The 144,179-nt window shown below is 40.9% G+C and overlaps 3 protein-coding genes across 19 annotated transcripts; 1 reads left to right on the top strand and 2 right to left on the bottom strand.

The window, feature by feature from the left end:
* Positions 1 to 25,711: 25,711 nt before the first annotated feature.
* Fam76b (family with sequence similarity 76 member B) lies at positions 25,712 to 48,685 on the bottom strand. 7 transcript variants are annotated; one of them, XM_059267321.1, is made up of 12 exons: positions 48,387 to 48,683; positions 46,982 to 47,046; positions 45,993 to 46,047; positions 44,889 to 45,044; positions 42,804 to 43,003; positions 39,457 to 39,504; positions 39,202 to 39,282; positions 38,409 to 38,544; positions 35,558 to 35,659; positions 31,419 to 31,512; positions 30,823 to 30,850; positions 25,712 to 26,034 (listed from the first exon to the last, which is right to left on the bottom strand). In XM_059267321.1, exons 1-10 carry the CDS (start codon positions 48,519 to 48,521, stop codon positions 31,423 to 31,425), a joined length of 1,068 nt encoding a protein of 355 aa, XP_059123304.1. In that variant the 5' UTR covers positions 48,522 to 48,683; the 3' UTR covers positions 25,712 to 26,034; positions 30,823 to 30,850; positions 31,419 to 31,422. The 7 variants fall into 7 exon arrangements, with proteins under 7 accessions (XP_059123304.1, XP_059123305.1, XP_059123310.1 ...); XM_059267322.1 differs by lacking the exon at positions 30,823 to 30,850; XM_059267327.1 differs by lacking the exons at positions 30,823 to 30,850; positions 31,419 to 31,512 and having other exon boundaries at positions 48,387 to 48,681.
* A 25-nt stretch (positions 48,686 to 48,710) lies between these two features.
* Positions 48,711 to 69,176, top strand: Cep57 (centrosomal protein 57). 7 transcript variants are annotated; one of them, XM_059267314.1, is made up of 13 exons: positions 49,497 to 49,519; positions 52,968 to 53,142; positions 56,054 to 56,233; positions 56,640 to 56,761; positions 58,375 to 58,491; positions 59,055 to 59,132; positions 61,422 to 61,532; positions 62,270 to 62,347; positions 65,034 to 65,269; positions 66,110 to 66,254; positions 67,072 to 67,180; positions 67,794 to 67,839; positions 68,525 to 69,176. In XM_059267314.1, exons 2-13 carry the CDS (start codon positions 53,004 to 53,006, stop codon positions 68,544 to 68,546), a joined length of 1,383 nt encoding a protein of 460 aa, XP_059123297.1. In that variant the 5' UTR covers positions 49,497 to 49,519; positions 52,968 to 53,003; the 3' UTR covers positions 68,547 to 69,176. The 7 variants fall into 7 exon arrangements, with proteins under 7 accessions (XP_059123298.1, XP_059123302.1, XP_059123299.1 ...); XM_059267318.1 differs by lacking the exon at positions 67,794 to 67,839 and having other exon boundaries at positions 68,525 to 69,172; XM_059267315.1 differs by lacking the exons at positions 49,497 to 49,519; positions 67,794 to 67,839; positions 68,525 to 69,176 and adding an exon at positions 48,711 to 48,936 and having other exon boundaries at positions 67,072 to 67,719.
* Positions 69,177 to 69,527: 351 nt separating this feature from the next.
* On the bottom strand, positions 69,528 to 133,202 carry Mtmr2 (myotubularin related protein 2). 5 transcript variants are annotated; one of them, XM_059267311.1, is made up of 16 exons: positions 132,975 to 133,193; positions 125,701 to 125,771; positions 99,674 to 99,779; positions 95,135 to 95,210; positions 90,785 to 90,879; positions 90,316 to 90,426; positions 87,572 to 87,673; positions 85,919 to 86,002; positions 83,451 to 83,600; positions 82,698 to 82,886; positions 78,896 to 79,081; positions 78,175 to 78,381; positions 74,424 to 74,516; positions 72,719 to 72,832; positions 71,088 to 71,264; positions 69,528 to 70,688 (listed from the first exon to the last, which is right to left on the bottom strand). In XM_059267311.1, exons 4-16 carry the CDS (start codon positions 95,178 to 95,180, stop codon positions 70,527 to 70,529), a joined length of 1,716 nt encoding a protein of 571 aa, XP_059123294.1. In that variant the 5' UTR covers positions 95,181 to 95,210; positions 99,674 to 99,779; positions 125,701 to 125,771; positions 132,975 to 133,193; the 3' UTR covers positions 69,528 to 70,526. The 5 variants fall into 5 exon arrangements, with proteins under 5 accessions (XP_059123294.1, XP_059123295.1, XP_059123290.1 ...); XM_059267312.1 differs by lacking the exon at positions 132,975 to 133,193 and adding an exon at positions 132,738 to 132,756; XM_059267307.1 differs by lacking the exon at positions 125,701 to 125,771 and having other exon boundaries at positions 132,975 to 133,201.
* Between the last annotated feature and the right edge of the window lie 10,977 nt (positions 133,203 to 144,179).

Here is a 144,179-nt window from a genome sequence, read left to right as displayed (position 1 = left end):
CTTTAAAGAGCTGAGGAGATGGGGGTGTTTTTCAGGCTGGTGTTGAAGTTTAGGCAAAGGTATGTGTTTGTGTACGGTGACTAAGCCTGTGTGCATGGGAAGCAGCCACTCCAGATGGCAGAAAATGTGGTAATGTGGGAAGACACATGTAATGATTGGCACCCTAAAAGAAAAACAGATGTCTCCTCAAAAGAAAGATTTTAGAATAAGTTGCCTGCTGACCTCTTCGGGCCTCTTTGGGTCTCAAAGTCAACGACACAGGGGAACTATTTAGGCTTCAATGCACTTCACTGTCTCCCGGGAAAGAAAGAGCACCAGTGAAAGGCAGCATGCACTTGTGTGCACACACACAACAAATAAACAAAACAGAAACAGAAAACAAATTTTAAAATATTTTGCTGATTGCACAACATGGCCAAGGCTCTCACTAATTTTATGTCTTCATCAGATAGAATTTTAACCTGAGACTATAACAAAATCGGTCATGGTGGACATCAGAGTTAGTTGTGGAACTGTTCTGTGCTCACTTTCCCTGGGCACTGTTCCCTACTAGCTTTGGCATAAATGTATGTCTTTGTGGGAGTCTGCTGGAGTCCAGCTCCAACCTGCTCCCACCTGTCAAAGGGTTCTTGGGTAGAGGAGAGAGGAGTGAGGAAATATTAGGTAGAAAGATAGAAAGAGATGATAAGAAAGACAGACACAGGATAGCTTCAGGAGGGCCCTGGGTCAATACCCAACAGCCCAGAGCTTTATTCAAAAGGGCTTTTTATAATATGCCAAGGGAAGAGACAAAATTGGCCTCGCCTTTGCAAGATCAAAGCACACCCTACAGCCAAGTGTAGCCCCTTCCAAACACCTGGTAACCATGCCCATGGCCAAATCATCACCTTATGCAGCCCTGCTGGATAAAGCAAGCTCAGATTCTCTGACCCTGAGTAAGGTCTCACTAGGAAGTCTCTGGGCTCCCACACCACTTCCTATCTGGGTTTAGAATACTGTGCACTAGAATGTGATAGGAACAGAAATATCTGGAATTTGAGAGGGTTTATCTAACAGGGTGTCCAGTCAATGGTGCCTAAGAGAAATGTGGAACTGAATAGCAATGTGTGGCCTAATACAAAACCATAAACTTCCTTTAAAAATTATCAGTTTTAATTTAAAAAAGTAATTGTTTTATAACTCTACTGCATATTTCAAGCATGAACTTTATAGATGACAATGTTGTATTGCTATACCATGCAAAATAAACACACACATGATCTTCCAACCCGTGGACTGTGGATTGAACACCCATGTATTTAACATCTACTCAAGACAATTCTTTGCCCCATGTGTCTCAGAGAAGCAATAACACTGGAGACACTTGCTAGACTCCAGACGAAAGGACACTACATGAACTCCACTGCTCATGTACTCATGTGTGTCACCCTCAACCTCTGCTGTAGAGAGGCAGAATTAAGTCATCTGCCACTTTCCTTACTAAATGAGGAAAGAGCACAAATGATAGAGGGGTTGTTAGCTAAATCACTAACTCACTTCCCAACTAACAAATCTATGGGCTGACTCAAGTGGATAAATGAATGATAGCCCTAGACACCAAGAAAGGTTGTTGTTCATCACCCTGGGACTGCAATGAGAAACTGTCCAAGAGAAAGAAGGACGTCTATCTTCCGTCTGTCAGGAGAAGATTTTACAGAAAAGATGGGAACTGTCTTCAGCTGAGGCCATTTAAAGATGGCCTGACTTTTACAATTCTTCACTGCCTCTTCTTGATGGCTTTTCTCCCTTCTGTCCCTCAGGTCACAGACGTTCTCCAGCTGAAATTGCAGCTGTCTAGTGGGAACAGCCTAAGAAAACAGCAGTAAACCCCAGAGGAACCGGGCCAGGGGGATAAGGCTCAACTTGTGCTTTACTTGATCCAATTGGAACTGTCCTTTGGGACTCTTATGCTGAGTGCTCGAAAGCCAGAGAGAACATTAGAGGGTGGGACGGGGCCAAGGGAAGATATAACAAAGGGAATTTTAGAAAGGAGAAAGGGCTCAGGCTGGAGCTGGGCCAAGAGAAAACTGGAGGTCAGTAGAAGGCCCTAACTGCTGTGCTCTCGGGCCATTCTCGGCTGCACTTTCATGGACACCAGCTCCCTTCCCAGCAGCTCTATCCCAGCCTCCCAGCCACCTGAAACAACAAACCCTTCAAAACCACAACCAAGTCCTGTGTATACAGTGGGGGCTCATTGTGCACAATGTTACACAGAATATGTGTAACATATTCTGACTTTCCAAACCAGGCTTGCCATTCATGCTTTCTAAAATATTAAACCATAAATAATTCATTAGCATATGTTAAGGTCCTGGTAAAAGCCAGACCAGGATATTCATACAGTAAATGTTAAGAGTGCACACCTACTGTTCTACTCTACAATGCTTCCATAATTACTTAGAGGGTATATGCTTTGAAGGACCATATTCCATTCTATATGCATTCTTTTTATTCCATCTTTGGTCTAGATCAACTGTAATCCAATTTCAATATGTTTAACAATTACTGAATGAAAGGACCCTCATAGATACGTGCACTATACTCCATAGGTAAGTGCTTTCAAGCAAGTTTAAAAACATAAATCAAGTATGTGTACACATGTTCACGTGTGTATATGCACATGTGTGTGGAAGCCAGAGGCTGGCATTGGGTATCTTCCTCAATCACTCTCCTTGGTGTTTGAGACAGAACCTCTTATTAAACCTGAAGCTCACTGGTTTGGCTAGGCTGGCTGTGCATCAAGCCTCAGGGATCCTCATATTTCCACCTCCCCAGGTCAGAGGTTACAGGTGTGCACCACCATGCCCAGGTTTTCTTTACATGGGTGCTAACAATCAAACTCAGCATTGTATACTGAGCCATTGCCCCAGATCCTTAAGCAAATTTTTGTCTCAATGGATTTTTCATCTGGTTTCAAATTTTGAACATACCCAGTTGCAAAAGTCACCTCCATGCACAATGGTATGTACACTTTCTGGATAGAAGATATATTGTTTTGAAATGTTCTCTAAATAGATCGGAAGTAGCAGGGAAACTGTCTAGGGGACAGAGGGAGGTGGGGGTGGGGGAGGGGTGATAATTAGCAGGGCAGGACAATGTGGAGGTAATACATTCAATGTAAAACATAAATAAGTGTTTGAAAATTGAAAATATACATATAAACATTAAAAGGAAGATTGGGAATCAGGAAGGGAGAGGGGGAAAAGCAAGCAAGCTACTCTTAAGAGAAGTTTGGGAAGGAAGAAAAGAGCCTTGAAGCCTTGGAACATCTATCCCAACTTGCAGCAGGAACTCACAGTGTCTGCCTGGCCAAGGTGAGGCATCTGCAAGTTCTGTGCTTCAGGGATATTTCCAGGTCACACTCTAGAAGAGCTCTCTGGAGAGCAAAGGTCATAATCTTCCCAGCACCACATCCCGGACTAGGATGGGTCCTGCATGTGGTCCAGCTTCCACGGAAATGGGCATCCCAGACCAGGCTGGGTCCTGCGTGTGGTCCAGCTTCCATGGAAATGGGCACCTCGGACCAGGCTGGGTCCTACGTGTGGTCCAGCTTCGTGTGGTCCAGCTTCGTGTGGTCCAGCTTCCACGGAAACGGGCATCCCGGACCAGGCTGGGTCCTGCGTGTGGTCCAGCTTCCATGGAAATGGGCACCCCGGACCAGGCTGGGTCCTACGTGTGGTCCAGCTTCGTGTGGTCCAGCTTCCACGGAAACGGGCATCCCGGACCAGGCTGGGTCCTGCGTGTTGTCCAGCTTCCATGGACATGGGAGAACAGCATGAAAAGACACTTGTGTCAACACCCAAACTCAAAGCATCAATTCTGAATGCCGGGCAATTACAAAAGAAGTGTGGAAAGAATCCTATGCAACTTGACCTGTGAAGAATGTCAGCCAGAGGCTGGGGAGATGGCTCAGCAGTTAAGAACACTTGCTCTTCTTCTAAAGGACTGAATTCCACCGCTGGCACCCTCATAAGGTGGCTCGCAAATGCCTGTAACTCTAGCTCCAGAGAGTCAGATACCATCCTCTGGCCTCAGCAGGACTGTCTTTTTCTACCTGTCTCTACTTCTTTGACTAACTAAAAATAGTGTGCAAATAATAGTTTGACGATGGCATTTTCATTCATTTATCATCGCATTCTGCTGGTACGCTCCCCCCTTTGGTCTCTCTGTCCCTGCTTCCAATGGTCCTCCTCTGCTTTTGTGTCATATGTGTGTTTAAAGTCTGGATTCCACAAACGAGAGAAAACACGATGTCTGTCCCCGCCTGCCTCACTTCTCCTGCTCTTCCTCGTCAGCCTACTCCCCTTCCCTGAAGTTGTCCCTCCTCTACTCGCATGTCATGGATAAATCTAGATTCCCTGTGTGAGAGAAAGCATGTGGTGGTTGTCTTCCTGAGTCTGGACAACATGAAGATCTCCAGCTCCACCCATTACCTGGCAAATGACACCATTTCATCCTTCTTTCTGGCTGCACAGAACTCTACTTTGTCTTTACCCATTCATCTGCTGGTGGGCAGATTTAACAGTATCCGTGCTTCCACCCTCCTAATCCTAGAAATTGACTGAGTACAACATTGGAACATCCAGATACTTATCCACAACGTGCCTAGAAATCATTTTACTAAACTTGTAGAAGAGAGGGGAGTTGTCACTTACCATACAGGAGGCTTCCAGCCAGAGATCCTGCCACACTGATGTGTAGCTTCAGTATTGGGGAGGGCAAGAAAGGGCTGAGGGAACAGCCTTTGGAGCAACCCTTCCCCTGGGCAGCAATACTGAGACAGGGGTAAGTCAGATTTCGTGTGTGTGTGTGTGTGTGTGTGTGTGTGTGTGTGTGTGCATGCACACGCTGTCTGTGTGTATGAGTGTGTATGTTTGTGCCTGTCTGTGTGCTTGTCTATTTGTGTGCATATGTTGAGTGTGTCTGTGTGCATGTGTATGTGTGTCTGTCTCTATGTGTGTATGCTAGTGAAATATTTTGAAAGTCAACGTGAGGTAGTTCGTGATTGAAAGGTCCAGGATAAAGGGAGTGTCTTGGTTAGTGTTCTATTGCTGTGAAGAGACGCCATGCTTTCTTTCATAAGAGTTGCCTTCTTAAAGGTTCAGAGGCTTGGTCTATTCCATGGCAGGGAGCATGGCAGCATGCATGATGTTGAAACAGTAGCTGAGAGCTACATCCTGGTCCACAGGCCAAGAGAGAGGCAGGGGACTGGGCCTGGTATGGGCTTTTGAAATCTCAAAGCCCACCCCCAGTGGCACACTTCCTTCAACAAAGCCACTCATCCTAATCCTTCTTAAACAGTGCCACTCCCTGATGACTAACCATTCAAATGTATGAGCCTTTGGGGCCATCCACATTCCACTCCCTGGTCTCCATAGGCCTGTGACCTTATCACATTGCAAAATGCATTCAGTCCAACTTCAAAAGGCCCCATAGTCTATCACAGTCTCAACACTGTCTAAAAGTCCAAAATTCAAAGTCTCTTCTGCGTTCAAAATCTCTTAACTGTAACCCCCTGTAAAACCAAAATAAAAAAGTAGATATACTTCCAACATACAATGGCAGAGACTACACATTAGCATACCAAAAGGAAGGAAAGGGAGCATAGTGAGGAAATACTGGACCAGAGCAAGACCAAAAACCAGCAGGGCAAACTCCAAACTCTGCATCTCATGTCTGCTGCAGATCACTTTCCATGTGGAACTGTGTACAGGTAATGCATGAGCTGGGACCAGCAAGATGGATCAGCAGAGAAAGGCACTTTCTACCAAGCCATCAGCCTGAGTTCCAAACCTGGAACCACATGATGGAAGATGAAAAGATGTCCACAGCTTTGTCCTCTGACCTCCACACATTTTTTTGCTGTTACATGTGAATGCACCTACAATACATGCATACACATGTAAACACACACATATACACACACTACACACACACACACACCACACATACACATATCACGCATACACACCACACACATACAAATACACTCTACACACACACCATACACACACACAACTCACATACACACACCACACATACACACTACACACGTACACATACATACTACACACACACATATACCACACACACACATACACACACACATACCACACATACACACTACACACGTACACATACATACTACACACACACATAACACACACACACACACACACACCACACACACAATTATGATGACAATAAATAAGTATAATCATGGAAAACATTACAAATCCCAGTATTACAGTATACACTTTTAAACCATGTCTTATATATACATTGACATCACTGCCTATTAGTATTGTTTCAAGCTGGCAGCTTCTCTTCAGTTCTAAATGAAAACTTCACCAGGAGCTAGAAAGAGGGCTCAGTGGTTAAGAGCACATGTTGCTCTTGCAGAGGACCCAAGTTTGGTTCCCAACACCTGTGGCACATGGCTTACAGTGCCTGTAACTCTTCTGGCCTCTACACATCGCCCCTCCACACACACACATACACATAAATAAACATGAAAATCTTACAGAGTAAATAAAACTTAGCTGGACAAGATGTGCTTTTTTGTCTTCACTGGAATAATACATCATTCCCCCCCCCAAAAAAATCTCAGTTTTTGTTTGTTTTTTTGGGACAGGGTTTCTCTGTGTAGCTTTGGACCCTGTCCTGAAACTCACTCTGTAGACCAGGTTGGCCTAGAACTCACAGAGATCCGCCTGCCTTTCCCTCTTGTGTGTTGGGATTAAACGCATGTGCCACCACCACCTGGCAAAAATCACATTTTTAAGAATGTTATTAATCCTTTAAATAAATAAAAAAGAAACCTCCAAAGGTAACAACTTGCCAGGCGGATTTCAGATAGCTTTCCTTTTTCACAACGCAGAGGTGCACAGATGCTGTGACCATTAGTCCCCGTTTAAGGTTCAATATTTGTGATTTGCAGATGCAAAATGGGCCTCAGATCTGCTCAAAGCCAATGTGTTTCAATTGCAAGGTTTATCTCAAGAGGAAAATTAGAATAAATTTTGCATGATACAATCACTGATTTGCATTCCACAGCCTTAGCTGATTTCTACACTAATATGGAAGAATTATGGGAAACCGTTTCTGGAGCACGTCCATCATTAAGTTTCCTAGGAGACAGCTGCTTACCAGACAGAATAGAGCTAGAACAGGAGCTGGACATGCATGGTCCCCTGATGCTGAGAACTCAGTGTTTTTCTCCACACAGGACATTAGATATTATTTTTAGATTTCACTAAATCTCATAAAGCAGGTGTCTTCATATGCTGAGATTTCACTGATATGCTTACAGACAGACTTGCTTCAGTCCTTTCGGAGAGTTTACCTTTAAAGCATTATTTTAATAACTAGCTTTAAAAAAAGCTCTTTGATTTCAGCGCAGCTCACACGGTCAAATCCTGTTCTTCCAAAGGTGGACTGAAAGGGAAACCCTCTCTTTAGGAAAATCTTGGCTTACCTCCAGCTGATGTATGTGCTACCACCCATCTCATTGTCCTTCAAACCAAAAGACAGAATTCAAGAACTGGAAATGACCTTGTGGATTACTGTGCCACTGACCTACTTACTTTAAGGCGAGCAATTAAAGACCAGCTGCCTCTTCTATAGATACCAGTGCATCAGAAATCAACACACAGATTTGTCAAGACTCGCTCCATGGATGCAATGAGTTAAAGTCTCAGGGTTCCTGTGGTCAGTGCCACCTGGGCTCTGTTTAACACCCCTCATGTTGTTTTTCTAGCACGGACTCTACTCCAGGCTGGGGAGCAGGCTCTCTCATTGCATCATTCTGCTACCATAACTTGTAGGCGTTTCCAAAGCCTGGAGTGCTGGCTGGCTGCAGAGGCTCAGGCCTGTAATCCCAGCACTGGGAAGTGGAGGTAGGAGGGCCAGAAGTTCAAGGCTTTATAGTGAGTTTGGGGCCAGCCTGGACTACAAAACAGCCTGTCTCAAAAATCTAAACAAAAGAGCTGTAGAGATGGCTTGGGATTAAGAGCGATTGCTACCCTTGCAGAGAGGACTGGGGTTCAGTTCCCCTTTTAGATGGTTTTCTCTGGTATTTTGGAAAATAGACTAACGTAAGGGTTATACTAGCTTATGGAGAAAATTTTGGATTTGGGCTCTAACACGTAGTCCTGAATACCACCCTGTCCAACACCCTTCAGTCTATCTTTGAACAAACAAAGTGATGACTCCAAGCCTCGGGTCATGTGAAATAAATTAATGGTACCACTGCAAAGGTCAGAACAATAGCTTAATGAAATCAAGTTCTGTAGTGATCACTGAGCAAAATGTTGGCTCCTGTTTGTCCTTCTGATGTCAAGTACCCAAGGAAAAGCTTGACTTTCATCCAAGGAAAATACACAAAACACAAACATCATGTAGGCAGAAACAACCTTAAAATAGCCACTCTATAATTAACCGAGTCTTCAGAAATGAAAACAGTTTCATGATGAGAGAAGAGAAAAGAGCGATTTCAATGTCACCTCAACTGGGGCATCTGAATGAGGGTGCCTCTGATCTCTTTATGGAGCCCTGCTGCACTGTTGAATTTTTTACAGCCTCGCTGATTCCAGATGCCTGGGGGTCACCTAGGCTGTAAGCTGCTCAACAATCTAACTAACCATTCCCCATGGAACAGTGAGCTGCATAATCAGAAGAAGATATGAAAGTCACCAGTATGCTCTTGTCCTGACTGACAGATGGGAAAGATTAATTTTTTTAAAGTCCAAGTTTCTTGCAATGGTTGTCTTTCTAAATGTATTGTGACTGTTATATAAAATATAAAATCATATTAAGCAACTTAAAGAAGAAAGGGCTTGTTTTAGCTCAGAGTTCAAGGTGGGGAAGTGAGGCAGTTGGAAGGAGCTTGGGACAGCTGGTCACGTCATGTCACATCACATCAGAAGAGAAAACAATGAATGGTTGCTGCCGTGCATCTCCCTTTCTCCACTTGTACAGCCTGGAGTCCCAGCCAGGGAATGGTGCCACCCACAGTGGACAGGCCTTCCCTCAAATCAAGATAATGCCCCATGAGCTCATGTACTGGGTGCTTCTAGATTCTGTGATGTTGACAATGAACACTAATCATCACGACATGACCCTCATCAGATGTACAGTCTGCCAACATGTTCTCCAGTGCCATGTGCTGCAGGATCCAGTTTGATGGTGTTTGTGGAGGATTTTTGTGTCTATGTTCATGAAGGATGTTAGTTCATAGTTTTCTCCTGTTGTAGTCTCTTCTGGTTTTGCTAGCAAGACAATAATTGTCATATTCCTTCCTGTTCTACTTTATGGAAATAACTTGAGAAGAACTGATGTTGGTTCATCTGGAAATGTTTGCTCAAACCCAGCAGTGAATCGTCTGGTGCAGGTTCTTCTTGAATGGATGGCATTCAAGCAACAGACTCAAAAATCATGACTTGCTCCATCCAGGTTGTCTGTCTCTCATGACTCAGTGTTGTTAGAGTCTGTATTCAAGAATGCATCAATGCCTTTTGGTTATTACATTTTGGGGATCATTCATAATAAACCCTAATGACCATTGTACTTGTACGATATCAATTGTAATGTGTCTCTCTCTCATTTTCTTAGTAACGCTAACAAAGAGTTTATTCCATTTGTCTTTCAAAGAACCAGCTTTTTGTCATCAATCAATTGCATTTTTGTCATTTATTTGTTTGAATTTCCACTCTAGCCTCCATTATACCTTTCCTCACACCTATTCAGAATTGGATTGCTCTTGCTTTTCTAGTCCCTTGAGAAGAAAGCCTAAATTGTTTATTTGAGACCTGTCTAGTCTTTCAGTTTGAACACTGAGGCCTATCATGCTTCTTGTCTTTGCTCTGCTTTGTCTCCACTTAAAAAACAAATTATTGAGACACTTTGTGGCCTAACTTATGGCTTTTGCTGGAGAAAACTGAGTGTTGATGACATGTATTTACACGCATTCTGACAGAATGCTCTGTAGATCCCAGTTTGGTCCATTTGGTGAAAGCACGCTTTAACTCTTCTGGGTCTTGGTTGATTGCACCTTAAACAGGTTATTAAAGTCCCATCTATTATTATATGGGATCAAACTCTCCTTATACTATTTTAGACATTTAAGAATATGTTATTTGGAACGATTTCTTCTTGCTGAATTGATCCTTTTATGATATAAGGTATAGTTTTCGGTATGGTGTGTGTATGTATGTGTTCATGAGGGTGTGAGCACACATGCTTGCAGGTGCAGAGGCCGGAGGCTGACAGTGGGTGCCTTCTTGGATCTCCTCAGTTTTCAAGACAGAGTCTCCTACTGACCCTGGAATTCATTGATTTGCTTAGATTGCCTAGCCATAAGCTTCAAGGATCCTCCTGTCTCTGCACCCTGACCCCCAACACTGGGATTACATGTGCACTGCTGCACCTAACTTTTAACGTGGGCACAGAGGATCTGCACTCAAGTCCTCATGCTTATGTGGAAGGCACTTTACCCACTGAGCCATCTCCCCAACCCCTAACCCTTGGATAAGAGAATACAGCTTATCCAACTTAAGTATAGTTAGCCTTGCTTTCTTTTACGATCCATCTCTTCACTTTCAGGTTATGTGTGCTCTGTAGGTGAAGTGAGTTTCTTGTAAACAACATGTATTTAGGTCTGGTGGGTTTTCTTAATCCCCCAAGTTGCTCTCTGTCAATCACATTGGGTAAATTAATCCACTGATATTCACAGTCAAGTACTGAGAGGTAAGTCGGCACCAGTCATCAAATGTCTTGATTTCTAGTTTTATTGTAGTGGCTCTTCTTCCCTCCTGGTCTTTCCATGTGGTTAAGTGAACTTTTACATTAACATGTTTTGATTCCTTACTGTGTTTTGGTTTGTCTAACAGTGGAATTTCTTTGTGTGGTGGTTTGAATGAAAAATGTCCCCCATAGTCTAAGGCATTTCAACACTTGGTTCTCAGTTGGTGGTGCTGTTTAAAGATGTTTACGGTGGCACAGCCTTGCTGGAGGAGGTATGTCACTGGAGAGTGGATATCACTTTCAGCTCTGTCTCTCTTAATGCTTACAGCTGAAGATGTGAGCTCTCAGCTTCTTACATCTGCCACCATGCCTGCTACTTTACTGTCATGCCTCCCTGCCTTGATGGACTCTTAACGCTCTGGAACCGTAAGCCCCAATGAACTCTTTCTTCTGGAGGCTGTCTTAGTCATGATGTTTTAGCACAGCAACAGAAAAGTACACTTGGTGATTACTATGAGGCTTTAAAACGTCTTTGAATATACTAAACAATTTCAAGATGAGAGCAATTTAACATGAACATAAGGATATAAACAAAAGCAAATAAATGCAAGAGAAGATGCACTATTAAGACATGTCCACTGTCATTCCATTTCTACCATGTTGAATTTGCGACATCCCATTTTACATATTTGTATGCTGCCTATCTCCTAAGAGTATTTTAGTGGTTTTGTTTTTAGTTTTCATACTGACCATGTTACTTGCATACCACATGGTAAAGCTGGAGGACTCTATGTGTGTGACTTCTCTTCTGCTGCATGCTAAGACCTTCCGAGTTTGTTTTCCTCACTGATGTCTCTCCAGTTTGAAGATCTTCCTCTGGTATTTCCTATAGAACATGACAGAAGTATGTTCTCTTGGCATTGGTTGCTCTAGGAGCGTCTTTATCACACCTGTACTGCTGTTCTTCCTCCTGTTGCAGTTTCCCGATGCTGGTCCTGGTGTGTGAGCATCTACTGAGAAGCCCTAGGCTGTGTCTCTTTTCTGCTGAATTTCATCTTTCACCTTTGGGCACTCAGTTCTAAAAAGTCTCAGGCAGGGGCTGGAGAGATGGTTCGGTGGTTAAGAACGCTTACTGTTCATCCAAAGGACCTGGGTTCAGTTTCCAGAATGCAGTGCACAGACACACATGTAGACAAAACACTTGTACACATAAATCCCCTTTTCAAAACTCTTTGTTAAAACGTCTCCGGCAGACTTGGTTAAGTTATGTTAGGCCGGTGACCTTTGAGCTTTTCTGTCCTGTTTGTACTCTTTCTAGTTTGGAGATGTTTTCGGTGTTATTTCTCTGAATAAGCTTTTGCCACTGCGGCATTCTCAAGCCCTTCATAAGCCAAGTGTTTGCTCCGTTCATACTGTCTGTCCCAAAGCTCCCACTGGCATTTGTTCCTTCTTTCTTCTCTGTTCCTCTGCACCTGTGCTGTGAGCTCACAGACTCCTTCTCCTGTTTGATGCACCACACCTCTGATGCCTTCTGTTGCTTTGGCATATGTGTTTGTTTACGTTAGCTGTTTCCATCTATTTGCTAAGTTTCTCTCTTACAGTATTGAAACATGCTCTGCTTTCTTCAGGCTTGTTGTTACCTCATAACAATTATTTAAAGTTCTCTGAGAGTTCTCCCCTATTGATTAGTATTTGGTCAATTTATGGCCAAGTCCTAAGTAAGATACTCTATAGCTCGATGACACCTTGCTGATGTGTATATAGGATCTGGAATTGAGAGCAAAGTGTTTATTTAGGTGGTCCTCACCTGGCTTTATCTGTGTCAACCTTTCTATAAATTCTAGCAAGCTGCTTATTTTCTGAGTCTGTGGTCCCTTTAATGGCCTGAGTGAATCTGTGAATCTGTTGTTGTTATGTTATCATGAGAAAGTAATCCAAGCTCAAGTCCATCCCTGATGCAGTAGAGGTGTGTTGTTTAAAAAAAAAAAAAAAAAAAAAAGAGGATAAGAAGAATCATCGGCCCCCATAAGTCTCTCTCCCTGTGACAAGAGTAAGCCAGCATACCATGTTGGTAGTTGTCACCTTGCGGTCAAGAGTCAGGATGTACCTGGATCTAGATGGCCACCCATCATGGGGACTGGGAACCATGCTCCAGTCCTCTGATGGACCAGTAAGTGGTCTTAACTGCTGAGTCATCTATTAACCCTAACCCTTTCTTTTTCCCATAAGAACATTTCCATGCTAGCTCCTTAAAGGTAGATAATTCATCACACAATGAATATTCACTTAAAACCTATAAAATGGGGCCAGAAAGACAGTTCAGTGATTAAGAGACCTGCTGCTTTTCCAGAGAATCAGAATTCAGTTCCTAGCATGCAGGTTGAGTGGCTCATCAGCCCCCATAACTCTAGCTCCAGGCGATCTGACGCCCTCTTCTGGCCTCTACAGGTACCTGCATACAAATGGCGTACCACCCAGAGGACAGGGAGGGAGGCAGGGAGAGGGGGAGGGAGAAAGAGAGAGAGAGGTGGTGGTGGGGAGAGAAAAATTTAAAAACTGTAGCATGGAATGCATGCTCAGGATACTTTGATGAACAAAGGAGCTAAGAGTGGAAATAAGCTGGAAGAGATCTTGACAAACAGGCACAAAGCCCTAGATTCAATCTCCAGCATCATGTAAGATGGACATGAAAGCGCATGTCTATAATCCTATCACTTGGGAGGCAGAGACAAGAACCTCTCACAAGTTCAAGGCCATCCTCAGCTAAGTACAAAGTTTGAGGCCAACCAGAGATGTGTGAGACTGCCAACACACAAACAAACAAAAAAGTGAAACCAGAAGCACGTGGTGTTACAGATGAAAACATCTGCAGAGTGGGACCAGGAATCCTGGGCTGGGGTAGAGGAGAGGGGTAGAAAGTTCCAACCATAATCAAAGTGAACTTTTAAAAAGTCCAACATAAGCACTGTGTCTCCTGCTGTGTGGGTTACTCTCTATAGCCAACACTCTGCTCTCGGTCTTTAATGAGTTGGCCCAGAGTTAGGGCCTATTAGGTCCTATCCCAGCAAAATATGTTCTCTTTATCTCAAGAATTCCCTTCCTAGTGTGATCCATGGGTCTTTATATAGGCAAGATCTCTTAGAAAAAAATAAAAATAAAATGGAAGAGAGAGTACTGTGGTCACAAGTATGTTTTCCAACCAAATAGCCTGTGTTCAAATTCCAGCAAAGTTGCTTGCTCATTATGACCCTGGTTACCTCATCAAGTATACTAGCCTGGAGGACATTGGCCCAAAATAAATAACTGAAGTTTGAAAGTTTGAGAATTGCATTATCTCTCTGGATCAAAATTCAAAACATTCCAACAAAACCTGCCCTAGAATTGCATTTAACTTTAATAGGCAGCACTTTCTAAATGTATTCACCAAGACATAATTTGTGTGTATGTGTGTGTACACGTACATGCATGTGCAAGTATGTGTGTAGGTGTGCATACATCAATACATGCTTGTGTGGAGACCACAGGCCAATATTTGGTGTCTGCCTCAGTCATTCTTCACCATATTTTCTGAGGCATGCTCTCTCATTGAATCTGGAATTTTGCTTGCTGGCCAGAGAGTCCCTGGGATCCCTTGTCTCTTCCCCCCAGTGGGATTACAGGCATGTGATGGCAGACCCAGCTTTTTATATGGGTGCTGAGGATTCAAACTCAGGTCCACCTGTATTCATAGCAAGCACATTACCCATAGTTGGACATTCTTTTCCTCCAACAGCCCCAGATAATAACATGGAGACTTTTATTAATTATGAAAGCTTGGCCTATAGCTTAGGCTTGTCCCACTAGCTCTTATAACTTAAATTAACCTGTGTATATTAATCTATGTTTTGTCTCATGGCTTTTTACCTCTCTTCCATCTTGCACCTCCTGTTTCCTCTCCATGTCCTCTGGTGTCTCTCTCATGCCTAGATTCATCTCCTCTTCTCTCTCTCTGCACAGAGGTCCCACTTGATCTCTTCTTGCCGAGCTATTGGCCATTCAGCTCTTTCTTAAACCAATCAGAAGGTGCCCTGGCAAAGACACATCCTTACAGTTTACAAAAAGATTATTCCACAATAACTACTCACTGAGCCAACTCCCTAGCCTCCTAAGAATTCGTTTTTGTAGGTTTAGAGATTATTCTTAAGAGATACAAACATTTTGGATACCTGCTGTAGGACTGTAAAGTCGGCAGGGAGCCACATACCCCTAGTGACCATGACTTTGACACAAGAAGGCACAGTTCAGAAGTGTCCCTCATTTGGCTGGCAGCCCACTCTGCTTCTAAACACACAGCTTCCCTTCCCATTTCCTTTGCAGGGCCAATGTAGGCACTGGCCCTGGCTAACTGAACATGCAAAGAGGCATCTATAGGCAACAATCTCAGTATATATTCAATTCATCATCTGAAAAAAATCACAGATGAAAGCAATATCTAATGGGTACGAATACACAAGTAGCCATTTCAATTAACTTTCAATTACCCAGTAGAGGAATGTGGTCATTGATGAGCTCCATAAATTCACAATGTGTTGTCAACAGAAAAAAGAGGGGGGGGGGAGAGAGAGAGAGAAAAGGATCATCCAATTTGTTACAACATTAATCCTCTAAAATCATGCCAACCCTAATTATTTTAAGGCTTCATCTTGTTTAATGACAAAGATGAGGGAGTGTGTAGCAGGCTTTCTTTTGGGCCACCAACCAGCTCCCAAATCAGACACGGAAATTTGTTATTAGCTACGAATGCTTGGCCTTATCTTAGCTCTTGTTTTAATCTGTTTTTATCTACATTTTGCCTTAGGGCTTTTTACTTTCCTTCCTTCCTTCCTTCCTTCCTTCCTTCCTTCCTTCCTTCCTTCCTTCCTTCATTTCTCTCTCTCTCTCTCTCTCTCCTCCCTCCCTCCCTTCTTCCTCCCTCCCTTCTTTCTTTCTGTATGTCCTTCTTCCCTGTTTCTGTGTCTATCTGTCTGGCAGCTGCCTGGCTTCTGGCCACAAGAAGCCTCTCTTTCTTCCTTACTCTCTTCTCTCTCATTGTCTTCTTCTGAGTCTAGATTCCTCTTCTTATTTATTCTCTCTGCCTGCCAGCCCCGCCTATCCCTCTACTGCCTAGCTATTAGCCATTCAGCTTTTTATTAGACTGATCATGTGCCTTAGATGAAGCTGGACGTTTTCCTGTGTCCCGCCTGGCCCAGTCAGGACAAATCTCTCTCACCAGCTGGTCCCGCAGCCGCTCAGACCCAAGTAAACAGGCATATCTTATTTACAAATTGTATGGTCATTAGCTCAGGCTTATTACTGACTAGCTCTTACACTTAAATTAACCCATAATTCTTATCTATGTTTAGCCACGTGGGTTGGTACCTTTTCTCAGTTCTGCCTTCACATCTTGCTTCTGCTGTGTCTGGCTGGTGACTCCTGCCTCAGCCTTCCTCTTCCCAGAATTCTCCTTGTCTGCTTATCCCACCTATACTTCCTGCCTGGCTACTGGCCAATCAGCATTTTATTTATCAACCAATCAGAGCAACAAATTCACAGCATACAGAGAGACATCACACATCACTTAGGCAGGCAAGGTGAAACAGCAACACATCTTTACATAATTAAACAAATGCAACATAAACAAATATAACACATGTTCACATAGTTAAACAAATGCAGCATAAACAAATGTAACACATTTTTGCCTAGTTAAAGTAATATTCCACAATATAAACAAATGTAACGTATCTTTATGTAGTTAAAAGTAATATTTCACAACAAGGGTGCTCAAGAATGCCCAAGTGTCACCTTCCATGAAGCCAATGTGGACAGCCACATGAATGTGAGCTGTGATATCCTGGTATCTAGTTCATAGTGATATGACCAGGGATCTAAATTCCCACATGCACTGTGTACTTTCCACCAAGCCATCATGGAAGAAGCTCCAGGCCTATGAAAGAGGAGGTTGTGTCCTATTTATGTAAGTCCCCAGTGATTGACAATGCCAGTCACATAAAGCTCACTCAAACAACATTGAATGAAAGATCACATAGGGTAATAGGTTAGATAGGATAGAAAAACAATTACTGAAGTGCTGTAACAAGAACTACCCAATGGGGAAATAGATGGAAGTAAATTAATGATGCATTAGTTACTTTTCTGTCTCTGTGATAAACACCATGACCAAAAGCAATTTATAAAAGGAAGTTTTACATGGCTTATGGTTCAAAAGGTAGGGTTCATAACGGCAGGGAGGTATGGCAGCAAGTGGCAGAAATGGGAATATGGCTGATCACATTTTCACAGAAACACCAAAAACCAGAACAAACTGAAAGTGGGGTGATGCTATAAACACTCAAAGCCCCCCCACCCCCAGTGATGTACTTCATTCAGTAAGGCTGCACCTCCTAAGGATTTTATAACCTCCCCTGACAGCACCCACGGGGACCCACATGTTAAAATACATGACTCTATGGGGGACATTTCTCATTCAAACCACCATATCAAGCATCAGTGATGCATTCGGTGAGTTCAGTGCTCTACACATTTGTTCTTGGCCCCTTGCTTCACTCTGAGAAGTCTTCATTTTCTCAGTGCTCCATGCACAGTTGCTTTGTAGCAACAGGTTGAAGTGAGTCCCTCTGTAGGCTTCCCATACACTTTTTCTGCATGGCTACCTTCTGGGTTGTTGTTCCACGAGATTTGAGTATCTCAACTTCCCCAACCTCTGCCTTCTGTGTCCTCCAGGCAAGACCAACTGGTTCTGTTCAGACTCCCCTCGATTCACTGCCATCCATGAAGTCCAGAAAGCTGAGGTGTCGGGATACCCACACTGCAATTTTCTTCCTCCCAGGGACCATAGTGCTGGACTGCTGTGCAAAATCTGAGCAAAGTTTTTCCATACACACTTCTCCAGTTTCCTGTACTCTGGGTTAAGAGAGCAAGTCCAGCCTCAGTTACATCTGGAAATGTAATGCCAGAACTGTTTAATCACTATTGTACTTTAGGCAAAACAGCTTTCCAATTAAAATAAGAATCATGTGAATCCACAAAGACTTAGCCTTCCTCTTCAAAGACCAGGGTAGTCCTTTTAATCACTGAGCAGAAGCCCTAAGGTGATGAGGTTAGCAGGGCTTCTATGAAAAAAAAAAAAAGGAGTTTCTGAATCCTTTCCACTGAGCAGCCATTGTTGCCAAGTGGTCCTTTCTCGTCATTCCCTGCTTCTGAATCCCCCACTTTCTTCTCAAAAGTCTCTCAGTAGAATATTCTGCCTAATTATCCATCTGTTCAGAGTCCAAGTTCCCCATTCCCAGACTGTGCAGTGTATGGATGGTTGCACTCCAGGAGTGGTGGGGAGGCTAGCTCTGGGGGTACTGCTTTAAAAAACAAAACCAAGGTGAGAACACCTGTTCTTTTAGGAAAATACTTGCTGGAGACAACAGTTCTGCCTCTATTGTTTAATACGGAAGACAATGTCTAACCACCCCAGGGAGGAATGGAGGCCCCTTTACCCATCATTCAGAGGGAACACTTTAATTAGGTCTGGACTTAAGTTCATCTCCAGAAAGGTAGTTAATAATATTGGAGAATTTTAATAACAACTAACTGAAACATGCCTCTCTCTTTCAGTCAGCAGAAGGGCAATGGAAGGGACCATTCAAAACATTGTCTAGCTAATTGACCTCTGGAGAATGATAAATTACACCTGGCAAGTATTTATAGGTTTTAATTTGGGTTTGTTTTTACTCTTTTAAGTAATTCATAAGGGATATATGGGAAGCCTTGGCTCGTTAACTCAAGAAGTGTTTACTTTACTCCTGTGTCGTGTCATGCTCAACACTAGATATTCCCTGGTGATGAACTGAGTGCAGTCCAGTGGCCAAGGAGCACACAGTCTCTGGAAGGAGCAAGATCTGTAACTAGATCAAAGTATGTGATGATCACAATATGTGTGATAGAAAATACAATGTGAATGTTTTCATCTACAAGAGACAGGCTTAGAGAGCTGCTGGAACACAGAGGCCTGAAGATGAATTCTTCACGTCATAGGAAAGTTTCCTGGGAGTGGTACCATTCCATCAGCAGATGATGGACAACATACCTGAGCCAGCTGTGAACTGGAGATAACAGAAGAGGCCGAGGGAAGGAGCGGGGACACTGTTCTGTGGGTCGTGAGGAACTGTGTACAGACAGGTCAGCGGACACTCTGCTGTGCTCATATCACCGCCAAGAAGTGGGACCAAGGCAAGAGAACAGACAGCTGGAGGAGGGAGTCGGCCCCAACGGTTCAGTGAAGAGTGGGGAAATGGAACGGTTGCATGAGCACGGCAATGCCTACCTCCAGCCTGAGGACGTCACAGAAAAACGAGCCCACTCACCACTCACCCCAAATTTGCCTTTGCTTGTGTTCACATGTGCATCTGGACAGTCACAGTTTGTGTTAGCTTCAAACGGAGCATCTGACAGTGAAGAGCCTGCTGTGCTGACTCCCGTGGCGCAGGGAAGTGCTAGGAAGCCAGGAGGCATGGACACGAGGCTCATGTCCTCCTCACGGAGCGAAACAGCCTTGCAATTTTCTACAAAAACACTTTTGACTTGGACAAATGCAAATATTTTATGATTTATTGTAAATTATTCATTTTTATAAAGTATACCAAATCCTGCCTGGGGGTTAGTTTCTGTCTGCATGCACATATGTGCATGTATGGTTTGTGTGTAAACTTTGAAATATTTTTTTGGGAGGTGAAAGTTACAAACATACACAGAAGGAGAGAAAATACTCAAAGAACCCTCATATGGCTCCAACTGGTTTCCATAATTACCAACATCTAGCCAGTCTATGCCTTGATCCCCTTCTCCCTTCACTTGACTCTTATCCTTTTCTCATGTAGCCAAGGCTAGCCCTCAAACTCACTGTGTAGGTGTGGATGATACTTTTCTCATGTAGCCAAGGCTGGCCCTCAAACTCACTGTGTAGGTGTGGATGATGCTTTTCTCATGTAGCCAAGGCTGGCCCTCAAACTCACTGTGTAGGTGTGGATGATGCTTTTCTCATGTAGCCAAGGCTGGCCCTCAAACTCATTGTGTAGGTGTGGATGATCCTGAACTTCTGATTCTTCGGCCTCTACTATTTCAGTGCTGGGATTACAGGTGTGCAACACATGCCTGGTTTATGGAGTACTAGGGAGAGATCACACCCAGGGATTCGTGTACACTGGACAAGCATTCTACCAACTGAGCTAATCCTCAGCACAAGAACTCAAGGTAACAAATGAAACTACTCTTTAAACATAAAAATACCATTATTGTCCCTCAAATATTACAACCAGTGATGTTTCACCAGTATTTAGACTTCCATGATTGTTTTCTTTTTTTTTTTGTTTAAGACAGAGTCTCACTGTGTAGTCCTGGCTAAACTGGAATCCATCATTAGAACAGGCTGGCCTTGAACTCACAGAGATCCAACTGCCTCTGCCTCCCAAAGGCTGGGATTAAAGACGTGCGCTACCATATCTGGCCCTGGTTGTTTTCTTAAGACCAAGTCCAAACAAGGGTTACTGAGCTTTCCTTGCTAGGACTCCACAAGTCCACTTGATCTCATCCATTCCTACCATCAGGGCCCCAGGTATTCCTCCAGGAAGCCCCCATATCTGGCCCAGGCCTGTAACAGAAACCTCAGGGACCAGCAGGCTCACATGAAACTGCTTTTTTCTTTCCTCTCTCAGTATAACTCAGTAGTCCTTTAACTACAGTGGGCCTGGCTTTGCATTTACCTTCTGCCTTCGTTTCCAGAAGCAGCTTCTTGACTAGTTGATCGTGTCTCTCATGATGGTCTATAGCTATAACTGATTTGAAATTCTACTGTGGATGATGTGTCCATGCCGCTGTTGTGCCTGCATGGGTTGCTATGGCCCAGCCAACATAGAACAGCAAGAGTGACAGAGTGTGACACACACAGGGGGCCAGGAATCTTCTACCTTTTTTTGCTGGACAAGTCAATCATCACATGAAACTCAAACTACACGAAGAGACCTCACACAGGAACTCTAATTGGCAGTCCCAGCAGAACCCAGTCCTTATGCTACCCCATTAGCCACCAAGTCTGTGCTTAGATTTTTCTAGAGGATTCTGTCTTTCGTTATTGGGGTTGCTCCAGATGCTTCATAGTTCCCCATTGAGCCTCTAGGTGTTGTGAAGCAGGTAAAAGCTGTCCCCATGTAGACTATGTGTGAGAGGCCTGAATATGGGAGTAAGAAACCATCAGCACAAAAAATGGTGTATTTCTTGCAATTTGGTAACGCATTAATAACCACCCTAGTCCTTGCTTTGCCCCATTAAATCCCTCTAAACTTATGACTCAACACAACACACTGAGTGTCTATAATTTAGCCGAGAACTCGTTAGTGGACTTAAAGATCTCACCATCTCTATGCAAAATGTAATGTCATCCCCATTTTTAGCACACTGACTCACTCTGGCCTCTGGCCTTGCCTGTCATCACTAATTACAGAGTGTCTTGATTTAAGTTTTCTGTTGAGCAAGCCTCCAGATGCCTACCTTGATAGGGATGGGCAGAAGGTTTCAAATAGTTTAGGTTTTCATCGGTGTTTCATTCAGCTCTCTAGCGTCAATCCCTGCATCCTTCCTGAGTCCTGCAGAGCACATCAGCTGCCTCACTGCAGCTTCGCTCTGAAGGCATTACGTCTCAGCTCTTCTAACCTATCCACTTTCTCTCTTCTGAAGTATTTGTTAGCGTCTCCTATCTGCCATGATGTCCGGCAGGGCCGGAGGGCCTGTCTTTGTTGTGTGTGTGATTTCACGGTGCCCCGCTGTCCTCTCATCTGAGCCATACATGCAAGCTCCCATGCTGCTGACTTTCAGTTTTGTTTGCTGTAGCTTTGGGGTAATCTTCTGTTGCAGCCCTGTGCCTCATTCCCACCCTCCAGGGTTCCTAATCTGGGTGCTGAGTCTTGCAAGGCTCCTGTGGGGGTGAATCGTGCTGCTCCCCACTTGTAAAACTCTTTGAGTCTGCTAATGACATCTAACAGAGTTCACACACTGCCACTGGTGAGCATCCGGTTTGCAGTGGACTGACAATTTCTTAGACAGTACAAATACAGGGGCGTGTGAGAGAGCTAGTTATGTCTTTTACAAATTCAAAAAGACTTCTTTTTCATGCCTGGTCTGTAACTCACTGGTAGAATGTTACACTAGTATGTATAAAGCCCTGGGTTCAATCCCAGGTAAAGAAAAGGGGTTGATTTCTGATCCATGCTGTAAAATAAAAATGGGAGTAGAAACACATAAAAGGTGGTTAATATCAACACTCAAAAGCCATTAGTGAGTTTCCACATTCCAGAAACGAGCAGATAGTGGATGAGTGAAGAGAAAACAACTCCAGCTCTGGACGTGTTCCTGGAAACCTAAGACAGGAATGTTCAACACAAATACTACATCCTCTGTTCCACCGGTGCTTATTAAATACAAACAAATGGAGGAACTCTGCATGCCTTATTAGGTACTGGCCTATTTCGTCACTGCAGTGACTTTCTGTGACCTGTCACAACTGCAGTTCAGCTCTGAAGGAACTCTGGATAGTAAAGCTGCACAGGATGTCCAGTTTCCCAGCTAGTGAGGGGAGCTCTGTGCTGTGCTCACACAACTTAGGTACAGACATTTGTAACTACTTTGGTATGGTGAGGATGCTAATTAATTTTTTAAAAGGGTTTATTTTCTTTTTTATTTTGTCTTTGTGTCTGTCTAAATGTATACATGTGCACCTCCATGCGGATGCCCCAGGAGACCAGAAGACGGTATCAGATCTCCCGGAGCTGCAGTGCAGGTGAGTGAGCCACCCAGAGTGCATGCTGGGAGCCAAACTCTGGTCCTCTGGAGGAACTGCAAGGACACTGAGCCACTGAGCCATCTCTCCAGCGATGATTTTAAGTTTTTAACGTTTTGCAAATAGATTTCAAACTTTAAAGTGCACTTTCTTTTTTTACATTGTCTACACTGTAAGTTGGACAACATTCATAAACTACACTTTAAAACTGCACATGCTCTGCTACTGAAAGTCAGCCAGCCACAAATCAATAAATGCCACATCTCCAAACAGTCAGACTACACCATGCTCCCACTCCTATCTTTCCTAAAATTGCCTGCTACTCCCTGAAAATGCCACCTGCTCAGTAGAAGACACCCCAGGATTGTTGACTAACATTAAACAGAACATGGCATTGTTGTGTGACAAAACATGTCCTGGAGAGAAATGTCTCCTCACGACAGATATCACAATGGGAAGCAAACAATGATTTGGGGGCGGGGAGAGCTTCCTTAGAGGAATGTGGGACGAAAGGTTACTTACAAAAGCAGAAGTGACTCAAAGACAGCTGCGTCCCCAAAGGCCACCCTAGCATGGGTGACAGCTCACAAAGCTGGAACCTGGAGCACAATGCACAGCCTGCAGGTGCTCCACAGGTTGGAGAGTGTCCTTTCCAGGTACCTCCGTTGATCTAAACCTCTTCCAGGCAGCTCGGCTGGTTTCTGCTTCTTTCAGGTAGCTGGTCTGCCCTTAGAGCTGTGGTTCTCAATTGTCCTAATGCTGTGATCAGCTGATATAGTTTCTCATGTTGCAACTGATACTTAGGCCAGGCGAGTCATTTGGATTCTCTCAGCTAAGATCTGAAATGTGATTTCTTCTTCATAGAACAGACTGAAAGAACACAACGCTGAGATGTGAGGAGGGTTTCTGGTGGTGGAAATGAGGTCCAGCTGGCTTGAAGATGTCCTAACTTTTGCTCAAGACTGCTCTGGGTGGGTGGGAAATAAGCCATGAGAGAATCCAGCAAGAAGTCTTCCTTCAGGATTCAAATCCAAGCTGAGCTTTTAGGCCAGCAGGCCACTGGAGCATGGCATGTCCACATCAGAGAATGAGGTAAAATGGCCCCAGTGACTTTTAGAGGATTCCAGGGGAATGTGGAGAAGCTCCAGCTTTGACACAGACACCTGTCTCATTTCAAGAAGTCAGCTCTAGACAGCTGCTAAGTGCAGAGAGTGCTTCGAAGCTTTCAGGTAAGCCAAGCATGGTGGCACATGCCTGTCACCGTGGTGCTCAGGGGTCAGAGCTGGGGGATCGGGAGTTTAATGTCACTCTTTGCCCCTACACATTGAGTTCAAGGCCAACCTGAAACAAAGTAAAACTCGACTCTTACTGCCCTTGTCTGAGCCAGAAAGAGCGTAAACTGCAGAGAGCGGGTAGATGGTAGCTGGAGAAGGGCCGTGACGGCCTCTCCACCACCACAGATGGCTGTAGACAGTCATCCACCTTATAGGATGCTAGGTGCTGGCAAACCTTTGGAAGCATGTGAAGAGATATGGAAACTAACACTGGATTTAGGAATATGAATGCCATATGTGCATACATGTAACAACATAAGGCTGAAAGTCATCACTGAGACACCAAAATACACTAGAAACTAGATAGCAAAGTGCCATGGCTCCATCTTCAGATCTGCTCCAGCCCTTATTCTGGGTTTCACTCATTATTTTTCAGAAATCTTTTAAATTATACATTGAATAAACTGCAACATGCCAGGCATATTATTCAGGGTGCTAACACATTAAAACATTTGGTCCAGTACCTCCATAACACCGGACATTTGCTCAAAAATTGTTAAGCATTTCATCTGACAAAATTGACACACTTTATCCTACCCTAAATTTGTCAGGTTTTCACATGGCAAAGGAGACACAGTTTTCTGAGCTGCACTGAAGATGACGAATACAAGAAGAGTTTACAACAGAAGCTCTCCAGCCCAGTCTGTAGGATTCTTGTTTCCCAGACGCCCTATTAGCAATGCATAGGGAAGCCTCCTCAGACATGGAAAGGCCGATCAGTCGAAATGCACAAACAAGCAACTACTTTTTAAGGACCATCTATAAAACAATGGTTCTCAGCCTTCCTAATGCTGTGACCCTTTAGTACAGTTCCTCATGTTGTGGTAACACCACCCAACCATAAAGTTACTTCCTTGCTACTTCATAACTGTAATTTTGCTACTATCATGAATCATAACGTAAGTATCTGATATTCGACCCCTGAAGGAGCCAGTTGAGACTCACAGGTTGAGAAGCTGCTGATCTTAAGCATGCAAGAGCTTAACTCAAAGCATACCACTTCTGCCTCAGTGGGAACTGAAGGCATGGGGGCACTTTCATGGTTGTACAAGTTGTATGTTGTATGGCACTATGCTGCATCCACAGAAAAACACAGCGATGCACTATCCATGCCACATCTTCCCAGGACACACTGTCTGTGTTGGAGATGTCAGCTCCTAATTCAGGACTGCTATCTCCTAATCTACTGTGCTGCCTTCCAGTGCAGTAAGAACAGGAATGTCTGCAGTACCCAATGGGGAAAGGAGGACAAATACATATTGTAATCCAAGCATTAGTGAGACTATGTTCAAAAATACTCAGTGTGATGTTCTCAAAGCAACTTAAAAATACTAATTTGGAATTTAAAAGCAGTCCATCCAAAGAGAAAATTGTATTTTAAAATTCACTTTTTTTGAGCTGTTTAGTTGACTGGATCAAAGGGGGAAAGTATAATGGAATTATCTAAAACTAATTGCTTCTGAAAATGTATTCTCACATATAACAAAGCATTCAACTATAAATAACTAGAGGGCTGGTGATGGCTCAGCCCTTAAAGGCTAGGCTTACAACCAAGAATATAAACTAAGTAGAAAAACTTGATCTAGCCACAGAGGGTCCTAGGGCTGAGCTGGCTAGGTACTTACTATAGAGGTAGTATGGTTTTGTAGCAGAGCCCTCCCTCTTGTGGACATTGGTAGGAATTTTAACAAAAAGGCTAAAATCTTACCAAGATTCTTCATTGAATTTTAAGATGAGGGATAGTTACTCATGAGTCAGTGATCTGCTGTTTTGTTTTAAAGTCAAGGTCTTTAGGCTATTGGAAAGCTGAGATGTAAATCCATTTTCGGGCTTCCAGTTAGAGGAGTTTGTATTTGTTGTTTCTCCAAAATTCCTCTGCTAGATCACCACGTGATGGCAGTAGGAAGTGACGGGATGCAATTAGATCATGCCTTAGATCTGAGGAGAAGCCAGCTGTCTTGACTGTCCACTGTGGATGTGATGAGAAGCCACCATCTGAGAATGAGCCCTCTCCACTGTGGAAATCAGTCAGTGCCTTCATCGTGAACTCATCCTGTGAAACTGTGAGAATCAATGTTAATGATCCACCAATCTAAGGTGCACTAGGTCAGATGATTTCAATTTGAGCTTACTGCCATCTTTACTAACAGCTCTTGGTTGTGCAGGCTTTCACCCACCTTCACTAACAGCTCTTGGTTGTACAGGCTTGTCTGCTGCACTGCAGAAGGTAGACCAACCTTTATTCACTTGATCCCAGGAGCAGCCTCTATCCAACCCCACCTGCCCTGATCATCAAAAATTTCTCCAGGAAAAGTCACTTCACAAAAGGAACCACTGGAGGCCAGAGATAAGGTGACCTCATTTAATAGGCTCACTCTGAGAATCGACTACCAAATGACATACCAGTGGGAAAGGGCAGGGGGGGGGGGGGGAGGGAGACCTGGCAGAAATTTTGAAAGAATGGGCAGAATGTGAGAAAAAGTCCAGTACAGTACTGAAGATTTGGGTCCCAACAAACTGAATTAAGTTTCCACCAACTAAGGTGAGAACACCAAGAGAGGCTGGTTTGGCTGCCATTTGGACTGGGGGTCGGGGGCATAGCTAAGTACTAGGACACAATTTTGGACATATTAAATTTTAGAGGGTTGGACTGGCAAGATGGCTCAGCAGGTAAAGGTGCTTGTCACTAAACCTGATGGCCTGAGTTCGAATCCCAGGCCTGACACAGTAGGAGAGAACTGACCCCTGCAAATAGTGCTCTCACCTCTACATGCACATTGTGGCATAGGTGTCCATCCATGTGTGTGTGCGTATGTGCACTTGCGCATGGATAAGTGAACACACAGCGTAAATAAAAAAAGTTAAAATAGTAAGATATATTTAAGAAGCTTAAATATTTAAATAAAGTTGCCAAGTTGTACTGATACAATGTGGAAATGAAGGTGGATCTGGTCTGTTATTATACGCTTATGCAACACTTACAGGTAACATTTAATATACTAGGAAATGAATATTGTTTTAAAAATTTTAAAGGAGACACAGGATGGAGGCCTGAATGTCTCCAACCCTTCAATATAAGGGATGAGGGGGGACTAAACAGGAACAAGGCAAGAGACACAGGTAGCTGTAGCAAGCTGGGGCCCTGAACTTTTGCAGTTTATAGAATGTCTTAGTCCTCCCCTCTGCAGACTCTGTGCTCCCTGCAAACTCGGATGCTTGCTGATCTATCTTTGCACTTGTAACTCCAAGTGATGACTGACAAATGGCACATGAAAATGAGCTGTGCTCTACCACAAAGCCCCAGTTTCAGCCCTACGCTGTTTTGTAGCACTGATTCCTTTTGTTTTAGGGAGAAACAGGAATCTAAATTACACTGCAGCATGACAGCAGCCATTATTCAGATATTGCTGGAAGAAAATGAATAGAACTAAACCATGGATGTCTCTGGGGACAAACAGGAGTGCTGGGGACATTCTTTCTCCTTTCTTACTTGGACTTAATAATGCTCACATTTTTTTTTTCCCTTTCAGTGAATACATATTTGGTAGGGATGGTTGGTGCCATTTTGTCTTTTGAGACCGTATCCATCACATAGGCTAGGCTGGCCTCAATTTTGTGATGCTCCTGCCTCAGTCTCTCAAATGTTGGAATTACAGGCATGCACAATGACGAGTTTTTTTGTTTTTTACAAAAATAGGACAGTAATTTATACATCATTCACTTAAAAGCAGCAGCTCAGCCAATCCTGCTTCATTTATATTCCAATCCTTCTCTATGAGATGGATCAAAACCAAGCATTTAATGTATTTAGTAGGTGTCACAAAGACTTGTAAAGAGTAATTATGATACCATTATCACATCAGAAAATAGTGATTCTTCAATCACATTATAAAATAACCAGTATACATTTTTAAAAGAACATTCCAAATTGAGTGCTTCAGGTCCCATCCTGTTGCATTCATTCCCCTTGCAGCTCATGAAGAAAATAACAGTGCCAATGACATCCTCTTGGTGTGCCTTTCAATCTGACCTTGGGTCTATTTCCTGCGAATTTGAAAGAAGCTAAGTCTACCAACTGGGCAACTCCATCAGAAACACCCAGTCTAACAATGTGTCTTTTCTGAAGTTTTAGCTGCTTCTGGTGCTCTCTCTACTGCAAGCTGCAAAAACAGATAATTATTCCATTCTAAGTTTTGGCATTAAGTGGATTTTCCTCCCAAGAAAAACTGCCTCTATTCTATTTGCCTAGTGGTTGAAAATAATACCCATGTTCAAAATAATGAATTATTGCCTAATCATTTGCCAATAGTGACCAAATACTTACTGCTCTGGTTTTGTGTTTCTCTGTAATCTAATTACATTTATAAATTCATTCAATGTTATTGAATTTACATTAATTGCTTTTATCTTCTATACTATGTTAAACTGCTATATTCAGATTGGCTTATCCATCTCATTAAGACAGAATGAACCGGATAGGATATTCTAATGTTTAGTCCCAGTCATTTCCCTTATATCTACTGTGTTAGGACTTCACTGGGAACAGGGAAAACCATGAACCCTGGAGTATGGTCAATAATGCCTCGCCCAAAATTTTCCATGAGATTCCTCCATCTGGAAATATGGCACCCTACTGGACAACTGGGGCGTTGCAGACGTATTTAAGAGTGTGAGACAGGGAGATTATGCTGACACAAGAGGGCACAATACATCTTGTAAGAAGGAAGAAGAGTGGGGCTAAGGAGCAGAGATTTCAAGAGGTTACTCTGGGCTGTGCAGGTGGAAAACACCCAACCAGTTAACAGAATGGAACTCTCTGAGTGGGAAGAGGCAAGGGAATGCCAAGCCCCTCCCACCATAGCCAGGACCACTTTGCCAACACCTTGATTTCAGACTCAGACCAATTTTGGATTTGTGGTCCCCAGGACTTTGTGTGTGTGTGTGTGTTTCCACCCAAATTAGAGCAATTTGTTATAGTAGAATTAACACAAAGCTTTTGGCATATTTTTATTGTGAAATATTGGGTTTAGAAAAAAAGTACAAAATGTCAACAGTCAGATGTGTACAGGTACAGTATTTTGTTAATTTATACATGTGACCAGCATTACAGGTTCATTGTAAAATGCATATTTAGACCAATACACTCTAAAGATGACTGTAATATTCACAGGCTATTAATACATGATAAACTGGAGCCCAAATGACCCTCACTGGAGTATGCTAACTGCAGCAAACAGGCTAAAAGCACAATACAGCACACCATAGTATTTCTGGACAGGTCCACATTTAAAGGGTATCAACTCATTAGGTCAACACACTACGTATCTGCGCTTGGGACTCAATTACTAATTTTACAATTGCAAAAAAAATTAAGTTATAAAATAAGGTCATGGAATAAAGAGTTTGTCTAATTAGGACTGAATACTGGAAGCCCCTAAGTTTAGGTCTCAGCCTTGCACTTTACAAAGCTTCCCTGTTTTTAAACTGACTCAATTTCCATGTTAGCTAAAGGGGGGAGAGGAGATTCTGTTTCTATTGTCTCCAACAAGATATAAGAACTACTGTAGTTCATTTAGAACTGTGACTACTGTGGATTGAAACATGGCCAGGAAACTAATATAAATAATTACAAAATTTAAAGCAAAGTAATGATTACTTTATGGATGCAGGAAATCCTCCAAACATTAGCATCCACATTAAGGCATTATCTACTATGATGGAGAACAGTAAATTAACATTATTTGTGAGGGCCTCATAACAATAGACTGTCTTACTTTTTCCAAATCTGACTAATTCAATCTTACTGTTACTTGAAAATTACACGTTTGCAAATTGGTAGATTTGCTTTCACTTGTAGTAAACAACTGTGGGAAGTTTACTAAAACTTCGATAATTTAAAAAGAATTGTTATAATTATGTATGCTTAAGAACACTAATCTTTGATATGAAGACCACTATAAACATTTACTAAAACATTCATCTAAAAACAAAACCTTCAGAACTGATTCAAAGAAGTTTAACTGCACATTTCTAAGAGAAAGAAACCATATGTTGTTCCTAGCAATGCCTTTAGTTTTAAAATTCACCTTGAAACCAGAACTAACATTAAAGATCAGTTTCAGTTACTGGCTGAAAACCACTAGAGTTCAGAAGCTAATTCGCAATTTCACAGCCTCTATTCCATACTATTGTACCCTTTTATAGACAATTTTATACTTTGAGACAAATTACTTATAAATAATGTCTGAATCTTACAGATTTCAATTATTCAGACATAGCACTGATTTGATTATAAAGTTATTTAATTTTCCAGATTTGTATTAAATTTACAAAGTATGGTGTACATAAATATTAACTTAGCAACACATTATAAAAAAAGCAGATATATGGACCGTTATAGAAACATTATAAATTTTAAAGAAATTTTATATAAAAATAAAGCAAAACATGTAACTCACAAAATATAAACATGAAGCCACACAACATAAAAATAAAATCACTCTATCAAAATGGAGTTAAAATTAAATCTTTAGGAAAGTATTTCAACATAATTAAATGAACTCAATGACCAACAGCTTTTATGATACAGAAACAAACCATAAAATCACTTAAGTCTATATGCATTATCAGTTAATTCTTAATATGCAATCTTGCATGTTACTAACAATTGATTTCTTTTTGAAATTGGGTTCTGTACATATGCACTTATATACAAACACTTATTAACATGATTTTTAAACAAACCATATGTACAAAAGATCAGCAGTCCTATAAATAAAAACATTAGGTGGCAAAAAGGCACTTGTAAGTAAAAATCTACAGTTTTTACAAAACAAAACCACATTTTACCTTGGATGCTGTACAGTAAACATCAATCCTATAACAGTAATGAAATGTCATATTACTAAACTGTTAGTGATGTAACTTTTAAAAACATATTTACATATACTCTGAAGCTCTTTTAATAAAAGCACCATGATTCTCTAAATTTATGTTGATGCGAAGTAAAAATACAATTCCCAAAAAACCAGTGTTCACCATTTTCCTTGTTTAAAAGTTTTGCATTTCTAAATTGAAAACTATTTATCTGAAATCAGCATAGTGTTAAACAAAAGCAAAACACAAAACCCCTGCTGCTGTTCTTCCAACCGCTCCATTATTGCATGTTGCATTTTATACAGTGCACACACGTGCACGCCACAACCTTTAATACTATTGCTAGAAAAAAGTTCTAGGTATCAAAGAATTAAGAAGTCACTCCAAACCAGCTGAAGTTTTATCTGCATGTTTACAACTTAAAAAATGTTGTGTGTCAATTACAAAAGTGAGTAAGAAACACACCAATTTCCTTGGTATGTAAAAATATGTTTCCACTGCACAGAATTTAAGGGCTTCCCCGGACCCTTCAAATATACACTGTCAAGCAGAAATGCTAAACAAGTGACCTTTTCAAGGAGACGTTAGCACGCTTCCACTCTTGTCAAACTTTTTACCCTTTGACAAGGCTGCAACCTGTTTGAGTAGTTCTCTGTTTTTGGCCTGTGAGAAATAAAAATTCAAGGTTTAAAACGTTTGAACTATTAAGTTATGCTGAAACAACTACTTAATACTATTTCTTCATTTGTATAAAAAATTTTTTATCAATAAAACATGAAAGAGATCCAAGAGTTGTATATTTATTCTTTTTAAGTTCAGATAGGTAGAAAGAAAATTCTAGACTGGTTTACCAGCTCTTGGCAAATGTCAATATAATTTGTCCAAAAATAGTTAGTTACACAAGAAACGGTAAGTGGCTCTCTCCCTAGAAGATTTAAATTTAAAGAAACCCTGTTGGTTCTTTAAAGTATGAAAGCTATTTAAATGCATGTTATTCTACAATTGACAGCACCAAAGAATGAATCAAATATTTATTTTGGAGAATTTTCCAGTGAGCTGAATGAGGTCTTTCCAATTACTGTTTACTGTTTACTGTTACATAGAAAAAGTAGAAGACTATTTGTAAAAATCACTATCACTTTGCCAAAGGCCCTCTTTAAAAAAAACAAATTTTAATTAATCGTGTGTGTGTGTGTGTGTGTGTGTGTGTGTGTGTGTGTGTGTGTGTATGCAGGCTACAATATGCATGAAAAAATCAAAAGACAGACTGTGGGGTTCATTCCCTCTTCCCACCATGTGGGTTCTGGAAATCAAATTCTGGCTGTAAGACTTGGCAGTAAGATGCTATTCTTTACCATTTTTTACCAGCCCCAATGGTCCTCTCATGTGATGATGACTTTAGTATCATCTAAGCAAATTCCTAACAGTACTGGTATAATTTCATAAAAACTTTTTTTTGGTCAAAGTCTCAAAATTTCACTTTACCAATGATCTGAATTTTCCCCTGACTATACAATGGTCATCAGATAAAAACACTGTCTGCAGGGTTGCGTGCTGTTTGGTAATGCTGGTGCTCATTGGAGGATCTCTAGGTAGGACCTTCACTGAGTCTTACCTCATTCTTAGGTCTGTACTACTCTATGCAGTCTCTGGGAACTTAGTGAAAGTCCCTCCTGTAAACAGATGATTATCAAAGCAGTTCTGAAGTTTCTGAGCCAATTGAAACAGTGTGGAGCTTGGGCACTACTAAAAAACAACACAATCTTAAAGTAAATCCTGAGATACACAAAGGGATATCCCACTGCTCTTAAGCTTAAACTGTTCCTCTCTGACAAATCCTAGTCCCTGCTGGATGCAAACAGTAACAGTGTAGCTATGTATTTATTATTTAACTAAACAGACGCACCTGCTAAGAAGAGGAAACTCAGGAATCAAGTTTCAGAGTGCAAAGCAATGAAGGGCGCAGAAAGGAAAGGGCCAGGTCTGCAGAGGCAGTTACGAACCAGCATCTACACTGGCTTACCAAATAAAACTCCACTTTCAATCAAGAGAGACTGAATTTACATTTTCATTCTTAAAACAAAATGCAGGAACTAAAAAAATAGGTGTTGAAAGCAGTTTTTCTCTTTAATACTTTTGCAGCTAATTTTCAATATGTATTTATAAATTTAGTCTCCCAGTGACATCAGTAACTTGTTGATAAATTATACAAGACAAAGGCTTTAAGAAAAATAGTGCATTGGTTGTTAAATAAACTTAATCAGTCTTATTTTAAGTATTTGCAATATAAACTGCAATGCAGTATTTAAATATATACACAATAAAATTTTATTCTAATACTGACTTTATACCCTATAGAAGTCAATGAAATTATTTTAATACTTAAGTCAGAAACATTTAAAAATGTCAGCCTAAATAAAGGAAGAATGTTCCATGAATAACTACACAGACCCTGACTATCTACTTACCCAAACTTAACTGGAGGACACCTTATCATAACAAGAGACTCAAGGAGTAGAAAGAACCAATCACCCAGCCACAGTGCACAGGCCTGTACACAGCAGCTTTCACAGGTCATTTCCCACCCCCTTTTGTCTTCCTAAAGAACAACATTTTCACTTGGCATTATTGGTACTTAGGAGGATTTTACACCATGTGGGGAGGAATTTCAGTCTGTATTCCTAGGTTTGATAGTTTAAAATATTGAAAGAGCTACTAGAGGAAGATAAATTTTGTTAATCATTAACTTCTGTGTGTCATAAAAGATTAAGAAAACGAGCAGAAGTAAAGGGACAAATCCAAGTACTTGGAAGCTGAAGGAGGATTTTGAGTCTGACTCCAAACTGGGCTATATAGTGAAGCATTACCTCAAAAACAAAACAAGCAAATGAAACGATATTAACTAGGTATACTCACCTCAGTAACTGCTACTAAAGCCAGTAGATGGGGACTACACTTAGCTGTAAAGAGTTCCTCTAGCAGAAACTCTGTGTACAGGGAAGCAATTGATAACGAGGACAAACAGATATACCCAAATAACCTAAGTTGTGAGCTGATGCAGGATGGGGGAATGTACAGGTAAATCTGAGGCACATAATGTAAGTATCTACATCTCACTAATTACATAACCAGTTTCACCTGTAAGATGGGGGCAGCTCATAATTCAGCTCTTGTAAGGAGCAAATATGAACAGCATATACAAAACAGACTGACTATAGCTCTCTTCTGCATGTCTGCCATAGTGGTACCATAGAAAATTCAGCTAAGAAGAAGTAAGCTGAAGACACCAACCAGGCTAAGGCAAAAATGGTTCTCTTGCAACTGACTGTAACAAAGGGAATTGTTCTTTGGAGCAGTGGGAAGTTCGTACCAGGTTAACTCAAACCTAGGAAGTACTTACCATTACCATGGTTATTCTATAACTTATAAGTATTTACTTCAGTACTTCTGTTACAGAAGATTGATTATATACCAGGTAAACATTCAACATAACTTACTAAGAATATAATAAAACACAATAATGGCTGGTGGGTAAAAACAGTTAACTAATGAGCAAGAAGCCCAACTCCCGACAGGCAATCTCTGAACATTTCCACAAATCACCACCCAGGAACAAATTCCCTGAATGTTCACTATGCCCTGGTTCTACAGAGGATCCTTTCCAAATTCCTGTCACCAGTAAGAACAGGTTAAAGAGCAGGCAATATACATCTGGATTCCAGTAAATATGTAAATTCTATTGAATTAGGAGGCATACCAAACCACAATACAAACAAAAAATATCCATGGGTGTTAGGGGAAAAAATCCAGCAGAAAACAAAACAGACAAATAAAGCAATATTCACACATTCCTTTCAAAGCTGCACTCTCCCTTCAAGTCTGAAGTCTGAATATGACATCATCTGTACGCTTAAGATTCAAAGCTGCTTAACCTAGGGGCTAAGCTTAGGGGTAGGGGTAGAGCACTTGCCTAGCATGTGTGAGAACCAGGGTTTGATCCCTAGAATAGCAAAAATAAACTACTAAAACAACCCTAAGCCTGTTACTCAAAGATTATCTCTATAAATGTCACAATTTATAAACTGCAGAACATGAAATCAATATAGTGTAGTTTCATGCCCAAATTTATAAAACAGATCAAAATAGTTTTCCTAAGGGAATAACCCTTTCTCTGTTGATGCTCGCTATCTTCCCTCTCAGTGATGGTTGTTGTGTGTCTAAAGAACATGATGCAGATATTCTATCTATTCTATCAATACAACAGGGAACTCACTACACTTTCAGACAGCCCACAGTTAAGGGCCATCTTGACGTGCAGCATTTGCACACAGCATAAAGGCCTTTCAATCATGGTCTCTGAGAATTGACTTTGAGAATTTTCTTTCATCTACCTCCCTTCCAGGTATCTGAAGGCAATGGGAAGAATGAGTATAGACCATATCTTCACCTTAGCACCATAATGACATTCTAACCTCAGCTGAACAGTCAAGTGAACAGTCTTCACTGCTTTCTGGGAATCCCACTTAGTGTTTTCATGCCTCCAAGATTAACAGTGAGTCACCTTTGCAAAACTTTATAAAGTCAGAATTAAAACTGGAAATGCACAAAATAGGGGTAATAATACCAACTTACCTAAGTCAAGAAACACGACAATACAGATTTAAATCTCCAGCCCAACACAAAACCTCACATACATAACACCATTTACCTGAAGTTGTTCCACAGTTTCTTTGTGAGCTTTTTCCATACTGTTCATCTTAGTTCTCAAATTTGACTCTTGGTACTGAAAGTCTGCCTTCAGTTCAGTTAACTGAAATGAAAAAAACCAAAAAGATGGCATTCATATACACACATATCTACCTCAAACAAAGACACCATTTAAATATTCCTCACAACAGGTGCACACTTGGTATGCAGGTGGAAGAAGTCAGTAGCAGCTACATCTTCTGTGAGACAAAGAGTGGTTCTCCTGCTACTGTCAGGACTTTAATGGGAAGGAAGATCATCTTTGAGAAGTTGCTTTTGGATTAAAATTGGTCACACTTTCACAACTAGCATGCCAAAGCAAAGTTTAATGATTTGTATCCTGGAAAGTGTTTCAACCAAATACACTTCACATTAAGTAAACAGGTTTCCAGTTAAAACCATCTTCCAATGATGAAAGGAAAAAGGCTTCTTAATGTGCAATTTTACACAACTGTTATCAACAAAGGGCAACAGTGTTTGTATCTGTACCCAGTATTGTGTACACAAAGCCATTATACACTGACCTATCAGCACAGAAATACAATCAATGTGGCATGTGGAAAAGCAATTACTGTAAAATCTGAACCAAATTAGACAATTATTATGAGAAAAGTCAATGGTGTAGAGACTACAAGACAATGCTTTCATAAATATGAACACAAAGAAAAGTATAGTATCTTATGATTTTAAACTTACAACCTAAGTTTCTATTAACAGAACCATACAGAAACAGCTTCAGGTTTCTGTCACTATGTAAGCTTTCAAAGGCTGTACTAATTACCAAGTACCTAGTATATAAAAAGATGCAAAAGCCAAGAGAAAAAGTGAGAATTTTATGCTCATCCTTCCAAACAAAGGGCTTTAGTCACTCTCCTGGGCCAATACTGTACATTAAAATCAGACTTCTGTTGTGAAATGCCAATTCTTACACTATCAACTTTGATAATTATTCTAGTCACTGAACTGTGATCGGCTTCCAGCCTGTAAACTGATGGAAGGTAAAGACAGTATCTACTTATCTGCCTGTGACTCTTTCTGACCTAGTACAGTGCCTGGCTTTGAAAGTCACTTGATAGCTCAAACAGCGACAGGAAACTAACTTGATCCTTTTAGAATTATAAAGAAAAATGGCAAGTGTGTAGTTAATTTTAGATACACAATTATTTTCCTTACAGCCATAATTATAAACTTGCTAGGTTTTTGGTTTTTAAAGCAAACACTAAAACATGAGATGTCAACAATCCACCTAAATACAACAAGTGATGCTAGGGATGATAAAGGACCCAAGAGTCTACAATGGAGGTTCTCAACCTATGGGACGCAACTGCTTTGTGGGTTGAACAACCCTTCACAAGGGTTATCTAAGACCACTGGAAAACATGGATACTTACATTACCATTCATAACAATAGCAAAACTACAGTTGTGAACTAGCAACAAAAATAATTTTATGGTTGAGGGTCAACACACAGGAGGAACTGTACTAGAGGGTTGCAGCATTAGGAAGGAAAACACTGATCTACAATTTGTTAATGCCTAGTTTGGAATTACTACTATTTTGCAGTAACTCTGGCATTTTATTCAACGTTAATGCAGACATAGCTGGCTTTGTGTACACATTTCCATAAAAGCTAGTTAATTTGAAATTTCTGTCTCTCATGAAGAACCCTAAAATAGAGAGCTAAAACTTTCCAATTTTACCTTACACACCAATGTTAATTTTCACATACTGAATTTACTCAAATTGTGGTACATACTAAAATAAAAAGACTAGGCATGTCTGTAGTCTCAGCACTTAGGACGAAAAGGCAGGTGGCTGCCGAGTTCCAGGACAGCCAGAGGAACACAGTGACACTCTCAAAAAAAAAAACAGAGCAGTAAAGTGAAGGCCATCAACCATCCAAGTGTGGGACCTGCAGCATGGAAGCTGCTGGGTACCAGCTCAAGCACTGTTCTCACCTTACTGGAACTGTTTAAATCAACCTCTTTTTTTGCTGATGGCAAGCACCTTTCAAAGATTCTAGGTCTTCTTTGTATTCATTTCTTTTGTCTATTAAAATTACAACTAATTCTTAGGAGTCGTTAATTTTTTTTTTTTAATGTTTTCAAGTGGATGTTTGTCTGGGACCTAAGCACGTAGTAAGTTCTCTTCCAATGTGATACAAAGCAGCTTCAGTACACTGCCATGAGCAGCAGGAAATACTGCACATAAAAGTCAGCACCGCCATTCCATCAAGTAGCACGAAGCACATATTTATGAAATGAGAAACCAAGGCTTCAACTAATGAACGTGTTCTACTTAAGGCCACACAGAAATGGCCAGGATAGGGATTTCATCCTGAATGTGGCTAAATACTATAAAGCCAGTAAGTACACCCACTTCCTACAAAACACTTGTAGACACCTATTGCTATTCACTACCACAGGACATTAGAATATTATTACTTCTCATCAGCTAATTGATACAGATTGACAGAAACATTATCTATCTATCTATCTATCTATCTATCTATCTATCTATCTATCTATCAAAGACTGCTGTTTTTAATTACTTTTGAAACCACAATAATTTAAATTAAGATATTAAACCTATTTTAAATTTACATGCTAACTAAAAACTAATGCTCAAAAATTACTACTATACACCATTTTTACTTACCTTCATTAGATGTTTCAGACCCAATTTGGGCATCTGTAGTTTCTTATAAGAGTCAGACATTACAAACTATACCAATTAGTTAAAGAGAATTTGCAAGGGTTAACTAAGAGCCAAGACACAATCTTCCCAGACTTTATACTGAGCTACAGTCTCACCTTTTTATCTTTCTCTAGAATGGTCTGGTCCCTTTGCTGTAAGAGACGCTTAAGTGACATCACCTCTTCCTTCAGTTGACTTATGAGGACAAAATTGTCTGTTCCCCCACTATCTGCTGACTGGTTTATAGAGCTACTAAAGAGAAAAAAGGAAAACAGAGTTACATAAAGTAGAAGGAAAATCTGCAGATGTTCAAATTGCATAAATTAGACAATTCCACAAACATCCTTAAGGCTAATGCAAAAAAATATGTACCTGACAGAAATGGATGCAACTGGCAAATTACCTTACTAATGGCACACATTACATACACCTGCAGAAATATAATTCAGTATTAGCTTTTAGGGGGTCAATACTTCTAGTGTAAAGCAATAGGCAGCCAATTTGTACAGTAACATCAGCAAACTTTGGCTAATGAACTAAAAACAAAGTCACACTCATTTTAAATCAAAACATTTCTAAGCAGGTCAATTTAAAACTACTACAATCAGATTTGTGTTTCTTTTCCTTGAAGAACAATTACAATAATGTTCTCTACTCAGATTTGTTCTTTCCTAAAACCCAAATTTATTCCCCAGTTATAACAACAGAGTTCAGTGCCACTTTCTTATTGCCAAAATTAAAATTTTCTTAACTGGTTATGTATGTTTTACTCTCCCAGGTGACTTAAAGAAGTTGGTGTGTGAGACCCATGTTTCTATTCTCAGATAAAATATGTAGTAATAATTCATAATTAACCAGAACTATTCAATTAAGTTCAACTTCCATAGCACTAAAGACATTCATTTTTACCTATCTCCATTAGATGGCTTAGATTCCAATTTGGGCTTTTTCTTTGGAGTTTCATTCTGAATTGCTGCAGAGGATTTATGGCTGAAAGCAAACATTAACAAAAATGATTAGAATAAAACAGGCATTAAGTTATAAGCTACTCTTCCTCTGAAATACCATTGAACATCACTAGGTTTCTCAATCTAAATAATCACGTTACAGAGGCTGATTTACACAAGTGCACTTGAAACACACACCACACACCAGCACACTCACCTCTGTTTCCACAGTCCTTGCTCCTGCTCAGGACTTAGACTGCTGATTCTGAAAAACACATGAGTAACATGGTAACATTTATTTAACACAGCCACATTCAACATCTTTCCCCACAGAATCAAACTGTGTTTATAACCTTTTGTTCACAGAAGCTAGATAATCTGATATATGGAATAAACCACATTTTAATAGGACAAAGCCTAACGATTAGGAGCCAGTTTAAATTTGTTTAAGGCATGTACAATGGTAGACTGCATTTTCATTTTAGGACCTCCAGTAACTCAATTTAAAATTATACTCAGGTTTGGAGTACATGAGCACAAGAGCACAGCGGGATCATGTACGACTCGGAATGATGATGTCAACTGCCCTATTTATTTCATATAGAAGTCTGCATCTACCTGGTTAGCCTAAATGCAGATAAACTCCTTCACATAACTCAAGCTGGACCAGGAAGTAGCTTACTTCTTTCATTTCTTCCTAGTTTCCCTAAGAAGCCTCTCTAAAGTCTGTAGTCTCTCTTTGGTCAGTACTATACACAAAAGTCACACTCAACAACTGGAAAATTTCATTAAAACAACTGATTTCACTTATAATACTATGACTTCCTTTCTATTTTGCCATAATATTAATAACCTACATTGTCTACGAACAAGAAACCATGTATTTATACAACTTAAGAAATGCACATTATCTAGGCTGTGTGACCTTTATGAAGTAATAATCTATTACATAAAGGTAATATAATTTATTAAAGTTGTTTAAAATCCCCATGTCTCAACTGCACATCTGTGACACAGGTGTAATTCACTGTTTATGGCTACAAGTGTTTATATGAGTAAGACCACCTAAATACAGTATTAACATGTATAATATATACATTTCTATGTGTATAAAACCATTTCAGTCTTTTTGTTTTTTCAAGGCAGGGTTTCTCTGTGTAGTCCTGGCTGTCCTGGAACTCACTCTGTAGATCAGGCTGGCCTTGAACTCAGAGAGATCCACCTGCCTCTGCCTCCTGAGTGTTGGGACTAAAGGCATGCACCACCACTGTCCAGCTCAGTCATGTTTTTAAGCAAAGTAAAATAAAGAATTAAAACGTACCCAGAAGAATAAAACAAACAAACAAACAAACAAAGAACCTTTAAAACCCTATTATTCAGACTGAACTGTAAATGAAGAAGTGGGGAAACAGGAGCTGTGACCCTATTAAGTTGGACCACTCTTCACCTGCAGCTGCAGTCCTAAGGTGGAGTTCCTCTATATGTATAAGCATGTTTAAAACAAATCTCACTAAATGTCAGCATTCCCAAGTCACATAATTACTCACTAAGTAGCAACAGAACATTATTTATTTATCAGAAACTCCTGGAATCCCCATCTTAGTGATCTGAGGGCATCATTCCTGGATCCAAAATGACTTTAGTGCTATGCCCTGCTATAATGAACCTTCACCGTCAATCACCATCTATCACATCATCCTGTGCCTCATTCTGATCTACTCAACTGAAGACAGAACCCAACAAACTGGCCTGCCTATCTACAATATGGTCTTCATTGTACCATCAGCCCTATGTATTGCCAGGTTCTGTATCTGAGGATTTAATCAACTGCAGAGAAAATGTAGGTGAGCCTACAGTGGTTGTTTGCACTGAAAAATACAGAACTTTTTGTCTTTTCTGCATAAATAACATAGTCAACAATGAGTTATGAACATGTCCACTGTGTTAGGTATTGTTAACTAATTTACAGATCGTTTATAGTGCATAGGAAGGCACAGGTCAGGCAAACACTGGACCACATCATGGAGGAGACTGGAGCACTTTGGACTTTGGTATCCAAAGGACTTAGAATGGATCTCCCGTGAATAACAAGGAATTAATGTAGCCACCCTTCCAAAAGAGAAAAAAATTGAAAGTCAGCATTGTCTTTTCCCCCTTTCCATTAGAAAGTTTTCCTTTTAAAAGATTAGATGGCTGCCACCTAATTCTACATTTTCTTCTTTCCCATCATGCTAGGAAAATTAATCCTGGAAAGACAGCCAGGAAAGAATACGTTCTAGAGTCTGATGAGGAGGACCTATGGTACATAGTTGTCATTCTTCTTAAAGCAAGAGGCAGAATTGAGGCTTGTGTTCCTTAGATAGAAACGACTGCCTTATGTCACTGCATTGCAGTTTACCATTGTTACCCTAGGAAACACTACAGCATGGTAACAGTAAACGTCAAGGCCTCAACGAATCCTCACAATATAAGAGGTGCTTGCTGGCAGCTAAGCTAAAACTTTTGTGCTGCAAAATGTGGCAGCCATATGTTTCCTACATATAAAGTCTTACTTTAAGTAGCTATCTGAAATTCTAAAGACATATAGGCAAAATTTAGAGAAAAAAAACAAAGTCTTCTGCAAAATGTGTGTATATCATGTCCTTATTTGCAATTTGCATTTACATGTTAAATTTGTTTTAATGTTGATTTTTTCTAAAAAAACTAAAATTACATCTAAACACACTCTTAATAGCATACACAGTTAAGATATTACTACTACATAATTTCTCTCCACCTGAAATCACTCTAAGAATTAAGATGTTTTATTTGAATAGCATTACAGCTACACCTATGTTTAAAAAAAACCCCAACAACCAACAAAAATCAAAAACAAAGTACCCATAGTTAACAATACTATCTCTTACACTCTGGGACCGCCAAGATTAACAAGGCTTCTATACGGGCTGGGCATGTTTTGCACATAGAAGGTTCAATCCCTACTACAAAAGAAAAACCATCTGTTCTCTGAAAGAGCTAAAGGTGTATTTCTCCCTTGCTGCTTTACACATGCTTTTAGTAAGATAAAGGAAAGGCAAGCGAAATAAACTTCACATACTGGGACAGCAAGCTAGCTTAGCAGGAACAAGGAAGGGCTTGCCATTCTGGAAGCCACAGAGGTGGAGGAGAGAACTGATTCTACAACACTGTCCTCTAATCTCTAAGTTTATGGTGGTATGCACACACCCATAAGATTAAAAAATAAATCAAATTTATAAACATAAAGCCCTAAAATTATCTTTAAAATGGAAGCTTTTGTTAACTGGCATAATTGAAATGCCAATTAATGCTAATACATCTTGATTTCACACATGATGACTTTATAGATGAATTCTTTACAATTTTCATAAACACTGGATATAGTGTGTGGAAATTCTTCACAGTATACCTAGACACTAAATAAAGCAGCTTACCAAGTGCAACAGAAACTGGCCTAGCATCTCATCACCACACTGAAGTAAACAGCCATGCGAGGATCATTAACAATGCCAGGAAGGGTTTAACAAAGGATTTCCAAGTGCTTACTTGTGGTGGCCACTGCTGTGGCGATGGTGGTGGTGATGGTGGTGGTGGTGGTGTTTTGAATGGTGCTGGTCTTTCTCAGTGAGAGATGAAGATGAAGAATTGGAATGTGAAGACCCCAAACTCTTCCTCTGTTCCTTTGTCTTCTGTAAAACTCTCTTGTATGATAAGGTACACAGCCAGCATAGTAACTTCCCATCGACCTTTAAAGAAAATATCTGCATTAAGTGCACTTGTAAACTAGCTCAAGTGAGTCCAGCAAGCAAACTCAACTTTCACTTATACTTCACATCACCTGTGCAACATTCTGTGAGCTTTATGAAACTGCAGAATATAAACGTAATATGCAGGATTTTTAAAATTCAGACATGACACTTGAGATAATATTGCAAGAGGATTATAAAATTGGCTAGGAGAACTGATTTATAGACCTCCAGCATTGTTAAAGTCCCTTAATTTTGAGAGATACTGCCTTTATTTCTAGAAAATAACTACAAGAGGGGCTAGAGAAACAGCTCAGGAGTTAAGAGCACCTTTTGCTCTCACAGAGGACCCAGGTTCAGTTCTCAGCATGAGCACGGTGGCTCACAACCACCTCTTAATTCCAGTCCCAGGGCACTGTGTGGGCACCAGGCAGGTGCATGGTGTATATTCATACATGCAGGCAAAACACAGACAAAAAAAGGCAAAAAATATTTTAAAGGAGTACAAATTGCTGATTATTTTTAAGAAATCTAGCCTAAATGTTTTAGTCTCAGTGTAATTACCAAAATGATAGAGTACTTCCCACAATAGTAAATACTGTGACTTAAACAGAAATAGGAGCCTAAATAACAATCAATTTTCATTATATCAGAGTTTATTTATCTGTAGATTTGCTTATTGATCTCTAAGTCTAAAATCCTATTTACAGTCATTCACAGATACAGAGCAGTGAAAAACTCATGCCAACAGACGTCATAGCCCCAACTATAGCAGAACAATGTGGTGATACTCTTCTATGCTTCCCCTCTCACACTGTAAACAACTGGTCTTTCCACAAGTCATTTAGTTTTAAAACTTGTTCCAAAGGCTGTGTTGGACCTTACAGAAAAACATGCTGCTAAGTTTTGTTCAGCTATTATTACTGCTCCTGGCCATGAGTTTAATTAAATTTACATATATCTTAAATAGACACAAAAATCACTAATGTACTGGTGATCTGACAAACACGTTAGGGTTATAGACAGGAACTTAATCCTGCATTTCCCTTACAAGTCACAATTCACTAGCCACTGGTGTTTCTGGCAACTTTACAGACCGTAACAACTGCAAATAATGAGAATCAATCATGTGAGTCCAGGGGAGAGAAAGTGACTTCTTTCAAAAATTAAGATACAGTTTCTGCCTTCTCTCATTTCATACAGGAAATGCTGAAGGGGCATGTCTTACAACTACGGTACATACAGTGCTGTGGGGTTATCTGGGTAAGCCCCTCAAAGAGACAGTCATCCTCCAAAGCAACTGAAACTGACCAACAGGAGGCCTGTGTGAATGCTGCTCAGCAGAGGAACGGCACATGTACACCTAATAACTAAGTCACTGTAGGCAGAGAGAAACAACAGTGGTTTCAAACAAGGGCTTAAACGGAAGGCAGAATACCAACGTCCAATTTCATGTGCTGATATGTCAGTGGGCATCTTTTCACACCAACAATTTTAAGTAACCAACAAAAGGGTGTAAGTGGAAGGTCTTACTGCAAAACTGAACTGGGGATGACAGTGCAGAACAGCTATCACAGAAGAATTAAAGAAATTCTGAGACAGTTTAACTGTATTGTCTAGACTGCTCTTCAATTCCTTGGTTCGAATGACTCTCCAGCTTTAGCCTTAAGGAGCTGGGAGCATATTCAGCATGACTGACTTAAAGCACAGTCATCCTAACTAACATCCAACAGGACTCCACACACGGTGCAAAGAGAACTACATGCTATTCCTCCCCCTCTGCTCTCAGGTGAAAGAACAAATGTCTTAGAGGTATACTTATAGTAACTGCCAAGGTGTTTGGTATTTTATTTTTTGAAGATGTCAAAACATAAATAAAACATACTTTTCTTCTCCCTTCCTCCTTCCGATCAAAAGCACATTGCTGTTTGCACTGTTCACAGGTCTGAGGTGGTCCATATTTTTTTTCTGAATTTGTGCAACGCTGACACTTGGTACCAATAAATGCTGCAATTATGTTACAGTATTGACAAGGCTTGGGCTGCAAAATAAACACATTTAGTTTAACTGAGATATTTTTAAAACTTTGTTGCATAAGACACATCCAGTGGTAGTAAAAGATCTGGGGAGTTAATGAAGGGAAGTGTTAAGTTAAAAACATCTGTTTCTGCCAAGTACATGTTTAAAGTCAAAATGGGTCCATTCATTCAATTAACATTTATTACAACAGTCATGAAGCTCAACTGTGCATGCTCATAAGTCTGACCATCATGAGAAATATACACATTTACACAATACAAAATTTGCTGTGAGGTTAAACAATTATTCATAGAAAAGTCTCATGAACCTCTAAGTGGAGCAAATGAACTTGTAGTGATATGGTAGTTGACTTAATTAAAAAGAATTTTACCATATTTAGCTACTTGTCACAGTAAATGTATATTAAAAGTATCTTTTCAATAGAAAAAATTTAGCATACGCATATTCGGTTTAAGTAACAATAAACATGCTTGATTTCTTGGATTTCAGGGCAGTATGGAGGCTTAAGGTCAGCAGCACTTTGACCTACCATAAATAGTATTGTTATGTTAACAACTATAGCATACATGTGGGCCAATTTGTACCAGGACACTGTCATTAGTTTTGAACACTTGAACTGTACTGCCATATAAAATGTTCCAGAAATCAAGGGAAAGTTTAATTACATTAACACTGTAAACAAATAGGTCCACCACATTAAGGACTTTGCTATAATTGTATCTTTAAGAAATAGCTTCACAAACTGCACACTGAAATTCACTACATAACATGTAAAGCATGCAGTTGTTTTTAATGTTTTCATTTTCCCATCAATTCTATAGAGATTTCCTTCCACGGACTATTTTGCTATGTTGAGATACTTAAGTACAGACACTTAAGTGAAAGTGAGAAAGTCATGAAGAACCACAACTAGCCAATGATAATGATATGAAACGAAAAACATACTTACTGTTCCAAATTGCTTGACATTTTGAGCACACTTCTTACAAATTGTGTTAGTTTTGCTGAAAAGGAAATCATATCCAGATGATTACACTCATGTCACCTTCTAGGGTAAGTAACACATGCTGATCTACAGTAAACCGATAAGTCAAAAGATCTGTAGATTACTTACTCTAATTCACAACAACTATCTTCTTAAAAACATGAATATTAATTTTAGGATAGTTGTTTGTAAACTTATTTCTCTTAAAGACAATTTTTCCATATATTAACTTATTAGAAACAAGTGTCTCAAGGTCTCAGGATATGTGTCCAGATTGGTCTCAAAGTGGTAATTCTCCTGTCTCCACCTCTAAACATTGTCCTTATTTAGACAACCAACTATAATTGTATAATTTTTGTAAAGAAAACAGCAAAAGCCCTACTGTCTTCCCTCTGGTTCTAAACTTTCCCTTACAATATAAACGCACATTCTCCTGCATCAGAGCCCACCTCACTTCTCAGTCAGCTGTTCTCCACTGCGATGTCCACACATACAGGAATAAAATTATTTGTTCTCTTGGGCTACTTACTTGTGTGTTCTCTAAAAGAAGATTTTCTGTTAAAAACATCTGTGCTAGTCACACTGAAAAGTCAGTGACTTCAGTCTTGAAAGGCAGCTGGTAACACTATAGCTCTTTCCTCTGGTTCATTAGCATTTTCCATTAAAAAATAGTTTAAAAATAATTGTTTGTATTTTGATTGTTGACAAAAGTGTACATTTTCCACCCATCAATTTATCCCCTATTTTCTCACGTTCAAATTGAAGTCTAGTTCTAAATAAACACCTGGATTTTTCAGTTAATGTGTTCTCTCATACTATGTATAAAAAAGTTCTTCATTTTAAATTTCAGAAGCAAAACCATTTTTTTTCAAAACACTTTAACACAAATATTACAACCCCCAGACATTCCTTATATGAATTTATAACAATGAAAAAGTGCTCAGTATACAAACCTCTCCTGCTGAAATTCTGATCTGCAGTAAGTACATTTTACAATAGGATGTGCAATCCGACATTCCTGGAATAAGACAATACATTAGTCAGTATTTATCTCACAGACCCAATCTCACTTTTCTGTAGAAATTATTCAACCTAGTCAAGTGTCTGAAACGTCAATAAAACCTGGCTGGCAACGTAAACAACTGGGTGACTTATCCCATTAGCAGCCAGTCACAGTATAATTCCACCAGGAGGCCATAGATATTTTTGTCCTTATTGGATGTGGGGAGATATAGAACAGACACATTAAGGAAGCTGTCAGGACTGACTTCCAGGGGCGGTTATATGTGTTATTTTGTACAGTTGCTCACAGACAGCGTCCCAGCTTTTATGGGATGGGAGGAGCTCCAAATCAGAGCACCCTGTTCCCAAACCAGTCGCTTCACTTTCCGGGACAGGAAGCAGGATGCCATCAGCTCTGCAGCTTCGGGTTCGGGTTCCTAGCAAGAAAGTGCAAACACGGCGCCCTGCCTCCCAGTGGAAGCAGAGGGCAGCCCCTGACAAGGCTGGGGTGAGATTCTGCACCAGGTCTCTGCGACGCTGGGGACTGGTGGCCGCCCGGCTCAGCCCCACCCGAGACCGCCAAGCGCGGCGGAGCCGGCCCCAGCCTTGGAGCAGGCGGGACGCGGTCGCCCCGGGTCTCTCCCACCTGATGCCCGGGCCCCGGCGGGGAGCGGCGCGCCGAGCGCCCGACACCCACCGACCTTGCAGAGCTGTTGGCCTTGCGACAGCTCCTCGAAGGGGTAGCGCTGCGTGCACTTGGTGCAGGCATACAGGGCCGACGCCGCCATCCTGCTTTCAGGCTCCTCCGCGCGCGCTCAGGCGGGGCCTCCGGGAACTCGGCTGCCCCGCCCGCGGGCTCCTCTGCCGCTGCGGCCCCTGCCTGGCGACCGCCGGGCCCCCCGTGTCTCCCTCCGCCTCTGCCGCCGTCCCGGGACACCCGCTGCCGCCCGCCCCGCCGCTCCCGCTTAGGCCCGGACCGCGGCGGAGGGAGACGAAGCGGGCGCTAGGCTGCGGATTCCGCTTCCTCCTCGGCCTCGCGTCCCCTTCTATGATTGGTTGCAGAGAACCTCACGTCACTCAGAAGCTCCGCCCAAACCCTGACCTAGGTGACGTAGGGAGCGCCCACAAAGAGAGGAAAACAACAACCAATAGGAGGCCGGTGCTCTGAGCGCGCGAAATCCGCTTCGAAGAGATCCCGCCTACAAGCCACGGCCAGTCCTAGAGTGGGCGGTGCGCCGGAGCCCATTGGACACAAGTCACGAAGCGCCGCTATTTTCAGCCCTTGGTTTCCATTGGATCATGTCATTAAGCCCCTCCCACTCCCGTTTGTCATTGGCCGGAAGGTCATTACTTCACCTGGAGAGGCGTAGAGTCGGGCGAACGCTCTCTGGAGCTTATTTCTGGGGCACTGATGGAGTGTTTGAACTTCCCACTGGCCCTTACTCTGTTCCTGTCATCCGCCGGGCTGTCGCCGGAGGCTCCGGCAGCCATAGCCTTTGCTTGCCCGTCCGGGACACCCAGCCCTTCCCAGAATACTCTCAGAGCCGTCTGTCAACTCTCAGCGTTGCGGTCCCCGCAGGCTCAGCAGCGCGCTACCTTGTGACGTCACCTAGAGGCGAGGCGGACTCTAGCCTGCCGCCAGAAGATGTCCTCTTTTCTGATTGGCTAGTGAAGACGCGTTGCTCTTTCGGTGATCGCTGAGTGTGGCGTCCTTGTAGGGTGTGAAGCCGAGGCTCCTAGCCGGTTCGCAGCGCGCCCGCCCTTTCCATCGGGGGCTCGGCTTCGGCTCGTCCCAGGCGGGCGGCTGTCGAATCCGGAGGAGGAGCTCGAGGACGGCGGCCCGCGTTGCGCAGGCGGGAAGATGGCGGCGGCCTCGGTCTCGGCGGCTTCGGAGTCTCATTTTTCGGTAAGCGGCGGGGTTGGCGTGGGTTCCAGGTGGGCCGGGACGGCTCCCCGGGTTGCCTCGCTTTTCTGACGGCCCTGGATCTGGCGTCAGTCCGCGGGACGGCGGGTTGCTTGGGCCGCGTGCCTTTGGCGGTCCCTCCGGGAGGCTGCACCTGTGTCTTGTGGAGCAGCAGCCCCGTCCGCCTCCATTGCCACCCAGGGCTCGCCTGGCCTCGCAGCCCGCGCTTGGAGCCCTGTCCCGGCCGGGCTGCTGCACTCTCAGGCCTGGGAAAACAAAGCTCGGTCACGTGAGCCTAACGGCCCGGCTCGGAAACCCTCAGGAAACAGGTAGGTGTGCAGGTCTGCGGAGTGACCGCCGCTGAGGCCCCGGAGTGCATTTTCGTCCTTGTCTGCAGTGCCCGCAGTGACTGTTGCGCCATCCCTGCAGCCAGAGCCCGTGCGTTCCCACCTCTTGGGGAACACCTGGACTCAGGGTGGAAATGCTGCTTTGGAGAAGCGACCCGGGGACTCAGACAGCGGCGGGTTTAGTCACTGGTGTTTGTAAAGATTCTATTGTGAAGCTCAGTCTTTTGGAAAACGCTCTAGTAAGAAGAGATAAGAATTAAGTGTGACAGAGCTGGAATTGCGTTCGGAAATGCTCTGTGCCTCGCCTACTGTTTACAGTTACTCTAGAAACCCCACTGAAGGAGCAAAGCACTGTACTCATTAGATCATTACTGCTCTTCGTGTTTGTACCGAGGAGTCTGGAATTGATTGATTAGCAGTATTAGGGAAGGTAGTTTGTGGAAGAGAACATAGAACTAGTTGCCTGTTGAAGGCATTGGAAGAGAATAACGCACTGCAAACTTTTGAGGTATGTAGCAAGACAGTAGGTATTTCCAGGATATCAGAGGGTAATTTGTAACAAACAGGTAATTCAGAGGTAGAGTTGGGCAAGAAGGACTAGAAAAACAAGTGAGAATTGAATAATGGGGGAAGTCAGAATATCAGGGTAATTTCATATCAGATGAGGGAGAGGCTGTTAGAGATTACAGTCACCTTCAGAAAGTCACACTTAGGAATCTGTTTCAACTTTCTGTGGCTACTAGAATCTGTGATAACAAGGCCAGACTATCTTAGGTTTTCAGCACAATGGCTCTAGAGATGAGAGGTGGTGGAGCAAGCATTTGGGAGTTCATTCACTGACCGGATCGATAAAAGGTAAAGAAAGACCAGCAGAAACAAGTGTCAGTGGGTTCATGAATTATACAGGGACAAGACTGCTTTGGCTTGGGAAAGGAGGGCTCTTCTTTGCCTCAAAACTTAGAAATTGGAGACCAACTAAGGAGTAGGTAATAATAGATTGAGATTTACCCAAGGCCATCAAGGCAGTGTCACAGGGATGTAGTTAATTGTTAGTCCTTATGGTAGACCCAACTGAAATCCTAAAGCCTGTTCAATAGAAAAGTATATGTATTTTGTGCAATGGTATTGTTTTGGATTTTTTTGGAGTCCCCATTACTGGAAAATTGGTAGGGAGACAGTATCAAAGAAAGTGTCAGGAAATGAAACAAGGGTTAGCCTGGGACTACATTATGTGGAGGTTTTATAAACTATGGTAAGAATTGTGCTCTGTTTTGGAAAGGCATAGGAGAGTTTTGATTAGAAATACTAACTTGAATTCCCCCACCTCCTTTTTTTAGGATCTTTATCACTGGCAAGCTGTTTGGAAGAACATATTTGTGAAGAGTAGTTAGCATTTCACAGTAATTCAAACTTAAACCAACTATAGCAACATCTAGGGTAGTAGGGATTCTAAATATGGTACGAAGAAAGAACCCTAAATGATTTGCAGAGAGATTAGATCTGAGTGATTGAAAATGACTTTATACAAGGGTTTTGTACAGAGCAGTTTAGTAAATGGCAGTGCCATTTATTTTGGTATGCTGCGTGAGGAGCAGATTTGGGAATTAACCAAGAATTTGACTAGAGTCATTAAATTTTAGGTGCCTGATAAGACATACAAGTAGGTAATGAATGATGTGAGTTTGGAGTTTTAGATTCAGATCTCAGTTCCATATTTTAACTTAAAAGCTACTGGCAAATTAAAATTAAGGCCTGAGAGTAGATGCGATTTTTTTAAGAGAATCCATGTAGATAAGAAAGGAACCTTGGACCAAGCTTGGGGAACTCAGGCATTTAATGAAAGTGGGAGGAGAGATCTAGGGAGTTAATGAGGGAGAGACCTAGGAGGCTGAAGGAGAATCATTTTTGCTCCCTCCACCGAGTGAAGTGCTTAGGTAAATGATTTCTGTCATCCATGCTTCTGAGAGAGATTAGTTTACCTCAGAATTTTCATAGTTTTATTAGTGTGTGCCTGGTGATGGGGGTGGGGGCGGTGAACATGCCACAATTGGCTTCTGGAGGTCAGAAGACAGCTTTGAAGTTGCCTCCTTCCACCTTAGTGGGTTCTGAGAGCTAACGTGGGTCATTAAGCCTGTTCAGCAAGCACCTTTATCCACTGGCCTGGATTTTGTTTTTAAAACTCAGAAATCAGTCTAGGGTTGAGGCCTCTTAAGAGTTGAGGAAGAGATTTGTCCTTTTGTGGCACCGGGAGTACTAGAGGAATAAGATGGAAGATGAGGGAAAGCCAGATGGGGAAGTACTAGCTGGGTAAGAACAAGGTGAAAAGGACCTAGATGAGGCAGAATTAAGACGAGAAAATTAAGATAGAACTTAAGAGGAAACAGTAGATAAACAGAGAGAAATCAGGCAAGAAAGGAGCTAGGCACGAGAACAGAACTGAAGCTGTGTATATGTGGATGTTATGCCAGAGGAATTAAAGCAAGTGGACTATAGAGCTAAGTGTGCTGAGATTTTATTTCCTGAAAATAGTCCTCCGTGTTCGTAGTTCTCTCTCCTGAGTTCCTGGGATGTATAATATTAAGGCTGGTCCCTCTAATAGTATACAAGACCTGAGCCCACATATTACATCACATAGAGCTCTCATTTGATCTTAGGCAAAAGGCTGAGAAGTGACAGCACTTACGTGACTAGGGCTCTTTTTGAGGCTTGTACCTAACTTTGCTAAGCTCATCGCCCCCTGTAGTTTTCACAGCAACAGTGTGTTTTGTAATTGCCCTTATAAATCCACTGGAAGTATTACTGTAACACTAAAGTACAAACTTATTATATAGGTATTTGGATAGTTCCGTGTATTCAAGGAAGTGGTTTATTGTTGTAAATATTCATCGTTCCTTTGTACCTACACAAACTACACTAATATTTTATTTTAGCAATAGAGTTCTTCAGAAAATTGAAAATCCTAATTTGCTGTGGCAGTCTGAAAAAGGGAACTAGATGTGTGAGAATTCTGAACAGCTGGCAATCATCCTGTCTTCTTTCTTAGCTCCTAGCATCTCCATTATTTCCCTCTTATTGAAGCGTCCACCACCACAAACTCACCTACTACTAAAATTCCGGTTAACATTTAGAGGTATACTTTGGTAAGTTTATATCATGTGAAACATAATCCCAAATTTGACAGATTTGTGACAGATGGTGTATGTGGAGAAATAGTTTTATATGAGAATATATAAGCCCAAATGTTTTATAATTGTTTCCCCTTTTTGCTAACTAGATATAAATTTTTTACACTTGATCTTAGCCAAAAGGCCGAGAAGTGATAGATATAAATTTTTTAAGAAAAGAACATGCTTTCTTTAGGGAGTTTTTAGTCATTATAAATATTTGGCAAACATTTTGTTTATTGAAGGTAGAATAAGTCAGCAATTTGTGTCTGTTTCTGATCTGAACAAAGATTGGACTTGCCTAAATATTTGTATTGAGGTTGTGTGAGCATGGTGTTTTTGCCATGTGGCTGTTTAACCCTAAATGTTGCATCTCTTCACAGTCAGTAGTGGTTGGGTTCTACTGTGAGATCAGTGCACTGTTTTTCCTTTCTGTTGTCTTTTAGAGAAACATACAGTGTTACTCAGTCATGAATATTTGCTTTAAATGTCTGCAAGGTAATTTCGTAATTTTCTTTTTCAGAACATCCTAGCTGAACCATTGAGGTCTAACAGAAATATGGTTCGTCATTCTTCATCTCCATATGTATTATATCCACCTGATAAGCCTTTCCTTAATAGTGATCTGCGACGCTCCCCAAATAAGCCCACACTTGCCTATCCAGAAAGCAACAGCAGAGGTAACCAACTGGAACAAAGTAAATGTTTAAAATTCTTAGTTTTGACCTCTGTTGTTTTCAAGTAAAACAGTATTTATTTTCCCCTTTATTTCTGTGAATTTATCGTGCTTTTCATATTGACTACTGAACATTATCCATCAACTCATGGAAGCTAAAATACTTTGAGTCACTTATTACTAGTCTGTCCTCTCCAGAATCAGTCTCAGACAGGGGCTGGAGAGATAGCCCAGTAGTTAAGAGCATTAGCTGCTCTTCCAAGAGGACCTGGGTTCAGTTCCCAGCACCCACATGGTAGTTTACAACTATCTGTAACTATTCCCAGGGAATCTGACACCCTCTTCTGGCTTCTAGGTATTGGGCATGCACATGGTGTACAAATACACATGTAGGCAAAACACCCATACACATTAAATAAATACCTTATTAAAAAAGTCAGAGTTATGTAGACAGCACTAATTACTCTGAATTGTATTCTTCTAAAGAATACAAAAATTAAGAGGGTGTGTGTATTAGGGGTCAGGTCCTGGGGAATGTGAAAGGAAGTAGGTGACTATCATCCAGGTACATTACATATATATGTGAAAGTATCAAAGGATAAACAAAACCAATACTTTTTTTTTTTTTTTTTTTTTTTTTTTTTTTTAAAGCCAAGCTTTTTGACACATTTCTATTCCCAGTGCTGTGTGCCAGAGACAGACAGACAGATCTCTGGGACTCACTGTCCAGCCAACATAGCCTAATCAGTGAGCCTCAGTTGTGAAAGACCTTGGCTGAACCAACACTGTGTTACCTGATGAATGGAAGCCAAGGTTGACCCCTGACCTTGGCATATGTATGTACTTGGTGTACATACAACACGTGTACATACAACAGAAAATATTTGAGACATCTATTGATACCTGTTGCTGGGGATATATGAACAAGTGTCTGCTTGTCACAGAGAGGTACCAACAACAAACCAAAGAGATGGGTCCATTAAAGACAAAATTGATGAGGCAGTAAGTTTGAGCTTTCTCACATGACAATAGGCAAATTACAGGTGACTAAGGAAGAGTCTCCCCTGAACTGACAGTTATTAGCAACCTCTGAGGAATCTCTAAGGAGAAGGGCCTTGTATCCTGCCTCCTGAGCTGCTTGGTAAGCTTTGGAAGCCTCCTTACCTTCCAGGAGGGAATGTTAGGACACCTTTTTAGGGTCTTCTGTGGATAACCATAGCTGCTCTGATTTCAGTGCTTCATCTAGGAGCCAAGTGGTTGACAACATTTAATAATGTACTTTGGGACTGCCCTAGTCAGTGTTCTGTTGCTGTGAAGAGACATCTTGACCATGGCACCTCTTATAAAGGAAAGCATTTAATTGGGGCTCACTTACAGTTTCAGAGGTTTAGTTCATTGTAATCATGTCAGAAGCGTGGTTGCATGCAGGCAGACATGGTGCTGGAGAAGGATCTGGGAGTTCTACATCCAGATCTGAAGGTAGGAGGAAGAGAGTGACACTGGGCCTGTTGTGGGCTTCTGAAACCTCAGAGCCTCCCTACCAGTGACATACGTCCTTCAGCAAGGCCACACCTACTCCAACAAGTAGTGCTGTTGGTGAAGCATGCAAATATATGAGCATTTGGGAGGCATTATTATTCAAACCACACTCCCTGGCCCCCATAAGCTTGTAGCCATATCATAGTGTTGCAAAAATGCATTCAATCCAACTTCATAAATCCCAATAGTCTATCACAGTCTCAACACTGTTTAAAAGTCTTCTGAGACTCGTGGAAATCTCTTCATTGTACTCCTTTAAAATCAAAATAAAAAAGCAGATTACATACTTCCAACATACAATGGCACAGAATATATATTACCATTCCAAAAGGAAAGAAAGAGAATATAGTGAGGAAATACTGGACCAAGCAAGACCAAAATCCAGCAGGGCAAACTCCAAATTCTGCATCTTATGTGTGATATCCAGGAGATCTTCATATCTCCAACTCCTTTCAGCTTTGTTGACTGCAACGCACTTCTGCACTTCTCACTGGTTCCACACCCTGTTTAGTAGCTCTCCTTGCCAGGTATCCCATGACTCTGGTATCTCCAATATCTTGGGGTTTCCATCACAATCCAGGTTTTACCTTCACAGCTTCACACAAATGCTTTATAAGAGTTGCTGTGTTCAGGCACACCCCTTACACACGCCTGGCCTCAGTAGCTTTCCTTAGCCTCAGAGGTAGATTCCACCACCCCTTTCATGTATCCTTGACTGTAAAGCCAGAACTACATGGCTTTATATGCATGCAGGTAGACATGGTGCTGGAGAAGTATCTGAGAGTTCTACATCCGGATCTAAAGGCAGCAGGAAGAGAGCGACACTGCTTGGCTTGGGCTTCTGAAACCTCAGATGACACACTTCTTCCAGCAAGGCCCTATCTACCCCAACAAGTAGTATCTTTCCTTGTTGACCAAGCATTCCAATACATGAGCCTATGGGGGCCATTCTTATTCAAAGCATCACAGGACAGTTGTGAATTTATGTATGATTAGCCAAGGTGGGTCTTTTTTTAAACTTTGTAATTTTTTTTAAACATTAGTGGTGGTTTTTGTTTTCTTGTTCTCTTTTAACTTTTACTTAAATAACTAGTAGAACCTTATAAAGAATTCAGAATGATGCCTTGGAATGACTTTTTAATTAGGAAATAATGTTGTTTTCAGAGAATGATCTCCCACTTGACTTGTGTCAGTCTTCTAAAATTTTCTTTTCAGAGCTGGGCTCTATGGCTCACATCTCTAGCCCAGCCCTTGGAAGGCTAAGGCAGGAGAATTACTGTGATTTTTGAGGCCACTTGGGGTACAGAGTGAGAATCTGTCAGAAGAAAATTTCTTTTTTGGTAAGCTTCTCTGTGTGTATTATTAACTTAAGGTGTGCATTTTATACTTGGCAGCCATATTTTCTGCTCTTAAGAATCTTCAAGATAAGATTCGACGCTTGGAACTGGAAAGGATTCAGGCAGAAGAAAGTGTGAAAACCTTGTCTAGGGAAACAATTGAATATAAGAAAGTATTGGATGAACAGATACAAGAGAGAGAGAATTCAAAGAATGAAGAATCTAAGCACAATCAAGGTTTGTTTAACTAAGAGGAAACAGATCTATCCAAATATTGTAAAATTATTTTAGAATTCCACATTGGTAGTTTGTGATGGTCACTCTAGCCATTAAGAATTACATCATAGTCAGGTGTATTATGAGGAGCAAGTGACATCATACATAGTGCTTATTGGCAGTGTGTGGCATATTTGACTAGCATCAGAAAGAACATAAGTCATCCAGAGAGGTTTCTAGGACTACTGGGAGGGACTGGCAGTTTTGGAGGCCTGCTGGTTTATTTTGCAGTAATCGGGCATACTGAGCAAGCACCCTACCACTAACCTTACCTCTAACCCATGTAAGTCCAGTTCCTGTTTACACGCTGTTGGGACACGTTTGTGTGTTAGCTAATTACTACTTTTTTTGTGTGTATTCATTTTAGAACTGACATCCCAGCTGTTAGCTGCAGAAAATAAATGTAGTCTTTTAGAAAAACAATTGGAATACATGAGAAATATGATAAAGCATGCAGAGATGGAGAGGACATCTGTCTTAGAAAAGCAGGTATGGCACCTCCCAGATGATTAGCAGACCTTATCAGAGAGGCCTGCTGGCACTGTTGTTAAAGCCCCGTGCTGAAGTCTGTTGGGCTCAGGGTAGTATATAGATGGTGGTTTGATTGGCTCTGTTTGTTATGTATGATTCTTGTACTTGGTAAACTTGTGCTTAAATTTGAAAAATAGTCATGTTAATGTCTTGGAGTCTATATTATCAAATGTGTAAATAACCATATGTACCTGTGAAATCCACTACTCTTTGTAAAATTTTTTGCAGTTAAAAAAAAAACAATTTGCTTATTGAAACAGGGTCTCATAGAGCCTAGGCTGGCTCATCATGTTGCCCAAGGATGACCTGGCCATTCTCATCTTTGATTCTATCTCCAGAGTGCTGAGATTATAGGCCACATCACTATACCTGGTGTATGTACTGTTATGGATTGCACCTCAGGCTTTCTCTGGTGCTAGGCAAGCACTCTACCAGATGAGCTATGTGTCCAGCTACTGCACTTGTTAAATTTAAAACAAAATGTTTTTCTTCTGTTGCATCAGTAATCTTTGTACTTAAGTAACTTGTACATTTGTAGAGGATAATTACAACATTAGTGTCCAATATATTTTTTAAACATCCTTTTCATATAGAAAATTTAACTATTATGCAAAATTTGATTTCTTACATGCTTAAATGCTAGAAAATCTGCAGTTGTAAAAGAGAAATACTATTTTCTAGCCCCCGTCAACTTTTGGTCCTAGTTTGAGAAATAAGACTTATATGTATAAGCAGTTATACAGCAGTGTTGGGAAAAATGTGTCAGTGATTAATCGCACATTATGCATCTCTTCACTGTGTTGTTGCTTGGGTTGTTTTATTATTCAGAATTCTCTTGTATAATTCCCCACTGTCATGGACACTGAAGAAATGGCAATGGCTTACTCAGACTTAGTGTTGGGCGTTTGCAAATATATCCAGTTAGATATTTGCCCATCTATTCTGATTTGTTTATAATGAGACTTAAGCAGATGGGCAGTCTTTCCAAATCAGACCCTAAGTGTGAAGGAAGAAAAGAGTATATTTTGTATTCAAAGGAAATATGCATACGAGTTCTTACAGTTTTTAAGAAATTACTTAATAGGACTTAATACTTAATAGTATTTGTGTATTTATATAGCCTGTGTGGCCAGTAAATCCTCTATCCTAGGGTATAAGGATATATGCCCTTAAATAAAACCTTATATAGAACCATATACTTGGTAAATACTATATTGAGAATAATATTCCAAGGATGGTGAGATGGCTTAGTGGATAAAGGCACTTGCATTGAAGCCTGAAAAACCAAGTTTGATCCCTGGGACCAACATGGCAAAAAGAGGGAACTAGCTCTTACAAGATGTCCTCTGATATCCAAAAAGGCAAGCTGTGCATATACATACAAAATTAAACACAGACACAGATCATTGTTACCCATGAAGTCTTAGTGTTCTATTCCTAGAATTCTTTTCCACGTCCAGCACAGGTCTGTGAACGGACAGGCAAATTACATATAGTATTATGTTGGGTGTGTGCTGTGTTTTCAACTTTTTGATTATCACATTATATTGCATTTTGATGCTGTTTCTCAGGTTTCCCTAGAAAGAGAACGGCAACATGATCAAACTCACGTTCAGAGCCAGCTGGAAAAACTGGATCTTCTTGAACAGGAATACAACAAACTTACCACAATGCAGGCCCTTGCAGAAGTCAGTGAACATGACTTTTACTTACCGATGTCTGGTGTTGTGGTTGTCAGTTTTTTCATAAACATGGATATTTATAATGTAAAGGTTTTTCTTATACATAGTCTTTAAAAAAGAAAATAATTTGAAAAAGAATGTTGACATTTTGCAATCTTGGTGGCCGGACATAAGGTAGTTCTTTCTGAAAACAGTGAAGGGTGAAATGTTTTTGATACTTAAAACTTGCATCATGTAATTTTTTTCTGAACTAATTTTACTTTTAATTGTGTTTTACTTGAGAGAGATTTAATACTACTGAGTGAAGATCTAGATTGTCTTTATGTAATCTTTACTTTTATACAAAGCTGTGTTTTTTGGTCGTAGATTTTTTTTTCCCCTTAATTCTGGCCACTTAACTCACAGCTACCTCACTAATGACTGTTAGTTGATCTATTGGGAGAGTGTCATGGATATTATCAAGGCCTGAGCCATCACTAGAGTGAACTAACATGATTATTTTGACTATCTTTAAAACTCTACAAAAAGATACTTTTAACTATTATCCGTTTTGATATTCTTATCACTAGAAAAAAATGCAAGAATTAGAGTCTAAACTCCATGAAGAAGAGCAGGAAAGGAAGCGTATGCAGGCTCAGGCAGCAGAGGTGAGTGGAATGATGAACAGGTAAACACGTGGTTTAAAGGTGAACAGTTACGCATGAGTACACCAGATCCATATGTAGACCTCAGAAATAGCTTAGTATTGGAAATTAGGACTGTAACTTTGCAAAGTAAAATTTGAGCAGTTCTTTGGATGTTTCAAATCAGAGTCTGGATTAGTATTTTTAAAGTCCGTGAGGTTGGAGCTGGAGAGATGGTACAGAGGTCAGAGCACATGGTTGTCCTTGTAGTAGGCTTGGCTTTGATTCTCAGGACCCACATGGTGGCCTACAACCATCTGTAAGTCCAGTTCTAGAGCCTGGTACTCTTCTAACCCTTGTGCACCAAGCACATGCACATACATAATGCAGGCACTTTTGTAATACATGAATCCATACATGTAATATAAAAAATGCCTGTGAGCTAAAAAGGTGTCAAACACAGAAGTATTCATATAAAGCTTAGGTCTGATGAGCTCCTAGCAGATGATTCAGTATCCAGTGTAAATGTGTGTGTTGGGTAGAGTTAGTTGAGTGTAGAAGGATTACCTAGCATTCATTAGACATTTGGTTCAGTCCTCAGTACTGCAGCAACAAAACTGTTGCTTCTCTTGAGACTCTTAAGTAAACTCCTGTCCTAGAGAAGAATGAACTCTACTCTCCTAGTTTTGAATTTTGTCCTATGCAGTGGCCAGCCACCTGGTAGTAGAATTGTAAAGATTCAAAGCATGAGTTCATGTATTCCAGCCGGAACTGCATTATAGAAGACACTGTAGGAATAATAAAGTTTTATTTTTTATTTTTCTATTTTAACTGGAGACTTTTCTCTCTGGTTTTTTGCTTGGATATTTCCTAGATAGTCTCTTTTCCAACCTCTTTAAGATTATGCTAGTGTTGGTAACTTTTATTATAGTAACACAAGAAGCAGGTCTTAATCTCAGAAGTTACTAATGGAACCATTGTAGTTGAGTCTGTGGCATCCTGTCTAGTGTCCTTCATTCTCACAGCTGCTGATGCAGGAATAGAATATTACAGTCTCTTTCTGCTAGTTCTCCTTTGAATCACTGATTGGATATGTCGATTTTTTATTACACCTGATATCATTTGTAGATTTACTCTTTTTCTGTGTGCTTGTTGAGGTATATGGCCACTTAACCTTTTTTTTGTTCTGGCTTTAGGAAAACTGTTTTAAGATGTCTCTACTCCTCACATGTAACATTGCAAATGTATGGGTTATTCTTTATTAAATTGTAGTGTATAGTTCTTGTATGCTAAATAGAAATCTTCACAAATTCTTTAATTGATGAATTCTTATCAGTTTGAGTTCTGATGGTGAGCACTGTGGTAATGGAAGGTAGGTGGTGAAGGAGATGCATTCCTCTATCTTGCTGATTCTGATTTGTATAACCCTGAACGGTGTATTTAACCATCCAGAGTCTGGATTTTATAGTGCTAGAGAAACCAAACAAATGGTAATAAAAGCACTTTAAAACTCAGGGACACATATAAGACATCTACTAGAAAAACTAGATGTGAGCTAGAATCAAAAAGTATCCTTTAAGTGGTTCATTTGTTATTCTTCACACTTGTTGACAGTGTAAATATTCCAGAGGGATGATATCCTTTGGAGTTTTGTCTAGTATAAAGTATTACTCAGTATGTCCAAGCGTGTCATGCTCCTGAGGATGGAGAGCCCCGCATTCCACTGCCGGTGAAAACCCTGTCCTAAGAGTGCTGAATACTAAAGGAATGTTCTCAGTATTCCTTGCATTTCATTCATTACTTGTGCTGTTTCTTAAAACTCAGTCATAACTTCTGGGGAACTTTTCCTTTCTTGGAATTTTTAAATTCTTTAGGGGAGGAATCTAATCATTGGAAATTTTACCAAACTCCAGACTATTTTTGATCTATAGAGAGATATAAAATAACCACTTTTACCAAGTTTTGAAGAGTGGGGCTGTTGAAAGATAGTTTAGAGAAAACTGCAGCTTCTCCCTACCAAGATTTATATTTGTTTTATATGTATGGGTGTTTTGCTTGCTTGTCTGTGTGTAGCACACTGTCAGCTTAGAGCTACACGCATTCCATTGAATTCCTGAAGTAGACTTTGCAGAGTAACCACCAGTAGTGGAACAGTGCTTCCATGCAAGACATGACCAACTAAAGGCATACTGTACAGCCATGTCATCTTTTCAGTGAGATGATTACCAGCATAGTTACAGACTTAGGTGGCACTTTAACTGTGAACTGTAGCTTTTATTTTACATCATTAACTCTATGCTAATTTTTTTCTAGTTGCAGACTGGTCTAGAAGCAAATAGACTTATTTTTGAAGATAAGACAACTTCATATGTTCCAACCAGCACTAGAAAAATTAAAAAGAAGAAGTCAAAACCACCAGAAAAGGTATGAAAACTGCACCAGTCTCAGACTAAATACCAACTTTATGTAATAATTTGTGTAAACAACACTAAAGCCATGTGGAATTAGAAGCTTGGAAGAGTGAGTCTCTTTCACTCTTAGTGTCTGTACTCAAAGCTGAAGATAAATAATAAAATTTATTTGTGAATTCTTACCATAGTAGTGAGGGACTGTATGAAAGCATTTGGAACTACAAAAGAACATAAAAATACTAGGAATATTCAGCTGTGTTCATTACTTTTGACTCTTAAAATGCTTTGTGAAGACTGTTCCTTTCCTTAATTCTGACATGGTTAGTTAATACCCATCCCCCATCCTCCCACCCCCATTAGCCCCCCAATTATGATCCCCAATATAAACAAGTGTTGTGGTTTGAATGTGAAATGACCCCCATTAAGTCACTGGAAAGCAGGCCTTGAGGTTGCTAGTCTGGCCCACTTACTGTCCTGTCTCTACTTTCCGACTCTTGGTACAGTGTAATTAATACCCACCCACCCGGGACTACTGTTGCCATGCTTTCTCCATGATGAGTTGTATCTTATCGAACTGTGGGCCAAGTAAGTCCCTCTTTCAGAAGCAGCTTCCTGAAGCCTTGTTTCTACTTGGTCAGAGCAGCAAGACTGCTGGTTAAAGCTAGGTACCCAGTAGTTCCACAGTGAGCTAAAAGTCTTGGGATTAATTCACCAAAATAAATAAAATAGCTTTCTTTTTTCTCCATCCAGAAAGGTTCTAGAAACTATTTCGGTGCACAGCCACACTACAGATTGTGCTTAGGTGATATGCCGTTTGTTGCTGGAAAGGTGAGTTGTAGCTGTTGATTTTCATGTGTAAATTATTTCAATGTCTTTTTTTTTTTTTTTCCTGTTATATGTATAGGTGTTTTGCTAGCCTATGTCTGTGTACTATCTGTGTTTAATGCCCACAGAGGCCAGAGAGGGTGTTGGATCCTCTGGGACTAGAGTTCCAGATGATAGTGGGCTGCCGTGTAGGTGCTGGGAATTGAACCTGGAATTCTACTGGAAGAGAAGCCAGTGTTCTTACCTGCTGAGCCATCTCTCTAGCCTGTTTCAGTCTTATTACACATTTTATGGGATATAAGCAAACTCTGAACTTAAAAAAAAATCCTCAGCCTCAAGACTTCTGGGATTATAGGTATGAACCACCATACCTGACTCTAGGAAAACCTTCTTTTAGAAGGTACAACCTATTATTTATAAAATCAACTCAAGGAACAGGTTTTTTTCCTGAATCTTTATATAAGCCTCTGTAAGTATGGGTGTGGAGTTATTTTTTAATTTGTGTGTTTGTGGAAAACATTTTGTGAAAACAAAAAATGGAGAGGGGCCAGAGATGATGTGGAGGTCAAGGTACAACTTGGAGTTCTCTCTTTCCACAGTGGGTTCTGGAGATAGAACTCAGGTCATCAGGCTTGTACAGCAAGAGTGCTTTTAACCACTGAGCCATCATTCTGTCCCTGTGCAGAATTTTTAAATTTGTTGTGCTACATTTACCCTATTCCACCTGACAACCTTCATTCTTTGTCCTGTCCAGTCTCATCATACCCATTTTGTTGTCTTTGGTAATTCTCATTGAAGCCATGAATCACAAAGGACAAGACAAGGCTCTCAATGTGAAGTTGTTTAAGTATTCTTTATGACATGTTATTACAAAAGTTTAAGAAAACACAATTGCTTATTTGAGCCCCTCTCTACAAATTTTGAAGAATTAAAATATTTAAAATCTTAAATTTTAAACATTCAAAAATTTTAAAATTACTTATTGTTATAGTCATGCTTACATATGTAATAAAAATGAGTCACTAGAAAAGTAAGACTATAAGCCCAAATTTTTCATTACTAGACTCAACTGACATAAAATTACATTATGAGTCAGAAAAATAACAGTAACAACAAATTTCAAAACTTGTTCATTGCATATTAAAGTATACATACTGCCCATTATATGTGTGTATATAACTTACTGGCAAGTAGTGATTACTCTGATGTCATTAGCCACCTTTGTATTCCTAGGATCACCCCACTAGGCTTTGGTGTATGATTCCTTTCCCAGTGCGACAAACTAAACACTTACAAGGAAACATTTTTAAGCAATGAGCGCATTAGGTCTTAAGTTCTTCCCACAAGTCTGCATCTTAAACAAGTTGTCTGCTGATGGCTTATGGAGCTCAACAAGCCCAGCCAACTATTGAGATTATTATTTCCCATTAAAACAAGTTTGAGAAAGCTATCAGGTTTTATTTTATGTTTATGCTGTGACAGATACACTTCAGTTTTTCCTACTATTCAAAGAAAGCTGAGTGTGGTGCACACCTCAAGATATTTACATTTACAAAAATATAGAAACTTACATTATGATTCATAACAGTGGCAAAATTAGTTATGAAGTAACAATGGAATAATTTTATGGTGGAGGGTCACTACTGTGGGAGGCCAGCTGGGAGATCAGCTCCCACATTTTACAAAACCCAGGTACTCTTGAAGAGAAAAGGATAAGAGATTTAGATAGAAGGATAGAGGGGAGAGAAATAAATACAGGGTGGGGCCTGGATCCTTATCCACCAGCGTCTTCTGTCTCTTCTAAAGGGCTATTTATAGGAATGCCAAGGGGTGGAGCAAAAGACCTCCCCCTAGCTCAGCCAAGTATAGACTCTTCCAGTCATCTAGGAACCATGCACATGGTCAAGCAATCCTCTGATGCAGCTCCGCTGGGTAAAGCAAGCTCAGATCTCACTAGGAAACTTCTGTAGGCCTCCACATACATCATGAGGAACTGTATTGAAGGGTCGCAGTATTAGACAGGCTGAGAACCGCTGCTCAAGGACCAGGAAGAACAAGTGAGTAGGTAAAATAACATGCAGACACATAGAGTATGCTGTGATAAACAATGATAGATGTAAAAATTGCCAGTGGGCTATCTGAGAAGTGGAGCAGTTAACCTCCCAGGCATTTAGAAATGTTATGTTTGAACTAGGTTTAACACAGGGTATGAAAATGGCTTCACCAAAGAAATGTTATCTGCAAATACAGTTTGCTCACTGAGTAAGTCAAGAAACAGAGGGTTAAGCAGTATAGGCTGTGCTCTACACTCAGAGCCGTTTTGTCTAGCCTAAGGAGTTTGGATTTCAGGTAAAATCATGATGTGGAGCAAAGAACACAAGGCTGAGGCAAGAAGGTCAGTGGGGTGTTTTGGTTTTGGTAGTGCTTTTCTGTTTGGTTTTAGATGAGGTCTTGAACCTCACTGTAGCACAAGATGAACAGTTTTTGGTCCTCTTGCCTCTGTCTCTCTCTGGAATTACAGGTCTGCACCAACATACCCAATTTATATGATGCTAGACTAAGTATATGGCACAGAGTGGAGGGTGGGTGCTGATTCACCACAGTAAAGTCCCATCTGTGCCTTAGATGGTTTAGAACTAGAAAATGGGAAGAGAGGATATTGGCTTGCCTGACTAACTTTTCTCTTTAGTCCACCAGTCCCAGCCATGCCGTGGTGGCCAACGTTCAACATGTCTTGCATCTGATGAAGCACCACAGTAAAGCTCTATGCAATGATCGAGTTGTTAACAGTGTTCCCTTAGCAAAGCAAGCTTGTTCACGAGGTAGCAAGAGTAAGAAGTCAGTGACGCCTCCCTCCAGCAGTGTCAGTGAAGAACTGTCAGATGTCTTACAAACTCTACAGGATGAATTTGGGCAAATGAGCTTGTGAGTTTGGAGTTTTTGAATTAAAAATTACATTTGGTTATAAAATCTCTTTTAGCTGCTTGAATTTATTAATCCTAATTTTGTTAACAGGTGTTGAGCATAATCCTTACACTAGCCCACTGGCTGGGAGTTAAATAAATCTACCTGCCATGGCTGAAACCTCCCTTTCTAATTTTGTCAGGTGTCTAAGGCCATGCAAAAGCTCAATAGTGTTTAGGTTTAGCTAAATGTAACTGATGAGTTTGAAAACCGAATGTTTACATGTGATGTTGATGGAGGGAGCAGAAAGTAGATAAAAGTGTATTAGCTTACAACCCTGGATGAACAGAAACTTGTCTAGAATTAAGAATGCTTGGTTAGTGCCAAGGGTGGTGGCACACGCATTTAATCCCAGCACTTGGTAGGCAGAGCCAGGCAGATCTCTGTGAGTTCGAGGCCAGCTTGGTCTACAGAGCAAGATCCAGGACAGGCAACAAAACTACACAGAGAAACCCTGTCTTGAAGAAAGAAAGAAAAAAAAAAAAAGAATGCTTGGTTATACCTTCATTTTGTATTTATTTTTCTTTATGTGTATATCACATGTGCAGATGCCCAAGGAGACCAGAAGAGGCCATCAGAGCCCCTGGAGCTGGGGTCACAGGTGGTTGTGAGTCACCTATGTATGATGTGGTTGCTGGAACTGAACTCAGATTCCTGGAAGCAGCAGTACTTTGTTAAAAAGCAAAATGGATTTTTTTTTTTTTTTTAAATAAAGAGTGGTGAATCCCATACTGAGATTTAAAGGATATAATTTTTAAACATGGGAAACTTAAGGAAGTTCCATATGTGTTTTGTGTGCAGCGATCACCAACAGCTTGCTAAACTCATCCAGGAGTCACCAACTGTGGAACTGAAGGACAACTTGGAGTGTGAATTGGAGGCATTAGTTGGGAGAATGGAAGCAAAGGCCAACCAGATAACTAAAGTCCGGAAATACCAAGCCCAGGTACCTCCTCCTCCCTTACTTGTTTGTCAGGACTACCTTTTCCCTTCTTAGGTGTTCACTGAGGATGCTGAGGTGTGTTTGTCTAGGCTGTTCCTGAGGACTTTTTTTTTTTTTAAATAAACCAGTCTGTGTTACATGGTTTAGTAAAGAAGTGTTGTTAATCTTACTTAGGTTTCACATAAGGTATGTTTTTACTGAATATATTTAATATCCTTAGCCTTATGAATAAATTTTAACTTCTGGATAAATTTAAGTGGTTGAGTTGGACCAAATTAAATTGTCTAAAATACACCTAGAGTTTTTTTGGGTTTTCAACTTAGTGAGATTAAATATGAAAAAGTGTAGTATGTTTGCTTATACCAAAACCTACTTAAGCTCTGCCCACTTATCCCCAAACTCCAATTACTGTCAGCCCAGGAAATGGATTCCACCTTTGTTCTGGCTCTGGTTCACAGTAATCTCAAAAACAGTCTTTCTCTAGATAAAAACTTTGAGTAGCTTTATTTAATAAAATGTACTTTTATTTAGTATGTGTGTTTTTACATACTTCAGTATTGCTGAATACTAAATGATTTAATGATCTCTGCAGATTTATGTGCTAAAAAAAAAGACACCCCCCCCCAAAAAAAAAAAAAAAAACCCAGCATGTATCTTTGGAGTGTTAGAGGAAGATTATTGGTATACTCGGGCTGAGGCAGGAGGATCAAGACTTTAAAACTGTATATAGCAAGACCCGGTATCAAAAACAAAGTACTTGAGCTAAAAGAAAATATTTTTATTGAATTTGATTTTTTTTTCTCTGCCTTGATTTCGATAGCTGGAGAAACAGAACACAGATAAACAGAAAAAGGAATTAAAAGCTAACAAAAAGACTCTTGATGAAGAAGGAAACAGCAGTCGTTCATCTGGAGTCACAAGGACCCCAAGTAAGAAGGATTTTGCCAAACAGAGACCTGGAGAAAAAAGCAGGAAAAACCTTCAGTTACTGAAAGACATGCAAACCATACAGAATTCATTGCAGAGCAGTAATCTGTGTTGGGATTTCTGACACCAGATCATAAATGATGTATCTTACTGGACAATGACAATAGACTTTCCAGGTTTCATGCTTGCTAATGTTGCCATTACTAGCAGGTGTTAAGGGGCCCAAGCTTCATTACACAATCTCTTGTGTTATGCAGCACAACTAAATGGAAATGGAGTTTTACAGCCCGAGAAGCTGTGCTGTATCTTTGAATTTGCTGTATTCATATACTGCACTTTGTAAACAAATGACCAGTTTTTTACTTGTGGGTATGTTTTTTAAGTAGGAATATATGTAAATTGGGTTTGAAAATTCAGAATATGAGGCTGTCCCCATAGTCAGTGCTTGAAAAGTCTCTCCTTTTTAAATCTTCTCATGGTGTGAAGTAAGCACTACTTTCCCTTCTCCAGATGACCATTAAATGGATTGTTTCCAACTACAGATAGAGGCTTTCTGTATTGAAGTATTTATATATTTAAGAGGACTTTGTTTTGTTCTACTTTTTGGTATTTCAGATGTTGATCAGTATGAAATCACTCTTAAAGACTCAAACATTTTTAAGTAAGTTACCCGTGAAATATATAACACCTTCTAAAACTATAAACAGTTGTTAATGAAATAAATGAAATTTTGGAATAAAGAATTAGAAGGGGGATGTTGTGAAATGTACACATTTGCAGTTTTTAGTCAATAGCTATTTGTAATCATGTTACTCAGTTAAGCACTGGTTTTAATCTTGACTCTTTGAGAACCCCATGCTTTTAGTATACAGAATAAGGGTAGTGTGTGAACTGAACACACCTGACTATCGTTATGTCAATGTAAATTATAATTTTGAAGAGATCCGACATGTTTATTAAATTTGGTACTGAAATCAATAAAGCAACTTTTAAACTTCGCTTAGTAGCGAGCTAACAAAGGCTTTATTTGTTGTGCAATCTCAAGAGTGCATATTAGTATCCTGATTGAGAAACAGTGTTCGGTGCATGTTTATCACTCTCCTGCTTTCAGAGACCTAAGCCCAATGTGACTGATGGAGTGATTTATTAGACAGGCTGGTGAATGTGCCAGCTATATATTAAAGGAATTGAGGTAGACATTATGGATTACAGCTTAATAGCATGACCTGTTCATGCTACAGTTTTCTAGTTAGAATTCTCAGAGTCCTTACATAGTTTTTTGAGATGTGTAAATCTCCCGAAATTGTTATAAACTTGACTTGTATGTGCAATTTTCTGACAAGCAGGTTTGCAGCAACAGTGAACTGACACCAGTGAGTCCATAGATCCCAGGAAGGTGAGAAAACTGCTGATGACATGGTAAATACTACATCTCAACCACACTTCAGCTCCTACACTTGTGTTAACTTCCTGAATATCAGGACATTAAACTGTCATTTGAGTGGTAATGGCTCCAACTCCTAATTAGAATAGTAATTGACAGATGCTATCTTACCTGTCTCCAGCTGGATCCAAACTGTAGGGCTTTGGGTTTTGATCCTGCTTCAGTTCTTGTTCGCTCACTCACAGAAGAGCTCCCCTGTACTCTGTACAAGATGCCAACGTGGATCCCACGATGAGCAAGAAAGAAGTGCCAGGAATGTGGTTGGATTCCACAAGAAGTGCTTTTAGTGTGTACACTCCACACTGAAGATTTCTTGGAGGTCACAGAAGACATCAGAAGGTTTTGAAGGGAAACGTGATAAGAGTTTCACTTATATTCCTCTGGCTTTTGAGTGATTGTACAATCAGCTTTAATGTTTGAATCCCATCTGCATCCCTTTGTGCCATACCAAGATGATAAAAGTTTCAATGAGGAAAACAGACTAAAGATGAAAGTGTGAACTACTATAGAAACCTTATTTGAATACTGGTTAGTAAGAAATACCTCCTAAAATTTTTCTTATAACTAATTTTATATCAAACTAAAGCATTTGGTACCAATTTTGTTAATAATGGGTTATGTTGGGATATAGCTTGGTAGTACAGCACTTGCCTGGCAAGTGTGAGGCTCTAGGTTCAATGTCCAGACCAGCACAAATAAAAGAGGAATGAGGAGACCTGTGTGTATATGTGCATTGTACTAATTCCAGTAACAACGGGATGACAGTTCAAACAACAATGAATTAGTAACTAAGAATAGGGTTATTTTTAGTTTGATTTAGGTGTCAAGGACAGGTAGGCTCAAATTGAACATTTCTAGGTAACATTTTGGGAGTGGGGTTGAGGGAGATACTTTAGACAACTGTGGACAAGGACAAAGTTTGAAGTCATTTAATTAAAAGCCCAAGTGGTAATAAGCTCCTTTGTTACATACAGTACATTACATATGGCTCTTATACAGAGTAAATAGACACCAGGAGGTGAATTGTTCACACCAGCACCCAACTCCAGTGAGTAGAGAAACAAGGCTTTACTTGCTGGCACTGAGATTGTAACTCTTTACATGCAGTGTGTTCTTTGGTAAAGTGTTCTATGTGAAACTTAAACAGAGCACTAAAGTCAGACTTTGAAGGTTTTAAAATACTGTCTTAAAACTTGCCAATTAGCATTAAGATAAAGTGGAGTAATAGTTTCTAAAATGTCGTCCGTGATGTTAGTTATCAACACACAAATGGAAATTAGTCTGAAGGGTCTGGAATGTTCTTTGAATTCCTGGATGACAGTTACTGCTTTGTCCCTTCATCCCCCCCACCAAAGCACGTATATAAGGCATCATTTCCTAACTGCCGTTGAAAATACCCTAATTACAATGTCAGCAGCAATCTTAAACTACTGATACGCCATAATAATCTCAAGACAATGCTTTTTACTATATTAAATACCACAAAAACTGGGAAATTTGAGAAGTGATTTTGATCTAACATGTCCATCAAGGTGCAGTACGTATGCTCTCAGGTATAAGAACAGCTGCTCTTGCTTTTCTCCCACCTAGAGATCTCATCTGTCAGGTGCTCAGTTCTTTTAAGACATCTTTAAATTAAAAATTTGTTCCCACTGTGGATACAGGATTCCAGTACTTGAGTATTCTTTGGGTGACTAAAGATTAGTGTCATACTTTAATTACAAATGAAATGATTTCCATTGTCACCTGCACCAGGCGTTTCTAAACTCATCTAAGAGAGACTTGAAATAAATACAGCATCTGAAGGTTTCTCCCATAGATGGGTTTAAAACACAGAAGGCTTTCTACTGATAAGGTGCTGGAATGTCAACTTCCTGGCAATGATACCCCGACTAATAGTTCTTTCATACAACAGTTTGGACAGGAGTCACACACTGTGCAGGAGAGCTGGCTCTCTCTGAAGAGGAGGTTGAGCGGTTGGAAATTTCTCTCTGAAGTTCCTCTACTTTTCTCTGAAGCTCTGCTCTTTTGGCAAGAAGTTCTTTGTATCTGTTGTGGATAGGTTCCTGCAAGAGCAAACAAAATCACTGCAGTAGGAATCCCAGCCAAACTCAAGATCTTAACCATTCCCTGGGCTTTGTGACACTGGCTGGCTCAACAGTTGGACAGCCCCACACTTCAGTTCCTCAGTGGAATTAAATTCAAGTTTTATTGTCACCATTGATCTTTCACTGACTTTCGGTGTTTCTAGAAGATGCTACTTTATAATAAATACATTTAGTTAAAACTCTTCAGGACCTGCAGTTTTTAGGCTTTTATAAAGTTTTTCTTCAGGATGTGTGCAGTTGGGAAAGTCTCATGACTGCCTTATGCAGTGTTTCTGTGACTGGATTATCACCAGTAATGGACAGAGTTCTGAGTGTGACAGACTTAGTAGAGTCATATTGTGTACTGTAGATTTGTACCTGTGGTTTCATCCGGGGGTTCCACCTTATGTAATATCCCACCCAGAGTTCTAGGTGGCGCATGCTGGCTACTGGGTAAAGGACATGATTGGAGTAGCTCCCATAGAGAGGATTAGTGAAATCTTCCAGCTGGCTGTTTATGTAGGACCACAATGACACTGTCCTCTTAGGAAGATTCTGCAAGAGGGAAAAATAGGTAAAGATTCCCTACCACATCAGCAGTTTAAACCTTAGGTGAAATTTGTGTAGTGTTGTGTGATCATTAAAATCAACAGTAGAGGAAAAGGACTAGACACTTTGGTGACAGACCTACTTCAATGAAAATGAAAGCAGTTGTTCAGAGTTAAACACAGGTAACCTGAGGGACCCAGCAATTCCATTCTTTGCAGATTGAAAAATATTTGTACATGAAGTGCCTCAGTGCTGGAGAAAGGATCAAAATGTATCCACATCGGGTAGCTCAAAAAGAAAAAAGAAATGAGCTCCAGGGCATCCAATACCTTCTCTGGTCTCCCACCATACAAACACACATGCCCATACACAAAAAATAAAAGTGCTCCATATGTTTAAAGTAATACTGTTCACAACAGCCAAAATAAAGAACAACCCAAAAGACCATCAACTGATGGACACAGTGGAAGACTATTTGACCATGAAGAGAAAGGGAGTGCTATGACATAAACATTGAAAAGATACTAACTCAAGGAGCCAGATACAAAGGTCACATGCTGGAAGATTCCATTTAAATGAAATGTTCACAAGAGGCCCATCCACAGAGAAACCAAGTTAATATCTGCCCAAACCTGGGAGAATGTGGACAAACAGATGGGGGACGGGGGACGGGGGACGGGGGACGGGACACGGACTGCTATGATGAAAATGCTCTAAATTAAATGGTGATGGTCCTGATTCTGTGGCTCTACCATTATCACTTTAAAAGAGGGTTTATGGTATTTAAATTGTATAATTAAGACTTACTGAAAGTAATTAGAACACTGCTGTGCTCTATTTGTGATTATCTAATATCCCATAACATAAGAAAGCCTACAATGCACAGAAATACATTCACTATTAGATATACTACCTGCAAGGTACAGTCTAAGAAGCACTTAATTTTCACAGCAGTAAATACTATTTGCCTGTTTTACAAACAAAAGTGAACTTGGATGTTAGTGAGTCTAACATCTGAACCTGGTAGTAGAGCTTTTCAGTGTGAGTACTCTCCCAGAAGAACCTATTTTCTGACAGTTTTCAGAATACAAGTTGATGTGCATGGAGGGTGCTACCAATACCACCAGCAGTGACACCTCTAAAGAGTGGTTCTTTTGTTTGTTGTTGCTGTAGCAGGATTAAACGCAGCACCTGACAGAGCTGGGCAAGTAATCCATCACTGAACTGTACATCTCCAGCATCCTCTCTGCATCTTTTCTTCAGACTTATTTTGAGACAGGATCTGTTTTAAAAGGCTGGCCTCAGATTTGTGATCCTTCTACCTTAGCCTCTAGAGTTTTCTGGGATTAGAGGATGATTCCCTTATCCCCATTTCATGGGTAGAAGTAATTCTAGTATATCTTGTGAGAAACAATAAAACCAAATACATACCAGAGTGAGATCTACAGCTTATACTTTACCTCTTTCCCCCTCTGCTGTTCGCTGTTACAGAGGAATGTCCCAAATAAACAGCTGTACAAGTGGTCCAGGATGGTAATGAGGAAATATTCATTGAATTCAAATGCAGTAGGGAACTGCAAATTGAGCACAATTCTCTCGGTCATGAGTAGATCCTTTGTAACAGTATTCAGATAGATTTGAAACTACCTAAGCCATTATGGCATTTTCTGTTTTCCTTTCCTGTTTTCCTTTCCAAGGTAGAGTTTCTCTCATGCAGCATGTATCGAGTGGACTTAATGCTGGTTTTGTGTCTGCTCTGCCTTGACCTTCTATAATTGCCAGCCACTGAATTATGACTTGGAGCAATTCTGATGAGTCTGGTCTTCCATGCTTAGTTTTCTTTTAATTTCAACATGTCTTATTTCTAAGAATTAAAAATATCAAATGTGTCCAGCAAATGCCATCAGTATACACACAGAAGTCAGTATCTGTACAATTATGCAGATAACTTACAAGTCAACCTATTTGTCTGGTTGAGAAACAGGTCCTGTGAGTCACAACTGGCAGCATCAATCCAACATAGAATTCACCCTTACCCAAGCCTCAGTGAGTGTCTTCATTTTATACAACCCAATTTTGGAGGACCATCAATGGAAGAATTAAATTACAGACCATCAAACGGTAGCAAAAGGCTTAATCTAATCCATTCTATCAGTATTACAAAAGCATTCAGAAACTTATTTGTAAATCTGTATTAGGAGCTTGTGAAAGATTCCACAACAACCTGGAAAATACTGCCTTGCTATTTTAGAAAAAGTCCCTGTTGACCTAACTAAAATCTACGGAGACATGTGGTTTACTGCTAATATTTGATTAGATAAGTAGCTAACATACCCCTAAGCTGCTTTCAACTTCTAGTTTTTTTTTTAACCCCTTCTTGATTTAGAATTCTATCACATTTCTAAAATAAATAAATAAATAAATAAATGAACGAACGAACAAACAAACAAATAAATAAATAAAAAATTTCCCCATCCTACCGCAACAGCACCCTAATCGGTCCCAGCTCCCACGTTATACCTAGCGACCTTGTTAGGGGTTGGTGGATCCTACCAATCAGATAGCTGGTCCAGATTCTTGCCTTATTTGTCTTCCTGGCGTGTCTCCAGTGACAAGAACTATATGCCTTCGGGCTTAACCCTACTCCTGAAACCATTTTCAAAACCCTGCGGCCCTGCTTCCTTTGTGAACCAAGTGTTATCTTCTAGTACCTTTCTAGACTGAGGCAGTTTACACAACTCTTCCAAACGAACACGCTGCCTAAAAGGCTGTTAGAGGGTTCTCATAGCTCTATAACTGAGAAGGGGCCCAGGGATCCCTGTCTTACATTTTCTTTCCCAACACTTCTTCCTTAAAAACAACTAAAATAATTCAAAATAGTGTTTGGTTTGGCTAGAATTAATGCAGCTTGTTTCTTCATCTTCCTTAGCAAAGTATACAGAGCTTTCATTCAGCAAAGATTATTATTTCATAGGAGGACTCTCTTACATTTTTATCAGTTCCCTGGTTGAGATGTTACTACTATCCAACTGTTCATTAATATTTCTCTAAACAAGTTTTAATACCGGGAATTCTACCCAGGAATCAGAAGGCAATCAGTGATCAAGTCTCCCCACTCTGAGTTTAGAGGAGATGTGTGAGAAGGGTATTAGTATGATACATTACCTGTCTTGTCATCTGCCAGACACAGTCAATAAACTGAAGGAAAACAGGTGATCTGTCTGCGTCTGCATGGTTCTTATCTCCATGGCCGACTCTCTGAAGCAAAGAATGAAATGTCACATGTAGGATATTTTACTTAAATAAAAGTATAATTTGGTCAGTATTTTAATTTCTTCAAAACATCTTTGAAAGTATTACAAAGTAGAAATCACAACTCTACCAAGCACAACTCTACACATGCCAACTGCCACATTACTACTTTAATGAATGAAACCCAGATTCTAAAACAACAGAGGAGAAACAGTCCTTAGAGCCTAGATTTTTGTCCTAGAGATTTAACTTCCTGTGATAAGTAAGACATTCATTATGAAAGGGCGTGGACAAAAGGCCCCTCCTCAGGAGATAACTACATTAGCACAAATCCCAAGAACTTTCGGAAGTACTTGGATCTGTTCTTCACATAAATGAGGTCCCTCCCATGCAACTGAAAATCTCAAAGCAAGGATTAATTCAAAAAGTGGGGTATAAGACTTCTGGGGCAGGCTTCCATGTAAAAATATTGCCATACTCCTAAGATGTGTTTTGGTTCGTCTTTCCCAGTGTGCAGCATTGGTACTTGTAGTACAAATGCATACTGCTGGTGGTTGTCAAGCTGGGCTACAGTAGACTGTATGTATTCTATGCTGCAGATGCTCATGACTGAAGGAAGAAAATCAAGTTTTCTTAGACAATTATCATTGGCAAAGCAGGAAAAATCAATTTTAATACGTCTTACCTAGGAGTAAACATTTTAATCTCCTAACAAAATGGAGAAGGCACATGTGTGATTTGCTATTATCCCATGTATCAGAATGCAAGGAAATAACATTTTCATGTTAACTATGGGTCTCATAAGACTTGAATATTTGATGGGATGGTTTTCAAAAATGTAGTTTGTTTTCCTTAATGTAAAATACTATGGACAGTATTTGTTGCTAATCATTTGAAGATCTGAGTTTTAGTAAACTTATGCCTTATCCACTTTTCTGATAAAACCACATACATACGCCTCTGGTACAGTAGAACAATAAATCAGGAGGCTCTGTATAACTGTGAGCTAGTGTTTTCTGCATAACCAATGCATGTTACAAAAAATTGTAGAAAATTAGGAGAACAAAAGAATTTAGGGGGTCAGAAAGATAAAATTTTTTTTTCTGGATTTCATAACCTTAAGAAACATATTATCATTTTCTAAGTTTTGACAGATTTCAAAACACCCAAAAAGACTCCTAAAAAGACTATCTACCTATATAGTATTTTCCTCATAAACTTCAACAGACTGACTGTAGCATTAGTCTTGACTGGATGCCTTCTTGATGGGATGATCTTTATTTTAAGAAAAGAAACGGAGCCCCTTTAATGGTGCAACCAGAAAGAGTAAAATGGGTGACCAAAGCAAGTAATCAAGCAGTTTACGGTTCTGAAACACATGACTCCTTTAAGGAAGAATGTTTTAAAGAGCTTTTCCTGGTAAGTACATTGTATAGAGAAAAATGGGGAAATGTTAGGCACTGAGAACGATGCTACAAGTGCCCAGTTGTGCTTGACAACTGACATTCAAAAGAGCCAACCAATTTTAAATGCCAGCTTTTTGAAGTTACTTATAAACACGGCTGGTAAACCCTTCTAGAGACTGATATTGAAGAGCATCTGTGCAGATTCCAGGACCCACAATATCCTCAGTGCCTTCTAGAGCATCTGTGCAGATTCCAGGACCCACATCCTCAGTGCCATCTAGGTCTCTAATGCTCTGGCTTCTTCCTCAACTAGACTCTTGCCTTGGTCATTACTAATTCTCCAACCCAGACATTTGCCATCCTACTTCTCCTTCCTGGAAAGATGACCCCAGTCTTCACTCTGATTCCAATACAAATAACACAGAAGGATAACAGAGGTCTACAAGGTTATTGTTCTCAGGTTTCCTGATTCCAATACAGTGCTGAATAGAAGCCATTTTAACATCCCACCGAAGAATGCCCTGAGTCCAAAGCATAGTATGAGGAAGCAAAGGCAAAGTGTTTTCTCTTTTCAAGGAGGACATAATCCCATTTCACTAATGAACTGAGATAAGCTGTAGGTATCACACTTGTAGACAGACATAAGTAATACTAGTGGACAACTGGAGTGGGGAAAAAAGACCAACTAAGGATGTTCATCCTGAAAGCTGAAGCTTATGGGTAATGTGGAGAGACAGCTATGCTCAAATACTGAAAAACAACAAGAAATGCTTTTCATGTGTCTCCAAAGGGGGTGTGGGACAATAGGAAGCAGAAAGCCTCATTTCATTATCACAAAGAAATTCCAGCAGGGAGTCTAAGTGGGACTGATGACCTCAGGAAGGGGTATATGCTTGTTTCTGGAAAGGAGTCTAAACATTGATTTCATAGGTACACTTTAGCTGTTTCAGATATATACTTTGGATTATGGATAAACAAACTTTTTAATCCCACTAACAACACATTCTCAGGACCTCCTAATTGTGAAATTTGCTATAAACAATTGGCCAGTCCTAGTGGTACAGACAGGAGACTGCAGCTGCTCACAGCACTGAGGCTAGAGAGTCACAAGTGGAACCGTAACTACATTTAGGGGTCAGCCCGGGAAATGTGGCAAGACCCCATGTCTCAAAACGTTTTTGTTTTTTTTAAGTGGTAAATAAAGTGCTTGTCTGGGCTGTATGTGGTCTTGGGTTTAATCCCAAGTTCTAAATAAATAATAAACTTTGAACAATACAGGGCTCAATATTTTGTCATTTCCATAAGAGAACCTGTACCACTTTCCAAATTTATGGAAAGCATAATCAGGGAGGTAGATTTTAGTCCAAAGGCATTAAACTTTAGTTAAAATATTTTATTCTTATGTGTATATGAGTATGTGCACATGAAGACTGACACCCAAAGGCCAAATGAGCATCAGATCCTCTAGCACTAGAGTTACAGGCGCTTGGAAGCCACCAGACCTGAGTGCTGGGAAATGGAACTCAAATCCTCTAGAAGAGCAAGTGTTAACCATTTAGACCCCAGATTTTTTTCATTCCATTATTTTAGTTCCTAATTACTTTAGACTTTGATCTACATTAGCAATATTATATATAACTGAATTAATAATTGAACCACTGTCATCTTCATACAAGCCCAAAGGGAAAGCTGGCAGTATTTTATTGCTCCATGTGGAGAGACAGCACCATGGCCATTAGTAACAGCTGAATTTCTAGGCAGAGATCATAGAGAAGACAGGGTCAGATGCCTCACAGATGGCCCACCCTGGGTTCAGACCGCAATACATTAAGAAGATACTAACACTTTGCCAACTACAGTGTTCTCATGACTTCACTCTGCTGGATAAATGGCCAATTTTCTATCTTGCACAAGATGCTTTTGAAACATTACAAATGAAGGTGTTGGGCAGCTCAGTAAAGTATTTACCACAAAAACACCAAGACCTGAGTTTGGTCCCAACACCTAAAAGGCATAATATGCATGCCTGTAATCCCAGCATGGACAGGCAGAAATGGCAGATCTCTTAGTATTGCTGGCTAGCAGCCTACCCTGAACCTATAGTCTCCAGGTTCAGTGAAGGACCACATCTCTAAATAAAAGTAAGGTAGACAGTAACTGAGGAAGAAAACCAACAACCACCCCTGGCTTGCACACAAATGCACACACCCCCACGACCACAAAGACTACACACAGTAAAATAAAAGTTCTGTACTCACTAGCTGGAATCGATGTCCAAAGCTTAGCCACTCTTTCTCCACCAGAACTTCAAATCCTCGAATGGTTCGGTAGTATCCATCCAACATGAGCATGGCCAGGGAAGTGAGCTGAGCTGTGCGATCCCAGCCATCACTGCAGTGCACCACCACGGACGTCTTCCCTGACTCTACCTTGTCAGCAATCCTAAGAGCCCCTGCGAGAATGAGCTGGAAACAAGTTGTAAGATGAAAGTTAAAAAAAAAAGATGAACACTTCTTAAAAGAAACTAATACCGTTTTGTTACATCTAACTACCTCAGTCACATGGCAAGAAGCATCAACCAGCAATCAATAAAAAGGAGGCAGGTGCCAAAGCTCATGTCTGAAGTGGAGGCCTGCCTGGACTTCAGAGTAAGAACTTGTCTCAAGAGCAGGCAAATAAATGAAGAATGGCATATTAAGTGGGGTGGGGTTGAGAACCAAGAGACTAGAAATGGACACAACATGGGAAGACTGTCACAAGTGAAAGACACCACCATCTTGAGCATGAGCAGAACTTAGATGCCAGAGGGAACAAGCAGCAGCAGAAACATGCACAGCACACGATGGATGCAGCTCTTTCAGACCTGAGTGTGTACAGACCACTGGGCCACCACTCAGCAGGTCCCCCTGCTGATTTCAGTTACAAGAGCCAAGGCAGACAAAGGGGTGGAGGCCTGGAGAAAGAGTAGCAAATACACACCTTAATGTGTTCCAGCCAGTGTGTAGATTCCAAATTAGACAACCAGTGAGTTTCCTCAATGTTGGGGTACACAATCTCCTTAAGCTTTCGTAATGATTCTCTCATAACATGAATATTGTGAATATCCAGAAAAACGAGTTCTGCATTTTGATAGGCATCTTCACTTTCATAACCTCCCCCCTTTGCCTGCAAAAGGGCACACATCACAGAAAATCATAAATGAATGCACAGTCATCTTTTGTAGACATCCATTATAAAGTTCCATACAATATCTAAAATGTACGAAATAGGATGAACACTGCTGAGGATAAGGAAAGCCCTGTGGGAAGCAGGAGTAGCTCAGGCCACTTGCAATAAACACACACCGCCTCACACCATTTCTAAAACCAAGCCTGTACTAAGCCTATGTGATCGCTATTTTAATTCTGAATCATCCCAAAGTACTTCAGCATTTTAAAGAAAACTTTCCCTGTGCGTATCAAATCCTATCTATAACTTCTTACAAAAACTTCCCTTCAAACTTGCTGAAAGAATCAGATTATCAAGTCCACATGCAAGAATCCCATACTAAACCGTCCAAGCTTATTTTCCTTTTCACAACATTTCACATTTAATAACAGAAAACCAAACTCATTGTAACCACAATGACTTCCAAGTTAGTGTTCTGTTGCTGTGAAAAAGTCCTCGAGGAAGAATTTATTTGGGAAGATTGACTTCACAGTCTCTTCCACAGGTTTCAGACTTCAGAGGCAGGCTGCACATTTTCTGGAGTGTGGTGTTCATCATGGGGAAAGAGCATGGCAAAGGAAACCATTCACCCACATTAGCCAGGGTACAGAGAGGAGTAGTAGGAAGGGCAGAGGGTCATCCCTCAAAGGTACACCCCAAGCAGTCCCCTTCCTCCAGCTAAGCTCCACCTTCTATATATATACCAAACTTTCCAAAATCTAAAGTTTCAATCAAAAAGTGTATTGACCCACTGGGCAGGTCAGAGCTTTTCTCTCTCAAAATGCCCTCACAAATACACTAACCCTCTTTTCAATCAAATTGACAAGATTGGCTATCAGTCTGCTCATGTTATAAGCAGCTAATTCATTTTAAATTTAATATATAAAACAGAATCCTATTGACATTACTATCCTCAAATCTATAAAATAAAATACATGCTTTTCAAAACAAGCTATAGCTGAAAAAGAGAACCTGATTTTCCCAAGTTTAATATTTTCTGTCTCACCTAACTCATACATAAAGTCACACTTCTGGGAGCCCTAACAAAAACAAATTGGGAGGATAGTGGAGCAACTCTACTAATAGGATCATGACTATGATACCTCTGAAATCAACTCCAAACTAACGGTAAAAAATTGGTCAGATTTCTAGTCTATAGAGTAATTTATGTTCAAGATTGTCACAAAAATTAATGTCAGTACTACTTGCTAACAAAGATGACTTCTGAAGAGAATGGGTGTTATGGTCACCCATGTCACCCATGGGACTATGTGTTGTATACTTGGTCCCTAGCTGCTAGTACTACCTGGGAGATTGTTGGATGATGTTTACAATATGAGGCCTAGCTAGAAGAAGTAGGTCTCTCCCAGCATGCCTCAGGGAGTAACTGGCACATGCTCACAGCAGCCCTGTCAGCTATTCTGTCCCAGGATATAAAAGGTAATTAACAAAGTAACTGTAAGACTGAGGATAGAGAAATTTTCAAAGCAATTTTGTAACAACTTTCAGAAGATGGTAGCAGTAGCTACTATACAAGCCCATCCCAGAAGCGAGAAGAAATACTACAACCCATAGCGTGGCAGTACACCACTACTTTACCCCACTACAGAAACAGGACAAAAATATTACCTAACCCACAGCCAAGATGGGCTGTGAATACACTAAAGGAGTAGATACTTTCTTATGGTGCGTGAGTTATATCTCCATTAAGCATTTTTTTAAAGGGCAACTAGATAATGAAACAAAATACGAAAATCATTTAAAACTAAACTTGATGATTAACTACTGCGTCTCAAAATACCAAGTAAAGGGAAGTGTGGGCAGACTACCAAGAGCCCCAGAGGGTGACTGCCATCAGTGAATGGGAAGCAACAGACCGCAATGGATACAGACGACCTGAGTTACAAGAACCTCAACAAAGTCATAGTTTTGAATTTGGTTTGGGCTGTTTTGCCTTTCTTCTTTAATCTTAGAAGTGTAACTAACCTGGCCACGGCAGCTCAAACCTTTAACCCCAGCATTCATTAGGCAGAGGCAGGCACATCTCTTTGAGTTCCAGGTTAGCCTTGGCTCCTCAGCGAGAGGTTGTGTACCTCAAGCTGGGAGGGGACCTTCTAGCCTGACAGCCAGTGCTAAGACCTAGAGTAGGTATAAAAGGCCAACACCACACAATCTCTATAAATTTCTACCTGAGCAGCCAGGGACCCTCATTTCTGAGAAGTATTTATCCTGATTATTCAAAGAAAAAGCATCTCTTTACAAAAAGAACACAACCAGTGTCCTTTAAAAGTACTATTTTAACCCAAGTTAGTCAAAGTAACTGAGATTCATTGGTCAGTAGTGGCCCACAGAACAAATGGAACGTAAATGTGAATAAACATGAGAGATCTGGGAACAAAATAAAAGCAACCCACACTGTGAAGCAGTCAGGGGACATGGAAGAAAAAAGCTGGACAGGCAAGAGGAGGCCAGAGATCAAGACTCCTAGAGTATTCTGGAAGATGAGTCCAAAGTGCAGACTGCAGAGATGCATCCCTGTGAAATGCATAAAGATGTGTGAGGAGCACAAGATAAGAAGAGTGATTGCCCCAGGGCAGCAAGTGGCTCGGTGAGATCCTGGCCACAGGAGCAGTTACAACAGTAACTAATTAAGTAAAATTTTAATTTTAATACCTGTAAAATATCAGGAAGGATTACATAAAGAAGAAAGATTCATTGGTGATGAACAGTGTGTTATATAGTGTAATGTAAGAATCATGATAAAGCATGTCTGTGATGATGCCTGTTTGATGTTCATAGTATAAATGTAGTTCAAATGATGTGAGTCTACTTTTGAAAACTGCCTGTTATTTCGGGCATTCAAATTATTAAATACTCATTGAGAAAAAATTTTGCATCACAAAATCTTTTATGATGAACTTGGTTGTAGTTTTAACCCCAACAAAGGTAATCAGTTTAACTGACAAAGAAGAAATGATAAAACAAATTAACCCTGCTTTACAACTGCAATGACTAAGGATATCGTGGTCCTCCCTCACCTCCTTTAAAAGACCGTTTGCAAAGAACACCTGAAGCTCACGACGCCCTCAAAGAAACTATGCAGATGCAGAATGAGGAATATCCTCATGAGTTTAGGACGGTCATTCAAGCACCACTCCTAATGAGGGACAAAAAGCCTAACATTTACCAAGATTATAGACATTCAGATGACATTATAAGTTTTCATGGACATAAAATGTGTTAACTTAAAAAAGGTAATCCATTTCACTTCAAATATTTATGGACAACTACATAGGTCTGGAGGTATAAGCAAAACTTAATGATGTTCCAAGTTTTGGGGTGTTTTAGAACATTTTCTTCATTTACTTAGCTAACTGCAGTAACTAAGTCTTCTCTAATACTGATGAAATGCAGTCTTGGAAAGCTGTCATCACGTGCAGTCTGACGTCTCTCTGCCTCCACAGGGTCTGACTACTTTTTACCAGGCTATAGCACAGACCAATTGAACTGGCTTTAGTAACATCAGCGTGACAATTATTAAAAGCAAACAAACAAACAAACAAATAACACTCACCTTATTGGCAACAGCATTGACACTTGGCCGAGCATCAAATATGAACATTTTGTGAGACTGGGCATTGGAGTCCATGATGGCCTGCAGGTACTTCTCGTCCTCTTTGCTGCGCTTGCCACTCACCCCCACCATGGGCTGGCTGCAGCGAGTGACTGTGGCTTGACTCTCAGGATGAATCCATGATAAAACCTTAATGAAAGGGACATGGTAACACTGTGTCCCTGCTTGTGAGCCTCCTGGAGAGCAGACCTCTGGCAGGACAGCCTGAGGGCCCTTCAGGGTGCCAAGAAAACATGCCACCCTTCTTTCTAGTCAACTCTGCTTTGTAGAGAGTTGCCTAATTCCTCATCAGATACTGTTGTAAAACTTATTGAAAAATCTTGTCTTAGGAAAAACGTACATTAAAACAAAGCTAAACAAACCCTTCTTTTTTATTACTCTATCAGTAAAACTGTAAAATCCTAAAATTATTTCATATGCTCTTCTGAGATACAGTCACACATCATCAATTTGTAAAGTTTCCTAATTTCTTGGACTTAGTGGGCAAAAAGCATTTATTGCCATGACTAAAGAATATATAAGATACAGAATGGTAACCAATGCACAGGCTAAAAGTTAGGAGTTAGGCAATTCTGTTTTAACTTTATAGTTTAACTCAGTCTCTGATATCCTCATATAAAGGCTGTGACCATTATCATCCCGTACTGAAATGTACCGACAGAGTCTCTCTCATCAAGGCACTTGGCTACTTACTGGGATCCGGCCCCGGGACCTGAAAGACGCCACTCTCTTTAGCTCCTCATCAGGGATGTTTGCAGGCACAACCAAGAGGGCAGGGTACGTGTCACAAAGTTCATAGCGTTCATTTATCTTTGTTATTCTCCAACTTTCATTTGGAATTCCCTACACACAACATAAAACACAAGACAAACTGTCAGCTAAACTATAACAGACAGCAGGACAATAAGCCAACCTCACCTATCTCTAGTTCTCACATCTTAAAACTGCTCAAACAGTGACGTGGACAGGTTTTTTTGCTTTTTTGTTTTTTTGAGACAGGGTTTCTCTGTGTAGCTTTGCGCCTTTTCCTGGAACTCACTTGGTAGCTCAGGCTGGCCTCGAACTCACAGAGATCCACCTGGCTCTGCCTCCCGAGTGCTGGGATTAAAGGCATGCGCCACCAACGCCCAGCTCGTGGACAGGGTTTTAGGAAGACACATACTCTAATGGGGGATCTGCGTCTTTTTGGGCGGCACCAGATGTAATGTTTAGTAGCCTATTAATTCATTAAATACTATCAAAGGGGGAGCGCGTGCTACACATATCTGAGGGAGTGAGCGGGAACAGAAAGACAGCAAGTGTCCTGCTCTCACAGAGCCATCCACCTCAAGGTAGATGACTGATTTTCTGTGATGTATGCATAGGTATACATCCTCTAGAACTTTCTCTGGTTGTTAGTACTATGTCAGGAAATGTTTGTATTTCACTTCCATTTCTGCAGGATATAATTACTGGTAAAGAATTAAGCCAGCACAATTCATTGTACAATCAGGTCACACCATCCTCTAGTCTCTACTTTCACTTTTGAAAAACAACCTGCCAGCGAAACTTCTGCTTTAAAAGATAGCAATAAAAAGAAATCAGTTCTTATTAATGGTAGAGAGTGGGCACCAGAGAGGGTAGGTAAAGACAGGCACCTTGACAGCTCGCCTGTCAAGGCCAGAGGACAGCTGTATGCAGCTGGTTCTCTGCTTACATCTTGATGTCCATTTGGGGGATTAAACTTAGGTCTCCAAGTTTGTATGTTTAATGCCATCTCACCAGCCCAAGATAATTATTTCTTCTAGCTCCTCTTACGACTCTGTAGGTCTGATGCTCTACAGTTCCTCTGTGCTATGTGTAAACTTCTTTACAGTCACCTCTGAGGTTAACTCATCTAGTCACTCTCCAGATTGGTATCTTACATTAGTCTGACTGACCAATGCTAACTTACCTACTGAAATAGAATTTTGTGAATTCAAATCCTAACGTCCACATTAATAAATATATTACCATGGACAGATTACTTAATGTTTGTATGCCTCAGTTTACTCATGCTATGTAGCTATTTAGTACCTTTACATCATGTGCTTAAGTACAACATTGTTTAGTAAATAAAACCAATATGCAAAAACTTGTTAGTTAACATAGAGAGCACACACTGTAAGCAAATTCTTCCCTTAGCCTCACACATTCACTCACTCAACAGACACGTGCCTATGACATGTCAGACATTGCTACATCCTGATAACACGGCAGTCAGAAAACTGGCCAGTACCTTCCCTGTTGGAGCACAAGCAATGACAATACCAAAGAATCAACAGATGACACCTTCAAAAGACAGAGGAAACAGCCCAGTAAAGAAGAACAGAAAGGACACACGTGGCACTAACAAATACTCATCAAGTTTAAATGAATCAAAGTTGAGTGGAAAATATTTGAGAGGCTACCAATAGGAATTCAACTTTGATCTACATGTAAAAGGGAGACATCGCTCAGTAGTAGAGTATTATTTGCCTGGTACAGATGAGGCCATAAATTCAATCCCTAGTACACAGCAAACATGCAAGCAAATATAAACAGGCGCACCTCCCTCCCTCCCTCCCTCCCTCCCTCTCTCTCTCTCTCTCTCTCTCTCTCTCTCTCTCTCTCTCTCTCTCTCTCTCTCCTCTCTCTCCTCTCTCTCTCTCTGAAGTTAAAATGTATGGGTACTGAGCAAAGGAAGTCAATGCTGCCCTTAGTTAGCACAAGGGAAAGTGTTACTCTATTCTCTGTGAAGAGCAAAACCCAAACTTTTGCACAGCTAAATTAGAAGCAGTATATTTAATTTTTTTCATAATTAAATTATAAAATGCCTAAAAAGAAAAAACTGAATGAATAATATTAAGGCATATAAGAACATTAAATTTTATACATACTGATCCCACTTTCATTTTTATACTGAGCAAACATTTTTCAGACAAAGTGACGCTTATAAAACTCCTAGATAAGTAAAGATTCGTAGATCACTAGTGTATTCTGAATAGCAACTTAAAGGAAATGAAAAGAAGCTAAGCAAACCAGGGTTAGTGTCACTTGCAGCAAAAAGGAAAAGACACTGAAAGAACTCCTTCCTTCAGTCTACTGTTTACTTACAATGAAAACAACAGAGGACATGAGAGCTGGGACAGAAAAGCACATACCTGTCTTCTATATTCTAGAAGGGGGTCATACAGTTTCCACCCATTTTCAGGGAATACTTCTTTATACTCAAAAGCAAAAAGAGGCTGCAAAATAAACAGTTAACAGCTTAAAAAAGACATTTAAGAAAGAAATGAATCAGAAATATGTCTTTAAAGGGTTATAATTATGCTTTAATTTACTTATCTGCAAGAGTATTTTAAACTGCCCCTTTTTAAATAGTTTTAGTTTTATGATTGAAATTACTGTTTAATTTACAATACTAAATATTTTATATGCTTTAAAAAGTACAGAAAAGCTCAAAGATCCACCTTAAAATTTACCAAATGCTAACCTATTACCTTTAAATATTTTGGTAGTTTTTGTAGGTTTAATTGTAAATAATAAATGACATCTTCAAAAATGCACTTTCCAACAGAAATAACAGGTCCAACACCAGGCAGCAGCAGCTGAGTGGCTCTGAAATACATTCTGTATGTTCTAATATGCGAAAGAACCTTTTATACTTTAGCATGCAAAGCTTTTTTAACATGTAACTAGAAAAAACTATGGTGTTTAAGAAAAAAATTGCAACTTTTAGTGAGAACTCCAATATTAATCCAGTATTGGGTTAATAGACTCCCTGCCTTATCCATTCTGGCTCTCTTATGGGAAGGGATTTGGCCGCTGTGAGGTGAAATTCTATCATATAGATGAAGGAACCTATACGGTCACAATACTGCTGGACTAGTAATTGCTCCATAGTCTTAGTTTTGTTTGTTTTTGTTTTTTTCAGGAGCTGAGGACCGAACCCAGGGCCTCGTGCTTGCTAGACAAGCGCTCAACCACTGAGCTAAATCCCCAACCCCATAGTCTTAACGCCAGCTCCCACCCAGGAAGATTTCAAACTCTAATGAAGACTACATAAAGCTTTTAATCATAAAACATCCTAAAGAAAAATATGATATAAGTTGATGTGGTGGTTTGAAAGAAAATGGCCTCCAAAGGGAGTGGCACTATTAGGAGGTGTGGCCTTATTGGAGTAGTTGTGGTCTTGGAAGAAATTGTCACTGTGGAGGCGGGCTTTGAGGTCTCATGTATGTTCAAGCCATGTCCAGTGACACAGACCACTTCCTGTTATCTGTGAGTCAAGATGTAAGAACTCTCAGGCCTTTCTCTATCACCATGTCTGCCTGCATCGGCCTTGCCTGCCACAATAACGGACTAAACCTCTGAACTCTAAGTCACCATAATTAAATGTTCTCCTTTATAAGAGTTGCTGTGGTCATGGTGTCTCTTCACAATAGAAACCCTCAATAAGACAGCTGAGATGGTGGCACAGGCTGTAATCCAGGCTTCTTGGACCTGAGGCAGGAGTAGCCAACCTGTGCAACTTCACAAGACCTTGTACCTTGTCTCAGATAAAGAGACATAAATAAACAAAATCACTCTGGTACAGCATTTGCCTAGCATGTGTAAAGCCCTGGGTTCAATCTCCAGTTTCCTCTTCCCCAAATATCAATGTAATTATAGAATGTCCTTACTGAAATGGACCTCGGGCACAAGCTAGCCTCTGGCTAAGGGTCAAAGCAGGAACACAAAGAGGAGGACCTGGACAACCTAGCTAAGTTTGTTCACACGAATAATTACAATACAGGTTAGAGAGAAACATTTACCAAGCCATTAGACACAGGAAATGCATATTTCATTAGATTCTCAAATATGGATCTTCTTGTTCGCCCCTCTGGTTTATGAGCAAATCGTAAATTCCTGATATCCTAGAAAAGATATAGTATCCAATTAAACCACTTTGTTCCTTTTTAATGAACAAATGAGATAACTTGGAAATGTTGGATAAAGGTGAAGTTCTATGTATAGGATACAAAACAATAGCTCCTAGAAGCAAGAAAATAACAATGGTTCACTGGGAGCAGAAGAAACCCAGAGAACTCTACTACACTGCAGAGAATCTGGAACTGTGCTCCTAGGCGTAAGTAGTGACAAATACACACCACCAACACTTGTCCTCTCCTAGGCAGAATGCACACTACCAACACTTGTCCTCTCCTAGGCATTAGAGATTATTCAGAAGGTAAAATGCTTGCCTCACAAGCACAAGGACCTTAGTTCAATTCCCAGAACTTGATTTTTAAAAATAAAAAACATGATCAGCTTTTATTATATTTCCATCACATATGGAGATCACTTTCTTATTCATTACTGCTTCCCAGTGCTTACTTTATATGTCTCTTCTGCTACACAGACAGGACCAAACTGCCTGAAGTTCTTCTTCCACTTCAGGGACACTCTTAATAGCTGGCTCGGCACAGACCCAGCTCTACAATGGGATCTCAGGGACTCTTTCTGCATGTGTCCTCAGCTACTTCCCATGCTCATGCAGAATGATATTCATAGTCTAGTTTATGCTAGCTCACAGCATTCAGTAAAAAAATTTGAGATTAAAAATGATTCAGAAGTATCCATTTTTATTTAAGTACTTTAACCTAGGCAGATGTTGGATTTACTCTGTTACAGTCTCATTACCATTGAGATCAAGCTATGTCCTACTCCGTGTTATCCCATATTGCACAATATGGAGTAATAATACATTAGTAATAAAATAGTTTTGTTTTTAATCCAGAGTCTTGCCCTAAAGACTCCATTTTACAAGCAATTTCAGATCCACTCAGAGGAAGAAGGGCAACTGCAACCCCAGGAGGACCCAGAAATGGCACCTTGTGTCACACACACCACACACCTGATACAAACCGACAAGCGATTCATGCCTTAGAAAAGGGAGCTAGCCTGTAAGTTTACTGGGGTGAACTGACATTGTCAGGGCAGATGGTATATTAAAATCCTATCAGGGAAACCAAGGGCAAAAACTTACCAGACACAGCAGACTATGGAAAAGATAGAGCTCCCTCATTTGGACCCCATGGCTTCCACATCATCTGAAGCCTGGTGTGTCAAGACCTGAGAAGTGCCCAATGGCTCTGGAGCTCTGGCTGGGCTAACCTACTCCTCCAGTTCCTGACCGCCTGTATGGCCCTTGCCTCAGATCCACTTCCTGCCCTGGCTGGCCCCTAGTGGCAGCTTGCCCCTCCAGCACTGGTCTGATTTACTACCTATGGACACAGACTCTCTCAGCCTGCTTCTGAAACCTCCTGAACTCCACCACAGCCTCTTAAACATGTGTTCATTCTGTAACCCATACATATGCCAACCAATATATAGCAACATTTACTGCGTGACCTGAGAGTTCATTTTAGCAATTAAGACTGGAAAAAAAGAACCTTCAGCCAGGATACAAGGGTAGTTAGGATTGTATGACACATTGCTGTCAATGAAACCACTAATACAAGGGTAGTTAGGATTGTATGACACACTGCTGTTGATGAAACCACTAAACATTGTGAATTTACTGCTATTCAGTAATTCTGACATCAGAAAGACACAAACGTGCCCATCCGTTCCTGGCATAGCACACACCTGACAGCTACAAAATACCATGCAGAGACACTACACAGTGAGCTTTCAATACAAATAAAAAAGCTTACTGCAAATCTGAGCCAAGCCATTCTGTGGAAATACACATGTGTACCTTGAAGTTGAGGTCTGTGTCTTCCAGTAAACTCTACTAGTAAAGACACTCAGATCACCTTCTTGGTTAATCTCTCTCCAGCAGAGACCCAACTATAATTCATAATGCTATAGGTCCACAGAAAAACATATCTAAAATGATAAGATCTCAAAGCCAGTCTTTTCTACACTGTCTTATACTTTATGCACTGTTTATTTTTGAAGAGAAATGACCAAGAAGCAACGTGTGCACATAGATGACAGCCATTACACTCATGGAGCTCTTTTGACATCAATCAAGAAAATACCAGTTACTCTGTCACTAATTTTAACATCAGATTCAACAAACGTCTAAGATTAACATATACAAGCATTCTGTATGATACACACACTGTTTCTTTTACTTAGGGCACTGAGAGAACAAGCAGAAGTGATGTGGTCTGAAATTGGGATGTGCACAAGCCAGGTGGTGGTAGCACACGCCTTTATTCCCAACACCTGGGAGGCAGAGGCATCTCTGAATTTGAGGCCAGCCTGATCTACAGAGTAAGTTCCAAGACAGTTGGAGCTACACAGAGATAGGTTTATTCTCCTCTGTTTTGGAAAAACAAAACAAAACAAAAAACCAAAACAAACAAACAAACAAACAAATAAATAAGGTGTGCACTGGTGATGATTAGGTCCCGGTATAAAATGTCAAGTGCATGAACAGCAAATAACATTTGCTGTAATAAGAACACATTTCTAGTACGAAGTCCACTTGTACTGGTTTCAAATACAGGTTCTATTGGATAGCTTTCCAAAGCAAATACAACCACACCAGTATTGTAAAAGTTACCTTGCACACAGTCTCCAGGCCATAAGAGTTTTCTCCTCGGCTAGATGCACCACCAATTTTTTCTACTCTACTTATCACTCCAAGAGAAGCATCTAGAACAAATGGGGGGTCCTGCAAGATGAAAAGAAAACACACAACTTCTAAAAAACTGTAAAGTGCTTGAATAACAGGAACAGGACAGGACGCTGGGTTCAATCAATCTCCAACACTCATCCCCTCAAAATGTTAAAAACCCTAACCAGAAATTCTTGAATCAAAAACTACCCACAAGTGAACTGGGTGTGGTGGGGCACACCTTTAGTCCTAGCACTTGTAGGCTGAGGCAGGCAGGTCTTTGAGGACAGTCTGGTCTACACAGCAAGTTCCAGGATAGCCATATTTACATAGTTAAGACTTTGTCTCAATAACAAAAAGTAAATCAGAAGTGAGCAAAAGCATCCAAATGCCATGCAAACCAAATAAACCTTACCCGTTCCATGCTCTTGAAATATAATCTGTAATTTGTGACCGTCAACGTTCCTCGTACAGCACCAGTGAAGGGACATATGTAAGTCACATCTTTGGCTGAAAAGACAAAATAGCCACAGTTTACTTGACACTGTGTGCTATTAAAAACAGCTTACACATTTTATAAAATTAATCTGACTGCTTGTCTAATTATGACCAAATAAGTCACAAAATAAATGATTTAAAAAAACCTCTAGAAGCCTAATCCAAGCTTCCAACTTTGTCTCAATCCAAGAACTGTAGAATAAACAGAAAGGTGGAGGGAGCCTCTCCTGAGACAGCAAGAAGGAACAAACACTGCCTGCTGTCCCTACTGAATGAAACAGGTCAGAGGTTGGAGTGGCAGGGAGATGATCAATGTAGGAACACAGAGGCAGAACTCATTTCCCAGTTTCTAGGCCACTTTCATCTGTTGCTTTGTCTTCCAAGCCACAACTTAGTTTGCACTATTTCTCTAAAAATACAATGACCACAATACACACAATACCAGAAGTACTGAGCTGACTATACCTCTGAGGCATTAAAAGACTGCAGAAGGAAAAACATTTCTTTGCATGTTATGTTGTTTATGTGTTACCAGTGTTTTAACTGCATGTGTGTGTGTGTGTGTGTGCACTGTGTGCACTGTGTGCATGTGAGCCTGATGCCCAGACAGAAGCAGTGCTGGGAATGAAATCCCTGTCTTCCAATAGAGCAGCAAGCACTCCTAACCACTGAGCCAGTTCTCCGGGCCTCTTTGGAATAAAGTATTTTAAAAAGAAAATAGTATATTCCTGTCCAAGTAACTGACATCAAATTTTAGAAATAAACATAATCAATGTTTTATTAAATGCTAAATGGTGGATTTATATGGCATCACACTTCTAAAAACATGCACTATCTGATTAAACATGGTAAGTACAATCACTAGTTCAAAATATATTTACTATGGCAGACTTCATAATGCCCAATACAGGGTTGTTGTTGTTGTTGTTGTTGTTGTTGTTGTTGTTTAATCTTAAAGTATTATAAATTCCTTCCATGCCACTATTAGAGCAAAACATCAGATTCCCCCAAGGAAATGCAGGACAATTCTGCAGAACCAAAGCATTCTACAAACTTCCTCCAGGGTGCTTTTGTGGAAACACGGACCTGCATAATCTGTAAGACACTGAAACTTCCTGTCTGTGCTTCATGTTAATCAATTTGAAGGGCTGACTGCTTTGTATGGGATTTGAAATGAAACCAATCTTTTAGCAATTGTCTCTAAACTTCAAATCAGCTCCCCCAGAAGTGTGAGCTACATTTTCTTAATCAATTTCCAGTGCACGTTTCATTTAGAGGAAAACATTTGAAATCAAATAAACCCACCACTATATAAAGATAGATTTTGTTTGCCTTATGATTTTGTAGCTTAACTAAGAAAGTTTTATTAGAGCCACTGAAATGGTTCTGGATGTTCAGTTTTCTTATGCAGGAAAAGCAATCAGCATTCTTATCCTATAGCCATCATAGGAGGCCCTTTTTGCATTCCCTCATCATTAGATAAGGAGAGAAGATGCATGCATGTGCTTCTAAAGTTGTAAGGACTGTGCAAATAGAGGTCTACAGCAATGTCACCATTGCCAATACTAGTCAGTCTCTGCTTTGTTCTACATGCTCTCTCACTGCAGGCCCCAAGAGATGGCTTTAGCAGGTTCACACCAGTGAGAAAGGAGACTCTGAGCAGAGTACCTGGCAGAACCAGCCAGCAATGGTCACACAGTATTTAAAGTGTATGAAGTACTTTGACTTGGATCCAGTTCTCCTGACTAAAAACATTCCTTGCTAAGAACATTAGGCTACCTCTTCATAAAGCTAACCCAGTAACAGCAATGTTGCTTCGCATCTGACCCCTACATCAAAGGCTGAGTAACTGAAGTGCGGGAATACCAGGCCATAATATTCTGAGACTATTAATTCCTACAGCATTCATTTAATGCTTCTACTACCATTTTTGCTTTTTATTACACTTATTGATTTGTACGTGTACATGCCATGGTCACAGCATGCATGTGGAGGTCAGAGAACAATCTGAAGAGGTACATACTCTCCTCCTACGATGTAGGTGGCAAGACTGAACTCATGTTGCCAGTTTTTACAGCAAGTCCCTTTACCCACTGAGCCCCCTCACCAACCCCCAATTTTACTAAACAAAACACCTAAACCACAGATTTATATTAAGTCAATGTAAAATCCAAGGTCTTTTTAATATGAAGACACACACATTTGTCCCAACTTTTGGCTTCTGTCTAGTAAATTTATGTTTTGAACAACTGTGTGAAGATGATTCTAAACCTTTTTATGTTATGTTGGGTATTCTTCCAAATTTGGCAACAGTAATGCTGCCCAGTGGTGCTGAGGTACGTAGATTTCCTTATCTTAAACTTTTACAGGTCAAAGGAAGGCTCCCTAATAGTTACTGTAAGGGATGCCAGCATAAAGAGGATAATGAACCTGTTCAAATCACACAGAAAGATGCAGGGTGGTGGTGGCACATGCCTTTAACCCCAGCACTTGGGAGGCAGAGGCAGACAGATCTCCATGAGTTTGAGGCCAGCCTGGTCAACACAGTGAATTCCCTTAGGACAGCCAGAACTATGTAGAGAGACCATGTTTAAAAAAAAAACAACCCAGGAAGTACTGTTGCGAAGGTAAGTCCACTCAGCCACAGGGTCAGGGAGCGCTCAAGCAGTGCAGACATGCAAACAGGACTCTGCAATGGCAAGTACAAGTGTGGGGTGGGCGTGAACAAAGCACTCATGCAACAGGAGACGCCGGCCGCCCTGCAGAAAGTGCACAGCGCACTCAAGTGAACTCAAGTGTTCAGTCTGGCCCCCAGTGTGTTCCACCCCATACTTCCTCTCCCCAGTTTCCTTCTGCACGTAGCTTTCAACTCTGTGAACTGAGTTAATTTGCTCCTCCCTCTTTTCAGCAAACCTCCATGTGCTAATGACTCTGAATTATTCATCAAGCTCAAACCTCTCTTTACCATTATTAATTATGTGCATGTCAAGTCACTCATAGGTACTTGCTTCCATACACTCAGATAACGCTATTTATGGCAACCAAGAAAGTATTTAAATTAGAAAAGAGCAGAAGCAGAGACAGCAGCCCCTGAGGATAAGAATTTAAGATAAAGAGTGAGGCTGAGGCTAAGAACATTTGGAATAGGGAGGGATGCTCAGGATAGCTAAGACTGGTTCAGAGACAGAGGCACTTGTTACACATTTTTGTATCATTAACTCACATATGTGGGTAAACCTACTAAGTAGACATGACCGACTGGAAAGAACCAGCACTAAGGAAATGGGCTGTGGATGAAGTCCGGCACGCAGACAGAAGCCTCCTTTGTAAGAGCACACATACACTGGAGTGGAAGCAGCACCAGCACTGGGCTCAGAACAGCAAAGAAAGCGTCATGGGTGAGCTGGAGCTTTATTAGCTAGGATGGCCCCTATGCTGAGACAGCTAACGTCTTTCCAAAAATATTATTCTAAAGATCATTAGGATAACTATCTCCTCACTTAGCATCCCATGATGATAATATAGCTAACTCAACAGGAACTCACCAGATCAAGCTTAGTCACAGATACAGCTGAGAGGAAGAAAGATGGAGGAAGTTACTCAATGTCAATTTGAAGGACAAGCAGGGCTAAGAAGCTAAGGCTGGTAGTTACTATCAGCCCATCCGAGGGCAGGCCCTCACTCTGGCATGCCTATCTTACACTACTAGAAGTGACGCTCAGGCATTTCCTCTAGAAGAGTGTGAGTGACTATACTATGAGAGATGGTGCTTCCTTCACCCTCCTAACTTATTACTCCTCAACATCTATGAATACTTGTTTTGTGAGCAAGCATAACAAAACAGGAGCACAAAGAATAGCTTTTCTGCTCATTCCCAGTGCAGAATCCGAATTAGGAGTACTGCACACCATGCCTGCTTGCAATGGACATGAAAGACCATCCAAAATTAACCTGAGTTTACCCAAGGAAGAAAATTACAAAGTAGCAAATGAGAGGCATACTTTAATAAAAATCACTTGTTCAATGTGTTTAGTTAGGCAACCCAGCATCTGAATGCAGTAATTCAAAATAATTAAACGTTCCTTCACAGAATTCAGCAACAATTTAAAAAGAATAACATTAAATTTGCATATTTCCCAACAGCCAGACAGGAGTACTCCCAACAGCTCCAGATCTGGGTTTAGAGCACACAGGCTGGGAGCTACAGGCAAGTCAGTGAGCAGCTGTGCACGTCAGAAAGAAACAATTTGAAAATACTATTACAGACCCATGTCTTTAATGTTTTCTCCTGGAAGCAGGGTTGGTTCCTCCATTTCTGCTAATTTGTTTGACTCCCTCAGGACCTAGATGGGGGTGTGTAAGAAAGAAACATTTTTTATTGAAAGGCTATTTTTTTCCCATTCAAATTTCATTCAGACTGTTTGCTTTTATTTGAAATTATAATCTTATTACACTACTTTAAAGCAAATTATATAAACTGTAGTACTGCCACATAAAATATGAAGCTGCCATTTTTCTAAAAGTATTTCCTTAATGCTTAAGAATTGTAAAATCTTACATTCATATGAAAAACTGCGTATTTTCACAATAAATCCTAAAATGCTATAAAAATAAAGTAAGCTTTTTATCCTCATTTCATAGGTGAGGAAAAATAGGTCCAAGTGGCCATTAACTTACTCAAAGTCACAAAGGTAAAACAGCAGTTTGGGTTCCATAATAATGGCAGGAAAGTCCAAAGCCCACTTCCCTTCCAATGAACCATGTCAAGAGTGCAGAGTGCATTTACAATGGGCAAAGTTAGATCCTTGTGTACATTTACTATTTAGAAAATTTTTAAGTCATACTGATAGCTAGCCTGTGCTGGCTGGTTTTGTGTCAGCTGGACACAAGCTGGAGTCATTGGAGAAGAAGGAGCCTCAGTTAAGGAAATGCCCCCCATTAAATCCAGCTGTAAGGCATTTTCTCAATTAGTGATCAATAGGAGAGGGCCCAGCCCATTGTGGGTGGTGCCATCCCTAGGCTGGTGGTCCTAGGTTTTATTAATAAACAGTCTGAGCAAGCCAGGAGAAGCAAGCCAGTAAGCAGCACTCCTTCATGATCTCTGCATCAATTCCTGCCTCCAAGTTCCTGCCATGTTTGAGCTCCTGTCCTGATTTCCTTCAGCAATAAATACCAATGTGGAAGTGTAAGCCAAATAAACCCTTTCTTCCCCAACTTATTGGATAAAAGGTATTAATTTAAATCCTGACCCAGGAAACATGCTCCACTTACCCAAGAAGCAGATACAGAATCACAGTCATGCTGTCAGATGCGCCTAAATATTTGTCTGTACATGCGTACCATTATTGCCCTCTTGGCCAGAGATGCTACTCTCTGCAGTGGTCAGTAATGAATACAGTCATGACTGGTCAAAGTGCTGAGAATAAGTTACTATTGAGTGCTTAGCCCTAAACAGACATCTATATCCCCTGTGGAGGCCCACAGAGGCTTCCTAATGAGACCTAACATAGGGTCAGAGAATCTGAGCTTGCTTTACCCAGCAGAGCTGCATAAGGAAATGATTTGGCCACGGGTGTGGTTACCAGGTGTTTGGAAGGGTCTACACTTGGCTGTATGGTGTGCTTCGATCTTGCAAGGGGGAGGTCTTTTGCCTCTCCCCTTGGCATATTACAAAAAGTCACTTTGAATAAAAGACTGGGAGGCTGGGTATTGACCAAGGGCCCTCCTGAAGCTATCCTGTGTCTCTGTCTTTCTTATCATCTCTTTCTATCTTTCTACCTAATATTTATTTCCTCATTCCTCTCTCCTCCACCCAAGAACCCTTGGTGGGAGCAGGTCAGAGCTGGACTCCAGCATACTCCCACAATCCCCACTCTGCCAGTTATGCATTACTGCACCGCCCCCCCCCCCCCCCACGCACACACAGTGCTCACTCAGGGAACATTGCAGAAGAGGGGCTAGAAACAATGTAAGAGCCAAAGAATGGAAAGGAATACTCTGGAAAGCTCTCTTTTGGACATGTGATGGCCATTACACTGGTAAACTCACTACAGCATGGGTACCTGAATAAGAACAAGGCACCAGAGAGAGTGAGGGAGGGGAGAGAATGGGAGGGCACAGGAAGTGAGGACGGCTCACTGAGGTGGCAGGGGTAACTGCAGTGGGAACTGAGAGTAGATATGACCAAGATCCATTGTTTACATGTCAAAGAATAAATCAAAGATGAAAAGAAAAGAGGAAACAGGATCCTCTGGAAAAAGAGATTATGGTGCTACAACCAGAACATGGTATGGATGAGTATCTCACGATGCAGAAAGTAAAGAACTCTCCAACATCACCAAAGTTGTGAGGCCTTAGCAAAATATCTTCCCAGTGGGAGCTTCCACAGTGAGAGCGAGCATCGGTCACTCTAAGGTGTACATTAATATTCACAGGCCCATAATGAAGTAAATGACTAGGTAACTAACTCCAAAAAGAAGGGCAGAGAAATGCATCTCCCACTAATAATACCAATAATGTATGTAGATATTCTACCTGGGTCAGGAAACAGAGCACAGCTCTCAAAGGTGGGCTGTATGTAGTAACTTCTTTCTGAAGACTAAGTCTAAGGAGACAGAGTATTCTACACTGAATAACCCCACACCTCAAGCAGCAAGGCGAACATGACGGTGCTGAGCGTGCTGGCAGTACACGGACAACACTTCATCTCTGAGGTCTCTCCAACACCGGAACCAGTTTAACAATAAGTGAAAATGGAATGTACTCTACAGAATTCCCGTCACTTTTCCAAACAGTCACTGGGAACAAGTCAGCACTGTCACAGTGTTAGGATGCCTGAGAGGCACGACTGTCAAACGTTCTGGGTAAGAACTGGATTCTGGGGCGAAGAGGACCCTCATTAAACTACAGCGATCTGAATCAAAGGCTGACCGTAGTAACGGGAGTAAGTACCGGTTCACTACACGTGACACACATACCACACTAATGACATACGACAGCAACAACACAAGAACCTACACGTGACCTATGAGGGAACTCTGTACTAACGGTTGGCAGTTTTTCTTAAACTCCAAACTGATCTAAAATTAAGTTGACCTAATAAGAATAACAAATAATATTTTATATACAAATGAATACTCTCATCCTCATTATGCCCAAGTCTGAGACAGTGACTTATTACTTACAGCACATATGGTATCCTAAGAAAATGAGAGAAGCCTTTATGCCAAAGGCTCTCAACCTTCCTAATGCTGTGACCCTGAAATACAGTTCCTCACGCTGTGGTGACCCCCAACCATAAAATTAGTTTGTTGCTACTTCATAATTGTAATTTTGCTACTGTTAAGAATCGAAATGTAAATAGTTTTGAGAGGGATACTGACCCAGAAGTTGAGAACCACTGCTTTATGCAGAGATGGTGACAACAGAGGTAAATTGTATTTTTAACTAAAAAATTGTATTTTCAACCAATTCTGTTTTAACTAGTAAGATCTGACCACAGGTAGACAAGAAAGTTCAAAAATCAAGCTTATGCCCTACTTTACTTTTATTAATCCAACAACAGACAAAGCACATATAAGAAGAACAGCAATAGACTTACACACCACTTTGAACCAACATACCAGGAAGCCAGCCACTGTCACTAGCACAACACACAAAGACTGTGAAGACAACCCTTGGAGCTGGAGAAATGACTCTCATCTAGAGTTTCATGAGTTTCACAAAAAAAAAAAAAAAAAAAATGACAAGTATCTCAAAACCTTTATAGATATCCTAAATGGTCTTCATGCATTTATTTAAATGAAAAAGAAAATATTTTCAATAAATATTCAACAGCAAAGAACTTCATTACTGAAGATATTTATATTCTCTACCATGTGAATAACAAGACAAGCCAGGAAGACTACTGTAGAGGAAAAAAATAGTAAAAGCACTGTATCTAGAGTAAACTTTGGAATGGTTGTTCTCTAGAAGTATTTAGACCTTTAAGAAATCATTGTGGATAACAGTGTTTTCTGTTATCTACTGAGTTATTTTTCTGAAGGAGCTAAAGCAGCCACTGCATGACTTTAGTCACAGACACTCCTGGCACACTGGAGCGTCTTGCATTATTGGGTACTGCAAACAGTGCACAATAAGAAGTAAAGTTGCAGGGGTGTGATGTTTTCCTTCACGAAACACATAGATAAGGTCAGGGGCTTTGGTATAAGAAACTTGTTTTACCCAAATAACAACTTCTTTGTGACTATCAATGAAGCCCCCTTTGCATGGCTGTTCAGGGTTCAGCTCATAGAAACTGTTCCTCCCTGCTGCCAGAGAGCCTGAACTACATCCTGGAGTGACCCTCTTTCTTTGATCATCCTGGACAACACAGAACACTGCACAGAATATGCTTGCAGACAGTGGTCTTTATCGTTGAACCTAGACTTCCCATCTTCCAGAACTACGAAAATGAATGTCTACTGTTTAAAAAGAAACTCTGAGCTGGGCGGTGGTGGCGCACACCTTTAATCCCAGCAGAGCCAGGTGGATCTCTGTGAGTTCGAGGCCAGCCCGGTCTAGAGAGCGAGATCCAGGAAAGGCACAAAGCTACACAGAGAAACCCTGTCTGGAAAAAACAAACAAACAAACAAAAAATAGTAAGTAAACATTCAAACTTGCTGGCCTGGTCTGGAACAACTTATAACAACTGAGGTCTTTGAGAATTCTCTGCTATTACCTACTTAATTACTAAAGGTTCTGCTGAGAGTGCTGGCCAGACACTGAACAGTATGATCCCCTCAGTATATTCATGCAGCATACATACCCTCAAATCGGGAGAAAAGTTGTCTGCAGAAGTTGAAATGGAATCTGAAGACACGGCAGACGCTGATTTCGTGTGCACCGAGTTCTCTGACTGAGAAGTGGAGGCACTACAAAGATAAAGACACAGTGTTTTGGAAAACAGGGCTTTGTGGACCAATTTTAGATGTTTGCTTTATACACCAGCGTTTACTGCTACCTGCATGTCAGCAGGTCCTGGGTGCCTCTTCAATGGCTCCTAAAGACAGGAAAATTACAGACTCTGTTCTATAACAGTTAACATATTCTTGACACTCAAGTCTGAATAGACTTTCCCAGTACTCATGATTTGTATGAATTCCTTCCGTTTATCCACTCATCCATCCATAAATAAATATTTATTTATTCATCTAAAGAAAATCCATGGAGGTGGGGCTGGTAAGATGGCTCAACAAGTAGAGGTGCTTGCCTCAGAGCCTGATGATGTGAGTTCAATCCCAACTCCCCACAAATTGTTCTTTAATGTCCACAGACGTGCCATTGCACATGAGCACCCAAATAAACACACAAAATAAATCAATGTAAAAAAATTTTAAAAGAACATTCCAATATGTTAAACTTCTACATCAGGCACAGTGATTCAAAGGTAAATTTGGCAGTCCCCTTGGGGAGAAAAGGAGCCAGCCAGGCTGGCAGGGCCAAGGCCACCTTGGCAGTGCACATAAGCTTGCAAAATAGCATCCTCCCTTAAGCCAACCTGGAGTCTGCTGCTGCACTCAGTGACCTACGAATTTCAGATGGATGGGGCCAATGAGAAAAAGGCAATACAGCTGATGAAATGGCCAACAGCCAACGGTGCCAGGGCGGGTATTTAGGCTCACCCCGTAACTGCTATACAGGAGCCTGCCTTTTGCTTCTCACCTAACTCCTGGTGTCTGCATTGCTGACTCTATGCCTTCTCTGTCCCTCCCCTACCTGTTCTCCTGTTCAGGCAGTTCGGCTGTAACATCTGGTGCCCAATGTGGCACGGGCATTGATCCTGTGTTGGTCTATTTTTTGGATGCTGCAATCCTTTTTTGGGTTCTGATTTTTGCCCTTTACTGCTGTTCCTCTGGATGTCCCCTTTCTGGTGGAACCCAGGAACGGCTCTGGACTGCTGCTCCCTGCCCAAAGACATGTATGGGCATACAGCCGTGGCCTAAAAAACCATGGGAGTCCCCCACTAAGCACAAAACATTTGGGCCTGACACATTTTCTGCTATTGTTTTCTACTGTCTTAGAAGATGAACAATCTGATCTCCCCACTGCCTCTTGAGGGGGCCCCTCCATCTTTGAATGACTAGGAAACGAGCCAGTTGTGTCCAGCAGCCCCACCCAAACCACCTCAAGTTTCTCCATCTGCCCCCCTCCCCTTCTGGCTTCCACCCTCTGGTTTGCCCTATTTGGTCCCTCCATCTACCCCCACCCCGACTCCTCAAACATCCGCTCCCACCCTCCCTGGCTATGTAGGCACTGGCCAGAGGTTTATCCTGTTAATCTGGGACCAAATGCGGCTAATTAGCCATGAGTGCCTACCCCGTGACTGACCTTTCGCTCATCTGCAAGGCAGTCAGTGAGTCTGGTCCAGACTCCCCCTATTTTGAACAAGTCCTTAGACAGTGGGCTATGCAATTACAAACCCACAAGATTAGTACCACCTTCAAGGCTTAGAACCCACTGTTCTTCTCATTTGGCGATCTGCATATGATGACCAGGTGGAGGCCCAGGCCACCTCAACTTACAGTATGGGCTTAACATCATCCTAGACATGTTCACTGGGAGAGGTCAACAGATTGATCCTTTCTCACAATCTACCATTGGCCAATATGCCTACTTCCAACAGGTCTCTTGATTTGGCCTTTAAGGACCTTAAGGCATGCACCCCTCGTGACCCCTCTACTTACTTTCATAATCTTGTCCAACAACCCAGGGAGTCTTTCACAGACTTCCTCACTCAAGTAACTAAGGCCCTACCCGAGAGATTTAATTAAGCAATTGACATAGGAGAGGCTTAATGCCCCAAAGCATAATGCAGTAGCTGCAACAGTACTCAATGAGGAAATTCATAAATGAGTCTTGGCCCTAGGGACCTCGACCCCAGAGCTGGCCCCATCATTGCCCTGACAGCCTCTCTTGATGCCCTCTTATCTGACTGACCACAGTCCTTGGATCACCAGGCTCCTGCCAGTCCAGCACACCATACTTGTTGGGGCTGTGATAAATTTGACCACTTGCAGCAGGACTGCCCTAGTTCATGTCCTAAGTCACGCTGTCCCAAGCATAACAAGGTTTGTTATTAGGGCTTCCATTAGGCCAAGGACTGACGCTCACAGCCTTCAGACAATATGGCTCCTTTAAACTCCCAAAGTACAACCCTCAGCCCTGCCAGTAAAAAGTAATGGTCCTACCCTAAGGTATTTTGTATTCTGCCTGTTTTCCTGCAATCACCCATGATAACTGTGTACCTTGATGGCTCACTGTTAAAGGGCTGTTGGACATGGATGCAGATGTCACCATCCTTACAGAGACAGGTTCTTTGGTTTCCTCACTGGAAGTGCCAACCTGGCCCTGCCATCAGCAGCATGGGAGGCCAACAAAATACCCAAGCTACAGGGCACCCTGCCCACTGGAAGGACCTGGATGGCAATCAGGGCTCCTTTTCCCCAATCATAGCCAATGTTCCTTGTAACCTATGGGGAGAGGACATTCTGGAATATCTTATGAAGTCGTATAGGCCTGGCTTATGGATATCAATAAGACTGTCTTTTAACCAATCCCTTGAGGGCTGGTAGTCAATGATGGGTAAGGACCTGTTCAGCTGGCCAACCTACAACAGGCACAATCCAATATGCTGGATGCTCTCTGAGGCTGGGACAACAAGGCAGGAGCACGGAACCTCTACAGTCAGAAGTTTTCCAGTGTCCTACCTTGCCCGCGGTGGATACAAATCTCTCCCATTCGCATCCCCCAAGTAAACACACAGAGGCTTATCTTAATTATAACTGCTTTGCCATTAGCTCAGGCTTATTACTGACTAGCTCTTACACTTAAATTAACCCATAATTCTTATATATGTTTAGCCACGTGGCTTGGTACCTTTTCTCAGTTCTGCTTTGTAATCTTGCTTCCTCTGTGTCTGGCTAGAGACTCCTGACTCTGTCTTTCCTCTTCCCAGAATTCTCCTTGTCTGATTGCCTACCTATACTTCCTGCCTGGCTACTGGCCAATCAGCATTTTATTTAAAAAGCAACACATATTCACAGCATATAGAACAACATCCCACAGCAAACCTCGACTCCCACTAAACTGCCAAAGAAATAAATAAAAAAGTGGATATGTGGGGAGAAAATGAGCCAGCTGGGCTGGCAGGGCCAATGAGAAAAAGCTAACACAGCCAAGGAAATGGCTGACAGCCAATGGGGGGCAGGGAGGGGGTATTAAGCTGGCCCCATATCCGCAATAAACGAGTTTGCCTTTTGCTTCTCATCTGACTCCTGGTGTCTGAGTCATTGACTCCGTGCCTTCTCTCTCCTTCCCCTGAGAAGTGTTCAGGCAGTTGGGATGTGCTTGTGGTCCACAAGCTTGTGACACAACACACAAGTGAATAAATGGGTCATGTGATAACAGCCTCCCCATAAACACACATTAGAAAATTCAGGGAGAACTTAGGCAATGGCACATGATGGGAGCTTTTTTATAGAACATCAAGGACTGAACCAGATCTTGTGCATGCCAGGCTGTGCTGTACTCCAGCCCTTTCTAAAAATAGTTTAGTTAAGTACAAGCCCTCAATGGCTTTACCAGGTTCATAAAAGCCAAACAAAAATTACTGCAAAGAACACTTTCTGACCATAGTACATAGAGACATGATGTTTAACTGGTACTCCAAACACAGTTTATGTTAACACAAAAGAACTAAGACTTAAAGATTATGTTTGTGAATTTTTCTTTTTAGTGTCTCACTAGTGGGTTGGTTAATATTCTACATTAGTGAGTAGGTTTTGGACAAGAATATTGCTTGATTTCAGGGGAGGGGGAACAGCAACATAGTTTTTTACTGAAAAGTTATGTTGCCATTGACATAAACCTGATGGTTCAGTAAACACTAGAGTGGTGATTACAGATGGTTTTTTGTTTCAGGAGCTGATTTGTGAGCATGCTCTAAGACCACAAAGTGTTATTGATAAACTTATAAAAGCCAGCATTCAATTCAGAGTCTGCCCTGGTTTTAAGGCTGGTTAGTGCAGTGATCTTAAAATGCTGTTACACTGATTTTCTTTTAAAAAATGTATTCACGTGCTATTTGAGGAGTCTTTACTTCTGCAGAGAAGTGTAGGAGGGGCCTTAGAATTTTTGAGTGTGAGGGGGACCTATAACATACAATGCATCATATAATAGTATTTGACATGAATGACACAGTATTATAATTTTTTTTAAAAATGGGACATTTAAAAATAAAGAGTTATGCAATAAATTTTCATGAATAAAAAAATTACTATGAAGGTATGGCACCATCAAAACACATAAAACATCCAAGAAACTAGGCATGGTTCAACAGGGCTGGGTGTGCAGATAGGCCTACCTTTGTACCTTGGAGGCCTCCTATCACATTTGACTCCATACTCTCACGGAGACTGTCATGGACTACTATGGAAGTAATCACACTCAATAGTTACCTTACTTTCTTAAATTCTTATACAACTTTTGATACTTGATCACATTACACTTTTTATTATTTACTGATATCAAATATGTAATTCAGGGCCACACACACTTTAAGTCTCTCAAGGGTAAAAATTATGTTCTTATTTTTATTACTAGAAAATCTAAATCAGTATAAAATATTCATATGGAAAATATTCAAAAAGGACAACAATGAAAAGACACTGCATTAAAGCTTAAAATGTAGACATGATATATATATATATATATATAGATATGTTAGTACATACACACACACACACACACACACACACACACACACACACTTTTAAATTAGTCTCACTATTTAGCCCAGACTGGCATCCAATTTGTAATCCTCCTGCCATCAGCCTTCCAAGTGCTAGGATTACAGGTGTGAACCACCATGCACAGCTTAAAAACAAACAAACAACAAATAAAAAACATGCATTTTTTAAAGTCTCATTCTCAAATATATTAAAAGTTTTCTTATATAAAAAGTCTAAGCTGGGTGGTGGTGGCTCACGCCTTTAATCCCAGCACTCGAGAGGCAGAGCCAGGCGGATCTCTGTGAGTTCGAGGCCAGCCTGGGCTACCAAGTGAGTTCTAGGAAAGGCACAAAGCTACAGAGAAACCCTGTCTCAAAAAACCAAAATATAATTAATTAATTAATTAATTAAAAAGTCTAAATTTATTTCATTATATTTTCTGGAAATGCTTCCTATCTTAGAACTGTGACAATATTTATTAATTATTTTAGCTTTAAAATAAACAAGTCTATCTAAAGCCTGTCTATAACAATAACTACATAGCAAACAAACAAAATATTAAATCACTGCATAAACAAACAAAATACCTGTTATTTTGTATTATCTAGTTCTATAACATAAGAAAAGAAAAACTGATGGGCTGAAAATGTCCCTCTTGTTTGCAGCTAGCTTCTGATTAATTTAACACTGTTTTCCTTGGCAGGTGAAATAAAGCTTAAGACCATTGTGTAACTGATATTCATTTTTACTACTCCATGGAAGAGTCCCTTTTCTCTCCCATCACATCCTGTGCTGAGCCTGAGAAGACAGACTCCATTTAGCTCCCTTGTGGCTAGAAAGACCACAAGAGACAACTCGGGTCCCTGAGAGTAGAGAATAGATGGGAAGTCTGCTAATGGCAATGGAGATCTTTTCTTACTAAAAGGGAGTATGGAATATGTGCAAGATAGTTCTTCCCTTTCTCTTGCCTGAAGTGAAAATATCAGTCTTGGAAGTACAGCAGTCATTCTGTAAATAGGGGAACTACAAAAAGTCTACCAGGACAGAGGGTGGGGGGTCCTTAGGGCCTCACAAAACAGCTGAACAGCTGCAGCCATCCCATAGCCCAGGAATTCATGTCACATAGAATAAACCTCAGTTTCTAAAATTACTGCAATAGGGTTTTCTGTTCTATACAATTAAATAAAACTAATGCAGCAACCTCAAAGTCTATTTGAGAAAGTTCAAATACATATAGGACTACCTCACAACCTTCTGCAAGGATAGGGATAATAACTCTTAAAAGCAATTAAAATACAATTAAAAATTATATTTCTAATATTGACAGAACAATGCAGCACATAGCACCAAGGAACCAAATAACTGTTAGAAGCAAAGAGAAAAATAAATAAGAGAAATCAACGAACAGTTTGCAGTCTCAGATTTTAAAATCTGGGCTTTCAGGCAAGAACGAGCTGGCCAGTCTTTAAGTTCTCTTCTCAGACAAAATGAAACTGGGGGGCACAAGGGTGTGGATGTGTCACAACACTCTTCCTGTGATTACACCAGGAACACACTGGCAGGGCTGCCAAAAGCTGCTATCCATATCCAGTGCTGCCAGTATGTGTGCGCGTGCGTGCGTGCGTGTGTTTGTGTGTGTGTGTGTGGTGGGGGGGGTGTCTTCTCAGACTAAGGGGCCACAGCACAGAAGCACAGCTCTGCTTCAGGACCTTTTTTTCTTTCTCACATATTAGTGTATGCATGCTCTGGTCACCATGGCTACTAATACAACACATTTAATTTCCAATTTTTTTTCCTCCCATTTCTCCATAATTCATCTTCATGTCAAGATCTGTTTTACCAATTGTTCCATAAGCCCAAACCTCATGCCATCCCACAGGCTATTTCTTTAGCTCAGTCCATTTATTAACATGCTACCTTTCCTATCAGACTCAGGGAAAAATCTAGGTTTTCCAAGAAGTTCCCAGCCTTCCATCTGGAACTGAACTCTCCGTTTTTTTCCACAGTCTTTAACTTCACTTAACCACTTTCCTCATAACTGGAGAGCCTGAGCTACACGGCCACCTCCCCTGTAAATTATAAACTGCCAGAAAATAAGAACCGTGTAACTGGCAAGGCACTAGATCTCAGGGCAAACTGTGCAGTCTGCTAACATCATTCATCAACCAATGCCACAATGGTCCTCAGGTTTCCTAGGCACACACACTTCATGAGTCAACCCCCACATCCCTGTTACTCTTGCTAGGCTGGGCTTCTGTTTCTGGTCATCTCTTAGTTACATGTGTTTGTTACCATATTACTCCATTTCTTCCACCCACCTTCTCTGTCTAGGACGTTCTCCTCAATATTTATGCTGGAATCTTTACCCCACAGAGAACACACCCCTGGCATACATAGCAGAATTCTCAAAGCCTCGACTCTACCTTAGCTGACACCTCCCAGGAATCTACTTCCCCTGCCCCCAGCCCCTTGAATCAGAGCAGCTTTTTTTTTTCCTTCACATCTAATAAAGGCCAAAGAAACCCATCATTCTTCTAGCTCAGTTCCCATGTTTCTATAGTAGTGTACTTTCCCATCTTCACATATAAAAGACTTATGAGATAAATGACATTTTATACAACATGTAATCCTTCCTTGTTAATTAATCACACCTCACACACAAAGGGCTTTTCCTGGTCACCTGGCTCTTTCCTATTTCTTTCTATTCCTTTTGTGGCAATTTTACTATCCATCAGGATATATGCCCATCCACATTCCCAGGTTATCAACGTGAACCTTATTGGTTCTAGAACAACTCTGCCTCTATAATCTTTAACCTGAGGGACTCAATTTCTCACCACAAATGCTTTTCATTTCCAACAGTCTTGCTTTCTTACTTGCTTTTTAGCTAGTCTTCAGCCCATACAGACCCAACTCCCTCAACCCTTCCATTTTTCCTGATCCATTGCTCTCCCTTGCCTGCTTCACTTCCCCTTCCTATCCAACCTGAACTCAAGAGCATCAAATTTTCTATTTTGTCTTTGCAAACCCTCAATGTCCTCTTGTATCTTGCAGCTGCTATGTTAACCCCTAACTTTACACTTTCACAGGCTTACAGCTCCTGTGAGGCAATCGGTTAGCTCACGATATATACTACACTTTCACAGGCTTCCTAAAGCTTAGCTGTCAATGAAAGATATCTTGAAGGTGAGTCCACTTAAGACTCAGCTAGAACCACGGCAGCACCCAGAAACAAGTCTATTTCCCATGACTATCTTGTCTCCATTTCTGTTTTACAACTGTTCTACAAGTTAGGGTTTCTTTCTGTTCTTTTTTTTTTTTTTTTCCTGAGACAGGGTTTCTCTGTGTAGCTTTGCACCTTTCCTGGAACTCACTCTGTAGCCTAGGCTGGCCTCGAACTCACAGAGATCCGCCTGGCTCTGCCTCCCAAGTGTTGGGATTAAAGGCATGCACCACCACTGCCCAGCTCAAGTTAGGGTTTCTAGTGCTGTTATAAAACACCATGAGCAAAACAAACTTGAGTTGGAAAGAGTTCATTTCATTTTACAACTTTCAGGTCACATTCTATCACTGAGGGAAGTCAGGATAGGAATTCAAAACAAGAAACTGGAGGCAGGAGCTGATGCAGAGACCATGGAGGAGTGCTGCTTACTGGCTTGCTTCCCATGGCTTGTTCAGCCTGCTTTCTTACAGAACCTAGGACCACTTGCCCAGGAATGGCACCACCCACAGTGAGTTAGACCCTCCCATATCTATTATCACTCAAGAAAATGCCCCATAGTCTTACGCACAGGCAAATCTAGTAGGGACATTTTCCCAAAATGAGTTCCCCTCTTCCCAATGACTCCCAGCCTGTGCCAAGCAGATGTAAACCAGCTAGAACACCAACTTCATCTAATCACTCTAAAGTCCTGTAGATCCATTTCCATATTATCTGGACATATACTTCAGTGAAATGTTCTTAGTCTTAATTCAACACCCCATCCTTAGACTACTGCAAATTACATGTCTATTTTCTGTTTGTCCAACAGGACATTATAAATTGGCAAGATGTAGAGAAACTACAACTCAAACACTCCTGAATGGAAGGCAAAATGGAGCAGCTACTTTTGATGGACAAATGAGACTAACTCTACATGATGGTTAGTTCTGTCAAGTAGCCACAATTTAGAATCACTTGAGCAGAGAGGCTCAGTTGAGGAACTGTCTAGATTAGGCTAGCCTATGAACATGTCTATGGAGGGATGTCTTAACTGTTAACTGATGGAGGCAGTACCATTCCCTAGGCTGGGTCCTGAATTGTGTAAGAGTGAAGAAGTTCTTCAGACAGCTTGGGTGCATTCGTTTCTATCTTAACTGAGGACATGATGTGACCAGCTGTTCTTCAGTTTCTCCTTGACTTACCCTCAATAATGAACTGCAACCTGGAATTGTAAGTCAAATAAACCTTTCCTCCCTAAGTTGCTTTTGGGCAGGGTATGTTATCACAGCAACAGAAATGAAACTTAGACACACCATCACCTAGAAACTCCATTCCTAAATATAGACCTAAAATAAATGAAAATATGGCCTCACAAGACACATGAACAGATACAAACATATACATAAATGTGTATAGCATCATTATTCATAACAGCAAAAAGGTAGAAACAAACCATATCATTCTCTGGCTTAAATCCTTTTATGAGGCAGTTGTGGAGCTAATCTTGGGACTTGGGAAGCTGAAGCAGGATTATCACAGTCCTGAGGCCAATCTGGGCAACACAGTGATCTCTTATCCCCAAAACAGCAAAAAGCAGCAACAAAGCCCTCCAATCTTACCACAGATTCCTCAATGCATGACCTAATTGATCTCAGACTTCTCCAGCTTCCCAGTGGGTGTCCATCTCCCTGTGTCCAACAAACAAGCCTTCCCTATGACCCTTAAATGAACCAGACTTCAGGCAGCATGGTTCCCCCAGGCACCTTCTTCATTGTGGGATGTTTATACACTGTGTGAAGCTGTATTGCTGTGACTGGTGTAATAAAAAGCTGAACAGCCAACAGCTAGACAGGAGGTATAGGTGGGATTTCTAGGGAGAGGAAGAATCTAGGCAGGTGGGAGATGCCAGGAGACATGGAGAGGAAAGAGGAGGTACATGATGAAAGAGAGGTAATGCCATGTGCTAGAACATAGATTAATAAAAATAGGTTAATTTAAGTTATAAGAGCTATAGGGCGGGCTGGAGAGATGGCTCAGTGGTTAAGAGCACTAGTTGCTCTTCCAGAGGTCCTGAGTTCAATTCCCAGCAACCACATGGTGGCTCAGAACCATTTACAATGGGATCTGATGCCCTCTTCTGTCATGAAGATGTGCAGGAAGACAGAACACTCGCTGGAGAGATGGCTCAGTGGTTAAGAGCACTAGTTGCTCTTCCAGAGGTCCTGAGTTCAATTCCCAGCAACCACATGGTGGCTCAGAACCATTTACAATGGGATCTGATGCCCTCTTCTGTCATGAAGATGTGCAGGAAGACAGAACACTCATACACATAAATAAATAAATAAATAAATAAATAAATAAATAAATAAATAAATAAATAAATAAATCTTTAAAAAAAAAAAAACAAGAGAGCTATAGGCCAAGTTTTCATAATTAATAAGAAGTCTCCGTGTCATTATTTGGGGGCTGGCTGGCAGGACACAAAAGGATTCGCTACATATCACACCCAAAGTGGGGTCACATATATTCACTTAAGGCCTAAAAAAGCTTAAAAAAAAAAAAAGAGTTCGGAACATGGAGTCAAAAGCAGCTTCCTAGTGACTGCATAGGCTTGGTATACAAGATGCTCAGCTCTGTTAAGAGGCCCTGCTGTGCAGCAGAGTACATGAGCAGGCCAGCACTGGGCACAAACTCCTGCTTCAGACAGACACAATAAATTCCCAGAGCTGGGGTGGTAAACACAGCTCCCGCGGGTAGCTGGTACTGCAGGCATGAGGTTAGGTTCTCAGGGAACTGAAAGGGACAGGGCCAGATACCAGAGCCATGCAGTGGTGCCACTTAGTAGTTTAAGGTTTGGCTAATGTGATAAAAGAACACTGCAGATATGCAGAAAGTAAGGTCCAGGCCAAGAAAGCATACTGAACAGGTACAGTATGCTTAAAAATGTACTTAGATGTTAAAGAAAGAAAAAATGGGTATAAACAGGCATAGAAAAATAAATACTTTAAAAATAATAAAGTCTTTAAAGAGAGAGTAAAGTAATATAAAAAAGCCATGTAAAGATGGGAAATACTCAGGGCATCTGGATCCTGTATAGTGCTTTGTTGACTTCGAATTTTTTGAATGCTAATGAACAGAGAGCAGCAGCTGCTGAGAGACACTGGATTGGAAGGGGCTCATGAATTAAATCAGCCTATATACTTTAGAGATGTCTTGACTTCAAATTGGAAGTCAGACAATGTGTTGCACTGGGGGAGAGGTTGTTTCCACAGGAAACAAAAAGCTATGGATTCCTACAAAGTTAGTCGAGATCAGATTTGACAGAAGGAGATCTCCTGAGGATCTCAGCTACAGACATGAAGGGAAAAGCCAAGACTACAAAACAGATGATGTATAAGTTGATACCTTGACATGGGAACAGCTCTGAGACAGATAAGACATGATAAATCTTGATGGCTACAGAATAAGCTTCATGACTTATTTCATGCCATCCTTTCACATGGCATGGATGAAGGTTTGGTTTTACAATCCAAACAGACTTATAAAGTTAACAGATGCCTTTTACTTGTTCAAAAATAGAACAACAACAACAAAAAAATCACCTTTAGCTGATTTGTGCACACCACACATTCCATACTGTGTTGATGTAGATATTTGTTACATTTAAAAGTCTGTGTTCAAAAAAAAAAAAAAAAAAAAAAAAAAAAAGAACCAAAGAACCACACACCAAATAAAGACAAGTAGCCCAGGTGATCCAGCCTCTCAAGAGTGCCTCTGTTGCAGTTTCCTCAAAATTCTGCATCCAGAACAGCTTCAAAGCTGCTAGCTGAGATGATCCAGCCTCATAGCTATCCAGCCAAGACTTCAGATAAGCTCTACACTTTCCATCACACAGAGACTAAACAAAAATTAATATAGCTAGCTCCCCCAGGACTTGACCATTATCCCAAATTTCTCAGGATCCCCTGATGGGGGAAAATGTCTTTCTGTACACTGTGAATATGTGTTGCTCTGATTGGTTGATAAATACAGCTCTTTGGCCTATGGCAAGGCAGCTTAGAGGCAGGCCGAAAATTAAGAGAGAGAGAGAGACAGGAAGAGGGGGGGGGACACACACGACGGACACGACACACGACGACACACACCAGCAAGCCACCCACGGAGCAACATGTAATGGGATGCAGGTAAAGCCACGGAACATGTGGCGATGCATAGATTAATAGTTATAGGCTAATTTAAGATAAAAGGCTTGAGCCATGGCCATGCAGTTATAATTAATATAAGCCTCTGTGTGTTTATTTGGGGGATGCAAGTGGGAGAAACAGAGAAAAACTTTCAGCTACAATCCCCTAAAGATGCCCTCAACCCAGACAACAGGAAGTAGTCTAAACAAGTTATGATAGAAAATGGTTTAGTTATAAAACTTTGGACTCACTAAGATAGATACAGTACTTTTTCCAAATTTGCCAAATACATATGGACTAAACATTGTGAATGTAATCCTTACTTGATAATTGTTATTGTACATATGTATATAGTTTTACTATTTAGAGTTAAAGCCTTTCCTTTTTATTTACACAAAAATGGGAAAATATTGTGGGATATTTGTACACTGTGTGAAGGTGTATTGCTGTGACTGGTGTAGTAAAAAGCTGAACAGCCAACAGCTAGGCAGGAGGTATAGGCAGGATTTCCAGGGAAAGAAAGGAAGAGGAGGAGGAATCTAGGCATGCAAGAGACACCAGGAGACACAGAGAGGAAACAGGAGGAGCAAGATGGAAGAGAGGTAATGCCATGTGATAGAATGTAGATTAATATAAATGGGTTAATTTAAGTTGTAAGAGCTAGTTAAACAAACCTAAGCTACAGGCCGAGCTTTCATAATAAGAAGTCTCTGTGTCATTATTTGGAAGTTGGTTGGTGGGACAGAAAAAAAACTCATTACACATCACCTCAGGTACCCTGGTGGATGTGGGACCCACAGAGCAAGCTCACGGCACGTCATGCTTTTCTTTGTTTCTACTTATCCTAATTTGCTCCTATACAGCTTGGTAAGTGTTTTAATAAATCCCTACATCCCATAAGACTGTAAATTTCAAGAAGGAAGGGGAATGTCAAGAAGAATGTTAATTACCCCATTCTGTCCTAGAATCTCACATGCAACAGGTATCAAGCAGATACTTGCAAAGTCCTAGTTGGGTAAATACATGAGTGAAAGAATAAGGATCAAAAGACTGGATGATTCAAATCAAACTTCTTAGAGGCCATGATGAGGACAAGACGCAGAGAATAAAATGAAAAAGAAACTTAGGGACTGGTGGAAGGTGAAAAAAAAGCAAGGTTTGTGCTTTCTGGAGTCCTGTGTGTGTGCCTTTATGTATCATATGTCAAGGGCCCCACTCCCAGGCAAAGGCTCCTTAAGATGCTAGAGCAAACACTACCTTTAAGATGCTAGCCTGAAAAGAACGACAAATAGCCAAGCAGTGGTGGTGAACATCTTTAACCCCAGCACTTGGGAGGCAGAGGCAAGAGGATTGGATCTCTGAGTTCAAAGCCAGCCTGATCTACAGAGCGAGTTCCTGGACAGCCAGAGCTACATAAACCCTGTCTCATGGAGGGAGGGAGAGGGAGGGAGAAAGAGAAGGAGAGAGAAAGAGAGAAAAAACATGACAAATAATCCTTAAACAACCTATGGGACTACTCCAAACAGTATGCTTTAAGGGAAGTAACTAAGAACCTGGTGGCAAGCTCTTCCCTGACAGCAGTACCTTTGGTCAACATACTCAAGTCCAGTCCCTCCAATGTCACTATGAAAAGTCCATTAGACAGCAGTAGTGGCCCTCAACTTTTGGTTGTCAGCAGCTTTCACCTACACTGCTGACAACATGAGGGACAACACCTGGGGCTTGTCAGGCTTACACCAGGTACCTAAGGCTCAGAGCCTCAGCTAGGATGATAAACTGAGTCATGTGTGGAGCTGATGGAGTCAGTCTTGGAATTTTTCAGATGGAGCTGACATGTGCTGTCATATGTAGTAGGAGGCTGGGGGACTCAGAGCTTACTTTCCATGCATTTGTTACTTATCCATTTACTCGATGCTGACTTATTCATGACTTTCCACTGTAAAGATGCATAGAGTACAGTATTAGACATGCTATCAAGGAAGAGACACCAGAGATGCAGGTACCTATTTAACTATGGACCTTATTGGAATCAATGCTCTAAGAGTAACTTTAAAAAGAAATGCTACAGGTGCACAGAGAAGGATGGATTAAATGTGACTGAAAAAGGTTCAGGCTAGCAAAATTCTGGAAGAATTCTCAGAGAGTTATTTAACAGACAACCAGAACGGTCCATATTATGACATAGGAGAGATACAGAAGAAATAAGTGGTCAAACAGATGGGGAATGCAGAAAGAACATAAAATGTTGATGTCACTGAAGGTGAGGTTCTTGCAAAACTACTCAAGTTGATCTGTTCACTAAACCAGCAGAAAGTTATTGCTCCGTGGAGAGAGTAAAGCTGGGTAGTGGCTAAATCAAATCCATACAATTGTTTTGATCCAAGGAGAAGAGAAAAGATTTGGTATTTAGTAAGTAGAACTATATATCTACTGGTATACAGACTAGAAGTAAAGGTTAAAAAAATAATAATCAGAGACAGAAAATCAGTTTAGTAAAAGCCAAAACAGTTTTAAAATAAGAACACAGCAATAGCTTACATTACAGAGTAGTCAAATAAAACACAAAAATCCACTGATGTACAAATAAGATGTCCCATCAATCACTCAACACTAAGCTGACGAGACTGAAAACAGGTGCTGAGGGGTGGCCGGATTCAACTTCCTGCCCCACCCTCGTGAGCTCCTTTCATTCAAACCTACTCTTCCTTCCCATCTCAGATCATTCAATATCCTTCAGACACAAAGTCAGTTTTTCCTCCCATGCTCTTCAACCTGCCCTCTCTAGTCTCCTTTACAGGGAGGAAGTATATGCGTGTATGTACAGATTTACAACACTAGTTACTTAGTAAGAACTCAACACGAATACCTCAACCTAAGACCCTGTCAGTGCCTCCCTGGCACATGTCTTTTCTAGCCATGCTTTTTCTGTTGCCATTAAGATTTGCTGGCTCTGTCTCATCTTTCTCTGGATTCTCCTCCTCCAGTTTCCCCTCAACACAGATGGGTTTTCTAAAATCAGCAATTTTCCACCTCTCTATCTCCAGCCCCATGCAAACTTCTCCAGTTTTATTCCTCACTCTGAGGCTGCCTGGCTACTGCCTATGTCATGTAATAATACTATCTTGTACTGTAGGGAAAATTACGTCAAATCTTGTTCTAGATGTTTCTTTTTAAACCAGGTATATATGTCAGTTAGTCAACAATTCAGCCAGTGCATGAACCATAGAATGCACTTACAGACAGAGTAACAAATGAGTAGATGAGCTATACATGCATCTACCACAAAAGCTGGTCTCTTCTACCTGGCTCACTCTGCTCTGACAGAGTATGAAACTGAAGGAGGGGGGCATCCTCCAGGGGCTTGAAATAGCAGGTTCATGCTTCTTACACAAACTGTATTCACTATAGCGCTTCCTAAATGCTAGCCTCTTCATCTGTTATGCCTCCTATTGCCAGATTTTCCCCCTAAGGACACTGCTTCACACACACACACACACACACACACACACACACACACACACACACACACACACAAAGACTTCTTTACTTTCCTATACCTCTCCTCTATGTCTGGGCCTAGGGAATGGACCTGGTTCCCAGGCACTCAATCCCATGGCCTAAGTGCACATCATGCACTAACCCTCTCTGTTGAGATCATGACTAAACTCTCACTTCTCAAAGATGCTGCTCCAGGATCACCATGACTCTTTCTAATAGTCTCAATTTCCTTCCTCCCTTTGACAGACAGTGCCTTGATATGCAGCCCAGGCTGGCTTTCCCTCTATTCAAACCCTCCTGCCTCAGACTCTGAGAACTAGATTGAACTGTATCCAGCATCACCTAGTCCTAATCCCCAAAGTTTTAAAATCCAACTCTCTGCTATCCCATGCCTGAAACCACATAAGTGAATGAACCCAAAGAAAAGAAAACTTCTCAGCCCCACAACCTGAATTCGGCCTGAATCACAGCTACTTTCCTAGCCCACGCCTTTTAAAATCCCTCCATTCCACCTGGTGTTACAGAGCAAGATTTCTCTCTCAACCCCACTTCACTGGGGCAAAATTGCTCCTGTCCAGGGCACTGATATCCCTGACATCACCTAGTCCAGTTAGCGGCATGTATTCCAGTGATGGCCTCTTTGTCTAGGAAGACCCGACGGAACCAGAAGACCTTCCAGAACACCATCCCTTACGGCTCTCCCCCATTCGGGAGCCACCCCTCTTGTCTCTTCAAAAGGTCCCTCCGCTCACACAAGTGGACTGTGCCTGACCACCACCAGGGCCTTGAGCCCTTTACCTTGGGATTATGCATATTCCCTCCTTAATAATCTCATCTGGCCTCTCAACACTGCCACCTCTGCATGAAGGAATCCCAACTTCCAGGTCAACTCCAGACCTCTTTATAGATTCTCAGGTTCCAACAAAGTACTTAAGTACCTCCATAGACCCCAAACTTAACTCAATGCTTCTTTCCCCAGCTCCAAAGTCTTCCATATCTTAGTAAATGGCAACTAGCCCTCTGCTTCCTCCAACCAAAAACTTGAATCATTTTGCACTTTTTTCTTAAGAAATTCTTTGGCCTTCAAAACACATGCATTCTCCAATCACTGTGACACACCTCTTTTGCTACTGTCCCATCTCCCTCCCGAATGATTTCCTGAAACAGATGCCTTGCCTCTGTACTTCAATTCACTCAACACAGCAGTCTTTGGGAAATGCCGACCGTCAATCATCTCTCCTCGACTTTCCTAAGCCGTCCACGTCACTGCTAGGATTAAGTCCAAGTCCTTAAAACGACTCATGCATTGTTTTACTACCTGCAGCTGTCCTGACCTCATCTCCTCTTTGCTCTAAGGCCCCCTGCACTCAGCCCCAAGGATCTTTAAGGCTTCTCTCATCAGCAGGCACCTTTGGGTACCACTCCTGACAACTCTCTTCCTGCAAACATTCCTGGTTTTCCCTTTGGCCCTTTCAGAACCTTTGCTCACATACGGCTCTCTCACTTAAAACGCACCGTTATCAACCCATCCTCCACCTGCTTCCTTCCTTCCTTCCTTCCTTCCTTCCTTCCTTCCTTTTCACAGCATCACATTTTGTCTTAGGTGTTTACTTTCTGTCTCCCACATCCTTTTAAGTATAAACCTTTAAGGATTCCACATCTTATCTATACTGATCATTATGGGATCCCCAGAGTGCAGAACCTGCATTCCCAATGGGAGAATATGAGCCCCACAGGTGTGAATAAAATGGCCCTTTGAAATAGGGCCAAACAAAACAACAAAAATTATTAAATGTTATTTTGTTTTCTGAGATAAAGTCTCATGTAGCCCAGGCTAGCCTTGAATCCGACTCTTCTATCTCCACTGCTCATGTGCTGGCATTAGAAGCATGTACTAACACAATCAGTGAAAATTTTATTATTTCAATCCCAAAATATAGGAAATAAAATCATATCCACTATGTGAGCATGGGGGAGGGGGAATAGGCCAGAGAGAAATGTGTCAAAAAACGTTCCTTTAGGAGGGTAATAATTTTCTTGAAAGATGATAAACACTGGCCTAGCTCTATGATAATAGCTGGCATTACTCATAGGTGTAATTGTATTTAAATTTATTGGATAAATTACTTAATAGGCACTGAGTACTTACCACTTGCTATTCATATACTTGTAATGATGAAATGAAATAACACATGTAACAAACAGCTTAGCACACTACCTCACAAACAGTACCATGCCAACTGTTGTTCTATCTAATGGAGGTGAGAAAAGGACCCTTCCTAACCATCAGAAAACCCTAGTTGACCCACAATGGAGCTAAATATAAAAGCAGAAAGTCAAAATGGGTGAAACTCTAACGATTTGATCCTTGAAGAAACAGAGTTAGGGCTAGAGAGATAGCTCATCTGTTAAAGGCTCAGCTCACAACCAAACATCAAGAACCAGAGTTAGCAGGATATGGATGGACAGGCCTAGAAAGGCTTAGAAAATAGAGGCAAAATAGCAAGTTCTAGCCTGCCTATATATGAAGGATAAAATCCTGCCTCAAAATAAAGAAAACTTAAGACAGGAAACAGAAGAGTTACCATAATCAGATAGTGCCACCAGAGAGAGGATAAGACTCAAGACTGACAGGAGCTGAGAGCCACAGTTAAAATACTGAAGTCACTATGCTAAACTAGGTTTCATGGATTTCCTGTCAGTTCCTGATAGGGAAAATCGTCCCCAACTCTCCCCTCTCCCAGTGTATGCACATACACACAAATGTAAACATCTGAAAAAACGCGAGCCTTGTCCTTTAGCACCATTCTCCTAATTATAATGTACATCTCCCCACACAAAGGCTCTCCCTGAACTGCAGCATCATTTGTTTTTCATACCCTTTTTTGGTTTTGGCCTTTTTGCCCAAGCCAGCAAGGGGATTTAAGAACTAAAATTGAATTAAAATCACAACGTTCTATTCCTGTACATTTTTCAGTGGGAACACACACACATATACACATAATATACACAACACACACACACACACACATATACTGACATAGCTCAAAGCCATAACTAGCAACTTCCATGGTATTGGATAAATGTAAATATCAGTAAGATTCAAAACAACATAGACTCAACTGTGCTCTGCAACAGAAGTGATCGCAACACCCCATGGCCCAGATCATTAATGTCTCTCTTCAGAGAGTCAAGCATGTTATATCATGACAGAAGCATAAAGAGCACAAATCTTAGAAATTAATGAAGCACTACGGCAAAGCTAGTCAGAATACAGCCAGCACTGTCCAAGACATCGATTACACTTTACATTATTCATGTAGACATCTTTTCCTATGAGAAATAAGCCTCACGACAGCACTACAATTTTACTCTACTGTATTAGATTCTGACTATTATCCCATAAGAAGACCACAAACAGCTGAGGTGTAACTTAATGGTTATGTGCTGGCCTGGTATAGAAGCAAGTCCCCTGGGCTCAATGCCCACCACAAACGCATTTATCTAAATTTTCAGATTAGTCTAAAAAATGGAAGCCAATCTAAGATTCTCTTCTCTTTCTATCCCAAATTATATTTTTCTTAATTCCTACATAAGAATAAAGCTGGTATTATCTGAACGCTAATTTCTGGTTTCAGAAAAGAACGAGTCCATGCATCCATCCCACATACCTCTGAAAGAACAGAACGTAAATATACAGAAAAGGAGGGCAGAGAACAGCAAGAGCACTCAGTCTCCATCCCCAGCCATCCCCCACTCTCTGCCAGAGGCAGTCCTTCATCCAGCACAAGAACCAGCCAGAACCAGTCATCTGACTCAGTCACGCTCACACCTGCTCATCTGTGGTACCAGTGCCCTTCTCCTTTGTTGTCAGAACTTCTACCACCACAAAGTGCAGTACTGATGTGAACAGTAGCACAAGCCAGGTATAGGCGGCAGACAGGAATTACTCTGTCCTTTTCAAAATAGTATCAAACATAACATAAAGAACCGTCTACTCGCCTGGAGTTCCTTTGACTTGGGAGCCTGTCTCCCAACTACACATATTTCAGAAGTGATTAGGATGCCAACCTGCAAATTAAGAAAATCTCTCCTAAACAAATAAATGCTGGTATCTCTGAGTACCTATGAAAGTACTGAGACAACATTACCATACTTACGAGCATTCTTTGTTAATGCTGCTAAAGAAAACAATAATGTCTGCAGACAGCAGGGTGCACACACCACCTCAAACATCCCTATACCTCACCTCAGCTTCCCAGAAAGGGGAACTCCACCTCCAACTGCAAGGTCAGCTAACTGCCTTCCTACTCTCTCCTTCTTCCTCTCCATCTGAGGAGCAGGAACTTCTTAAATCTCTTTTCCTTCGCTTTTCCTTGTTTTTGTTTTGTTTTGTTTTGTTTTGTTTTGTTTTTTGCCACATAACCAACATACGCTGTTGTGTCTCACGTACTGGAGAAAGTAAGTTCGCTGTCTTAGAGCCTGGCAGGCTAACAAAGGTGCCGGTTTGACAGCCGAGCATCTTATCATAGCCCAATGTGAGAATGAAGGTTCATAAAAGATGTAAAGGGAACAAGGAAAACCCAGAATACAGACAGAATCCAGTGAAACATGAGCTTTTCATCCAAGAATCTTGGTTTCACCACCTGACAAATAAATTCAATCAACTTAATCTAAGCTCTTTCTTTATCCACACAATACAATGTTGATACTAAATAAAAGTAGTGTTTAATATTGAACTAGTAGAAAGTGCTCTCTGCACAACTTTCAGTCCACTTTAAAAGGCTGACCCAAGCTTCAATCACAAAGCCAAGTCTACCATCAGTGTTTTGTGATGAAAGCAGCAGTAAAGAACTGTCTCTGACACACTGGCTTGCTGGATTGTTATTAAAGTCATCACTACTTCCTTGTCACTCGTCACTTGGTAGCACTCAACAATAATAAACAGAAAATAAAATCCAAGCATTAACAGATTCCAACTTTCATGCCCCCGATTCCTCCTTACTATTCCTAAAGTCAATAAAACACTTCCTGTAAAGTGAAAATTAGATACTAGAAATGTAACTAGCATCCCACATGCTTAACTCAAACAGCACAGAAAGTTACTCACGTCACCTGCTTCTCACATGCCTCGTAAACAAGTCTCAAGAGTAGGATCGGCCATGTTCCTTCCACTCCCAGGCTCAGCTAACCAATTGTTACAGCAAGATCTGAACCACTTGCCTTGTTTAAACAGCTTCTCCCACTGCCAGTTAAATGTGTTGAGTACCCCACGAAAAGAAGAGGTACGTTCAGAGTGTTTTCTTGTTATTAATGCTGTCGCCCACGAATATTAAAGAATTTGTTTTGTACTCTGATTGGGAGAAAGCTTTTCTAGCAAAATTTTGCTCTCAACGCTCAAACAATGGACTGTAGTGTCCTTCCTAAGCATTGTATGTGCTTGCACTTGTTAGTCATTTTGTTGAAAATTTTACTTAAATAATAAAAGGCCTGCAGTGTGCTTTGTAACACAAAAAACTTACTGTCAGAACATCTGTCTCCAAAACAGAAAACAACTTCACGAGAACACAGTGATGTGCACTTTAAATCAGTTTTTAAATGCTATGCCAGCTCTGCGTGTTTAAATGTAACAAAAATGTAACCAATCTACAGGACAAGAGAGGTGTCAGAAACTATGTTTTATCACAATGCCTGACAGAAATGAGTCTTCAGAGAGCTAAGTGGACCTGAGCTCTGACAGCCCTGGCTGGTGCCGGTTGGCACTTTGGAAAATGCCAGGTAAGAACAGGTCATCCAGGACACACAGTTACATTGGTATCATTTTATTTCCAGATCAATTCAGTGCATATAATCTGTTGTTAATTCCCACATAATCTGAACAACCAATTTATACGTGTTTTTTCCACAGTATGGTTTAACAGAACTGGTAACCACCAAAGCACTGTAATCAGAGTGAGGCCAGTGGCAGGGGCTGAGCACCAGCACCAACCCAGGCAGCCACAGCAGTCCTACAATAACACCTCCAAATCTATTTTATTAAAAAATCACTGACCTGCATTCAGAGAGCAGCTTAAATTGGTACTTAAGTGGACTACAAGTAGCCTACAGAAAAAATCCCTTACACATCAGTTAGTGGAGAGAAAGAGTCTAAACTGAGTTTTTCTTCGGATTATAACTCGTTACCTGAAGTCTGAACTGGTAGTCAGCCTAGTCAGTAGAGCTCTGATCTGGGCAACACTGAGCTCAGCGAGCACAGAAAGCATGCGCACTGGGACTCTTTTTACATTGATTTGTGTGTTGGTGTTACTTTCCTATGCATCTGTGCACCATGTGTGTCTGCATGCCTCGTGCCTGCAGAGGTCAGAAGAGGGTGCTGGATCCCCTGGAACTAGTTATGGATGGCTGAGAACTGCCTTGTAGGTGTGACAACTGAACCTGAGTCTTCTGCAAGAGCAACAAGTGCTCCTGACCTGAGCCACCTCTCCAGCCCCCAGCTGTGTCTTAATAAATGACTGACTGTATAATCTTCTCATGCTACTTGTAAATGTGAATTCACCATTAGGCTATGCAGGTACTTTCCCAGGAAAAGCACTACTATTACTGCACAAGTCACTGTCCTTCCAATTAGCTAACCTTCCACACAGACTTCAAAGTCTTGGGTAAAGATGAAGTGGAGTTGGGTTGTGTTTGCTTGTTTTCACATCACTAAGCCAAAGCACGAAGAAAGCATATACCATAGCCATCCTCTTCCCAGCCTGGAAAAGTTAACACCTTAGTTACCATTCCTGGATTCCTACCCGACAGTGGTGTGCATCCATACTTTTGAACACGGTTCCCTACATACCAGATTAAGTCATTACTTCTAGCTTGTTTTTTTCATTTTTTTCTCTATTCTGACAGGACTGAGGAATTGCTTTATTTTTTCTGAAGTAGTTTTAAATGAATAAAGGGAAAGAGAAGATCTAGATAAAATTGTAGTTAAGACTTAATGTGACAGATTGAGCCTGTCATCAACTTTCCAAAAAAAAGAAATCTCCTTTAATCAGCAAAATGTACACCCCAACAACTTTTACCACTTCTGCTCTATAATTTATATTGGGAGTAAAAACAGTAGAGCACTTATGTGAAAATCCAAATTCCAGTTCCATCTTTTATTAAAGGGACACTGGATAATCCTGAGTCTGTTATCTATATCAAATCAGGGCTCTCTTGAGAAATCACAGACCACATAAGCAAAATAGCTTTGCAACTATAAAACTGACATCTGATTGCATGCTCATTAGCTACTGTGATTACAATGAATAGATGAGTGAATATTCATTTATTTGCTAATTGTTTTCGTTCATGAATATCTGCAGAAAGAAGTCTTTTGACTTGAGTATTTTCTATATTGAAGGTGATAGCCTGAACCAATCACCAAGACTCTGCTCCAGTTTCTTTTCCATTGCTGTGAAAAAAACACCCGACAAACAACTTCAGGAAGAAGGAGTTTATTCCAGGGCAAAGGTCAAGGGTGAAGTCCATCATGGCGGCAAAGTCACAGCAACAGGAGCGCCGAGAGACAGCTGGTTACTCACATCCAGAGTCAAGAGGCAGAGATGAAAGCACTAGAGCGCAGCTCACTTCCTGCGTTTGTGTAGTCAAGGCTCCCTTGCCCACAGAGTGGTCCAACCTCTATGAAGATGGGCCTTCCCACATGGAATAACATAATCAAGATAACCCCCACAGGCATGTCAGGTGCCCATCTCCCAGGTGGTTCTAGAGACAGTCAAGCAGACGACATCAACCACCACAGACTCTTACATATTGAAAGAAAAATTTAGGTTACTTGTGTAAAGATTACTTTAACAACATATGCTTAAATATTTAATAAAATCTGAGCACAAGAAATAAGAAACCTGTCAAGTGATCAATGTATAATTTTTCATTCTGATTTTAAACTAAATCAATGGCAAACATTTACAATTAAATAATAAGGCAACTCTGTAGGTAACAGTTACATTATAGCTGTGATATTCTAGTTTTCCAAACATTTCCCAGGTCATCCTAGAAATGTAGTGTCATTCTGAAGTATCTTTCAGCATATATGAAATTTCTTAAGTAAATTCCTTTAGAAGGGAATTAACACTACATAAAGTCCTCTGTTTCTTTCTTTTTCCTTCATGATGCTGGGGACTGAACCTGTGAATACCAAGCACTGCTCTACCAATGAGCTACATTCCCAGACTAAGTCCCTTTTTGGAGATGATTTATTTGCAAATTTGAACCTATGGTTACAAAACCAATGATAATGGAATGGGTATCTGTGAAGCCAAGGATAGTAAGTGTGAAGAGATGAACAACTACTTATAAGAAGCACTTTGAGCCTGTGCAAGCCTCAACTTGGTCCCCCACACCACAAAAGTAAATTATTAACACCTGAAAAGCATCCTTTAACTAAGACATACCTCAAAATACTCAGAAATTGAGTAGTAACATTTTATAATCTAACTTTTTCATACTTCCAACATTACAGGGTATTTTTTAAAAAAAAAAACTGGGCTAACTTCAGTTATGAATACAAGGTATAATTCAGGAACTATAAGACACAATATAAAATATGTAAAATAATAAAATTAATTTAAAATGTATGGTTCAAAACATTCCTTAAGAGTTTTTAATAAATATCAATGTATTATAAATACACTGTTACAAGATATTACAAATACAAGTTAATTTCAGTGGTAAGATCTGTGGTTCCATACACAATAAACTCAGTAACTCCTAACACTGTGCTTCACAGAGCCATGGGGAGAAAAACAATGAACAGAGCTGCTCACAGCAAAGCTAGCCCACACCTCCCACTTACAGATGCTAAAAAAATGACGTCAGATCTTCACAAGTATACAACACTCAATCCAGACAGGAATATGAATGTCTGACATACAAAAAAGTGCTCTTTCTCCACCAAAACTATTACTCAATGATTTCAAAATCAATCAGCCATACATCTGGCTGAAGACTGAGAAACAGTGTGTGATCTTCAGGAAAATGATGTAACTGTGGCTTCTAGGTTTTTCCAGGTACAATGGTGAACTGGTTATGATGCTAACATGTGAGATGGAGGAGGGGCTTATAAACATGAAGCACAGTGAGGCTGTCTAGCCAAATAAAAAAATACTACATGACCCATGAAGACTTTGAAGAAAAAACACTAACCTTTCCCAGCCTCCCAAAATTAACTGTATTTTTGGATAAATAAACTTCCCAATGTCCTCCCCTCATCTGCAAACTCTTGGAGCTGACTGAGACTCCAAAAAGCATCTGAACTGATGGTTCTCAAACTTCAGTACAGACTCTTGGACCTGTTCCCTCTAATTCAGAACAGGCTAGAAACTGCACACTAAATGTTCACAAGCGCCACCTGAACTAGAATGTGCAGGTCTCCAGAGCATCTGAAAAGCACTGAGTGGTCCTGATGGACCTAACAGTACATATACAGCTGTCACAGCACCAAGCTATCAAGAATTCAGAAACTAACTGGTAGAGAGCTTGCCTGGCATTTAAAAAGCCCAGAGTTTGATCCAAAGAATCCCATAAATCAAGTGCAATGATGCTCTCCCGTAGTACTGGCACTCGGGAGGTAGAAGCTAGAGGATCAGAAGTCACGGCCACACTGAGCCCAGACTCTGTCTCAGGAGGAAAAAAAAAATGCAGCATCTAGCATAGAATGAAAAGATATAGTGAATACTCAACAGATCAGAGAGAAACAAAGAGATGAAAGGAGCAGTGGGAAAGGGAGGGAGAAGGCTTGCATCTAACTGTCCTCTTCATGACTAAGACATAAACCATGTTTGTATCTGCTGCCAGAAACAAGGTCTCCACATAAATATAATTTGTACCCTAGTCATCATCTCTTATCAAACTTCAAAGTCCTAAGGAAGGAAAAGGAGGAAGTACACAGAAGCACCCCCATGCTCCAAACGCTAATGGAAAATTACTGGGCGACTAAAACTTAATGACTGCTTTCCCCAGGTAGAAGAAATCACAGGATGTTCTGGACTGGAACATGGAAGTGAGATTAAAGTTTGAAGTCACTGATTACTCATATGCACAAATTTCATTTGGGATAATACTGGATCCAAAGATAGTATTGGCAATATTACTTTCTGTCCATTTTTGTAGTTTCCCATTCACTTACATTATAATTTTTGAGATCTTTTATCTTCACTTCTGATGATCTTCAAATGTCAATGGCTCTTAACACATTAACTGTAAACAAACACAAAGGAACTTAGGGGTTCAGACACTGAATGACCCTAGAGTTAAGTACTCTAAACGACTGTGCAAAGTCTGAGGGGCAGGGAAGGAGGGGAAAAGGCTTCACTTGCATAGTTCATGTGATCTTCAAAAATAAAACTGTCCTTGCAAATGAAAACTATACAATCACCACACATCTTGCTTTCTCTATGAAAAAGAAATGTTCAAAGCTAAAGAAAATTCTCAATTCACTAACGTGCCTTTATACTTCTCCACATGGCCACATGGCAAGAAAGCACCTCTCCAACCAGTGTCAATCTGTGCAGGAACTGTCCTCTAACTGCAAAGCTGTCTGAACCCCAGGCAACTAGTCTTCAGGCACTATCATTTCTGTGTCACACAGACCCTGAAGTCAAACAGACTTGGTCTCCAAGGTCAATACGCTCTAATCTTCAGTTTTCTTTCTGTAAAATGAAAAATTTAATACTGTCTATCTTATACAGACATGTGAAAAAAGCACATTAGTAACTTAGTGTCACAGTCAGCACATAGTAAGCCCACAACAAACATTCAGGGCTATTGTTTATATTATATTGTTTATTAACTCTATTAATTTGTTACTCTAACAACTATCACAAGAAAAGCAAAACTTACCCTGGATGTTTCTATTTTTGTTACCCCTTTGATACAATGAATGTTTTTCAATATTGGTAAAATAAGGTTTATTAACTTTATTTTTGACCTTTTACAGACAGGCATCTTTACTTGGTCAAGAAAATTACAGCTTGCCAGGCGGCAGTGGCACACACCTTTAATCCCAGCACTCAGGAGGCAGACAGAGCCAGGCGATCTCTGAGTTCGAGGCCAGCCTGGTCTACAGAGCAAGATCCAGGACAGGCTCCAAAACTACAGAGAAACTCTGTCTCAAAAAACAAACAAAAAAGAAAGAAAGGAAGGAAGGAAGGAAGGAAGGAAGGAAGGAAGGAAGGAAGGAAAAAAGAAAGAAAGAAAGAAAGAAAGAAAGAAAGAAAGAAAGAAAGAAAGAAAGAAAGAAAATTACGGCTCATAGTCATTGGCCCATCAATTATTGTCCTTTTTACAGAAGCACAAACTCGAGGTGAGACGTATAACTGCTTGAACAACCACTCATTTGCTGCTATCAGGAACAGGAATTCTGCAGTGCTGAGTGTCACTGGAGGTTTTTACTCTTTTGGGTGGCTCACCACTCAGCTTACACGAAGGCTTACTCCTAATTATAAATGTCCAGCCTTAGCTTGGCTTTTTTTTTTTTTTTTTTTTTTTTTTTTTTTTGGCCAGCTTTTCTTAAATTAGACTGTTGACCTTTGGCCTCAGGGGCTTTTATCTTTCTCTATTCTTGTATACCTTTTCTTTCCTTCTTACTCTGTGTCTGGCTGTGTAGCTGGGTGGCTGGCCCCTGGGTCCTCCTCTGGCTACTTCTACTTTTACTCCCAGAGTGCTCCTATTTTCTTCTATATATCCTCTCTGCCTGCCAGTCCCACCTATCCTTTCTCCTGCCTCACCATTGGCTGTTCAGTGCTTTATTAGCCCATCAGGAGTTTTAGACAGGCAAAGTAACATGGCTTCACAGAGTTAAACAAACGCAACACAAACAAAAGTAACACCTGAAAATAATATTCTACAACAGTCAGAGGCCATGCAGGAGGAACAGTCAGAGGCCATGCAGGAGGAACAGCAAGCAGTTCTGAACTCATGGAAAATGGCTCATTGGTCAGCATAACCACAGTGGATATGTCTCGGAGAGGCAGAGCCCTGGGGACTAGTTTCCTGAGGACCTCGTGCTGTTATTGAGCACAGCTCTGCTTATTTCCCTCATGGTCACCACATCCCTCATAGTCTGTGAGTTGTATGAAAACTGTAAGGGGGTTTCGAGCCCTCACTGGGCACTGTCACTGGTATTTAAAATAACAGCAATTAACTTTTTCCAAACACTTCTGCTGGAGCAGACTAATGAATCAACCAACACCCTTAGAATTCAGAGATCTAGATTGTTAGGTTAAGATGTTTTGTCAATGGCTTTGGTGCCATCTTCTGTTGTGACCACTGCCTTGCAATCAGAGGCATCTTCAGCTTCCATGAGCATGGAAGGAACATGTTTCTTGCTTTTAAATGGTTCATTTGTCTCAGGGAGAATCCAGTGCCTGTGAATTCTCTTCTACTCACTCTCTTCTATTCCTTAAGTCAAAACCTCCAAGTTTTGCCTTAGCACAAGGCCTTAGAGCAAAGACTAGAGAACCTAATATCCTAGACTGCCTTACAGCTAGCCATGGCCATAGGACCATGAAAGAGCCAACTAGACAGTGGCTTAAAAGCAACTTGTGATCCCCAAAGCATATCTTTTAAAGAGAGGAACTGTCCTCCACCTGAAAATGCAATGCCAGGCTCTAACTACCATCTTGGCTCATACAGTAACATGAAGAATCTGTATCCTTGGCACTCAGATCCACTACATCACAACTGCATTAACTCTGTGGACTTTTACTGGAGAAAAGAAAATTTGTTGTATTAAATCACCATTAGTCCAGGTTTTCTGTTGTACTCTGCTAAATCTAAACCCAACTTTAGGTGTAACTCAATGGTACAGTACTTGCTTAACATGCATGAAGCCTTGGACTCCATCATTAGCATTTCAAAGCATAAATATCAATAAAAAACACAAAACCTGGGACCTAGGCAACAATTCAGTAGGTAAGGTGTATGCTGTGCAGGCATGAAGACCTGAGTTCAAATCCCCAGTACCCACAAAAAAAAGCCAGGTGTAAGTATGCTTCTGTAACTCTAGTGCTGGACGTGGAAGTGGAGAAAGGTGAATGGTGAGTGTAGAAGGACTCACTGGCTGGCCACTCGAGGCAAAACAGTCTGCTCCTGGTTCAGTAGGGAACCCTGTCTCAAAAATAAGATGGAGGACAAGAGGAAGACATCCAAAATCAACCTCCATCATCCATAGGCACAGACAAAAACAGTTGTGCACTCACATGCACACAAAGACAGACAAACACAGCTGCACACACACAAAACCTAACCTTAAAAAAAAAAAAAAAAAAAAAGGAAGTTCTAACATACCAGTTTTTAGATTTCATGGGAGGAGGAGTGTTATACAATAATGCATATTTTTAAAGTTCTTTTTTTTTTATATTGAAAACCTAGTATCTGTTGTAATTCAATCTGGACTAAAAAGTACTCAAAGAGCTCAAGGTTATTCACAGCAGCAATAGTCTGTGAAAGAAAGTGGTTCCTACCATGGGTCGTGCGCACCCACAAGGAAAAGCTGTGTAGCTTGTTCATTGAGTGTCTCCAGTGATGACCACACAGTTGTCTGTGTGTTAACAGAGCTACAGGTCAGGGGCACTGAAATGACTGTTTCCATTAGGAGGGCATCTTCCACAGTTTCTTGTACTCTGAGTATCCAGGACCTTCTGACATCATCACTTTTTAGAGCCCCATTTTTAACCTAACTTCCTGTAGGAATCAGTCTTATAAAATCATTACAGGTCCTTGATTAGCATCTCTTTAGGAGATTCGGCCATTTATTTAACCTAATTACATAGCACAAGGATAGCAAGTACTTTCCCTAAAAATGGAAAATATTCCACAGTAGAATCTGGAGAATTTCCACTACTCAAAATCCTAAATCACATGCAATCTTAGGCTGTGGTGGTTTTTAATACAATAGCATAATTTGGCAGCTTTCCAAAATAAACTTCCTGCCTTCTGGCCCTATGTGCCCTCCAAAGTTACTTCCTTCCCTTGGGTACAATTCAGGTTGCACTGGTTTGGCCTGTTTATGGTGTCACATAACTTCTCCATTATAATAATTTTATAAATTATTTTATTGTAATGCATTACATTAGGATCCCTATTTTTAGGAAAAGTCCTAGAGTCTACAGTTTTAACTTGTGTTATTCACAACTGAAAATAAATACTCAGAAAATTTCCTTTAAAGATGAGATTTAATAAACAACAACAAAACAGTATACAGGATCCAATCTCAGCCTCAGGAATGACTTTCATACTTCTGAATAGTAATCAGGCTTTTTAAAATCTTCATAATATGTATTGGTAAGTTCATAATAATACTGGGCCTTACACAGAGATTAAAGTTCTTTTAGGGTCTAGAAATAATGAATTGCAAAATAACTTTTAGATTACCACTATAATCAGTGCCAGTAATAACAAAGCCAAGGGGGCCACTGAACCAAATAGTCACTTTGTCCTGAAGCTGTAACTTCTAACACTAGTCCTGGCCAGCTGCCTCAGAAAACACACCATGAGTACAATGCAAATAAGTAAGAATGTGATTGTATATAAACCCATCACTACTGGAAAAACCTGGAAGCATTATTTCCTACCAACACATCACTTCCTGGAAGCATTATTTCCTACCAACATATCACTTTCAAGTGACCTCGAAGTTAAAACTACAGATGAGATTTTGCAACAAAATATGCTTTAGGCATCCTGGAAACTCTTTACCACTTAAGACTATAATTAAAATTCACAGAAACAGTAACCCAGGATTCACTATTTTCAAATGATGATAATTTTAAGAAAGACATGCAATTAAATTGAAGTGTAGGAGAGAGAGTGCACATCTGTAATCACAACATTCATGAGACTAAGGCAGAAGATTTTTTAGTTCAAGGCCAGACTGGGCTACACAGTGAGCCTTTCTAAGAAAAAAAAAAAATCAGTTGTGAATGGCCTTCAGCATGTGTACGTTCTCTTGTTAATGAAAGTCAAGCATAAATATGGGACATGGAACATGCATGCTAAATTATCAACTAGAAAGCAACTGATAAAATCAAAATAACAAGAGACAAGCAAGTATTACCCAGAATAACTACAGCATAAGAATATATGATAAGGGAAAAGACACACCAAAACGGCTGACATGGAAAATTAGACTAGGGAGTCAAAGTAATCAAGATTAAAAGATGACAAGGTGAGGAGGACATGAGAAAGGACCGAGCCTAGAAAAGAGAATGCTGTCAAAGACGACCACACAGGGTGCTGAGCGCTTCACGCCCAAGTAAGCTTAGGCTAAACCTGAGGTTTCAACTGTTCAGTCACAACAGGAGAGTCCTTTTAATCCTCTGAGTGAGGACAACAAACAAGACCAGTGCTGAACAAGCATCAACATTCCTTTGTTTCAATGTTCAGAGCACCTGCTAGACATCATGTCTTACCATCTGACTACACACGGAAAAAGCAGGCATCAAAGACACCTACTCAGACAGTGCAATCCACAGTACACAGCCTGGAAGATGGAAACCAGATGTAGGCGGTAAACTAGGACAATACACTGCTGAAGGTCAGGTCTTTCTGAGCCTTCACAACTGGCCTACAGTAGGGATTTATTTATATTTTATATTCCGTAGAGTCCTACTTACACCAAGAATCAGAGCAAGACCAAGAAAAACAAAATTATAGAAACAGCTGGATGACCAGTATGATAAAGTTTGTCCCCACACCCTAGGGAGGGGAGCTACATGTATGCAGAGTAGGCAAGAGCTGCCTAAAGAGGGCAAAGCAAGATCCACCACAGGCGCTGCTTACTACAGTTGTTAGGAACTATCTGAATAAGGGGGAAAATGGTCTTTTAAAGTCAAAGTATCGGATCTATGTTGACCAGAAGGCAAAGTTAAACCAGCACAACTCTAAGACGACTCACACACTCCATCAAGACAACACACTTTTAGTAGGAAGTACAGGCTTCCCAAAGCCTTCCAACCAATTTCAACAGAGTACGTCCTTAAAAAAAAAAAATGGACCCTGAAATGAATTATAGGGTTCACTGTCATATTTATATTCTTCCCAGAAAGGACAAAAATGTACTATCAATTAACTATTCAAACTATTCATAATTGAAGCATTTGAGACCATCAGAAATGAGTGTTTTATCAACTTCAGTAATAAATTTGAAGCTTTTTGCTAAGTTGAGGAGATAGTTTCTATTTTCCAACAAATACAAAGTAATAATTTTTGCATAATTTTCCTTGTAGCTAAGCTCAATAGAAATTTAAGTCAGAGCTGATGAGATGGCTCAGCAGTTGAGAGCACTTGCTACTCTTGCGGAAGACCAGGGTTCAGTTCCCAGCACTCACATGAGGGACACATTTGCCTGTCCCTCCAGTTTAAGGGAATCTGATACTCCCTTCTGACCTCCTGAACTCCAGTGTGCATGTAGTATACATAAATATGTATGCAAGCACATACACATTTAAAAAAATTAAATAGTACTCAATTTATCAATCTACTGAGTGAGAGAAACTGTGATATACTAAGTAGTATTAAAGATTATTTTGTAGAGTATATGAAAACAAATTCATAAGATAATTTATTTGCACTCTGAATAAAAACAAAAAATAAAGAACAACTTTAGAGTGACAGCACAGAAAACAGCTGAGCTTCCATAGTCAAGCACTCACTTTGCTTGTAGTACTTCGTACTTTGTAGACAAACTTGAAATAAAATACACTAGTAGAAATAACATAGTCTGTCCTGCCTATACATTAGAATCACCTGTGACTGTTTGCCTACATTAAAATTAAGCTAACAAGTTTCTATAATGAAGCTATTCTCTACAGTTAATTAAAGAGTGTCCCAAACAGACACCACATATAATGTACACTATGTTGGTAAATGTCACTGATGTTTAAGCTACGAAACTGGCTTTGTGAGGCTTCGTCCCCGCCCCATGTTAAAACTAAGCATGCTTGTCTCGGAGTGTCCCCAAAGGCCACTTGTCTGTTGATGTGCTGGCCCCCAAACTCTGTGACAAGGAGGGCAGAAGAGTGAAAAGAAGTGTCATGTCCTTGACAACACAACTCCAGTTAAAGTAAAAACGCTGTGTCCTTAAACACAGCTGGAGCAGCCTCCACGAGCGGTAAGTGAGCAGGAATAAGAAGGGCAGAGGCCATAAAGAAACTGCATTTTCACCTCTCACGCCGAGGGCCCAGCGGAGGAAGCATGGCTCTGCCGGACTCTCCATCCCCGAACCGGCTGCCCGTGGCTTCTCCTGTCTTCAAGGCCCCAGCCTCTCCAGGCCCAGGCCTCTCCATCCCCGCCCAGCTCTGCCCTGTCCACCTCTGCCGCAGCCCTCGCCTCTCCTCCGGCACGCCCCGGCCTCTCCACCCGCACGATCCCGGCCTCCGTCCCAACACGCTCCGGCCTCACCTGGACAGTGAGTCCTCACTGGGCGGCCGTGCCGCCGGGGGCTGCGCACCGAGACTCTCGCAGCTCGAGCTCTTCTCCATGGCGCGAGAACAGGAGGCCGCTGCAGCCTCTGCGGCCGCCGGCGAGAGATGCGGACGGAGGAGCGCACGGGGCCGCAGCCGCTGTCAGCCCCGCACCAGCCCGAGTGCGAGACCGGAAGCGGCCATGTTCCCCCAGCCTGCACCGCGCGCGGGGCCTGCTGGGAGCCGGGACCCCTGGCCCCGCAAAGCTGGGTCCTTCCTGCGCCTGCGCCCTGGCCGCCCAGCGAGAGGCGGGCGTGGGGAGAGGGAGCCGACGAGCAGGGTGGAGACTTTGAGCTAAGAGGGAAATTTCCAGAAGGAAGGGAACACCCTTCTATCGGAAGACACAAGGAAGTGAGGGCTTGGGAGCGGTGGAGCGTGGGCAGCCTGTGGGATGAGCGGGGAGGGGAAAGGGGAAGACAAGAAACCTGGGGAGATCAAGGGACAGCAAAAGGTACAGCATGCTTGAGGTGAGAATCCGTTGTGTAAAGGCAAGCAGTGAAGCTAGGCGGACTCAGATTCAGCTGCCTCCAGTTATCTTGCATTTACATGGGCTTCCTTCTCTGTAAGTGTACTAGCCTCACAGAATATGGGAGTTAGTCATTATAAAATGCCTAAAACAATGCTTGCTGAAGACGCACTCAAACAGTAGCCAATGCGTGCACGTATATAAACAATCTAACATTTAATAAATGGTAACTGTTATGAGAGAAAGCTAAAGGATCGCAGACCAGTACCAACTGGTTGGTAGGAGAAGGTACTAACAGCTCCAGTGGGGGATGGGAGGGAAAACTCTGAAAACCACTTTCTATTCCACCTCTGACCGTCATCATACAAAGGAGAGTGAGAATGGAGCTGGAGTTTTCAGGTCTCCTGTGACAAGAGTATGGGTCAGAGCCGGGCGGTGGTGGCGCATGCCTTCATTCCCAGCACTCGGGAGGCAGAGCCAGGTGGATCTCTGTGAGTTCGAGGCCAGCCTGGGCTACCAAGTGAGTCCCAGGAAAGGCACAAAGCTACACAGAGAAACCCTGTCTCGGAAAAAAAAAAAAAAAAAAAAAGAGTATGGGTCAGTGTGGCTTGGCAGTGTGTCTGTAGCTGATAAGCAACCCATAAAGCATAGGAAGGGGATTGAAGAGAGAATGGGGGAGAAACTGGTAAATTCACAAGCAGCGTTAGACACAAACACTGCTGGATGCAGTGGTTTAAAATAGAGGACAAACTTACCTCTCCATATCCCGTGCTCCTTCAGATTCCCTTGCAAAGCAGGAAGGGACTGTGGAGATGGAATGTGATAAGGGGACAGGAACTGGGTAAAAAGGGAATGTGACTTTCTGTTACTCAGAACACAAGAAGGATAGATAGTATTAGAGAAATGTTTCTAATTGTGACTGTGCCTTAGTCACCTCATACATATGGAAATGCAAAAAATGTTTCTGTAAATAAAAGAATCTTTTAAAAACTCCTTGCTAGAATAAATACAATTGTGCTGACACAAATTACATTTATTTTAATACAATTACTTGATTTTTTTTTTAAAGAAAATCTTAATTTATAGAACCAAGGAAATAATTTGTGTGCTAGCTTTCTATTACTGTGACAGTATGCCTGATGAAAGATTTATTTGGGCTGATGGTTTCAAAGATTCCAGTTTATGGTTACTAGTCTCCATTCTTTTTTTTTTTTTTTTTTTAAGCCTGTGATAAAAGAGAACATCCTAGCTGGGAACATATGGTAGAAAAATCTGCTCATCTCCAGGTGACCAGAAAGGAGATAAGGAGGAACAGAGGGAGAGAAAGTGGCAAGGTTCCAGTCCACCTTTAAAGGGGACTCCAACTACTCCTCTCCTCCTAAAGTTCCCAGTACCTCCCAGTGACACTGTCAGCTGACAACATAGCCTTTAGAGCACATAGCCAGCCTGTGGGAGATATTTCAGATCCAAAACCCTAACAATTTGTAATACATTCCCCACAAGATCAGCCTATCTCAATTGTGTTCTATGTAAACTAGAAAAGTTACAAATGAATGAATGGATATGTGGTTGATTATGTTAATCCCACAAATTCAAGGAGAAAGACCACTGCCCCAAGTCATCATGGCCAAATTAAGCAATTAATTAAAGCAAATGTATTTGTGTACAAACTGTGTTTGTATAGGGAATTGTCTCTCCCTAAAGATGGGGTTCAAAAAAATCAGCCTTGGAGGTGGGGAGGATAAAGTTTTTTTTAGCTCAGGGATAGGGGGTTTCCAAATGGATTTGGCAGGCAAATAGGTGGGGTTACAGAAGCAGAATATATATATATATATATATATATATATATATATATATATATATATATATATATATATATGTTGGTCCTCCTGAAACAAAGGCATAATTGCAAGGTAGTCTTAACAAGTTGTCATAACAACCCTTTTGAAACAAAAGTATGGTTGCTGTTTTCTGGAACAGGCAATGCAGAACCAGTTGTAGTTAAGGTTACAGGTGGGGCATGGCCCAGTCCTTGAGAAACAGATTTAGTCATAAACAGGAATGAATCTAGTTTGCCTTTAATGTAAAATGGCTTTCAAGCCCCAAATGGAGGCAAACTGGTTCATCAATTAGCCTCAAAAGAGCCTTTCTCTTCCATTTTCCATGCAAGAGCAGATGGCAAGCAATTATTTTTATCTCTAATTTTTCAAGCAATCTTAATTGTACCTCTGATAGGCCAATGGGATAAGTAGTCAAATGAGACACTTTGACAAGCATAAATATCTGTACAATTCATGAGATAATTCAACCTTTCTGAATCCTGACTCATGGACACTTGATACTTTAACTTGTGTCTTCCTAACTCTGTATGTTGAAGAAGGATGAACCCTTGAAAGGAAGACCCATTTCATTTTAGTGTTGTGTTGACTGCTATAAACCTGTCTTCCTGGGTAATAACTTGTGCATGGCCCTCTCTAGTCATTATTATGGAACACTATTAAATGGCTCGAGATTGCAACCAGAAAAACCTGCATTGCTATCCTATGCAGTCGCTAAAGCTTGATCTGAGTGTTTGTTTCTCATCTCTGAAAACACAGAACAGGTTGTTTTTCTTAGCAGTCAGTTGCACGGGAAGCTTTTAGTAAATAGATCTGTTGCTATTATTGTTTCTTTTCCCACTGCACTTCAGCTTTACTTCTGGCCTGAATGATGAAGAGTAAAAAAGCAAAGAATACTTTAATTTCAGGTGAAAGTTAAATTGCTGCATTCCTTATCTTACACATTGGTTGTTAGATCACATACCTAAGAAAAATGAACCTAAGGCTTCCTGCATCTCAGTTGTCTCGTTTTTTTATAAGAATAACTTAGCATCAGGGCTTGGGAAGATGGCTCAGGAAAGTGCTGTGCAGCCATGAAGACCTGAACTCCATCCCTTAAGAACCTACATGAAGGAAGAAAACTGAGCTTAGTGCCCTGCTTGTAATCTCACTGCCCAGAGGACAGAGATAGGTATATTCCTGGTTCTCTCTGGCTAGCCAGCGTAGCCAAATTGAGGAGTTAAAGTAAAAGTGATCGAATAGGTCTCACAAAACAAGAGGGGTGGTGTGCTGGTCAGTTTCTGTCAACTTGATACAAACTAGAGTCACCTGGGAAAAAAAGAACCTCAAGGAATTATCCCCCATCAGACTGGCCTGTGGGTATGGCATTTTCTTGATTAATGGTTGCTATTAGCAGGCACAGCCCACTATGGTAGCACCATCCCCAGGCAGAAGGTTCTAGACTATATGAGAAAGCAAGCCAGTAAACAGCTTTCCTCTATAGTTCCTGACTTCCCTCAATGATGGATTGTGATGGTGTGTTAGCCAAACAAGCTCTTTCCTCCACAGGATGCTTTTGGCCATTGTGTATCACAGTGGCAGAGAACCAAGCACCTGAGGCATGAGAGGCCTCGATGCACATGAGCATGCGCCCTTGTGCAAATATATAAATGTCCTTGTATATACATAATACAATCATACATGAATTGACAACATTTTCCAGTTATAGACACTGATTATCATTCATTCAAAAATCACTATATCTATAGGTGTGTTACCCACCAGCTTGTCAAAGGCTGCTCATTAGATTATTCAAATCTAAATGAGGAAATGTCTTGAGATGGTAATAGGATGAGCTATGAATGGGAAAGCATAAGGATAGGATGTGTACTTCTCTCAAGACACACAGTCCTTAAAAACTTCAAGCATGCATAAACCTTTTAATTATCTACAATAGCTACCCCAAATCTGGGATCTCATACCTCCATAGTTTTGAGTCAACTGCACTCAGCCATACTGAAGATAGTACCTGGAAAATTCCAGGAAGGATACATTTTAAAGGGTGTGTCATCCTGACTAGCTGATGGAATCTCGTGTTCCCTTCTTTCTATGAAAGCAAGATAAGAATCAAATCACTGGATAGTCACTTAGTAGCCATCTCCATTTTCAGACAGACTGATGTAATATTACTACTTCAGTCCATGTGTTCAAGAAACCCCCACATAGTGGCCCACTGCTATACCACGATGTCTGTCACTCACCTCCATTTCATCATAGGGACGTTATATCATAATGTGTCATCACAAGAAGAAAGGGTGTGCACTAAAACAAGAGTATGAGAAAGATCAAATTTATGGTAAATTGTTCCAGATTTATTAGCTATCAGTACACTCTTAGTGTGCTTATTTATATACTCAGCTTTATCACAGCATATTAGTTGTTTTTTGCTGTAATCAAATACCTGAAAAAAACAACTTAGAGGAGACAAGATTTACCTGGCTCATAGTTTGAGGGGACACAGCCCATTGTTGTGGGGAAGGCATAGCAACAAGAACAGCTTGTAGAGGGGTCTCATCACCCAACATCTGAGAGGAAGAGAAACAAAGAAGGGACAAGAAACGGGCCAAAGCTATCAAGCACGAGGCCCAATCCTAGTGGCCCACTTCCCCCAGTGAGGCTCCACCTCCTCAAGTTTCCCACTTCCCCCAGTGAGGCTCCACCTCCTCAAGTTTCCTGAGGAACTAAGGAGATGGTGTCAAAAGGCAACTGGAAAGTGAGAACGTTTTCAGATAAAGAGAACACTACACTGTGTACCAGTCCCTGCAATTTCTGGCTAAGCCCTACTTGAGTGTGCACAACATGAAGGCAGAGTACAAGTGACTTCGGGAGAAACACAGAAAGTAGGAGAGTTCCAGGCAATTCCTGCTGGAAGAGCTGAATAAGATTTAACTTGTTACCTAAATAAGTATGACAGAGTCCATGTCTAAGCAACTTAATCTCCCCACTAAACAAAAGCATTAGCACTTTCTAGGGGATTAGAACAAAACCCAAAGACCCTGAAAACAATTTTTTCTAAGATTTATTTATGTATTATGTATACAACATTCTGCCTCCATGTATGCTTGCACGCCAGAAGAGGGCACCAGATCTCATTATAGGTGGTTGTGAGCCACCACCAAGTGGTTGCTGGGAACTGAACTCAGGACTTCTGGAAGAGCAGTCAGTGCTCTTAACCTCTGAGCCATCTCTCCAGCCCTGAAAACAGTTTCTAAGACACAACCCAAAAATGCTTCAGACATATTCTCAAAGGAAAAAAACTAACCAAAAGAAGCAAAACTCAAGAGTCTTAACATGTTAGAAGTACCAGGCAATGGCTTAGGAGCAGCTAATATTACTAGGTTCAATGAAGTAAAAGAAAACAGTGATTGATTATCAGCAGAAAAGCTGCATTTCTTTTTTAAAAATGTGTACATATCCTCTCTCTCTCTCTCTCTCTCTCTCTCTCTATATATATATATATATATATATATATATATATATATATTCCATCAAGGGCAACTCTGTTGTTTCTGGACCAATTACAAGGAACACCAGGTATAACATGGCAACCCAAGGGCAATGCCAATCATATCACATCACATCGCTGCAGACAAGAAGTAAAATAAAGCTGTTTGTGTCACAGCAGACAGAAAGCAGAAAAAGTGAACTGTGGAAGAGTGCACGGGCAAAACAGAGCCCCTTCCACTCCCAGTGGCATTCTCTCAGTGACCTAGTTCCCCAACTGGGCCCCCAACTTCTACTCTTCACTGTCTCCTACTTGTCACTACCCCCCAACAATGCCATCATGTGAAGAATCCATGAAGGAATTAAATCACACACGTTATGTCAGAGCTCTCATTATCCAATCATCTCTGAAATATTCTTAGAGACATGGCCAAGGGCATGCTTTTTATCCCAGATATATCATAATCCAAGATGAGAAGATTATCTATCATAGGGCCAAGTGTAGATTGTCTAGCATGCAGGAGGCCCTGGGTTCAATCCCCAATACTGAATAAAACCCCTTTATGGTGGGGCATACTTATAACCTCAGTGTTCAGGGGGTTAAGGCAGGAGGATCAGGAGTCAGTCCTCAGCTACACCAAGATTTACAGGCAACCCTAGACTAGAGACTCTTCATCCATCCATCCATCCATCTATCTATCTATCTATCTATCTATCTATCTATCTTCCTTCCTCTCTCTTTCTTTTTCTATCTATTTTCCTTTCTTTCTTCTATCTATCATCTATAGATCTACCTATTCATCTGTCTATCCATAAACAGATAGACAGACAGAGAGACAGAGATAGAAATCAGTGACTGAGCCTGAGGAGTGAGGAAGGAATTAACACATCAGTCAGCTTTGCTACACTGCGCTGTGATAACAATCTTTGAATCCCACAACGAGTCCTCTGAGAAAGGCTGGCTTCTCTCTATAATTACTTGGCAGCTGCCCATGTGCTGTGATTCTACTCTATACGTTGTCTTCCTGAGACACTAAACAAAGGACATGAGACATGGTTAGTTCGCTTTTTTCATGGCAGAATGAAAAGAAGTTCTTAAAGCTTCTTCTTGGACAGGACCTTCATCATTTCACTAATACTCTGGCATAAGAAGTATGTTCCACCCCAGGAGAGGAAGACCTAATATAATCAGACTCTATAGACTGCAGCAGCAAAAACTACAAATAAGTATTCCAATCTCACATAGTGTTTTCCATAGGTAGGCTTTTACCACCAGAAGAACCAGAGACAAAATGTAAACGTTTGAATCAGCAGAGGACAGCATGACCCAGACAAGGAAAGAAATCATAGAGAAAAAGATATACAAACATGATTAAATGAGCAAAGTGGGGACTTGGGATGCTGCCATGAGAAATGACGCAGTTCTAGAAACAAGCTGCAGTGTGGGGATGGAGAAACAGACCTTCAAGGTTAGAGCCAAACAGCAAAGAGGTGCCCTGCCTCGCTTGGTCATGTGTGAGTCTAACTGATGCAACTAAGTCACATCAAGATTCCTACATTCAAAGAAGTCTAGAAAATATATTTCAGCTTTCATCCTCTGTAGGTTCAGAAAGAATATATAAAACACTGGATACCATGCATTACATCCACCACAGGTCATTCCTTCGGCTATTCTGCCTTCACAAGCACCATCCAATTGATACTTCAAATTCCAAATAACAGCTTCAACAATGCAAGATATATGCTCCCAGCCATAATAAAATTACCCTAGACACAGATTAAAAACATGCTCCCTAAAGAAGACAACCTAAGTCCTAGGATCTGTATCTCTGAGTGGTGTTTATTCTTTTCTCCATAAATCAGAGTGACAACATGATGCACTAAGGAGATGGGACTGATTAATGATATTATTGAATGATGAAAGTAAGCAGCCATACTATATAACACAGTAAGGAAAGAAAGAAAGATGCATGAAGCAAGATGGTGAGCAAGGGAGAAAATATGGCGCGTGCGTGCGTGCGTGCGTGCATGTGTGTGTGTGTGTATGTGTGTGTATGTGCCTTCATGTGTTTGTCCCAGGGTCTCTTGATGGTCACCATTGAGCTAGTGTATGGCGAGTATCCTGGCTCAATCTCCCATCTCTCTGTGGGGTTAATGGGATCATGGATACATTACTGTATCCTGCTTTTATATGGGTTCTGGCAATCTGAACTCAGGTCATCAGGCTTCCACAAGCACTTTATCCACTGAGTCCTTTCCAAGCCCATGGGTAGCTTTTATAGTTAGCAGTTTATCACTAAGCCTTTGATGGATATTTATAATTCCTTAAGATCTCCTTCCATGTTCCTTCTGTCTTTCTTGGCATCTCAGCTAGTTGAAATTCTTTGCTTTTTTAGGTAAGTGAAATTCATTGCTTCTTACTACAGCAACTACTTTCTGTACACTAATTCACTCATTTTGGAATCTCAAAATAAGCTCATGGAATTCCTAACTTCCAGTCTGGTGAGCTCCCAATCCTCCACAGACAGGTCCACAGGCCAACCCAATGTGGACACTTCCTAACTGAGACTCTCTTCCCAGGTGAGTCTAGGCTGTGTCAAGTTGATAGTTAAAGCTAACTATGACAATATAACATGGAAAATTTGTACACAAAAGATAGCCAAGTGGCTGTACAGTCTGTCCAGAACCTACAGAGTTACAACAATATCATAGATTGAAGTCTATAAAGAAAATTGGGATAAAACTCTCTCTCTTTCAACAGTCTGATATGATCAAATGAAGTATGAGTGAAACACTCACCAAGAGCAGCGACTGCAGTGGCCTCCCTTGAGTAGCACGAATCTTAAAAGGTCTTATTAATAAAAAACAAACCTGGTGCCAGTTATTGGGGTGAATGCTGGAAGATCAGAGATATAGAACAAGCCACAGCTTCCTCGCCTCGCCAATTCCTCAGCTGATCCTGTTTCATCAGACTGGAAGCTTCTGTGGCCTCATCCAAATAGATCTCAGCTGAACTGCTGCTCCAAAGCCTAAAAGCTTAACCAGCCAAAAACTTCTAGTTTCTGGTCTTCAAGCCTTATATACCTTTCTGCTTTCTGCCATCACTTCCTGGGATTAAAGGCTCTTGTTACCACACCTGGCTGTTTCCAGTATGGCCTTGAATTCACAGAGATCCAAGTGGATCTCTGCCTCCGGAATGCTAGATCTCTGCCTCAGAATGCTAAGATTAAAGGTGTGAGTGCCACCATTTTCTGGCTTCTATGTCTGTCTAGTGACTGTTCTTTGTTCTCTGACCCCAGATAAGTTTATTAGGGTGCACGATAGATTAGGGAACACAATATCACATTTCCCCTTTTTTGTCTAAAATTAAAAAAGCTTATAACTAATACAAGAAAAACTATATCCAATAAGTATATATAATATATACAGTCAAGAATTACATTAACAATGTCTAGTCTGTTAACATTTGACAGATTCAGACAAAAAAACTCCATTATATATATTAACAATGTCCAGTCCAGTAACATTTGATAAACTCAGACAAAAAAATTTCATTACTTATCCTATGTAAAACAAGTAGTTCCTTTTTAAAAGTAGATTCAATAATCTCCCTTTTTATCTTATATCCATAGTCTCTCTTTTTTCTTTTCATAATAGATTCAATAATCTACCTTTTGTCATTTTTATATCTTCTCCTTTTTCTTTTTAGAGTAGATTCAATGATCTACCCATTTATCCTATTATTTCTTTATCTTTTTTCTCAGAGTAGATTCAATGATCTACCTCATATCTATATTCTCTTTTTCCTTTTTCTTATTTTTTTAAACAAAAACTCTGAATCTAATCTCCTTGTTCAGCTTTTTTCCTGACCATTAGCAATTAACAACTTGTAACCAACCATCATAAACAATGACAATATCCATAACCCATTAAACAACCCAAACCTCCAATCCCATGTCTTGGGAATGTGGGCTTCGTTTTCTTAAAATTACTTCCTGCTTTCTGGGGGCGAAGACATCTTTAGGGAATCCTGAAAAGAAAATTTTTGGGTTAATTGTCAAGTCCTGTATCATTTGTCCAGTTGCTGCATAATGAGAAAGTGCAGGGCGTGTTTCAAGTCCTTGTTCAAATAGTCTATCGGGCTGGATCATCTCAGCTAGCCATCTCAAACTTGTCCTGAGTAGTTTGTAGTCCAAAGTTGATCTTTCTGTGGTGTTAATTGCTTTACCATAGTCCTTGTGGAATCATCCTTTTGAAGATTTCAAAGTTGCTGTTAAGCGTGGTCATGGTTCCCTGCAGATTTTTTTTTTTTTTTTTTTTTTGGTGCCTCCTCTGTGGTTTGGAGCAATCACAGTCTGATAAATGTCTGTCTCTCAGAACCATGAACTTTCTTCCCTAGAAGAGAAAATCTTCACAGCAATTTCTCCCCACCATTTGTCATGCCAAACTTTTCCAAACTGACCTTTGCCAATGCTTTCTTGTAACATGATGGTCCTGGCAATTCTTCTCTGAACAAGCAGCAGTAAACTCGTAGTCCCAGGTAGCAGCATCACCGCGGTCACCAACACGATGAGAAGGAGCCAGCAACTCGGAGCAGCAGCCGCTGCCTCCATGGTCCCACCACCGTTTGTGCTCGGCCCCAGCCGAAGCTTCTCCTGAGCAAACCTCCGAGGCCAGCCTCAAACTCCGGATCGTCCCGCCTCTGCCTCCTTCAGTAAATCCGATGTGCCATCACAACCGGCCGAGGGTACCTTGGGTCTGAGCTGGGGCCAAGGCCACAGGCAAGTGGCTTTTTTGTGAATTCGTACCACAAACGTTGGGTGCCAGATGTAGCATGAATATTAAAGAGTCTTATTAATAAAACCAAATCCAAGGCCAGTTATTGGGGTGAATGCTGGAAGATCAGAGAAGCAGAATAAGCCACAGCTTCCTCACCTTGCAGTTCCTCAGCTGATCCTGTTTCCTCAGACTGGAAGCTTCTGTGGCCTCATCCGAATGGGTCTCAGCTGAACTGTGCTGCTCCAAAGCCTAAAAGCTTAACCAGCCAAAAACTTCTAGTTTCTGGTCTTCAGGCCTTATATACCTTTCTGCTTTCTGCCATCACTTCCTGGGATTAAAGGCTCTTGTTACCACACCTGGCTGTTTCCAGTGTGGCCTTGAATTCACAGAGATCCAGGTGGATCTCTGCCTCCGGAATGCTAAGATTAAAGGTGTGAGTGCCACCATTTTCTGGCTTCTATGTCTATCTAGTGACTGTTCTGTTCTCTGACCCCAGATAAATTTATTAGGGTGCACGATAGATTGGGGAACACAATATCACCACAGCAGATGGCTCCACAGAGGTAGCAGTTCTGAA

This window comes from Peromyscus eremicus, chromosome 7 (genome assembly GCF_949786415.1).
Source record: "Peromyscus eremicus chromosome 7, PerEre_H2_v1, whole genome shotgun sequence".
Lineage (NCBI taxonomy): Eukaryota > Metazoa > Chordata > Mammalia > Rodentia > Cricetidae > Peromyscus > Peromyscus eremicus.
The sequence above is the reverse complement of the archived record's forward strand: the minus strand, read 5'-3'. Positions and strand labels throughout refer to the sequence as shown.

Coding starts and splice junctions, on each gene's coding strand:
- Fam76b (XM_059267321.1), bottom strand. CDS start 48,521: ATGGCTGCCGGAGCCTCCGGCGACAGCCCGGCGGATGACAGGAACAGA. Junction 39,505..42,803: donor CACAGCAGTGGCCACCACAA/GTAAGCACTTGG, acceptor TGTGTTTTTCAG/AATCAGCAGTCTAAGTCCTG. Junction 39,283..39,456: donor CAAGGACTGTGGAAACAGAG/GTGAGTGTGCTG, acceptor GTTTGCTTTCAG/CCATAAATCCTCTGCAGCAA.
- Cep57 (XM_059267315.1), top strand. CDS start 48,892: ATGGCGGCGGCCTCGGTCTCGGCGGCTTCGGAGTCTCATTTTTCG. Junction 48,937..52,967: donor CTTCGGAGTCTCATTTTTCG/GTAAGCGGCGGG, acceptor TTTCTTTTTCAG/AACATCCTAGCTGAACCATT. Junction 56,762..58,374: donor CATCTGTCTTAGAAAAGCAG/GTATGGCACCTC, acceptor GCTGTTTCTCAG/GTTTCCCTAGAAAGAGAACG.
- Mtmr2 (XM_059267307.1), bottom strand. CDS start 133,054: ATGGAGAAGAGCTCGAGCTGCGAGAGTCTCGGTGCGCAGCCCCCGGCG. Junction 74,517..78,174: donor TTGGACATCGATTCCAGCTA/GTGAGTACAGAA, acceptor TCTTTGCTTCAG/AGAGTCGGCCATGGAGATAA. Junction 70,689..71,087: donor ACCCCCGGATGAAACCACAG/GTACAAATCTAC, acceptor TTGCTCTTGCAG/GAACCTATCCACAACAGATA.